Source organism: Pholis gunnellus (genome assembly GCF_910591455.1).
Source record: "Pholis gunnellus genome assembly, chromosome: 15".
In the NCBI taxonomy this organism is placed as follows: domain Eukaryota; kingdom Metazoa; phylum Chordata; class Actinopteri; order Perciformes; family Pholidae; genus Pholis; species Pholis gunnellus.
Genome location: NC_136542.1, coordinates 14,219,664 through 14,357,438, shown reverse-complemented (window position 1 = coordinate 14,357,438; position 137,775 = coordinate 14,219,664). Strand labels below are relative to the sequence as shown.

General features: G+C 43.2%; 15 protein-coding genes across 21 annotated transcripts; 9 read left to right on the top strand and 6 right to left on the bottom strand.

The window, feature by feature from the left end:
- Window positions 1–3,351: 3,351 nt before the first annotated feature.
- On the top strand, window positions 3,352–15,304 carry LOC306707103 (sodium-dependent lysophosphatidylcholine symporter 1-B-like). The gene is made up of 14 exons (XM_079174414.1): window positions 3,352–3,483; window positions 5,222–5,350; window positions 5,985–6,109; window positions 8,852–8,975; window positions 9,071–9,149; window positions 9,238–9,383; window positions 9,487–9,577; window positions 10,302–10,417; window positions 10,725–10,808; window positions 12,352–12,435; window positions 12,534–12,646; window positions 12,739–12,882; window positions 13,128–13,304; window positions 13,594–15,304. Exons 1-14 carry the CDS (start codon window positions 3,400–3,402, stop codon window positions 13,634–13,636), a joined length of 1,539 nt encoding a protein of 512 aa, XP_079030540.1. The 5' UTR covers window positions 3,352–3,399; the 3' UTR covers window positions 13,637–15,304.
- Window positions 15,305–18,853: 3,549 nt separating this feature from the next.
- On the bottom strand, window positions 18,854–45,132 carry LOC306707101 (uncharacterized protein). 3 transcript variants are annotated; one of them, XM_079174409.1, is made up of 8 exons: window positions 44,855–45,132; window positions 35,852–36,143; window positions 25,832–25,972; window positions 25,612–25,655; window positions 25,376–25,502; window positions 25,089–25,199; window positions 20,642–24,898; window positions 18,854–19,813 (listed from the first exon to the last, which is right to left on the bottom strand). In XM_079174409.1, exons 2-8 carry the CDS (start codon window positions 36,117–36,119, stop codon window positions 19,749–19,751), a joined length of 5,013 nt encoding a protein of 1,670 aa, XP_079030535.1. In that variant the 5' UTR covers window positions 36,120–36,143; window positions 44,855–45,132; the 3' UTR covers window positions 18,854–19,748. The 3 variants fall into 3 exon arrangements, with proteins under 3 accessions (XP_079030535.1, XP_079030536.1, XP_079030537.1); XM_079174410.1 differs by having other exon boundaries at window positions 35,864–36,143; XM_079174411.1 differs by having other exon boundaries at window positions 35,981–36,143.
- A 1,398-nt stretch (window positions 45,133–46,530) lies between these two features.
- LOC306707107 (syncoilin-like) lies at window positions 46,531–49,029 on the top strand. Its single transcript, XM_079174418.1, has 5 exons — window positions 46,531–46,627; window positions 46,881–47,378; window positions 47,937–48,347; window positions 48,432–48,556; window positions 48,647–49,029. Exons 2-5 carry the CDS (start codon window positions 46,899–46,901, stop codon window positions 48,690–48,692), a joined length of 1,062 nt encoding a protein of 353 aa, XP_079030544.1. The 5' UTR covers window positions 46,531–46,627; window positions 46,881–46,898; the 3' UTR covers window positions 48,693–49,029.
- A 140-nt stretch (window positions 49,030–49,169) lies between these two features.
- On the bottom strand, window positions 49,170–53,045 carry LOC306707105 (histone-binding protein RBBP4). Its single transcript, XM_079174416.1, has 11 exons — window positions 52,929–53,045; window positions 52,338–52,485; window positions 52,066–52,211; window positions 51,400–51,573; window positions 51,201–51,316; window positions 50,815–50,975; window positions 50,568–50,694; window positions 50,379–50,456; window positions 49,746–49,880; window positions 49,547–49,657; window positions 49,170–49,389 (listed from the first exon to the last, which is right to left on the bottom strand). The coding sequence occupies exons 1-11, from the start codon at window positions 52,942–52,944 to the stop codon at window positions 49,327–49,329; spliced, it is 1,275 nt and encodes a 424-aa protein (XP_079030542.1). The 5' UTR covers window positions 52,945–53,045; the 3' UTR covers window positions 49,170–49,326.
- Window positions 53,046–53,152: 107 nt separating this feature from the next.
- Window positions 53,153–56,257, top strand: zbtb8os (zinc finger and BTB domain containing 8 opposite strand). Its single transcript, XM_079174421.1, has 7 exons — window positions 53,153–53,317; window positions 53,587–53,611; window positions 53,696–53,817; window positions 53,946–54,028; window positions 54,365–54,417; window positions 55,483–55,519; window positions 55,694–56,257. The coding sequence occupies exons 1-7, from the start codon at window positions 53,236–53,238 to the stop codon at window positions 55,778–55,780; spliced, it is 489 nt and encodes a 162-aa protein (XP_079030547.1). The 5' UTR covers window positions 53,153–53,235; the 3' UTR covers window positions 55,781–56,257.
- Window positions 56,258–57,744: 1,487 nt separating this feature from the next.
- LOC306707106 (KH domain-containing, RNA-binding, signal transduction-associated protein 1-like) lies at window positions 57,745–63,253 on the top strand. The gene is made up of 11 exons (XM_079174417.1): window positions 57,745–58,075; window positions 58,531–58,658; window positions 59,032–59,148; window positions 59,255–59,401; window positions 59,908–60,029; window positions 60,179–60,437; window positions 60,565–60,641; window positions 60,721–60,782; window positions 60,915–61,089; window positions 62,869–62,930; window positions 63,014–63,253. The coding sequence occupies exons 1-9, from the start codon at window positions 57,985–57,987 to the stop codon at window positions 61,022–61,024; spliced, it is 1,113 nt and encodes a 370-aa protein (XP_079030543.1). The 5' UTR covers window positions 57,745–57,984; the 3' UTR covers window positions 61,025–61,089; window positions 62,869–62,930; window positions 63,014–63,253.
- A 934-nt stretch (window positions 63,254–64,187) lies between these two features.
- On the top strand, window positions 64,188–69,310 carry tmem39b (transmembrane protein 39B). Its single transcript, XM_079174415.1, has 9 exons — window positions 64,188–64,323; window positions 65,014–65,216; window positions 66,459–66,678; window positions 66,873–66,956; window positions 67,181–67,335; window positions 67,980–68,313; window positions 68,424–68,611; window positions 68,709–68,829; window positions 68,962–69,310. Exons 2-9 carry the CDS (start codon window positions 65,086–65,088, stop codon window positions 69,193–69,195), a joined length of 1,467 nt encoding a protein of 488 aa, XP_079030541.1. The 5' UTR covers window positions 64,188–64,323; window positions 65,014–65,085; the 3' UTR covers window positions 69,196–69,310.
- A 2,603-nt stretch (window positions 69,311–71,913) lies between these two features.
- Window positions 71,914–75,940, top strand: ccdc28b (coiled-coil domain containing 28B; the record flags this gene model as incomplete). 2 transcript variants are annotated; one of them, XM_079174420.1, is made up of 5 exons in its annotated part: window positions 71,914–72,155; window positions 72,714–72,888; window positions 73,083–73,232; window positions 74,548–74,570; window positions 74,698–75,940. In XM_079174420.1, 5 exons carry the CDS (start codon window positions 71,914–71,916, stop codon window positions 74,750–74,752), a joined length of 645 nt encoding a protein of 214 aa, XP_079030546.1. In that variant the 3' UTR covers window positions 74,753–75,940. The 2 variants fall into 2 exon arrangements, with proteins under 2 accessions (XP_079030546.1, XP_079030545.1); XM_079174419.1 differs by having other exon boundaries at window positions 74,548–75,940.
- A 122-nt stretch (window positions 75,941–76,062) lies between these two features.
- togaram1 (TOG array regulator of axonemal microtubules 1) lies at window positions 76,063–89,049 on the bottom strand. Its single transcript, XM_079174422.1, has 23 exons — window positions 88,984–89,049; window positions 87,258–88,433; window positions 85,413–85,479; window positions 83,556–83,684; window positions 83,087–83,341; window positions 82,693–82,976; window positions 82,370–82,593; window positions 82,169–82,269; window positions 81,923–82,087; window positions 81,768–81,833; window positions 81,362–81,531; window positions 81,090–81,258; window positions 80,622–80,858; window positions 80,119–80,242; window positions 79,880–79,985; window positions 79,455–79,690; window positions 79,191–79,349; window positions 78,602–78,728; window positions 78,394–78,509; window positions 78,029–78,212; window positions 77,673–77,892; window positions 77,482–77,568; window positions 76,063–77,367 (listed from the first exon to the last, which is right to left on the bottom strand). The coding sequence occupies exons 2-23, from the start codon at window positions 88,287–88,289 to the stop codon at window positions 77,114–77,116; spliced, it is 4,512 nt and encodes a 1,503-aa protein (XP_079030548.1). The 5' UTR covers window positions 88,290–88,433; window positions 88,984–89,049; the 3' UTR covers window positions 76,063–77,113.
- A 1,024-nt stretch (window positions 89,050–90,073) lies between these two features.
- Window positions 90,074–97,805, top strand: klhl28 (kelch like family member 28). The gene is made up of 6 exons (XM_079175234.1): window positions 90,074–90,159; window positions 91,027–91,287; window positions 91,373–92,010; window positions 92,106–92,549; window positions 93,656–93,864; window positions 94,073–97,805. The coding sequence occupies exons 2-6, from the start codon at window positions 91,027–91,029 to the stop codon at window positions 94,234–94,236; spliced, it is 1,716 nt and encodes a 571-aa protein (XP_079031360.1). The 5' UTR covers window positions 90,074–90,159; the 3' UTR covers window positions 94,237–97,805.
- Window positions 97,806–97,894: 89 nt separating this feature from the next.
- On the bottom strand, window positions 97,895–101,123 carry dorip1 (dopamine receptor interacting protein 1). The gene is made up of 5 exons (XM_079174198.1): window positions 100,874–101,123; window positions 100,096–100,620; window positions 99,661–99,750; window positions 99,427–99,561; window positions 97,895–99,104 (listed from the first exon to the last, which is right to left on the bottom strand). Exons 1-5 carry the CDS (start codon window positions 100,957–100,959, stop codon window positions 98,921–98,923), a joined length of 1,020 nt encoding a protein of 339 aa, XP_079030324.1. The 5' UTR covers window positions 100,960–101,123; the 3' UTR covers window positions 97,895–98,920.
- A 354-nt stretch (window positions 101,124–101,477) lies between these two features.
- On the top strand, window positions 101,478–111,063 carry LOC306707477 (C-1-tetrahydrofolate synthase, cytoplasmic-like). 2 transcript variants are annotated; one of them, XM_079174964.1, is made up of 28 exons: window positions 101,478–101,589; window positions 103,238–103,322; window positions 103,587–103,646; window positions 103,754–103,807; window positions 104,002–104,138; window positions 104,291–104,391; window positions 104,496–104,632; window positions 104,862–104,973; window positions 105,086–105,213; window positions 105,350–105,447; window positions 105,630–105,803; window positions 105,975–106,111; window positions 106,225–106,271; window positions 106,361–106,468; window positions 106,568–106,642; window positions 106,720–106,822; window positions 106,940–107,016; window positions 107,270–107,410; window positions 107,503–107,571; window positions 107,658–107,769; window positions 107,943–108,082; window positions 108,374–108,415; window positions 108,661–108,761; window positions 108,898–109,075; window positions 109,329–109,436; window positions 109,584–109,736; window positions 110,307–110,413; window positions 110,569–111,063. In XM_079174964.1, the coding sequence occupies exons 1-27, from the start codon at window positions 101,552–101,554 to the stop codon at window positions 110,394–110,396; spliced, it is 2,805 nt and encodes a 934-aa protein (XP_079031090.1). In that variant the 5' UTR covers window positions 101,478–101,551; the 3' UTR covers window positions 110,397–110,413; window positions 110,569–111,063. The 2 variants fall into 2 exon arrangements, with proteins under 2 accessions (XP_079031090.1, XP_079031089.1); XM_079174963.1 differs by having other exon boundaries at window positions 110,307–111,063.
- A 574-nt stretch (window positions 111,064–111,637) lies between these two features.
- On the bottom strand, window positions 111,638–114,238 carry LOC306707322 (uncharacterized protein; the record flags this gene model as incomplete). Its single annotated transcript, XM_079174715.1, has 5 exons — window positions 111,638–113,050; window positions 113,152–113,175; window positions 113,282–113,338; window positions 113,424–113,434; window positions 114,227–114,238. The coding sequence occupies 5 exons, from the start codon at window positions 114,236–114,238 to the stop codon at window positions 111,676–111,678; spliced, it is 1,479 nt and encodes a 492-aa protein (XP_079030841.1). The 3' UTR covers window positions 111,638–111,675.
- An 869-nt stretch (window positions 114,239–115,107) lies between these two features.
- On the bottom strand, window positions 115,108–116,214 carry LOC306707044 (uncharacterized protein). Of its 2 annotated transcripts, XM_079174325.1 has the most exons (4): window positions 116,112–116,214; window positions 115,989–116,028; window positions 115,711–115,830; window positions 115,108–115,503 (listed from the first exon to the last, which is right to left on the bottom strand). In XM_079174325.1, exons 3-4 carry the CDS (start codon window positions 115,761–115,763, stop codon window positions 115,122–115,124), a joined length of 435 nt encoding a protein of 144 aa, XP_079030451.1. In that variant the 5' UTR covers window positions 115,764–115,830; window positions 115,989–116,028; window positions 116,112–116,214; the 3' UTR covers window positions 115,108–115,121. The 2 variants fall into 2 exon arrangements, with proteins under 2 accessions (XP_079030451.1, XP_079030450.1); XM_079174324.1 differs by lacking the exon at window positions 116,112–116,214 and having other exon boundaries at window positions 115,989–116,096.
- A 6,146-nt stretch (window positions 116,215–122,360) lies between these two features.
- ccdc9b (coiled-coil domain containing 9B) lies at window positions 122,361–137,286 on the top strand. 2 transcript variants are annotated; one of them, XM_079174213.1, is made up of 15 exons: window positions 122,361–122,556; window positions 124,304–124,410; window positions 125,161–125,268; window positions 125,386–125,490; window positions 125,632–125,787; window positions 126,187–126,336; window positions 128,447–128,509; window positions 130,241–130,419; window positions 131,697–131,746; window positions 131,880–131,915; window positions 132,258–132,354; window positions 133,528–133,561; window positions 133,652–134,225; window positions 134,307–134,389; window positions 134,761–137,286. In XM_079174213.1, exons 3-15 carry the CDS (start codon window positions 125,173–125,175, stop codon window positions 134,785–134,787), a joined length of 1,650 nt encoding a protein of 549 aa, XP_079030339.1. In that variant the 5' UTR covers window positions 122,361–122,556; window positions 124,304–124,410; window positions 125,161–125,172; the 3' UTR covers window positions 134,788–137,286. The 2 variants fall into 2 exon arrangements, with proteins under 2 accessions (XP_079030339.1, XP_079030338.1); XM_079174212.1 differs by lacking the exon at window positions 124,304–124,410.
- The last annotated feature ends 489 nt before the right edge of the window (window positions 137,287–137,775 follow it).

Below are 137,775 nucleotides of genomic sequence, written 5' to 3'. Positions count from 1 at the left end.
GATCGCTGTATCTAAAATCCTTGTAACTAAAAACACTGCCATCAAGATCAGCGTTCTGTATTGTCACTGTTTGATATAATGCTTGCTGTTAATACATGTAAATATCACACAGAGGAATACGACTTGTATCTTATCAGGCGTTGCAGCACAAATTTGCTCCGGAACAGTACTTTTTAATGTTACCTTGATGTCCAGTAGATGGCGCCATGGTGGCATGCTGAACTTAAGTTACATGTTGTGGTACTTGACTTGAGTATTTACATTTTATAATACATTAGATCTCTTCATTACTTTTCATGTGTTGAATTTCGTAGATTTTACACCACTTCATTTATCTGTCGGCTAAAGTGACTACTTACTTTGCAGATGAGGAGATAAATCATACGGTGATATTATCAAACATGGGCATCAGCCATCAATATCTGCATGAGCTGAGGATCCTGTGCCCTGTGGCCACATCGTGCCTCTGACTCTCAGAAAGAAGAGCCTTGTCCTTCCTGTTTGGAAAAACAGGCTTTGGACTCCTGTTCGGAGATGCATAGTTTTCACTGGACATGAAGGAATGAAAAATTGCAACGTGGAAATGAAATAAAGCTGACAGACAAATAGAGTTAAAAGAAAGAACAATATGTGTCTGTGAGATGTAGTTTATAGAATTATAAAGTTGGATACAATGGAAATACTCCAGTAAAGTACAGTTACAGTATATATGACTCTAAAGTTAGCTAACATTAGCCACCATAAACTAATCATATCAGAGCAACAAAACCTCTGAGTGTACTGAGTTGAGCAACGGTGTGTGTTTTATTGATCGTGAACTCCTGTGTTGATCAAAATTGTATTTTTTTTATCACATTATCACACTATGTGGGTGTTTTTGTGTGTGATGTGATTCAACTGTAACAAGGCTTCAAACTAGAGTTCAACTGGAAAATAAATGAAGTACAGTCAGATGGTTGTGACTTATTTGTAAACTACAGAATCTGTGCAGTAATTTTACAGGATAGGCAATTGCACTTTGATCAAAATTAAAGATTTGGTTAAAGGATAAGTAAAAGTATTGACCCTATACTCATAGTTACTCATTTACATAACGTGTAAAGGTCGGCTATACTTCCCCTCTTGCTGGAAACAAATCTGCTGGATTAAGATGTTTTCAGTTACGGTGTGTCATAAGACTGAGTAATTTCCCCTCACCTCCGTCAAACCAACCATGTAGGCTTCGTTTCACTGGAGCTGGGTCAATAAACAACAAGGGGAAACCCAGAGAGTGTTCAATAAACCAGTGACTTCCAAAACAGCCACACACTGGTTTAGAAAGAGTAATATTGTCTTCATAGAATGATGTCTGTCTGGCATCGCTCATGTCTCACAGTGACTGAGATGGTCAACAGAGGACAAAGTTTTTATAGCTGTTTTTCAGCCAAGAGGTGGCATCGTATCTTTGCTTTTGATTTGTGGTGCTGTTGAAGGACAGAGGTCAATAAGAGACAACACATATTATAGAGAAGGAGAGCACATTTTATTTCAGTTGCTTTTCCTTCTCTTTTCTATTTGACGAGTGTGTGCAAATAGACAGAATGGTGTGTGTTGAATGTATATTTACATTAGAGAAGTTAGAATACTATTTGGAAAGGAGGCAATAGGAAATAACATGCTACACTAAAAAGCCAGGGGACACATTTGGCTGACAAGGAAAATAAAGGTGCTTATACTTACATCCACTACTTTTAGTCTAGAATTAAAAAGGAAAAACACTTAACTGAAACGCTTAACTGAAAACCGTCATTATATAAAATGTTGTAATGCTTCCTGCAAACTCTTTTACATCACAGAAGTAAAAGTGAAAGCAGTCTGGTGGCCTTTGTTTTTAGAGAAGTCTCCAGTTTACACCTACTGCCAAGATTCAAAATATCTCCTTCCACTTAGTCTGTCCAGTATATCCAACTATATTTGTACTGACGACTTCCTTTCTTTCCATTTTTCCATTTTATGGCCCGTTTAACAATTGTCATTCCCGTGGGTTATGCATAATGAGAGATGATTCAACTTTAGGTGATTATACTTTGTGATACTGTGCATGTGTTGTGTGTGAAAGGGTCTTAAGAGTGACTGGCACCCACTCTGGCTTAAATAGTGACAACTGTTAACATTAGCAGCGAAGGCAATAACAGCAGTAACACCCTCCACAGGTTAGAAGTTATTTCGATGATAAATCATGTTCGCTGTGCAATCGCCAAAAGCAGCTTAACACCTCTCATAATGTTTTTTAAAACGCATTGAGGTTGAAGTACACATCATTTTGTTTAGTGGTGGCCGTTATCTTGAAATGCATATCACATCCTGTGGATGGAGAGCTTTCCGCCTCTCTATCTCTTTTGACATGATCTGTCCATTACAATCTTTGTGAGGATCAATTTGGGTTATAGATCTCAGGCTTGGTTTGAGGTTGGAGTTAGCGTTAGGGTAAGGCATTTATGGTTACGGTTATGGTATGGGTCTAAGAAATGCATTATGTCAATGAGTGTCCTCACATAGCATTACAAGGGGGGGGGGGGGGGTCATGATGTCATCACTGTGAATCTTGTTCTGGCAGTTTGACCATTTTCTCACATTTGTGCAGTCACAAGTTAAACTTACAGTTGTTTGCATTGCACAATATGTTCTTATTTATTTTGCTTTGAAAACAAAGACTATAGAAAAGAAAAAAGTTAAACATTGCTCTGCTTTGCTGTTTGCTATACTGCGTTTAATATCTAATTGTAAGGACATTTTTTTCAATGATCCAGTTTAAAGTTGCTGAGATTAGAAGCATTTCTATTGCCTCACAATTACACAAATTGTAACACTACAAACACTGCCAACTATTGTGTTTACCTGAAGGAAGGTTGGTGCTATGCTTCTGCAATGGCTCTGTTGGTTAGGAATGTTATCAGCTGTACCTGCCATGTGAGCACCTTATTGCACCTGTAAAAGAATAACAACCACCACAATTAAAATGTGTTGAATCAGCCCAGTTAAAGATGGAGCACAGATACAACAAATTGCCCTTGAGAATTATTTGATCAAATATGTGGCAAGAGTTTCATATGACAAATTGAACTTTTAGAGATTTTTAATGTTTGTACTGCATTTTCTTCTCACCAAGATGTATTCCCTTTAGCAGCATTCGACACAGAACACGCGATGACACGTCATTGCATTAAATGACGTAGGCGTAGTAGAATGAATGAGCCGAAAAAGGACACAGAGCACGAGCGCCTTCACCCAGAGACTGTCAGAGCAATGGGCGCGACACTATGAAGCTATGAAGCGTTTATTTTTTCTTCCGACACTGATGAATATTACGACATCTAAAAAGGACATATTGACTGAGTTATCGTCTTAATTAATAGCACGATGGCACGAGGAGAGGGCGCCGAGCAGTACGCGGCGAGTTTACTGCCAATCAAACCTATAAATACCGAGATCAAGACAGTAAAGGTAAGAGCAAGCAAAGGATTCTATATTTGATTTCCGGCGTTATTAAAATGTGTTTCACCCGTTCATTCAGGAGCGTAAAAAAGGCGCCTACATTGAAATCAACGTGTGAAGAATTGTGGCCGTTACTTCCTTTCGGAGTGTGAGACGCACCTTGAGTGACTTGTCCTCGGTATTTGAATTCCACCCGGTTTGTCCATCAGCCCCGCGGGCAGCTGCTCGTGTGGCCGGTATAATGTTACCGGCTTTAAAGGGACCACATCTTAAATGAACTTGCCGTCTTGAACGTTTGATTTAAACCGTACAGTCTTGTTAAAAATAGCAGCCCTGGTGATGGCAGATGTGCTGCATGAAACGTGGTGCGGTGTATAGGCTGCTCCAGAGCTGATTCATTATGTTTGAGAGTCTAAAATATTGTGTATTCAATAATAATGGTAAAAAAGCGTTTTCTTCTACAGAGAATTGTGTGCGTATTATACCAGTCTGGAAGCCTTTCAGGACTCAAACCGTGTCTGATGGGTCTCAAGATCATTCCCAAGTGTTAGTACGTCATATATAAAGGTGACAGCATAGCATTCAATCTATCTACAGCCCTAAACAACTTCCACATCTTGTCTGTGCTGTGATCTGTGATCTCTTTTAACAGCAAAATCAGATAGCAGGGCATTTCACATCTACAAGAGCATGGAGCCTACAATCTAAGCTCTGCAAAACTAGTCAAATTTAATTAAAATATACCTTTAATACCTCTCTAGGGCTGACAGATAATGAGTTGGCATTCTCACTGTGTTAAGACATCTTGTAGACAGTCTGATTGATTTAATTGAAATACATTTATAATAAAAAATACTTGTCATTGGCTGTCCTTATTCAAATAGAAATGATTTCATGTATCATCTTGAAGTTGTCTCCAGTTATTTCCTTGAATCCAGAATCTCTTTGTTTGGGAGGGATTTTCCTCGCCGGCCATCAAATGTCACAGACTGTATCCCTTCTTGTATCTTTAGTTCTATTTCCACCAGTTAATTATGCCAGCGGGGCCTTGTTACGCTGAAGGGTTTGGGGGAAGAGAACATTGATTTCTGAGAAGGCAGCAATTTGCTCCCAACATGAGGTGGTGCCGCTTTTGTGTCTGTTGCAGATGTGAATGGTGGTGTAGAGACCCCCTTTGCTGACATCATCCCGCCCTTACAGCGCATTGGCTGTGGCTGTGGACGTGCTGAGACTCTAAGCTTGTCTGCTGACTGTTGGCTACTCAGCATGAAATGTCACACCTCCAACATCCTATTGATAAGAGCCAATGGCAGCGCTCGATTCTCTCTTTGAGTGTGTGAACTACAGTAACCCCATAGTTTCACGCCACTGTCTGACTGCAGTGTGTACGCACGGACTGCATCAGGGATTGGCCTCTGATCTGGCATTCTGAGCGGTGGGGTCGAGGGAAGTTGGCCAATCTCATTCCCTCGTGGCAACAGGTTGTTTACCGCTGCATCAATTATGCCAAACGTTTCTGACGGGGATGGATGATGGTTGTTGAAGTAGATAAGAGGGATTAAATAAACTCTCGAGGAAATCTGAAGATAATGATCACGTAGCGCGCCACTGCCCACATCACTTTCTCTGAATGTATAGCTCCTCTGGGAGTATGAGCATTTCAGTGTTGACAGATGCATAAACGGTTATGAAGCCAAACTAACTGCCTTACATATCTCCTCTGTCCTCCCCTCTCATTGTCTTCCAGCCAAAGGACCAGAGAAACCGTCTGACTGTGTGGAATAAACTGTGCTATGCCGTCGGCGGGGCTCCCTACCAGATCACAGGCAGCGCTTTGGGCTTCTTCCTCCAGATCTACCTGCTGGATGTGGCTCAGGTGACAAGAGACACACAAAGAGGGAACTCACCCTTGTCCGAGATAGAAAACACAATTTCCCTTGCATATATACCTTTTTGACTTATTTAGAAAAGGAATGTTTTGTGCAACTGGAAAACATTGTAGGAATACTTTAAGTGGTAAATTAAATGTCCTCCTATTCTGTATAGTTCATCCACTTATTAATTCTGCATCACCAAAGTTGTAGACTCATTTCCTTGACTTTGCATTTTCCCCGTACAGATTAACTTCGAGGCCGACGCTTGTGTTCGCTCTTCTCAGCCTCGTATCACTTTAACAGTCTTCATCCTGCATTAGCCGGTCAAGCGCTTTAACGTGGACTCCTACTGCTTTGCTTTGTTCCTCAATTAGCAAATTAGACTGTACACAGTAGGATCTTAAATACAGGCCTTTCAGCACAAGACATGAGACCATTAAAGTGGCTTTGAATGCTACTTATATCACAGTTGTGTATTTTCACTGCAGCAGTTACAAAGCCTCCAAATGTCTCCATAACCTCATTGGTGTCGTGGTTCTTTTGAACCGCTCGCTAGCCGTGCCATATGAGGTAGTGTTTAGCATCCTCTTTGCTTTGGTTTCGTGTCTCACTCTTTTCCCACTTTCTCCCTTTTAGCTGGATCCCTTCCATGCCTCTATCATCCTCTTTGTGGGCCGGGCCTGGGACGCTGTCACGGACCCCACAGTGGGTTTCCTGGTGAGCCGGAGTAGATGGACCTGCATCGGCCGCATGATGCCCTGGTAGGTGTTGGAATCGTAACAGCAGCACATGTACTTTAGGACGGGTCCACAAAGCAAAGAGGATTTAGGTACAAATTGTGAGACAAATGTACTGACAAAAAACAGCTCATGAGCTGTATCCATGGCAACAGGGTCCTGGTGGCTACTGAGGAGGAATAAGTGGAAAGACTTTGAGAATAAAGCAGTGAGGACTTGAGTCACATGAGTCCGACTAGAGACAAATCAGAAAGACTTTCCACTTGACTCGGACTTTAACACCAGTGACTCGTGACTTGAGCCTTTTGACTGCATACCTTGCCAGAGAAAGAGAAGATTTAAACGTAATATTTAAAAAGTGTGCCACAGATCAATACATCTCCTTTATTACGTCCGTGTTTACTTGCGAGAAGTGTTCTTCTTCACTGCCTTTGTTGGCGCATTGCTTGTGTTTCTTGATGCGTTTCCTCCACCAGTAGATCGATGGAATAGTAAAATACTATTAGTACAGCAAAATCTTGTCTCACAGTCTACAGCATATTGTCAATCCCATGCATGTATGAATGTGTTTGATTACTGTTCGTCCTGTCAAGCGTATCCCTGCCTCTTTCCAAAAGCATGCTGGGATTGGCTTCAGCTCCCTATAACCCTGAACGGGCTCGATATATACTTTCATTCATTTTTACCTTAAAGCTCTGAAAGGCTCAAAATGAAGCAAGGAAGTGCAGGTTTTAAAATTGTAGGATTGAAATGCTCTGCTTGAGGGAGGCGGTTTGTAAAGGAACATGACCTTGATATTCTGCTGATAGAGTGAAATGGGGTGCAGCTTCTTTTACATGTGTGTGTGTGAGAAGAGAAGGCATGTGACAGCGTTGCGAGAGTGCCTGCCTCTAAAACCAACACTTCAGGCCATGATATGATTCGTACAGGAGCCAATCTAAATATTTTATTGGCATTTCTCTCACATGATGTCACGTTGGTATCTCGAGCATCATGGGTATTTGAGTCAGAGATGCCGGCTGTGTGTGGTTGCATGATCTGGTTTGAAGGGGGAAGGGGCTTCTGCTGCGATTGGTCCAACCCACAACACACCATCAGCTTCAAACCAATAGGGGTGTGTCCATCTTTGCGTGTGTGTGTGTTAGATTTCACTGTTTGGGAGGGTTTTTTGCAGAGGCGGAGAGAGGTTACTTTGTGGCAAGGAAGAGGCATGCTTGGTTGAAATAATGGAGGTCATTGTTTAAAAAGACATCATGTACATGATCCTCCGCGGTCTGTGTAGCTTTTCAAATTGAAGTGAAACAACCAGCTGTTAGATAAGAACACACGCATGACTTTTCAGAATCAGAACTCCGGTTGACTCCGGTTTCCACTTCGCTCTCGATGTACATACACAGATTTACAATAAACAAGAAAACAAAACGGATGTTTTGTTGTCCTCGCTTCCTCTTCTGTGCTGAAAATGCCTTATATTCAGATATTGTGACATTGCACTAGAATGGGACATTTAGTTTTGTGCGCATATTAAACACATACATTTTGCGCATTTTGTGCACTATGTAAATTGATTCTGCCTTATGTACCTCAAGGCCATTTCCTGTGCTCTACTGACCTCCAAATGTGACACACACATCTGTGGTGTGTGTGTGTGTGATCAATCAGCCACGCCAGTGTGCGAAACAGTGGCAACCCGGCCTCCATTTCCAGATAAATTAGCTCTCATTAGCCCAATTCACTCAGACATTAGAGGGAATCAGGTGGTGCTGTCTTTCTTATTTCCCATGTGTGTCAGGAAAGAAGGGGGGCGGGTGGTTCATATGACCACGTGCGAGTGCAGAGGTGTCCCGTTCAATAAAGAAACAACTCTGTGTTCAGTGATATGGCCCTCAGAGAAAGTCAGCACAATCCCTCTAGCATCCCTCGAGGATTTTTGTTATGGTTATGTTCCAGCTACCTTTTCAGTTAATTGTTTTGGTCTAAAAAAAAAAAGAAGCAATATGAAGGAATCATCTTCATATTGCTTGTTTAATTTGACCAACAATCCAAAACCCAAAGGTATTAGGTTTACTATCACATAGCAATTATTTTCTGTTAATCAACTAATTAAATAAATGAGTTATTCTGTAGCATGCCAATAAGAAAAACCCAAATAAAGAATGGTAATGTATGGCTTCACTGCCTAACCTAGGGGCTTGTGTAAAAGAATAATAATAAACCGTATGATACCCTCATGTTCATGGGGAGTATTAGCTGGACTGGTGTCTGTTTTGAAAACAAGTGTCTGAAGTGGCACCAGCTTCTCTGACTGAGGTTAGCTGGCGGACACTCAAAGCTGAGGAGAAGACTGTTGACACTGAGTGGGGTGAGAGCGAGGTGGACCAGTTCGTCCAGCACACCCTCGTCCCCTTCTGCAGCCCAGACTGAGTCCTTTCTCCACACAAGAGTTCTAACAAGGCAGGATTAGGGGGATTATTCTCAAAGCGGCCACGAGAGAGAATAAAAGAAGTGACTGCAAGTGAGGAAAAATGAAAGGGGGGAGGGGGGGGGGGGGGGAGTAAAGCTACAGTAACAGTTGACAGAATTCATCCAACACACTCTTTAGCAGCAGGAAACAGCAGGCTGGGTACAATTTTTATCTCGAGCCAAACAGTACAGCATGCATGGTGATCCCCACCGTAGTGGCTCAAATTAGAAAGATATTCCTGTTTTTTTGAAAACACTGCAGATTGTCTCCTAACAAAGATCCTCCACCGCTTTTCTTCCCAGGATCCTTTGCTCTACTCCGTTTGCGGTGCTGACTTACTTCCTGATCTGGTACGTGCCTCCTTTTGAGCAAGGGAAGGTGGTCTGGTACCTGATCTTTTACTGCCTCTTCCAGTCAATGCAGACGGTTAGTATGTCACGCTGACACGCCCCCCACCACTTTGTCCCCCTTTGGTCCCAGTGTGTGCACCAACCTAACTGTGTGTTTGTGTACGTTTGCAGTGCTTTCACGTGCCATATTCAGCCCTCACCATGTTCATCAGCAATGACCAGAAAGAGAGGGACTCTGCCACCGCTTATCGTACGTCAGCTCGCCTGCGTGATCAAAATGCTTTTTACACGCGTGCCGTCTTTCAGGCGCTGACGCTCCATTTCTGTGTTGCTCGCAGGTATGATGGTGGAGGTGCTGGGCACAGTTCTGGGCACAGCGATCCAGGGACAGATAGTAGGCGGAGCCACAAATTGTCCCACTGAGCCCGACGACCTGAACGGCAGAAACTCAACCAACACGTCCAGAGTTTCACTGGATGAGACGGTGAGTCTCTTAAATCTTTTGCATTGTGTCCGTTCATTGATCTTTACATACAGCGTTTACATGACTGCTAGTCGAAGCTAATTCAGTTTTTTTTGTCCTCCAGAAACAAGCGTATTTGATTGCTTCAGGGGTCATCTGCATCATCTATGTCCTCTGTGCAGCAGTCTTGTTTTTGGGCGTGAAGGAGCAAAAAGGTATGAATCCATGAACGACAAGTGAGAAGTTATCACTTGTCCAATGCCAAGGTGGAATATTTCAAATTAAAAGCAGAGCTTTAGACACATAACTTGGACTGGAGTCAGACCTGAGGCCTTGAACGTCAATGAGTCGTGACTTCACTTGGATTTAACTCTTACTTTTCCTGACCACGGATATAGTCTGAATCAATCTGACAGCAGCTGATCATGTTGCGTCAACAGTGCACACAAGCAGACTGACAACCGCTACCTCATCATCAAGCACGTTTTCTTTTCCGTCACCTATGAGCACATCTCTGGTGAACACAAGATTAAAAGTGGTGCTTTTGTGTGATTCCTTGTGTAGAAACTCGGTTCTACAGATCTGTTAAATACATCAACTTATTGATTATTTGACAAAATCGTATGAGTAATATTAGATGTCTTTGTTCGAGGACAGCCCTAATGACTTGTTTAGGAGTCGAAACGCAAAATGTAGGACTGGGACTTGATTGAGGACTTCATAGCCAAGATTTGAGTCTTACTAGTGTCTTGCAAACCATGACTTTGTCCACCTTCTGAATTTGAAGTTTGCATCAGTTGTCCTTAGGAAACATTTATCACCGACTGTTCAAAAAAATGTCACGCATAATAATGACTCTGCATTGAACATTAAAGTCTCTACACAAAATATTTTCAGCTGTCTTATCTTTGTTCTCTTCTCCTCTTTATTGGATTATAGAGAACGGGCAGAAGAAATCCCTGCTTACCTTCCGTCAGGGCCTGTGGCTGGTGTTGAGCTACGGACCGTACATAAAACTAGTCATCGGCTTCCTCTTCACCTCTCTGGCCTTCATGGTAATACTGTGTTTTCATTAACTCACGATCTCTCATGCTGGATACAGAAGTTATTGATTAAGTAATAGTTAAAGGAATAATTCAACATTTTGGGAAATAACTTTTTTTTGTCGAGCGTTAGAGGAGAAGATAAGATACCGCTCTCATATGTGTCTATTAAATGAAGCTACAGCCAGGAAGTACTTAGCTTAGCTTAGCTTAAAGACTGGAAACAAGGGGAAGCTGCTAACTGTCCAAAGTTAGAAGAACTATTTTATCTGTGGTTTGCATAAAGATGAATCTTATTCATTTCTTTTTGTTTGTACAGTTGCTGGAGGGAAACTTTGCCCTTTTCATCACCTATTCTCTCGGCCATAGGAAAGACTTCCAGAACATTCTCCTGGTCATCATGGTGAGTTCTTCTATTTTCCACCGAAGGGCTGTTGACCTCCATGTAAAAGCTCTAATCAGTATGAGATTTGGAGGACATCTGCAGCTTGTTTGGCTATCCTTGTGGCACAGAGTAAGCGCCCAGTGTTGGTGGGCTTTCCAGCCCGTACTCTGAGGTCTTTCCTCACGCGAGGAGGCGAATGGTACCAGGGGCTGAAAGGGCAGATTTTCAGGGTGAGAAGAGGTGTTGTTTGGCCTCCTGGGAACCTGTCTCCCAGTCACACACTCACTTGGCCTTAGCAGGAGATCGGGGGAGAGACGGTCACACAGTGGAGCTTTTGTTGCCCTAACGATCCCTCACTGCCACCATGGGAACTGCCACCATTGGTTGCGCCCTCCTTTCCATCCTCTTCTCGCTGCTTTCTGCTCTGGTGCCTTTCTCTCTGATTAGAAGTGGAAACATTCTTGGGCTCCATGTATCATATTTGGAAGGATGGAATTTAAGGGGGAAAAAGGAAATATCTTCCAGTGCATTTTCCCACAGATGATGTAGTTGTTACTTTCCGAGTTGTCAGTAGGAAGTTCTTGTGTGGTCATTTAACACTGGTTGACCACGTTTGAGCTGGAGGTCAGAGGTTGTCTGCCCCCTGCAGGGTTAAGTCAAGACTACACAAAGCATATTGTGCCCATGTCCCTTGACCTCCTCCTGCAGTGGTCCCTTCATTCTTTCCAATTCCTTTGTTTATTGTAACAAAGTTATCATTTAGGTAACTTCCATTGATCTGCAGCCCTGTTTATAGATATGCTGAGATCGTATAGTGATGCAAGTCCATCATGCAGCTTTGATTTTTGGATGAGAATGTTTCTTTTTGTCCAAAGAGGTCAATAAAGGTCTTATATTTGCATGTAAATGGTTCAAAGGAAAATGCATGCACAAAGAAATCCCCCTAAAACAAAGTTGCTGAAATACATCATCTATTTTCCCCCAACTACAGAAACAAACATGGTTATATGAGACCATATACAACACAACATATTACATACTTCAGACAATTTCAAACTAAAAGTTTATTTTAGTCCCAGATCATTATCTGGGCAGACAGGTTTATCAGAATTAAAAGTTACATTTATAGTAACATAATAAAGCCTCAACACCACCCAGAATACGGAGGACATCACCTCAGTGTCCTCACGGGTAACTGAGGCTCTGATCATACCTCACTGATAACAATGCAAGTGGCAATCCTTCACTTGAGTTTTCCTCCGGCATACAAAATGTTATATTATCTGCAACAATGTGAGAGTGCAGATAAATATTTCTCTCTGTTAAATTTAGATTGGTTAAAAAAAAAAAAATCAATATTGCTTTAAGAATTGAATGCCTCTATCTTAAACAATATATGAACAAAGCTAATCTGGCTACATTTCATCTGACGTTTTTATTATTCATTTGTTCACGTGAATGATGAATGCTCCTAAATCAACTGTGTGCATCCCTTGTCCTTTTGCGAGCATGCATAATGAGATTTAATGAAGCAACAATACTGATGATTCTTTTTTTCCAGCTTTCCGGGACACTAACAATCCCGTGGTGGCAGTGGTTTCTGACCCGGTTTGGGAAGAAGAAAGCGGTTTACTTCGGCATCTCGGTGAGCAGAAATATGCTTGTTTTGGTGCGACAAAGTCAATAAATCAAACAGGATGTGTTGTTATGGAATTGCCCACATCCTTCTCTCTCTTCCCGCAGTGGGCAGTACCTTTCATGATCCTAATCGTCTGCATCAAGAGCAACCTGATCATTTCATACTTGGTCGCAGTGGCGGCAGGTGTGAGCGTGGCGGCAGCTTTCCTCCTGCCTTGGTGAGCCCGAGTTCATGCACAGAACCCATGAATCAACATATTTGTTGATTGTGCCTCGAGTTTCCTTCTAAATGTTGCGTTTGTGCTTGCAGGTCAATGCTTCCCGATGTAGTGGATGACTTCAAGGTTAAAAACCCAGACATCCATGGTTACGAAGCCCTCTTCTACTCTTTCTACGTCTTCTTCATCAAGTTTGCCTCTGGAGTTTCCCTGGGTGTCTCTACACTCAGTCTAAAGTGAGTTGGCTGATATACATCTGTAGCCATGTTGTCATAAATTATTCTCATGTACATTTCTATCCTCTCTGTCATCCTTAACATGGACGTTTATGCCTCTAATGCTTACAGAGATTAGCTCAACGTTGCAGCTCATCAGACCAGTGATCATGTGCTCAACAATCACATAATCCTTCAACAGTCTTGCCAAACTGTACTCCCATCAGCTCAACGTTTCTCCCTCTATCTGCATTTTTTTTTCGCAGATTTGCCGGCTATGTGACTGGGAGCTGCTCACAACCAGAGGCGGTCAGTTTAACCCTGAAGGTGCTGGTCTCTCCCGTGCCTGTCGTTCTTATAGCTGTGGGGCTGTTGATATTGAAGACATACCCTATTGATGAAGAAAGGAGGCAGGGCAACCGAAAACTACTGCAGGAAAGGCTGTAAGTGAAATGGAAATGCGCATACAAGCATTTGACAAACAACTACACAGATGTTTATGCTTAATTCGGTTTAACCACACCAGGCTAGACACCTGTTGTTGTGCCGTACCACAGTAAACAAACCAGAGAGATGCTACATTCAATTCCGCTCTTTATTCTTGAGCTAAATCCAAATGAAACCTTTTTAAAAAAGCTGTTTTGCTCCGGTGTTGGCATGCGTTTTTCACCCTGTTTGGACAAGCCAAGTCCTTTGTGTGTGACTCCTGACTGTTCTCCCGTCCTTTAACAGGGACTCCGAGTCTGAAACTTCAGCACTTGAGAGCAGCGTGTAGCCACAGAGGACGAGCCAACCACCACAGCCACTTTAAGAGGTTTGCACAGGCTGTCAAGGGACACGACCGCCAACCATCTGGACTAACGGAGACCACAGACCACTGCTGCCCAAACATAATCAGCATTAACCAGCTCCCACCAGTGGATCGCACAGGTCTACGTCGCCCTCTAGTGGCCGGCCAGTGGCATCTTATGTGTGGGGACAAAGTATTTTCTGTGGCCTTTATCTCCAGCTGTGTCCCAATTAAAGTCACCTGCTAAAACTGAAAAACATACACAATTTACAAATCATTACAGTGTATTATTTTGTAAGGCAGTGTAGAACCAAAGTCTGGGGTTAGTGACTTTTCTTGTTGCTTTCACTTCCAAATATACTTTTTCCTTTTCGAGGTTTTCCTTAACAGTTGAGGTGAAACACAGCACTTATCATTTAAAAGGAAGATCAAACATGTTTTGATAGCGCTCAACATATACAGCTCCTATAAGCTCATGGGAGCTGTAGTTTATCTTGGTGGAGTTTTACTCAACAAAGAGAACTCAAAACTGTTTTTCCAAAGATTTGTGACTTTATTGTTTACTGAGATGTTCCTGTAGCTACAATGTTATTTACCTCGACTAGTTGTGAGCAGCGTCACCATTTCTTTTGTGCATTGTGGTCATTTTTACACTCCAGTGTGAATGCACTTCATAGTGAAATACTAGGTTGTATTTGGGACACAGCTTGTGATTTGCGGTGTTCTTTATTAAATATTTATGTGTTGGTTTACAAGATCAGACCGGCACTCAACTAGAGTGTGATACTTTGGTGTTTACTATGTCTTAGGTCACTTGTGTTCAGACAGTGCTCTGAAGCAAATATACAGTATCAGCCCTTATTCATAAAGGGCATACCAGCACTATTCCCCTAATTGGAGTTGTATGGAGCTGTCGTACAATTTCTACCTTTCATTAGTTGTTGCAGTTTCTTGTAGATTATTTCAGAAAGGCAAAAACATTAAGTGTACTTGAATCTTCTGAAGGGGAAAAGGCACCTTGTGGTATCATGTACTGTATGTCTGAATCACTGCCTTACGCACATCTTGAAAAGTTCTGTTGAAATTGTTACTCCGATTATTTTCCTTTTACCTACTGAGAAGGGTTTTGCCATCCCACCTTTTTTTGTGCTTTAGCATTTCAGCCAATCTCTGTCATGTTTATATGACATTTCTAAATGTGCTTTCACTGCAAAGTCAACTCCAGTATGAAGTCGTTTCATCAAGCATCTTTTCATTTCCCAAAGGGAAGGAATTGCTTTATTTAACTATTTATTTAAACAGATTATTTTAAGGGATTATAATTTTGCTCGTAAAAGCACATGTGTATAATGTATTGACAGTGAATGGTTGTTGGATATGTGAGTGATTTTCAAGTCCTGTGGAAAACATTGAGACAAGAAAATAGCACAAATTGCTATAATGTGATAAACAATCTGCCTCTGTCGGTGTTGTGACTCTTAAAATCAGCTGCCCAAACCCAGTTTCTTTCTAATATAAGGTTAATGGAGGACATTTGTCACATTAAATGGCATCATAGAAAAGCACAATACATCTCCCCTGGGTGTTTATATGCTGCTATATGTATAATATGTAAATACTTTTTTCCAAGTTTGATCAGAAAAGAAACACATTAATGCGCTGTACATTTGTAATTTTAAGTCTGTGAATAAAGTTTGCCAAAACAAAGAAAAACCTGTTAATGTCTTTGCAATATCCAAGACTAGAATAGTATACTTGTTTAGGCTTACACCTTGATGCGTTGTTGTTGTTTTTTGTCAGATGAAGTAGAATTAAATTCATGTAAGTTGGTATAAAGCAACTCAATGGAAGGCACAGCGGCCTGTGGGCCTAATATTTGGCCCCTTTGATCAAGCTGATGATTTCTGTTTATTAGTATCTAAACACATCATTTTCACTAGTCTACAGTAAATACAATAAATTAATTAAACCATTAAAACCATACATACAGCAGTGTTCTCACTGCACCTACACGTTAGGTCTGAATCACTTCACTTACTTCTCTTTAAGTCAGATTCCAAAAACCTCACTCGTTACAGTGCTTATATACAGATATTGTGACTTGAATCAAGAAAAGGACTGAACAAAGAAATGTGCAGGCAAAGAAACCCGTCCCTGGTTCCTTTTTAAAGACTGAAATCAACCCAACGAAGGCTGCCAATTTATCCTCTACTCTAATTAACTCCAGCCGTGGCTGAGCGGTGGTTTTACGCGCAGCTTGAATGGGAAAGATAGAAGGACAGCAGTCTGTTGCGATGAAAGCAAAGTGGCATCTCTATATTTTGTGGAGTGTTTTATCACTTTGCCTCCCCAGCTGTGCACTGGACACTTATGAATCTCCATTTACCAGAAGGAAAGGGGTTTTCGAACTCGGTACGCCAAAATCCAAACCAATCAAACAATCAGGAACAGACGACAGAAGATCCTCTCGGAGGTCACTACCTGCAAGCACTTCTCCATTGTCTCAACTCAGTTCCCGAAGGCCTTACGCTCCTCCGACACCTCGACCCATGCGTCCAGGAGAGCCCGAGGCAAAGATCCAGTCGGACTTTGCTTACCTCCCAGACGTTTCTGTAACCTGTTCCACGTCTGACTTTGTCGTGCGGGTCAAACCATCTTTCTACGGTCTGGGTGCCGAAGCAGAGGAGCTAAATTTAGGCAGCAACTGCAAAAGCAACGGGGTTCTCTGGCCATACGGTGACCTGCTCTTCACGTATCCTCTGACATCGTGCGATGCAGTGCGCGAGGTAAGATTTGAGTAATTTGTTCTCCGACTCTCTCTGCATAACCATGAAATCACGATGTCTGACCCCTCTTTGACAGTCGCCCTGCGGTTATCTGATCTACAAATTCGTCCTCCATTATGAGCCTTCGCCAAAACGTGTCCCAAGCAGAGCGCACCGGATCAATGTCGACATTGAATGCCGTTATCAAAGGTTAGACTTGTCTCTCATCCGTTTGCAACATCATATGTATGTGTGTGTGTGTGAGTGAAAGCTCGCTATTTACAATCTCCAAAACCTGTCCAGGAACCATCATGTGTACCAACTGGCTGTGCAGCCCACATGGGAAACTGCTGTTGTGCGTAAAAGGCTGAAAGGAAATCCAGATGACTTCCAGATGACGTTAATGGATGGTATGTTTAAAGAAATGTGGTTTGCAGTGATACAGAGCAGCTTGTCTTTTCAGTGCAAATGTGTTTTTGTGTGGTAAAGTGTTGCTAAATGGCTATAAGGTGGCCTCATTTGATGTAATATATTTTAATGAACCCTCAGATTTATGGAGCAGACCAGTCAAGTCCCAGGTGTACCAGATTGGAGAAACTATTAATTTACAGGTCTCTGCTCATCTCTCAACTGGTGGGAAACTCTACATCAACACCTGCTATGCTACACCATTCCGTGGCTCTACATCATCCCTCAAATACGCCATCATTGACAATTTTGGGTGAGTATTTTGGAGAGTAATGCATTCAAAATCTTTTTTGTTTTTTCCCTTAGTGTCCTGATTTGCATTTAGTGTTGTGTTGTTGTCACCCACAGCTGTATGTTGGACAGTAAGAGCGACCCAGGGGGCTCTCAGTTTATCTCTCGGACCGACAAAACCCTGAGATTCTCCCTCAAGGCTTTCCAGTTTACGTTTGACCCTGAAACTGAGGTGAGTATGGTTTATAATTCTCCACCGTCACAACGTTTTAGTTGATGCTTAACCCAGTTTCCATTTTTAGGTCAATATTCACTGCAAATTGTTTGCCATAGCTGAGGACCCGGGTCCTACACACAAATCATGCACCTACAGAGGAAACGGGTGAGTGTTGACACTATATCAATTAAATTTCCATTCCTGGATTATAGGGGACTTTTTTTGTTTCCAATTGGCTTGAGCATATTTGTGCATTTGCCATGATAGATGGAAGGCCCTCACTGGTGACGACTCAGTTTGTGAATGCTGTGAGTCCCAATGTGTGACTTCTAAAGCCCGGCGGGCCTTGATGGAAGGTATGTGGCAGTCTTTTTTTTAGATTACATTTCAAGGAAATATTCATGCAACATTCCTACTCAGATATATCGGATTGTTGTGTTTGCTTTGAAGAGACCACCCCAAAATCAAAAATACATATTTTTCCTCTTACCCGTAGTGCTATTTAACAATCTAGATTGTTTTGGAGATATTGAATGTAGAGATGGCTGCATTCTGTCTATAATGGGACTAAATGACACTTGTGGTTACATCTCTTAACTTTGTTCAAGGCTCTGCCAGCAGTGGGTCATTGTTGGTCTCTGATCAGCCGTACACAGCAGAAGATGGCTTTCCACCAGTCGGCAGAGAAGACGAGGCCACAATAAATCATTCCGATGAGCTGAAAAGTCATGAGAACCTTTGGGACAGTGCGGATTTAGAAGACGACGAAGAGCAAGACTACGCAGATGAAGAAGAGGATGAGGAGAAGTTTGAAGAGGATAGTGGGTTTGTAGTGATGACAGAACCTGATTTAGATGAGTTAGGTTTTAGGGGAAGGGTCTTTGCAGAGGAGGAGAACAAAGAGTCTGGAGTAGAGGATTCAAATCAGTTCGAAGAGGATGGGTCAGATTATGTAGTACAAGAGAGTGAAGAAGATGAGATCAATTTGAACCAGAAGGAAGCTAAAGTGTTGCGACATTGGGCGTCGGTGGAGCAAACGTTCCCATCAGAAGACGGCCTACAGAGAGAGTTACAGACGCTAGTATCTGAAGGTGAAGAAGACAACAGGAAGCATACAGGTAGAGAAGAGGACGACCGGTTGATAGCCTCTGAGGTGGAGTGGAAGAAGAATGACGGTCTGGCAGACTTGGTAGATAGTGAGGTGACCTGGTATTTCACATGGAGGTAGCTTTAGTTGAATGAATCGATCGATCAGTACTCTGCTCAAAGACTTTTGCAACTCTACGTGACAGAAGGATATTCTGACTTATTTCAATAAAAACATGAAAATGCAGTTGGACTCTTGTCATAACTTAAAACCAGATCATCACAATTTATGTTCTAAAGGTTTAATTGTATCTATATTTGATTAGATCAGTCAGGACATGTTAATATATGATTACTGACAATTAGAAATGACGATACAGCGGATATCAGACTTACAGGACAATTAGAAGAAAAAAGGAGGCTTCTCAGTCAATGTGACATTTTGATCGGTCCATAAATCTTTATTCTTTCCATTATAAATGATTTATTACATTACAGTGTCTGAAACCAGTTTGAACTATATATTATAGTTTTACACAGAAATATCCCACTGTTTTAGCAATAACTGAGGAAAGGCAGTGCCTTAACTAGAAGCAGCAAAAAAAATGACTAGTGTTGCTTTACATGTCTGCTCAATGTTTCTGTGACCGATTAATGATCATGCACAAAGAGCTTTGAATCATAAACAATGACGTGGGATTCTTGATAACAAACATTTGGAAACAATTAAGAGGCATACAACTTGATTTAAATGATATTTGGGTGGAACACAACACTGCAAAGCAGACATTCTGTCTGTAGAGACCCTCTGAACAGGAAAACAGGAAAAATAACTTAAGATAATTAATATTTTTTAACAAATAATTGGTGTGGAAACTCTTTTGAAGAAAATACAGAACTCTGTAGCACAGATCCATCATTCCTGGATATGTTACATGTACAAAATCGTGCTATATTTACAGATGAGCGCCCAAAAGTCCCATTGTTACAAGTACTGAGTAAAGCTCTGATTCAGCAGGACATAAGTGATACAATCAATATCTGACACTAGAGGGTGATGTATTCCCATCTCTTGCAACGCAAAAGCTCAGAGGACCCTCTGGCAAAAGAAAATATCCTGTAATCCCTCTTAGTAAAATGCTAAATGAGTACTTGAGAAAATTAAGACCCACACCATTAACGGAAAGTCAAAGGATTTTCCAAATGCAATCTTTGAAATAAGCATCTCATCTATCCTAATCCAGTTTCAGGTCTCTCACACAATGGCCAACTTGCAGCAAATTCAGTGTTGTTAGTAAGTCCTTGCCCAGGTCTCCTTCAGTCTTTACAATCATGTCGATGGCGTCCCTCCTAATTCAACAGTACCTGCTGTCCCATTTGTTTTCTCTGCAGCATCTGATGTTGGAAGATTAAGGCAGAGTTAGTTTAATGGAGTCCAGAAGAGTTGCCCTCTTAATTGAAAACTGATTTGGATTTTTAGCCACTCTAGCACCATGGCTCTGTGGATGACAGTGTATGTTGGTTGGTTCACACTGAAATATCTCAACAGCTATTGGATGGTTTGCCATTCAATTTTGCATTCATGTCCCCTTTAGAATTAATTGCAATCACTTTAATCTCTCTTTAATTTGTCTAATACTTTGGTTTATGACATACTTCATGCTGGTTAGCAAATGTGAGCATGCTAACAAGCTAAACTACCGAGGTGAACACTGAACCTCTTCAAGCTGCATTCATGCAATGTCGGGAAAATGGAAAGAACAGGGAAACCTCCCATTAATCCCACTAGAGTGTTCCTACATTATTCCACGTCTGTTAACACAACTGCTAACCCTGTAGCCACCTCATTGAAATAGCCTAAACAAGCTACCTTTACGGTGTTATGATTTTGTTGATCAGTGAAACCAGGTACAAGCAAACTATATTTCTAAATGACCTGAATTTGTTCTAGTTGTATTAATATTGTAATTTATTTTTAGATTCTGATCCGACTTGGAATTATAACTTGGGAGCGGACGTTAACCGTTTTTCTGACTTGGCTGCTCACAATTATGGTCAAAATGATATCACAGCCTAAATTCAGTCATTTTAAAGCATTTTAGCATGCTGACGTTAGAATGTAGCTCAAAGGACTGCTGTGCCGAAGTATAGACCTATTAGTCTTGTTCATCATTTCCAGTCTAACATTGATGAGTTTTATTTATAGTGAATCATCTCTCTTACCCATGATACTCTCTTGCAGCGCTTCCTGTCCTGCAGTTTGCTCCGTCCCTTCACTGGTCTCAATCCCTTTACCCTTCGTTTTGGGTTTCTTTGCAACAGGTGGTGGCACCTTGACTCCCTTTGTTACAGAGGAAACCTCCAGCATCTTCTCTACGTTTGCTATGGTTTCCGGTGCTGGCTTGGTCTCGATCACTACCTTCTTGTTGCTCTTGGAGAAGATAAAGCTTGCCGTGCAGGAGGGGGACTTACGGAGGTCTCCTGGTGGTGATGGAGCAGTCAAGCTGAGGCGAGCTGGAGGGCCGGCTTTTGATCTGGCTGCAGTCCTCAGGCGGATGGCCTCCTGTAGGTTCATGGAAGGGGAGGTGGTCATGGCAGGAGGAGACTTTTTCAAAGGGGAGACTGGTGGAGTTGATGAAGATGCAGGTAGAACCAAAACAGACTGGGACTTTGGCTGAGCTGGTTGTGCAGTAACAATGGCAGGTGATGAGGTGGGTGGTGGTGAGGTGGTTGGTGGAGAGGTGGGTGGTGAGGTGGTTGGTGGAGAGGTGGGTGATGGAGAGGTGGGTGGTGGAGAGATGATGATCAGAGACCTCCTGATGGGCTTCTGAGGAGGAGATGAGGTTGGGACCGGATTGCTGAGCAGATGCTTCCTCATTGTGACCTCCGCCTCTGGTTGCTTCTGAGCTTCAGGAGTCTCAGGGCTGCTATTGGGTGAAGGGGTGAAAATAGGAGCAGGTTCCTCCTGTACAACAGGGTCAGACGTCAGTTCTGGGGCTTGTTTTTCTGTGCTTGTAGGACTAGACGGGTCCTCAATGTTGGCAAGACCCTGCGCAGGTAAAGAAATGTTTCCAGGTGCAGAAGGAGCAGGTTCTTGAGCCTTTTCTGGACAAGGAGAGTTCTTGAGGGCTTGTGGGATAGAGACTTCAGATGGGGGCTCCTGGGTTGCTGGACTATCAGTGTTCTGGGGCCGCACCTGAGGTTGGATGAGAAGCTCTACTGAAGGCGGAGGGGGGACACTCTGAGGGGGAGTGAGAATACTGCAAGATGAAACTGGGCTGGGTTCAGATTCGAATGGGATGCTGTCTTGTGGAAGAACAATCTCCTGTTCTGACTTGGGTTGTGATGGCAAGGGTGGTGGAGGCGGCACACTTTGTGGTGGAGTGAGCTTGCTAACTTCTTCAGAGGATTGACAGGCATTCTCTTGAGTCGATGGAAAAGAAGCCTCTTCAGGGGACAGAGTGGAGACCGCTGTAGGAGGCTGAGGGGAGATCTCTTTAACTGGTGAAGGTGATACCACCGCAACCAGTGTGATGGACACGTCTTTAACAAGGGGAGGGGGCGCCTCTTGAACCAGGGGAGGAGAGGACTCTTTGGGCCTCACAGGAGACACCTCTTTAGGTGGTGGAGGAGGAGTCACCTCTTTAGGTGGTGGAGGAGGAGTCACCTCTTTAGGTGGTGGAGGAGGAGTCACCTCTTTAGGTGGTGGAGGAGGAGATACCTCTTTAGGTGGTGGAGGAGGAGTCACCTCTTTAGGTGGTGGAGGAGGAGATACCTCTTTAGGTGGTGGAGGAGGAGTCACCTCTTTAGGTGGTGGAGGAGGAGATACCGCTTTAGGTGGTGGAGGAGGAGATACCTCTTTAGGTGGTGGAGGAGTCACCTCTTTAGGTGGTGGAGGAGGAGTCACCTCTTTAGGTGGTGGTGGAGGAGTCACCTCTTTAGGTGATGGAGGAGGAGTCACCTCTTTAGGTGGTGGAGGAGGAGTCACCTCTTTAGGTGGTGGAGGAGGAGTCACCTCTTTAGGTGGTGGAGGAGGAGTCACCTCTTTAGGTGGTGGAGGAGGAGATACCTCTTTAGGTGTTGGAGGAGGAGATACCTCTTCAGGTGTTGGAGGAAGAGGGACCTTTTTAGTAGTAGGAGGGGAGACTGCTTTAAATGGTGGAGGGGGAGCTGTATATGGTGGGGGAGGTGGGATACTCAGGGGTGGAGGTGCGGTCCCCTCTGATGGACTGGGCGTCTGTTGTTCAATCTCTGTGTTCACCCTAACATGTTCTGTTTTCACAACTGATATAACAGAAGTAGTAGTGCAAGAGGAGTCACCACCAGGAATGGACCTCTCTGGTGGCACCTGAACAGGTACAACTAACGCCACCTCACTAAACATTGGGGGAGGTGGAAAAGGGAAATCAATCTCATCAGGCCCATTGAGGCCTGCCTGTGCCAGTGGTGGAGGTGGTGGGGGCCAGGACGACTCGGGGGACACAACAACTGATGTGACAGAAGCAACCGTGGTCTGTTGGGGAGGATGGTGCACCAGAGGAGGAGAGGGAGATTGAAGAATACGTGCTAATGAAATGGCAGGTAACGTACCCGTGTACGTCTTTACCTCTGAAGTTTGTGTGGATGTCTTTTTGGCTTCTTCTTCTTCTGTCACGGCTTCCAGCCTTACTTCACGTTTCTGTACGGCCCTCACTAACATCACATTTATTATGTCACTTACTCTGCCTTTCTCAACGTTTTCTGTCACTTCACTGTTTCCTTTCAAATCAACATTCTGCTCAGCCAATCTGCTGTTCTCTTTGTGAATCTCTGCACTCACAATCCCACTTTCCTGAACTTCCTTTGTCTCCAGCACATTTAGGGATCTATTAACGGACTCCACTGTCACAGCAGGATTGTTGTGTTTTCTTTCTATCACTAAGCTCTTCACAGAGCTCTCTGTAGATGCAGAAGGAGACTGCCTCTGTTGTCTCCTGTCCTTTGGATTCTTCTTTATGATAGCGTAAAGGTTATCAGGTGCCGGAGGTCCCAGCAGCAGCTCAAAGGAACGCTTGCTGTGGGCCCATACCTCTGGAGGAGGGGCTGGAGGTGCATGGATTTTAGGTGGCGGAGGGATGTTGAAGAGTTCTCTCAAGGCCCTTACAGAAGGGCTGACATTGACCGTATCGACTGAGCTGTCAGGTTTGAGGGGATGCTGGGATGCGGTTGAAGCAGCAGAAGTGGACCCTGGAAAAAACCTTTGAAGCGTTGCTAAGATGCCTCTCTTGTGGGACTGTTTAGAAACCTGTGACGATGCGCCATCTTGGCTGGAGTAGCCACTGGACGGGGATATTATTTTGCTGAGCTTATTCTCCTGAAGTAGTTTCTGCTTCTCTTGTGAAGCATCTTTGGAAACCGGTTCCTCACCCTTTGCAGTTTCCTCTGCTTTAAGTGCCTGGAGCTGGGATCTGATGGGACTGAATGATGCAGAACCTGTAGAGTCGTCCAGAGAACTGGTGTCAGCAGTGTATCCAGGGCTATCTATGGTTCTGGAGGGCACAGGAGAATATCCCGATTTGTTTTTTTCATTTTCCTCACCAGAGGCTGAGAGGTTATGGAGAGAGGATTCTCCTGCGTTGACCCTTATCTCTGTCAGATCACGTGACCGTCGCTTCATCTTATTGTGAAGGGAATAGGAGCGGCTTGGAGGAGGAGGAGCTCTCTTGGGTTTCATGACAGAGAGGCTACGCACAAACGGCCCGTCGTTTTTAACCCCCTCCCCTTTAATAATGAGCTTGCCATTGGAAACCTTGCTGATGACGGAGTGAACACTGATTTTGTCCTCTTTAGCAGAGGCATCTCCGTCCTGTGACCTCCTCTGTCTTGGGGTGCTGCTCCTGGAGATGGTAGAGGAGTCAGATACCAAGGTCTCTGAGGACTCAGAGTTGCTCCAACCAGAGCTGTCGGACATATTCATAGGGTTGTAGCGGGAGGCGGAGGTGATATTGGAGGATCTCGAGGAAGTGGTTCTGGAGGAAGATGCTCTTGAGGAAGTACGGGAGGGGGGCGGACTGGACAGCACCAGGCTGCTCTTGCTGACGGTGCGGACGCTGTTGCGACTCCGTCCACGGCTTATTTCCAGCACATCGATGGAGGGTGGCAACACAGCGTTGGGAATGATTTTGGACATGTAGGCGGCCTGGGGTGACATGGTAATGACGGGGCTTGGCGGCTCCTGCTGGAGGCTGCTGGCAGTGGTCATCCAGGGAACGGCCAGTGACTGAGGCTCGTGCCCACCTGAGAAGTCCGGACCAAGGCGGTGCAGCAGGGCAAGGTCATCCCTATGACCAGCATGGTCACCAAGCTGCTTGAGTTGGTCTTTGTTGAGGGGAAGGTTGGCACTCGCTCCCTTTTGTGACCCATCAGTGTTGTCAGTTTCACCATTATAGAGCTGTTCCTCATCTAACCTCTGAGTCAGTGACCAACCCACTCTGTCCAGGCCTGAGAGAAGGCAGGAGAAGTTCATATCAATAATTGAGGAAATTGAAATGCAAAGACATCTTCTATATAGGAGACAGTAACATAACCTTATTAAATACTATGATATTTCTGAATGGAGCTCATACAATTTAAATAGTAGTTCATAGACAGATGTCTTTTGTAGGTAATATGTTTGAAATGAGCAGCTTACCCAGTTCTCTCTGAACATGCTGTGGGATTCCCGCAACAGTCTTCCTGTGTCTTCTCCTTGTCTTGGTCTTTTCTGACTTTTTGCCAGAGCTCAAGGGCCTGAATGTTGATTCTAGACAGACATGAGAGAAAACCACGATCCATTGATCCTTAAAACATTCAATTTAAAAGTGAATACAATCTGTACATCTCACCCATTACAAGTGCTATCTGTCATATTATGTGCATCACCATATGTTGCATAATGACCCAGATGTAAATAGTATTTTGCGCTTGTGGTGAAGTTACCTTGCCTGGTGAGTCCAGATCGGGAAGATCTTGTGGACACAGATGATTGTACAGAGACGCCAGAAGCTATGGTACTGTCTGACATAAACCCTCCACCTTCCCCGTCTGTGTGGACCGTCCTTGTCGACTGGCAAAAGAAGAGAAATATTTTTGTTAAAAGCGAAACAAAAACACATGTACAAGAACTGTGCATTTGCTGTAAGTGCAAGGAAGAAAACTGCAATTGTGTCACTTACAATCACGCTTTCATTGTCCTGGAACTCCAGTCCAATGTTTGATTCTGTAAGGAGAGTAATATTCGAAACATTTAAAATGGTAATTAAAATTCTTAGCAGTGTTTATATCCTCTGGTTCACACCCTCTTGAGCAATATGCAGACAGTTGTCAACATGTTGGCATGGCACACCTCTAATTTAGTGCACGGGTGTAAGACTGTATCACCAGAGTCCTTTGTACCTTCCTGCTGCATCATTTTCAATCCCTCCAGGGCCTCAGAGTGAAGGTTCTCCATATAGGGCCTGCTGGCCTCAATGAACACGTTCTCCTGGAACAACGGGGTTGCCGGGCTCTTGTCATCGTCATCTCGCTTTGGGACAGCTTGAAGTAGAAAGAGGGGAGAGGGGATAAGTCTGGATCAACTCAAAGCTCTGTGTTTCTGTAACAGTCGATGAGGGGCCATATGGACAGGATGAGAGCATTCAGGTGTCTGCCCGGGACATTTAAGCACAAGTACAGTAAATATGTTTGAGGGTTAATTACGAGAGTGTCCGAATTAAAACGGCTGAACCAGTTCCTTCCACTCATGCGGGATTAAACTCCAGTGACTCTGACTGTAACTTTTAAGAAGGGATTATCACATCAAAAAACTACCGTCTAATATATATGCTCGGTATTACTCATTTTCTTCTTCTTGTATCTAAAGTAATTGCCAGTGAGAAGGACACTTGTTGAATTGCTGTCATATCTTGTTGCATCCAAATTACATCAGTTCAAACCAATTATGAAACACCTGAAATACCACATGTAATGAACCATGGGTGCCATCCAAAATATCAAAAAAACTGAATAACCTCTTCTAATGACTTGCTGACATACATTTTCAAGTCTAGTCACAGGTTTTAATGTTATGGTTTTACTTAGAAAGTGCAATATAAAAAAGACGTAACATCAAAATTAAAGTAAGAAACTTGACAAAAACCAAGATAAATTACAAAGACTAATGTTGCACTAGGTTCACATTTGCTGAGCAACTGGCCTGCGATTGAACTCTGTGATCCAAGTAGTGGCCTCACGCTTCCAGGACAGAGTCTGGGATAATTGGGCTAACAACCTGCTAAGACACTTTTATGTAATCGTGACAGCTGCTCCGCATTTAGCCACCGACTGTCCGCACTGTCGCTGTAAGACCACGCTGGAATTAGCCATGTGCTCACCAATCGCAATTCATTTTTTTGTAACAGCATTAGTGGTGCTCCAAATAATAAATGATCTATAAGTATGCTAAATTCCAATACCTTATTCTATTTTCCTGCAAATTACAGCAAGATTTAGTTGCTAAAGTAAGACTAAATCACAGCATGTTATAGATCAGGCGAGTAAACAAACTGAAAGTTTATGGTCCACAGCGACAGTGATGTCCACACTTTGATTACTTTACTGCCTTCCTAGGCGAGCCAGTTGATCCAGCCTGTCCTGGTCATACTTGAACAGCAGTTTAAACAATCAGGGCAGGAGCGATTGGTTTGAGTAATAAAGCAATAAGGTCTGTCGTCTTGTAATTTCAACTAATTGTGCCGCTTTCACTCACCTTTCCTATTGAAGAGAGTTGGAAAGCAGTAGAAATTAGTACTGGAGTTCTTAGTCAGAAGCACGACCATGGTATCCCGTAAAGTAATCCAAAAGTACACCAAAACTATGCCCAAGTTGGGTTAAAGAAAGAGGAGCTCGTATTCGATCTGAATGTGCAGTCCGTCAGTTAAAAAAAAACATCCTGAAAATATCACGGCTTGATGACAGTCTTGCTTGTTTTTGATGAAGTTGTTGTTGCCAGTTCAGGTCCAAGCGGAGTGTTGAAGGTCTCCACAGCCAATAGACAATCAGAGCTCAAACACTAATCCTCAGCAGCCTAATTCCTGCCCTCTCTACGGTATCTCCCCCACTCGCTGCTCAACCAGATACCCAGCATCCCACTGTTGCTCCCCATCTGCAGGCACACTCACCCCGGATTGGTCAGTCAGGGCACAGATCAAACTGAGATCATACATGTAAACATTGAAAGGAAGAGAAAGCTGTTGTCAGGGATTTGAGGTACGAGGGCGTCACGGGTGGCTCCTCCTCACTTGAGCCACAGCTTATAGCACCGTTAATAAATAACACTACACTGCTTTGTCTGATTGTACACCGTTTTCACTGTAAAACTCAAGAAATGCAGCAAATGTATTTACTTCCTGAGAATTCATTATGAGAATATAACTTTATTGTTTAGCCACAAGGGGGAGTAAGTGAATTAAAAGAATATATTTCTTAGACCAGATTAAAAACATGTTTAGAAAGAGGCCTGTGGCTCCACAGCACATGTGTGTGAATAATGTTCCCTATTGTTCCCAGCAGCATTACATTAGATGTGTTACTGTGCATGGAGAATACAGAGGATGACAGAAGATCTTAAATTACTCAGTTAATCAAGAGCTGCTATCTAGAGATGATTTTGACGATCTTGAGGAGCATTAAACACCTTTTTTAACTTGTTTTCGAGTCAAACTTCTTCGATTTCATCACTTTTGTTTCTTTTTGTTTTCTATTTAGGACACCTCAAACTCATCTTCTGCTAAAAAGGGTTGTTCACTTCCTGGTGTGCTGAGCCGAAATGACATGGAATGTATGCCATCTGAACAAATGGAAAACATTCCCATGGTTGTGATCCCACAAGTGACTCAAGACAAAAGCAGTTTACAAAAAAAAAAAAAAAAGGAAAAGAAATGAATCGCATGTGTTACTAGTACATAGCAACAAGTAGAAAAAGATCAACATTTGAACAGAATCCGCTGCTTAAGTGGAGGCTTCACTCACAGATGTAAACAGTTGACGGGCATGTGGAGGGTAAAGGACGTCTTGGACAAAACTTATCTGGTTGTCATGATACAGCACACACTTGACTGGAGAGGCTTGTAGTGACGGGTGGGGCATGGCTGCATGTTAATGAGGGGCTCATATTATCACTGGTTCTATGATCACATTGTGATTGTGTCCAAATTAATCACTGACATTAAAAGGCACCATCTGCCACTGAAGCTGGCAGTATTAACGGGCTGCTAGTGATTATGTGTGAACATTAAACTGATGTTTACATCTCGGATTTGGATAAACAGACTAAATCTAATGGATGCGATACCGTTTATTCAAGTTCCAGACTTCTCTAGTGAGGAACAAATCAACTTCTGGGGGGGATTTATAATGACATTTAATGACGTGTAAATAATAAGGATTTAAAGTAGAACATTATAAATGAGAAAACATCTGTTGGCAAGTTTGATTCTCTGGCAGAAAACAGACAGATGGGTTCGGGAGATATGTTGCGTCATCAACTACTGTAAACAAATTACAACCAGTGACAGAGATGGCGGTCGAGAGTGTTTATGATATGAAACCATGGCATCACTTTGTACATTTTAGCTGTGACTACTCATTTAAGATTAGGCGTACTTTTGTTTTGTGTGACTATTTTCATTTCATTTTCTAGCAAGGCTTCAAAATCAGAGTATAAAAAATTCACATTTAACATGTAAACTGTGACTAACTGCAACATAAACAGGTTATCTCTGACCAACCAGCAGTTTGATTTACCAGGACAAGTCCAAGTCTCTAAAGGCTTGAATGTATTTCATTTTTTAGTAAATCAGTCAATCTTTCAACACACAATTTAAAGTGGTGACTTTGTACATTTTTTTTTACAGATCTGTCAATTAAATCAACAAATCAATTAGTGGACTAAAAGAGTGTTGGTCAACTCAAATTGTCTTGGTTGCAGGACAGTCTTTTCTGTAAAATTGTATTTCCATAAGCCCTCTGCCCACCACCAGGGCTACAATTCTAGCCAGGAAATACTGAATCCTTAAAAATAAAAATAAATAAAAGAGGAGAAAATAAATATCTGACTTTATTATGTGTAAATATACTGGTGTCAACCTGTAAAATACTCACATATTTCATTTCTAAAGTGGAATGTAAAACTCCTTCCAGGTTGCTAAAATGTGACCTCACTGTCTTCAGTGGCTTCGGTTCCACCGGACAGATACGATAGTGCAGATATTATAGTTACAAAGGAACAACTAATTGCTTAAAAGATGGGTTAGCTCAAAGTGTTAATAGTTAAATGTACTGTAAAAAGTAACAGTTTGAGACCCCTGCTTTAGATAGAGCACCACACACACACACATTAACACAGACAAAATACCACTGGCGTGATGTGACTCTGGAACCGCTTCATGGGAATCAAACAGATGCATATACCCCACACACACCTAGCTTCCCTGCCCTAACTTGCCCCTCTTGTCTCTTGTTTTGCACCGCCAGGCAGAGACATTATTCTCTCCCGCTCTGAGGGTGAAGTCTGCCAGGTGCTTAAGCCTCTCTAATCAGCACAAACCCAACTGAAGGCATGGCGATGACAGTGGGGAAGGGCTGCAGGCTCACTGTTCCTCTAAAAGCAAGTATCTATAGTCTGGATACACTGACTGGACACATCCTGGTCAGAGCTCGCATGCTCCATTGACTTGGTTTTCAATGAATTAAATATAAACATCTAAGCTGAAAGAAAGGAAGGCCGAAGCGTGGTGTGACGAGGACGACAATCCAGGTAACAGATACACCTGTATGATCTGGCACGCATGGGTTACACTCAGACAACACAATCTGTATGCCAGCAAACCAGCACGTATCAGAAACCACCAGACAATTTACTCAAGGTGCACCCATAAGCACACTAAACAGTTTGCAGGTGGCCAGTTTTGCATCACAATCAATGTCCTGACATCAGTGTACATCCTGAACCTCAAAGTCAAGAGTGAGTGAACTCTAGTTCTCAAAGTCAATGTTATTCATAGTGATGAGTTCTCTCTTGATACGGAACTAATCAAATCCCGTTAAAATAACTGCAGGAGAATGTAAAATATCCAGGCCTGCTAGTGCCTGTTTAATGTATGCAAGGCGTTGCCAACGGCTCCTATTAATAAAACAGCTCCACAGTCTTATTAGTGGAACAAGAGCAGAGACACAAATTATGGACTGGGTGTATTTAATGTACAATTCTTAGCAGGTTGCTAAGTGCTAGTTAAATCACAACTAAAGAAAAAGAAATATTGTTTAATTTGTTACCAGATACTTAAGAGTAGAAATTCAAAAAAACAAACTGCTACAACATTTTAGTCATGCTAGCTGTGCGGCGGTGTCAGTCAGTCGTTGGTCCACAACTTTAGTCCAGACTAACAATTGGAAGAATAGCCACTAACTTTAAATGATTCCTAATGACTTTAGTCGTCCCCTGACTTTTGCTCCGGCTTCATCTTCAGAATAAATGAAATGGTGGATCTCCTCCCTAACACCTCTTGGTAGGCCTGTTAAAATACCAGGTTGTGCTGCTGTAAACTGGTCCCTGTATTACATACAAGCAGGCTTATCACAGCTCCAGTCCTTGAATGCATCACGAAAGAACAGTGTGTTCTCGGAGAGGAAAACATGAATAACCCAACGCTGTGTGCGCCTTTACTAAAGTCTAGTGAGGTCAAATCAATAAAGTTATCTTCTACCCTTTACAGTAAGCCCCATTGATTAAAAACAGCCATTTCACTACAAAAGTCATGACTGGTGACTCCAAAAAATGTGCAAAGCCACAGCGTGTTGGCAAACATTTTCCTTTCGGGACAATAGCTTGTGCAGTTTGTGCAAAGCCACAGTAACGTATCTGCACATCTTGGCAATGAAACAATGTATGATTTCAGAAATAATAACTGTTGCCGTTTGGCTTAGTTTGAGTTTGGTAACACTGACACCAAACATTAGAGGACTGCGAAGAAGAAAAGGAACTTGATGAAATGAAACTGGAGCACATTATTCAGTTGGGACCAGCGGGCAAACTGTCTCTCACGGTAAACTTCTCTTACCATTCGCGTGACCTAAATATGATCTCCTCTGCCTTTCAGGTGTGGTGACTCTTCACCCATTGAAATTAAATCCTAGTAAATACCCATAAAACCCAGTGATTATCAACAAGCATGTGTGCAGCTGTTTACTATACAGGTAGTCAAGTCCTCAACTACAGAAACGTCAGCATTGGCCTAATTCTCAGATAACACCCGAGCAGAGTGTGTGCTTGTGTTGTGTGTGTGTGTGCTTAACTGTCAGATATTTTATATACAAAGTGACACAAAGTACCCCTAAAGGACAACACATGAGAGAACAAACAAGTGCTTTTCCCATGAAAGGCTGAATAATGTTTCTCACCTCTATGACGGGCTGGTTTCCGCCATGAGAAGCAGAAAGTGAAACGCCACAACATGTCAGTCTTCTCAAACCTGTTCTCCTGCCCTTCTAATTGCGTCATAATCACAACACAACTATAATAACTACCAACACACAAAACTACAGTACCGTAAACAATACTAAAGTTAGGCCTACCATTTTAACAGCAATATCATTTACCATGAATTAAACGAAGGTTGATGTTGGCTTTGGCCAATGCGTCAGTGTTGTTGTTGTTAGCCTTACAGCCTTCTCAAAAAACAATAAAAAAAGCTTGTGTGTGTGTGTTTCACTGCACACTGTGGTGTGTATAATTCAGTATATTCCAAATGGATCTAAATAAGGATGCTGTAACTTGTGCCCTATTCCCTCCTTGTTTTCTTTCACTTCCCTAAATGTGTTGCAAGTTTTCCATCAGTCTTTTACTTCTTCTATTATCTAACATCCCAAAGCTGGACACTTGAGCTCTACTTTCCATAAAAACACAACCTTTCCTGATTAATGCTATAATGCAATCTGCCCGATTTCAAACAAAAACTAACCTTGTGATGCAAATATTTTATACAACTGTATCTAAACTAATGTGGCAATGGTTTATCAGTGTCCACATTCTCCACATGGCTCCTTTAACTAACAGTGTTTAACACCAACAAGATAGACTGACAAAAAAATACAGTAAAGAAATTTCTTAAATTAAGGAGCGTCTACTACAAAATCTTCAACAAAAGCTAAACTAAATGGCTCATATGATCTGTCACCTGGCATGTATGCCAAACACACACAAAGGGCTCCTTATTTCTAGCCTCCTCAAAGAAATATCTTTATAAAGCGGAGGAATGTGAGGAATCTCTGAGGGAGTGTTTCGGGTGAACAGGTGACCTTCTGAGTGTACCTTGGTAGGACTGTATGACCTAATCAGTCATCCCTTCGCCTTATTTCCATTTACCAAAACCAAGGCCATTCCTCTTCAAACCCATTAAGAGGTCAAGACGGGATCAGAGCAACAAGAGTTGCATAAGAGAGGCCCGCAGTATAGCTTTACACAGGATAGAGTAAACTGACAGCATGGCAGGGACATGAATCACTGTCTGACAGGTACACAATGACGGGTATTAATAGTGTAAAAGGAATTAGAGAAATGGAAGAAAATGAACACGTGACAACAGATAATCTCTGTCTTTTGGCTCAGGATGAAACACTGTTCAGGTGATCAGAGAAGACAATGGGTTTACCACACTGAAAGGTCCACGAGGCCAGAGTTTATCGCTCCAAAACCTGCTACTGTGCAGTTCCCTATCTGGTCAAACTCCATAGGCCTTGTTTACAAAGAAACATTCCCACAAAGAGCAAAGGGTAAGGGGATCCCAAACAGGGTTAGGATGCTCACCCGAACAGGGAATCTACTGGCTCGTCATAAAACTGGAAAGACAACACATGGGGAGATCAAACTGTAATAGATATCTGTATAAAATCAGAAAATATCGGATCAAATAATATGTACCAAGATTATGAATCTGACCGGACGTTTAATACCAGTTTTTGATACTTGGTGCAACAAGTCATTATTAAGTTGGTCAACTCTCCCCCTAAAACATATTCTCCAAAACATTTTCAGAGAGTGATCCATTACAATTTGCTTTAAAAAAAACACACACACAATTTAAAAACAAAAACAAAATTAACTTCAGGTAAAGGTGGAAAGTGTAGATTAACTTCAACATTAGTTTTGGTTATCCTTCAGTATTGAGAGTATTGAGAGTACTGATTTGTCGGTATACAAAAAAGGAGTCCCATCAAAATGTCCTAAAGCCTGAGGTGATCATAGCACATTGCTTGTTTCATTTGCTTTAAGATGTATAGATTATATTTCCCTTGTAAACTTCATCCAATAAAAGTAAACATGATATTTTGTCAAATCTACTTGAAGAGATGACGTTAACGTTGTTTGTGTGTATGGCGATCTATAAGTCACAAATGAAGAACTGAGGTTTGACACCAAGGCGATCATACTAGTCTCCTACGTACACATGTGATCCTCTATGGTACCAGTGTCTCGATGCGAGGAGGACCAGTGGGAGTGGAGGGGTCAGGAAAACAGAACCCCTTGTTTCTCCCTCACTGTTAACAGTCCTGGCATGGCTTTTAATTAACTGGCACTGTGCCTGCCATACCAGGCATTTAGTGGACAGGAGGCCCCTCTGGCATCAACACCGATCATCATCACAGGCTCAGCTGGAGGTATTCAAATTTCTGGGCAAGTGTGTTACACAGTGTTGTCCTGCTCCTGCAATAAACCTCCTCTGGATGCATTTTGGGAACTGCTGAGCTCATTGTCCAATCAGAGGAAGCGTCTGGCGAAGGAGTGTGCTGTAGTTGTTGCCAGCACCAACAATATGCACGCCACGCACAACACGTCGATTGCTAAGGCGTTTAATAGCAGCATATGTTAATAACCGGCAACATAAACCAGAGTATTCATTGCGGCTGCTATCACAGCATTGTTTAAAGGTTGGTTACAACTTTTTTTTGTAAATCCAGAAATCTACTCTTTTAGTAAGTAAGAGAAGGATTCACTGATGTGGGAAGTAGCCTCTAAGTCGACCTTGGCCAGAGGAGACATATCTTATCTCTCTTCGCAGTTTACTTTTTCTGACAAAGCTCCAACACTGCTGTTGTTCCTAACCAACAGTAGCACAATGTACCCGCCCAGCCGAACTACAAGGTCGGAGATTCTACATGGAGAAGACGCAGCAAAAGAAACAGGCCTCTGTCTGTAAAGCAATTAGCCAAGAGACCGAACCAAACTCTGTGAGCGCTTTTCAGTTTTTGCATGAGCCGACTCAGTAGAAGGAAGGTTTTGCTGGTGGCTGTTTTTGTGTTTCAGGTATTACAACATCAAGATGTGATTAATGAGTGTGCAAAACTAAAGTTAGCACTTGCAGTTCACACAAGAGAAAACAGGACTGGTACAGTTCTGCATGCTGACATACGAGTGCACATATGCAAGCTTCAACAAGCTCTTGGAAAAGTATGTTGCTGCAGTTTCCTTGGGAGCGTGTGAACAATAACTTCTTTTTAGTTCACCGTGTGTGTGAGTTGAGTTGTACTTCAGTTGTTGACTGTGTGAGTGTTTGTGTAAGTGTGTGTGGCTGCTCAAAACGTTGGTCCACTTCCACGCGTGTCCCGTGGGGATGGCAGCCACATTGCAGCCCTTCACCCTCCACGTAACCTGAAGACCAGGTAAGTTAAGTGATGGTATCACAGAACACGACAGACAGAGATTTCTTTTCACGGCAAGCAAAGAGAGCCGAAGGTCAGAAGGCGGGTAGGAAGTCAGTTAGTTCAAACATCCCGCCTGTGAACAAACACACATGCCTGGGAGCCAAGGAGCAGCATGTTGAACTGGTTCCCAGGACCTTATTCTTACTGATCTTAGAAAAAAAACTGCTCTACATAGAAATGTATTTAAAATGTCTTTTAAAAGCGCTCTTTGTTAGGGTCGATACATTACCCGGCCACATTGGTGGGTTTTAGCCCATTAACTACAAATTACTTCACTAAACGTAAAGCTGTCATTTCATGTTGAAATGACAGCACTGGCCCTCTGGAAGCTCGGAAATACATCTCTGGGTTTCCCCCGGAAAATGTTTTTCGCCAAGGTGGTAAGACGGTCAACTACTCACCTTATGATAAATGAAATTAGTAGAGGACAGCTTATTTAATAACTACATTCATTCTGGTTTGTTTTTATGGTATTTGCTGTGTCAAGTAGTTCCTCTGCTCTTTCAGCCAACAGGTTGATGCTTTATTTCATAAAAGTGTATTAACTATTATAATGTTCGTGTGGGTTGTTTCTGGTGAAGTGCCCCACCCAAGGAAATATTTTCTTAATTGTAAAATATACTTATAAAATATTAAAAAGGGGATAAAATAGTCACTGAGCATCCTGTAGACTCTTACCATGACTGTTACCTTGTGAATGAGTCTGTCTTCCCTTGTGTCCACCCTGATGCCCATCCAAAGCCAAGTCAAGTGCAGGACCTAGACCCAGGCGTTTTCCCTTAGCATCAAGATCCTTCCTCTTCTTACCCTTCAGCCAGGTCAGAGCTTGACCCAGGGAGCGACTGCGCTTCTTCCGGCCCCTCTTGCTGTGCTTCTCCTGGGCAAAAATATCAACCACGTCCTGGGGAAGCAGCTCCCCGAACCCCAGCGAGTCACGGTTTGACATACCAACTCACAGTGGAGCTACGCACTGAAAGAAGAGAAGGGGAGATTATAGTCATCATCATCGTCAAAACATTACATGCACTGGCACTCAGGTTGAGATATTAATCAAACGACCTCATAGGTTTCTAACGTTCCTGGTGTCTACTGGTTTCAATGCGTAATCCATTAAAGTGAATTTTGACATTCAGTCGCTGTTATGAAAATAAACCTTGCTGTTGTGTTCAGGAAAATCACAATATGAGTTGAGAGTTGGCTGCTGCCAAGAAATAGTTTTTTTTTAACTCAGGAAGCTACCAAATTAAATGACTGTATCTGATTACTGTCCTGGTTTGATTTCCCATCAACATAGCTCATTATTCACATGCTCTTCCGTAGTAAATGTAGTGGATATTGGTGCTTCGTTGAATGCACCACAGAAGCAGGTTCAATGCTTAACAATGATGGATTACACCTAGCCAAACAGGTTTCAAGTGTTGATAGGATGATTTATATCTTGAAGATAGGCGTTTAAGTTTTTTTTATCAATCTGAAATAAAGTGTGCTTTGGAAAATGCTTGTCAGTAAAATAAATAAATCCAGTTGTACTGCACATAGAAACACAGCATCAATTAAGTGTCCATAGTTGCAAAGTTGTGTTCTTAGACAACCCCAGTTGGTTTGTGTGTGTGTGTGTGTGTGTGTGTGTGTGTCTCCGTGGGCCCTGCTCGTTCGACCCACACGCTCAAACTTCACAGTTTTGCAAAGAAAGCACTGGCACCGCTCCCTTCATTCCATAACGTGGAGTCATAATTCACAAAGCCGCACCCGTAAGACTCCTGCACTTTTGCACACAGGCACAACAGCACACTAGGAAGAGCTAGACAATGGAAAAATAAACAGTCTGTCTGTGTTTACTCTCTTACACATCAAGGTGTTTGATGGAAAGCGATTGTAAGCTATTGTAAGCAAAATGTCAAATTAAATAAAGAGAATTTAACACAAAAGTGTGCATTGAGGCACTTCTGACAGTGTCCATTCATATATCAGTGTAGTTTCTGTTTCGCGCTGCTTGTGAGGTTTCATTGGCATCCACACCCCTTCACCTAGCTGAACTCCTCTCGTCTGAGGCAGGTTTCCCAGCCTTGCTCCTGCGGATCTGTAGCTTACACTGGGCTCCTTCCAGCTGCGCAGTTTATTAGATACTTATCTCCAAATAACAGGCTAAAAAAGTAGGAGCAAGCTCTTAAGATGACAGGCATTGCAGCAGCTCGTCAATAAGCACACAAAGACTGGAGGAAGGTGGGAGTGGAGTCAGAGTGGAGTGAATTATGAATCCCCGGATGATTCGTTTCTATGAGAGTTCATGAAAAAAAGTTTTTGGCTGCCGTGTTGCTTCACGGTCGCACATGAAAAACACTGCAGGCAGATTTCAGCGCAAGCAATGTGTGAGTAAGAGGAACAAACATCTTTTCACGGTCCGTATGAATACCCCTCCTGCCCCCGACGAGACATGGAGCTAAACCACAGAAACCTGTCTTGTTCTCGGAGGATTACAAATGAGACTTCTCATCATCAAAGCTCTGTGTAGTGCAGACGGGGAGCTGTGCTGAGGAGTTGGAGGACACTGGTCTGGATGTATTGTATGGAAGGTTTTCAAGCAAATGTGCACTTTTTAAAACCAGATGCCTTAAAGACTCTTCATTGATCATGAATAGTTTTTACATCAGTCAAATCTTGACTCTCTAAAATGGTTTCAACCAGAACTGAACCTTCATGTCAGTAGGATTTATTGCAGGACTCCTGTATTAGTTTTAGCTGGGTGTACTTAATAAACTGGTAACTGTGTGACGCCTTCAAGGCAGCCGTTGGTCTTACGCTACTGAAAGTAGAAACACGTCCACATGCTAACATGTTCGCAATAACAATGCTAACAGGTCGGAATAATAATTTATCATGTTCAGCGTCTTAATTCAGCATGCTAACATTTGCTAACTAGCAAGACACAAAAAGCTGAAGAGAACATCTTTAGTTTTGCATGTATTTGCTCATCAAACCAAAGTATTGGACAAACTCAAATTCTGACCAGATGATGGCGCTAGAGGAAGAGATCAGGATTCATCCTCTGGGGACCACGCATGTTGGGACATAATGTCATGGTAATCCATCCAATAGTTGTTGAGATACTCCAGACTCAAAATGCTGTTAAATCTGGTTCTGTCCTGTCCAGAAAGAGACGTATGCAGCCCCATATGAGAGACTTAAGAGGAGTACTTGAACGCTTCTCTAAACTTTAAACATATGTGGGCGGTTTTTGAAGTAATTTGTTATCTTAATGTAGCCCAGCAGAACTTGTTATGCACTGCCTCACATCTGTTGTGGAAGAGATGTGAGGGGTGAGTTTTAGTGAAAGGCCAATAACAAGACAGGGCATCCGTCTTCTCCAGAGAAAAGTACCAGGCCTCTCCCTGCACTAAGCCCCGTGTTTCTCCCGCTCCAAATTACAGTCATTTGGGCATGACTAAGATCTGTGCATCTGTATTGGCTACAGTCGCCAATAATCAGGCGTCTCTCTCTCGGGAGGAGAGGAGGCTGGTTCATTCATTTATAGCCCGCGGGCCGCTCTGAGTGCAACTACTCCTCATGTTATTTCCATCACAGAGGGACAAGAGTAATGGTAAGAGCTGTGGGACACGGCGGAGGGACCACCCAGCAGACCGCCGTCTGTGCAGTCCGGTCACAAGGAGTTGACTCATGCCACCATTGCTGTGGTTACGCATAACAACCTACAATTTTCCATTTTCCAAACAAATGTAATGAGGTGACGCACACAGTGGAGTATCCTTTAAAATGGTCTCTGTTTGTTTGATGGCGTCTATTTATCTTTTTTTTTTACAATTCCAGAAAATGTCGCATCCATTGGGTTTATAGGTAAAAGGATAACACACCCGTCTCTCTATAAGCTCACAGTCTCTCCTCAAAAGGTAAAGCACCATGGCCGACATCTTAATTATAGAGTTGCTTCATAGTCCCAGCGGTAACTTAAACCTTAACCACACCTCTCAATTCATAAAAGCTGATACACAAACTACAGGCACGCTTTAAAATCAAATTTGTTTTTGAGGTTTCGAAGCACAAACCTAGCTGAAAAAAAACAACCTCCACCAGCATCGCCTACACTACACACATCAGGGTGCATCAAGTTATCAGAAAGATCATGATCAACTCATAATGCCTCAGCTGATTTACAAACAAAAAAAGTTGAATGCGCTCTCTCTCTCTCTCTCTCACACACTCACACACACTCACACACACACACTAAACCCGCTGTGGTTTCCCAGCCCAGCCCCAGTACTGCCGGAGCAGGCATGTGTTCCAACACGCTGTTTACTTATCCTTTACAAAAGACGCCAGGCTCTCACATTGAACAGGAGATACCGCTCAAACACAGCAAACCTCAACGCAGTGTGTCAATAGCTGCAGCACTGACTGATTATCTGACATTGACAGCAGTGTGCATACACATCAGGATGAAGTAAACCTGATAATAGTTTACACACGGTCATGAAACGGACTGCGAGACTCTGTGGGCATATCTGGAAATGACACTTTTCCACTGTGTATTTTTGACAGCTATATGTCCCGGAGTGGAGCTTGAGGAGATAAATTCCAGAGCAAAAGGGGCTCTCCTCTCTCCAGTTTTACCGTCAATAGACTTCCAGCAAAGTACTAACACCTGCCTTGCCTAAAGCAAAACAGAGTAGCATAGCTTACTGTGCAAATCCAAACTAAAATCCATGAATATAGCAAAGATCTCAATCTCACAATGGGCTCTACTGTAACTTTATTTGACAAACTGGTGCATAAAAAAAATGAGGAAAATGGTAAAAGGACTTGTACTTCTAGAGCGCTTTTCCTAGTCTTCCGACTATGTCATCATTCACCCATTCATACACTGATGGCACCATGCAAGGTGCCACCTGGCCTTCAGGACAAAATAGCATTCATACCCATTCACACACCACAGGCACAGCCTACGGGAGCAATTTGGGGTTGTCTTGCCCCAAGGACACATCGACATGGACTAGCGGTCATTGTCTTTGATGATTATCAAGATATCGCGGTACACAATTACGTTGTCTAAATTGATGATAAGAAGCACATACTGACTAACTAACATTTTGCAAGTTCTTAACTAAATGAGAAAATATTCAGTACTTTTCATTCGCCGGGTATTTAATTTACACAGGAGTATATAAAACCATGCGTTTATTTCATAAAGACTTTATGTTATTACCAGTAAACATGCTGTATCATGATATATATATTGTTATCTAGATATGAAATGACCTATATTGTGGTAGACGATTTTGGCCATATCGCTACCGTAAAACTACTTTAGGTGACTTGCTTGTAAACACCCTCAACAGATCCAGACTTGCAAATATCTTTGCCGTATTTCTTTTAGGGATTTACTTCACAAGACTGTTTTGTGTTGACAAAACGCACCAATGTGGTAAAGAATTGAATGGTAAAGGAAAAAAAACTAATTTAAAATACTATCTAATCCAAATTCGGAGTTGGACTGCCTTAAAAACAACTCCAACTTGAGGCTACAGCAACTATGAGAGTGGCAAATATGAACAATGTGAATTTCGCAGGCAGTGGAGGGGGACGAGGGAGGGTCTCCAGGAAATGTAACTTTGAATGCGGTGAGTCACACAGGGAAGCTGACGGAGCGCACACTCCAATGCCTCACAGGGATAAGGCAAAGCCGAGAGGGAGCGGCAGCGATACAGGCAGCCACCTTTGTTTGAATTAGGACTGGCTCAGTTTGACCAGGAGGCCGTTCACATCGACGCAAGAGCTGCCGGGATTCACATGGCAGGATTTAGTCGCCAACAAGCGAGGCTAAGGTCAGACTGAATGTGGTTAGACGGAAATACCAGATTAACAAGGTTAATGTTCTCCTTTTTGTGGGGGGGAAAAACACGAGGAGGTTTTTGTTCTGTTGCAGTCTCCCTGTTGAGATCTTTGGAATATCCTTTCCAGTAACCAGTAGTCAGTTCGGGCAACAACTGTTTTTTTTAAACCCACACTTAAGAGTGACTCTCTAACTAAATGGCGAGTCCTCAGCACTGTGAAAACTAGTGTTACTGTTCGGCACCTGCGGGCATCAATCAGGGCGTTGGCTGTCATCTCAAGGCATTATCAAACAAAGAGGAGCATGTCTGCGACTCAAGCGTAAACTTAAGCAACCCTGTCTGGGCTCCAGCTCGCCACACTCACTGTAGAAGAAATGCACTGAGATGGAGGATGAGGCCACAAACTGGAAACGCTCAACCCCACACGGCTTCAGGGGTGCTGAAGTGACTGAGGAGAGCTTTGTGGGAGTCATCGGGCATCAATGAAAGATTTCCCATCTTAGGAAAAGTAGTTTTGTATTGACAGAGAGGATTACAAGAAACATAACTAATGAGACCAAGTAGCTCATGAAAACTTTGTTTCAAGAGTTGGGTTTTGGGGGGGGGTTTCCTGGTTCCATACCAACGTATCAGTGTAGACACACAGTGGTGAAGGACTCAGTGACAGAAACACTAAAGCCTTACTGACATTATGTGGTCCCTTTGTTTTGCTGCAGAAAGGATACAGTTTCAGAAAAGGACCATGTAGGTATTGCCAGTGTTAAAAATAAACACGACGACGCCGTAAGACAATAATGACACAAATAAACCAAAATGCTATGTAACTGAACTCACTGAGCTTATAGACACTGCGTCTGTGTGTGTGTGTGTGTGTGTGTGTGTGTGTCTCAGAGATCTGTAGACGAGGTAATTCAAGTTGGCGCAATGCAAGGCCGCTGTAGCCATGCAGCAGCATGTCTGGTAAGAGCAGCGGCTGCATTCCTGAGAGATTGATAATTACCAACTGAGAAACTCTTCACTCCAATTCTGCTTTTACCCCCCCCCCCCCCCCCTCTTGTTCTCCCTTTCACCCCCTCCCTCCCTCCCTGCCTGCCACACAACCCTCATACAGTACAGTGGCCTCGGAGACCGAGCCATGAAAGAAAAAGGATAATGGCTGGCGCATGAGAGTCATCTTGAGATAAGATTATAACAGGGGGTTGTGTGCACTGCCCGAGGTAATTGTTCACTGTGTATGCTTTTTAGAGGGGAGTCGCAAATAATCTAACTCAATTGAAACAGGACAGATTTTCCTTTTACAGACCAAGAGGAAAAATATGCATCACAGTATGAAAAATAAATGAATGCATGTATGATATAATATATAAAAACATATATTTACACACAAAGATAATATATTTTAACAATACTTTGTGAGAATTGCAATTTCCTGTTAAGTTGGTTCTGTCTTGATACATATCTGAAAATATATTCTGAAGACTTTTCGCATTCAATGTGTTCAGTGTATTATAAGCCTCATTACCTAAAATGTTTCTATTTAGGGCCGCAACTAATGATCATTTTCATTAACAAACAATCTGCTAATATTTTTCTTGATTAATCAGTTTGTCAATGTCAAAAAAAATGTGAAAAGGGCCCATTATAATCCCCCATGGTCCAAGGGGAATGTCAGTTGGGATTTTTGGGCATTTTTGCTTGAAAATGACTTAAATGACTAATTGATTATGAAAACAATTGGTGATTAATTATCTGTGAACTAATCAATTAATTGACTGATTGCTTCAGCGCTAATGAGCTGCTGATATACTTTGTCAACAATGCATAAGAAGCGCACCTCCCTGGTACGTGACTGTTTGAGTCCCTCTAATCCCATTTCCCTTCTTCGTTTCTTTCCAAAAACAGGACAGAACAATAATGCACATTTTACTTTTCTGTCGCAGTTGAAGAGGCGACAGCCAGCAGAGAGACAGAGGCGGAGCTCTGTGGAGCGTGTTGTTTGCTTTGCGTCCAGGGGTCTAAGTCTGGACTGCAGCCTTCTGTGGAGCTTAAGACCCCTGAACTGACAGGTCAGTGAGGGGTGAAAAAGGAAGTGTTGTGCAGCAGTGGTGACCAGCTCACAGCGAAGGCAAACACAGCCGGACACTAGGGGTTTAAAAATACATCCTGGCATCTCAGTGCATCTGCTCTACTCCGGGTCAAAACAAAAACTCTGTAGCTGCTTTGAAATCCTTTCAATCTGTCGTTCACTCAGTCCGACGGCAGTCAAAGACCAATGTAGTGTGGGAATAAAAAATTTAAAAAAGTCCTCTGTTTAGACCAGAACTTATGTGAAAATAAAGAGTCTAGGTCTAGGATGTAAGAGCAGAAGACAAACCAGAAACGGACAGGGCCCTCTTGACCCCAACAGCTATTGATTCAATCGATCAGAAGTATTGATGAGGACTCACTGATGAGTTACTCATCAGTGAGTCCTCATCAGTGAGTCCTTGTGTTTACCGGCACTCTGTGTCCCACTCATCGGGAGAATTTCCGCTCACTGCAGGCCTGCATGACACACACACATAATCATGTGTCTTTGCTCGTTACGACACCAATTGTTCCTCCCGCCGCCCTCTCTTGACCAACGGCTTTCCCCTTTCCTCCACTTCCCCACTGATGGATGAACACGGTAAACGACAGAGAAGTGGAACCTACACGGCTGCACCATCTCCCGACTACAGAATGCACATTCATTCTGTCTTTCCAGTGACTTCCCTATGTCCGTCCCTCATCTCTCACTGCCTCCTGTGTTATCACTCCGTCTCTCCCTTGATCTTCCTCTGAATCTCAGGTATCTACCGGTCTCTGCTGTACCTCTAATGCTTTCATAACACACCTGTGATCTCCATGGGTACAAGCCCTGGCTTGGCAGGCTGGCGAAGAAGGAGCACCGGTACGCGACACGCCCTTACTAAACAAATGTCTCAGCCTCGCCTATCAGAGGGTACAAGAGGTGAACTTGAAGCCATGGAGCCTGGGGCGGCGGGGGGGGGGAGAGAGACAGCATCCATCAACCCTTGATCGCTGGAAGTGCTGCAGAGTTTTCAGAAAAGTTTGGATTTGGAGCTTCTAGTCCAAAGTGCAGGAGAGAGAAGACAAACAGAGAGGTGGAGACCCCCGAAGAGAGGTGATCCTGTTATCTGTGCTCGGGTCTATGTGAGAGCAGAGACTCTCATTGATTTGGCATAAATTAAACCAAGTGTCAGAGCACCATGCTGCAGTAATTTGCTGCTGGTGTCAGTGACAGGGGAAAAAAACACAATAGTCTTCATTGTCATAAGCTAAGAGACGCACTTACTGGTCTTAAATTACCTTTTGCTTAGGATCCCTCAAGGCCAAGCAAAGCAAATCTCCCACACCTAGTTTTCCTATGCATGCCTGTACTCAGCCTGGATCTCTTGCCATCCATTTGCACCTCACGTTATCTTATCAAATTCTGTGTTTTTTTTTACATATGACTATTTTCTTTATTTTATTAAAGACTGATCTCATATTTTCTTCATAGTGCAGCAAATGCAGCAAATTAGTCAAACAGGCAACAGCTTCACTTAAATGTACTTAGGCACCCTTAAACGTCGACTGAGTCGATCTTGGTGCCACTTCACTGTAATTTGACAGGGTTAGAGTTAGGGTTGACTTTATGAAAGAACACTAAACAATATTGTTCACTATCTACCACGCCAAACCACAGCCTGCGAGGCTTTATGTGGAGGGATTAAAACACATAAAAGGGCACAAAAGAGTGCACTTTTCTGTTGTTCACAACAAAAAAACAAAAACGAACTGTTCCTCTTACCTTAACGAACTTTTATGAGCCAGAAGGATTGATTCAGCCTCTCTCCATTTGAAGCGTCTCCCTGCTGCGTCTTTCCTCGCCGACGCAAGACTTTCACCGTCCGAAGGAAAACTTCAGGTGAACCATTTCCGCAACAAAAAAAAAAAAGAAACGCACTTCAGGAAGCGACTGGAGTTGTGGATTTGTTTGTACCCGCGGGTACAGGTCCGTTTTGTTTTGGATGTCGGCGAGACTAACTTCTCCCACTACTGTCAGTGCGTGTTTGTCTGCGTGGACGCTCCAGCGGACCGCAGAGGGGGGAAGTGAGGAAAAGTTGCCGTCGACGTGCAGCTCCCACCTGGAGGAGGCTGGGCGCGCGCAGGTGAGAGCGCGAGGCTGCGGTCGGTGCTGTGAGGACATCTAGCGGCGAGACACGGGAACAACAAGTAACACGGAGCAAGAGAAGGAGATAGTGGGTTCTCCTTTCCCCGCACACTTAGTTTCATCTGCAGCTTTTTTTATGCAGAGAAAATGTCTCCAGAAGAAATGTTTAGAATGGGTATGCACACCTGGATGTTAACTGTTTACACACACAGCATATGTGATAGTGAATGGCAATACCTGGGAGTTAATAGAAAGGAAAAAAATGACATTGAATTTAAAGACAATTTTTATTCATGTAAAAAACAAATAATATTGTTTGACAATGATCTAAATTAGGCCTAGAGTTCAAATGTAATCATTTTCCTTTTTTTTATGCAGAACAACACATCAATGCAAAACCATGCAAGAAACAGAACACGTTACTGACCTATGAAAACCATGTATTTCCAAATCATAATGAATAAAAACTGGCCTGTTTTCAGCTTTGTGACAACAATCTTTTTCCCAAATCCAATGAAGAAGTATTAGATTTGTGTGCACCCATAAAAGAGCACTTAATCCCTCACTCAAATTCAGAGATATGTGTTTTTTTGACAGAGAGTAGAGAATACACGATGATATTTAGTTAAATGGTCAATAATGACTCGATGTTGCCATGGACACAGATGATGCAGTCATGCTATCATAAAGACACTCTGGATAAACATGCAGTGCGTATACCTCTAACGTGTATGTGTGGATACTCTTTATCTGCATTTCAGTGTGTTTTTCATGTGGGATGTGAGATATTATATTAAACAAAATATAAACTTATTCAGTAAAGATAATCTCTCAAAGTTGGCTCCTTTATAAAATTCCTCCTTATCCTTGTGTGTGGTGGTTTGTATGTTTCTACTTGTGTGTGAGGAGTTTGACAAGCAACATGCAAAACACTCCAAACAAATACGGTCTATGAACCATGCAAACTTTATGGACAGCTGAGCTCAGGAAGCTATTAAAAGAATAGGCCGGCTAATGTTCCCTCCTCTGCCTGTGCAGTATAGTCTGAGGCCAAAAGGTAGAGAAAAAGTAAGGAAACACTTTTAAGTCATGATGTCACCAGCTTTCTGAGATGTACATTAAAAACAGCTGTTTAAATATAGCTCTCTCTGGCACCCAGGCTGGTCCAGACATGTGTTAGCTGATACATCCAGAGCATGTAGGCCGGTCTGCCCTCAGCGCTGACACAGTTTGTGATCCCCTGTGGGGGTACGAGAGAGTCTTGGATAGAGTTTCCCCCCTGTGCCTCCAGTGATATTAATAAGCAGAAAGTGTGCCTCTGTTTTGCTGGAGAAAGACACACCGCAGAGCTCTCCTCAAAGTCAACAGCAAGCTGTTTTCATAGCGTCTGGATTGTCCTCTGCAAACAAAGTAAGTAGAGCCACAAGTTCATAACAATTGTTACTGATCAGTTTAACATTTTGACAATGGGTATTAAGGTTCCCTTGTGCGGCATCTTTGCCTAATCAGATATATCATCATGATTACATTAACATTACATTTCTTTGTTATGCAAAACAACCTAAAAAGAATGAGCAGATTAGAGTTGTTGTTGTTTTTTAAACCAATCATCAGTTACTGCTGTGGCTCATTTGATTAATGGCTGTTCTCTACTCTCTTCCAGCTTGTCTCTTTGAAGGCCATGGACAATCAAATATTAACAGAAATTGGGAAAAACACGACACCTACTGAGTCACACAGGGGACTTGTTGAGGATTTCACAGACAGCCGCCATACTGACTCTGAAATAGGGACGATCCCTCCCCTGGATGAGTGTACACCACATCCCGTACCGCGAAGGGACCGGGCGGTCATGGACCACTTGGGGCAGCTTTTCGACCACTGCATCCAGCAAGTGTCCCATCTGGAGACGCGGAGGAACGAGCTGATAAAGGAGCTCCTCTCTCTGCAGGAACCCATTCTGCGAGTCGTGGGGCACCTGAGGGGGAAGCTGGTGGAGACTCAGAGGCTGCTCACGCTGGCTCAACTGGATTATGTCGTCGTTTATGAGGATGTGAAGGAGGTGAAGAGGAAACTGTTTGCCACGGCCAGAGACTGCATCCAGAGCCAGGTGAACCTGGCTGAACAAGAGTATGCGGTGGCTCAGTCTACTGTTACACAGGTAGGAACCACGGGATGGATGATTACTGTGCAGGTTATGACAGATGATGGTGGTTTGTTCTGCAGTTTAAGATATCATCTACTGCGTGCATATCATTTTATATATATATATATATCTTTGCAGGAAATACTAAAACCAACATTACATGTCAATATGTGCTGAATGTAAGGCAGCAGAAAACATTTTATACTGTGTAGTATGGGGGAAAATGTATATATATATATATATATATATATAATAGTACAATATAATTAATATAATTTGCAAACTTATACGTTAAAAAACTGCTGTAAATACCAACATGTAGAATCCCATGAATTTATGGATACGCTGCAGTGAGAAACTGAACAGATATAGCACACTTAAGTTGAACATCTAAAATATTTTTTAAATAGCATACATATTAAAATGTATGAAGAGAATGACATGTTGGTTCATGTTTGTAAGATGTTAGTTCAAATAGGTTGTATGTCCAACAACTTGGTTTACTGTAGCTTTGCTCAATTATACAAGTTGCATATGTCTTTTCTTTTAAATCAATTTCACATCCATCCATAGGAGGAGCTCAAGGCCCACATCCAAAGTCTGACCCAGGAGTTGTCCCAGCTCCAGGAGGCCCAGCAGAACCAGCTAAACACCCTGAGGGACCAGGTCTCCAAGCCCCGCAGGCCCAGGGCCACGAGCGACGTCAGCCAGTGCCGGCAGGCTTCTGTCAGGCTGCAGCGGCGGCTGAGTGGCAGCGTGAAGGCCCTGGAGTGCTGGTACGAGCCTCGGCTCATCGCCCTGCTAAAGAGAAAGCAGGTTGGGGAGGAGTCCTTGAGGAAAAGCAGGGAGCAGGCCGTGGACCTGAGGGCCAGCCTGGGGCCCCTCAGAGAGGCCATGCAGAGGCTGGAGGTGCAGAGAGCCTGTCTGGAGCAGAGGGTCACTCTGATGGAGAGGGAGAGGGAGCAGAGCATCACACAACACAAGGTGACTGAAGTCAGGGTAGAACATGAAATATATAAAGGATGTTTGGTAAAACTAGACCAACTGAGATGTTTCTCTACTTTGCAGGAGACTGTGGAGAAACTAAAAGAGATCCTGAGAGAACTAGAAGTGGAGTTTGAGGTTCAGAGAAAATCGAAGAACAATGTGGAGGATCGGAATGACAGCATATTAAAAGAGCTGACATTTCTGATGTACGTTTACTCTGAACCTTCTACGGTTTGTTTTACTTTGAATTGTGAGCAACAGGATAAAAATAGACTAACATGTGGCTTGTTTTCTAGAGGCAGTGATGAACCCCGTGAAACCACTGAAGAGGAGGATCCTTAATATTCTGTTTGCAGTGGATATTCTTATGCTGATCATCTACATTATAACACGGCATAGAGCTTACATTTAATAAAGAAATTATACAAATAATTATAAAATTCTGCATAAATTAAACTTTTTGCTTCTACAGAATTTACTCTTGAACTACCTAAAACGTAACATGTGGCACGCTGTGCCAAGAAGCAAAGCGAAGCGATTTACTGTAAATATTTTATTATGAATTTACTGAAGTACACAAGAGACAGATGCAGCACAGAAAAAAAAAAAAACAGCACATATAAAAGTGACACACAGAATCTGGAAAAGTCATAATATGAATATCAAGCAAATACAAGAACAGTATGTACAACTTTAATACAAATGGATCTTGGTAGAAATTTTACTAACTAAACAGGATGAAAAAAATAAAGCCATCAAAAAGCAAACCTGAATGTGGAACACATCTGTAAAGGCTTCATCACAAGCCAGAGTTGAGTACTGGGGGAAAAAAAGATCTAAAAATCTGGTCAATAGAGACTTACTTTAAATACATCACGACAAGATGACAACGCAGCATTTTATTCTTTAAATGTTCTTCCAAAAAAAAAATCTGTTTTCAACAAGCAGGTCAAATGACGAGCTCTGGAGACTGAACTCATGCCTGGACCTCTGTATCTGCAGCACCTTCTGGGTCCTCGTCGTTGTAGATGTTTTCAGCCTGGAGAAGAAACAATTCAAAAGTTGATTCACTGTAACTGGTATTCAATAATAAACGCACTTTGGAATTCTACCCAATTCCGTGTCTGATATTCATTGTTCCACATCATTTCACGGAACCTCTGAAGTTCCCAACATGGGACAAACAAAGCTCTTACCATTTGCCAGACTTCCATGATGTTGTCCTCTGATACAGAGCAGATGACCCAAGGCTCGTTGGGGTTCCAGGAGAAGTCGGAGATCTTCGCTGTGTGTCCGCCATGGATGAACTGGAGAGAAGCAGAGCAGGAGGGATCACCACAGCACTTTAAACTGGATTAATACAGACACACAGTAGCTGGTTTTGTCACAACTGACCAGCAGCTCAGGAGGGCCGTCCTCAGCATCCTCGGGCGACTGTTCCTCTCCGATCTTACTGAGGTCCCAGACGTTGAGCCTCCTGTCGGTGCCGCTGGAGGCCAGGATGGTTTCGTTATGAGGAGACCACTGAACCTGTTGAGTAGAGATGGGCCAGATGTTACATTTCTGTGAGAAAGCGCTCCATAAACACAACGCTATCAATAGAAAGCCACAATCAACAAGACCAAAACTATTCCTCTGTAACGTGCTTGATATCATCCGAACAGAAGCTAGGTGCAGAGGTGGCATGTGTGCTTAAAAAGGAAAATATGCCACATCGCACAAAATGACGAGCTTTATTTTTTTAACTAGAGCCTTGTGTTTCTACCATTGGCCATAAGATAAAACGTAATTGTCCGTTCACACAAAAATGTGTCTTGCATCACATGCTCCAAACAATCAACAGAACACCATAAAAAACATCTGCCAGGTCACCAATGAGTGGCCATCAGAAGACACAACATAGCAACATCTGAGAGAAACACACCCATTACCAGTTTTTAGTTGTAGCTCTGTTTGCCAACATCTAAAGCCCGACATAACCCCAGATCGGCAACGAACTCTTTCAGACGAATTGACCTGACTTCTTACCTGGAAGATCTCGTCCTTGTGAGACTCAAACGAGTGCAGCTTCAGTTTCAAATTCCTCAGGTCCCAAAGAGCCACAGTCTAAAAAAGAAAAAGTAGCTCCAGCTTCAACCCAAACAAATGAGAACAGAGCCTACTTCACTGGACGGCAACACGCTATGCAACAGTGAAACAGAGAAAGAGTGGACCCACCTTATCTGCAGAGCCAGAGGCCAGGATGAACTCACTGTAGGGGTTGAAGGACAAGCAGTTGACTTCAGCAGTGTGGGCGTCCACTGCATGGCTGGGCTTGGAGGTGTTGTTGGACCGCGTGTCCCAGCTGTGCCAAAGCAGACAAAAGCACCACTGTTCAACAGAAGATCGAAACTGAACGACGACTTTTGTTTCCCGCGAGTTGTCACAGTTTGTTCATTTTGCCACCAACTAAAGAGCTGCTCACATCATGAGTCTCATGTCATCCGCCACAGACCCAAAGAGCGACTCGTGGAGCAGGTGCCAGGAAACATCCTCCACCACAGCTGTGTGGCCTGTGAAGATGGTCTTGGCATCCACTATCTTTCCCTCCTTGGGCACTGTGCTGATGTCCCACATGCAGATTGTCTGTAAAACAGCAGAGATGGTTCAGAAAACAAAGTAAGGAAATGCTATTGCAACAACGGCAAAAGACTAGTTATATTAGAAAGTAACAAAACGGGTTAATTTGTAATAACTCATAACTATTTCGACATCCAAAAAAACTTAACATGAGCCACAGGAAAACACAAGATTCTAGGAAGAAAACAGGAAGAAAGACAACACTAGACTTAACACTCCCATGTCGCTTACGTGGTCATCAGAAGCACTGAGGAGGCAGCCGCTGAGGTTCGGGTTCCAGGAGAGGCCATAGCCCTCCTTCTGGTGGCCCCGCAACCGCAGGTCTGGGGTGCATTCTCCAGAAGGATCTTCAATATAAATACAATTATGTTTTAATGTTCCTAAAAATGTGCAGAAAAGAACACATGGGGTTTTTGAGCTGTAATCCTACCAGGCTTGGAGGGGTGCTTTGTGTAATCAAATACCAGCACGTCACTGGTGGGGGTCTTGGTGGCAATGATGCAAGGATTCTGAGGCATGTAGCGGGCTCTGTTCACTTCCCCCTCATGGTTGATCTTGATCTCAATCTCTATCTTTCCACTGACGGATCCAAAGCCCCCAAACTCTGAAATAAACAACGGTTACATTAGGTGTTTGATGCAAATGAGCAGGTGGCGAATAAAATGCTGTTCTACCGAGCACGGTAAAAAAAGGTCAATTCTATGCAAGTCTGGTTTATTGCATTTTATTAACTAAAATGTAATCTAACACAACAATACGTACATATCATTTCTGAAGCATTAAAAGGTCTCAGCGAGATTTAAATGCATTCATTCATTAAGAAGAACCGTGAGCCACAATATCCAAATACAAGAACTTGTACAAATACAACAATTTGATGACAATAATTTTAATATTGAAATATTGCAAAGACAGCAATGTGGGTAATTTGTTTAATCTACGTAGCTTGGCAGTGGACATGATTTTACATGTCATTAGCTTTTGAAAACAAAGTTTACCCACATGCCATTTTGTCCAATAAGCAGCTAGACACAACACATTTAATGATCTAGTTTTTTAACATAACACAAACTCCCATGCACACGTTATCGCTCACCTCCTTTCTCGCTGTCATAGTGTGACGCATCAAACTGGGCATCATCATTGGGGAGCTGAACGCTAGCGATTACAAGGTGATTCTGCTCATCAGAAGTGTGTGTTCCCAAAACCAGCCTGTGTACGCTGTAGTCCTTCCCCTCTGGTCTGTGAAGAGGGATGAAGTTTAAAAAAAATTAGTCATATGTTCATTCATATAAATTTTAAAAAATGACACGATCCCTCTTATGTCACGCTTTGGTGTATGTCAAGATGCAGCAGATCCCCTCTCACCTGCTGACATCTGGCAGCCACTGGGCAGTGAGGCTGGGCCACTCCAGCGCGTGAGTCATGACCAGGTCATAGAGGAAAGGAGTGTTCTTCTTCCAGATCTTGTACTCCTCATTGATCACCCTTTCCTCCACAGCATCGTCAAATGCAGCTGCAAAAGGGACATTTACCAATAACATAAAGTTAGGTCATGCCGCATCCAACTTGCCTGGGCTGAATGGAGATATTGGAGAGACATTCAAGTTATACCTTACTCATAAAAGTCTTTCCCTTGTTAAATTAACAGCACTGAGGTTTATTTGGCTGATTAGATAATGTCATGCTTCTATAGCTATACGAGTACAACATCATTACCAGCCATAAGCCACACGTCCCTCCATGTGTTAACCTACACTCGTACATTAAAACCTCTGCTTAGCCAGCCTGCTAGCTGCTGCCGTTAGCTACCAGCTAGCTGGCTGGTCTATAACAATGAAAGGTGATGCTGGCTGGCGCGCCAACACCGGGTCCATCGTGACTGGTAGTTCATGTCATTCTGGACAACACACACGTACACGTTTACTCAGCTAATTCGGGAAAAGTGAACACCCTTACCGTCTTTATCAGCCATTGTGTCGTGGTTGAGCCACTACCACAGACGAAGAGTATTAAAATACGTCGGGAGAGAGCACTCTGTAGACAGAACGAAGGCTTGCAATGGCGCCAACTCCATGGAACAGGATCGACCAATCAGCGTTCAACAAACACCGACAGGAAGTCGTCACAGCAAACACACTTCTTCCATCCGGAACGTCCCTCCTCCGACGCATGTAGCGCACCGGTTGTGAACGGTTGTGACACACAGACATGGTGACATTTGTTTTGGTCATCTTTTAAAGCGTTGAATGAACGTACAGTCATAATGGACGACCGTGAGCTGGACCTTACAGAGGCACAGAAAGTGACTAAGTCAAAATACCCGAAAATCAACAAGAAATATGAATGTAAGTCTGATGTTATGATAAGAAAAAGATGTAGCTAGCTTAGCTCGTTTAACATGACGGTACTAGTGAACACTGTTAAAACTTTGTTTACAGTCTCCATCGTCAGCTAGCTGTAGCTAACGTTATGTTCATGCTCTAATTAAACTGTTTGTCTAAATTGTTCCATACATATTCTTTGAAACGAGTATTGTCATATCTGCCCAGCTGTTATAGGCACGTCTAACAGCACGCCCTGCCTCATTATGTCACCTTGTATTTTACTATTGCAGACCTGGATCATACAGCGGACGTGCAGTGAGTGTGTTTTGAAATCTTGGGGAAGTCTCATGTTTCTCTGTTGTTTCGGTCGCTCTTATATTTGCTGATGTCTCTTCAAAGAATTCACTCTTGGGGAAACACTCTGGAGGAAGCCTTCGAGCAGTGTGCCATGGGCATGTTTGGCTACATGACGGACACAGAGACGGTGGAACCCATTGATACTGTTGACGTGGAATCAGAGGGTGAGAGCAGTTTGTCGCCGTCCGTTCAATGCAAGCCTCGATCAACCTCTTCTATACCTCGATCAGTCATGCTGCTTCCAGATCACCAGAACTAAACCTCTATGCACATCCTGTTCTCTTCTCAAAAGGTGACGACATGGAGTCTCTTCTTTTCCACTTCCTAGATGACTGGTTGTACAAGTTTAGTGCCGAGCTCTTCTTCATTCCCAGGGTGAGTATGTTGGATTAGTTATATGGTGCTGGACATGTTTTGTATGTAGTTTATCGTAACATCTAGGGGAGGTATGGTGACAGCGCAGCAGGAACTACCATAGTTCAACCTGGGCCCTGGTCTTTTCTATCAGGAAGTGACCCACATGTGCCACAGTATGCACACTGCTGTGCATAATTTACATATAATGTATTTTGATTCTTGTTTGATGGACAGACTATGTTAATATCTTATCTTATTATTATTATTATTATTATTATTATTATTATTATTATTATTATTATTTATTTTCCTGTTATTCTCCTGACACAATAATTTGTTGCATCTATCCACCAGGAGGTCAAAGTTTTGCACATAGACAGAATGCACTTCAAGATCCGCTCCATTGGGTAAGTTTGCATTGTTGTCTTTACTTAACTCATTCCCTGCAACTCCACCCAGATAACTTTTATTTGTTAGAAGCTCACCTCTATCATGCATTACGGGAGGAAATCTCACAGGCAGACCCTCAAACGAGAATCAATCATGTAACCGCAACAAGTGAATAGGAGGCTACACGCTCGAGGGAGACACAGACGATCACTCACACGACTCCGGAGACGTATCTTCCGACTGGAACTTCCTGGTATATTTCTTACAAATGTACATCACAGTTCTACCGGGTCTGTCTGTAGAGCAGATCACACCCTCACTCTCAGTCAGAAAAGCACAGGTGGAGGATTATGTTTCCACATTGACCACAGATGGTGCAGTGATGAGACCGCTATAGCTAAGAAGTGCTTTCCTGACCTGGAAGTCTTGCTAAACCATTCTACTCCCCTCGTGAACTTACTGCTATAATACTGGTTGGAGTGTATATCCCTCCAGCTCCTCATAACAGCTTTTAGCAGACCAGTATGTAAGCATATAAGGCATCTACTTGCACGCAACTGGGGAACTCTGATCACTCCCACATTCCCTCATACTGGCAAAAGCTCTAAAATATGGTCCCCTGAAGCCAAAATAGACCCTGAGACATCTTCATAGAAGATTACCTGGATGACTACACTGATACAATGACCTTATTTATCAGCTTCTGTGAAGACAGCTACCAGGAGAATCTGCTCCTTGAGTGATGATAAATCCAGGTTCTCCTTTGAGCTCAGTAAGCTTCGAGACAACAACAAGAAGGCCTACAGGACGGGTGACCTGGTGGTTTACAAAGGGGCAAAGCAGGCACATAAGTGCAGTAAAGTCAGACAAACAACAGTATAAGGACAAACTGGTATTTTTCTGCTGTTGAATGTCGGTTTGAAAGGAACCTCAGACATGAACAGATGTTGAACCTCGGAGTACTGCAGCTGACCTCTCTCTCCTAAACGCACTCTTCTTCATCGATCTAGTCTTACTTTTCTATTTTATTTATCTCTTTTATGCTGTTCTCTCACACGGTCATCTTTGTTTATTTATTAAAGTTGGGGTGAAGAATTCTCTCTGGCAAAGCATCCACAGGTAAGTCAGTGAAGCTTACTCACTGTAGAATATATAAATAAATATAATAAAATTATGGAATACAAGTACAGAGGGCTATGTTTTTTATCATTGGTACTTATAGGAGAATTGTGTACAATACATAATAAAAGATAAAATGCTGTGTTTGTGTTATGTCCTCTCTCGTAAATCCAGGGAACTGAGGTGAAAGCCATCACATACTCCGCAATGCAGATCCACGATAAGGAAAAATCTGAGATATTTGCCATCATTGATATCTGACAATACCTCCAGAGGCTCCTGGTTCAATGAAACTGGAATATCTACTCGGCCAATTTAAGTGGCCTTTAAGGCACTGATTCTTGACTTGTAAAATCTGATTTTCTATTTGTAAGTTGAACTGTTTACGAACAGCAGCATTTGCCAACATTTCTGTTAGCTGACAGATTACAGATTAGTGACGTGACACTGATATCTTATAAATTGTATCATTTCAGAAATCACAAAACCAAGGAAATAGTATGACTCTTTACTTAAAGTGACTATTGAAAAGAAAAACTAATTTAGAACAATGCAATGTTTTTAACACATTTTGTCAACACAGTTTTACTCGAAATGCTTTTGCAAATTCTTATTTATCACAAATTTGACATGAATTGTGTCGATGCCTTAATCATTGTAAATAAATCAACTGATTTTTTATTTTTCTGCTGTGGGATTGATTAAATGGATACTGGTACTTTAAAATAAAATCTTGCTTTTGAATATTTTGTTAGAATATGCATTATTGTTAATAACACTGGTTGATTTAAGTTGTTTGACCAAAGTGTTCATGTGTTTATTTCCATACAGTTAGGACTTGATGATGTGAATTGTCTTTGTAATTTTAAAAGGAAGAATGCTGACAATGAGTCAACAATGAAAAATAGCAGATTTTATTTTGTAGTACATTGTTTAGCACAAAGTAGAACAAACACATTTCTTAACTGAAATGAATTCATTATAGCGTACTGACTCACCTCTCTGGCCAATGTGTCTCAGCTGGTCCTAGGTTTTGTTGGTGCGTTTATTATGCAATACATTGTACTACTAATATCCAGTATTAAACCACATCCACAAGACCAGCTGGAGTTTTTACCTTATATGAAGCCAGAAGAGAACAAGACTTGACGAGCATGATCACAGTAAACTCTGTGCAGGGACAAATCAAACACAACACTTTATAGATAGAAGATTACTTTTCTATTTATTAGTATTGACTAAATAATCCCAGGCAGTTTCTGAAAGCTGTTCTGGATAAATAGAGTAAAAAGAAGTGCAAACTGCAGTATTTATGATATTTGTGATTTATGTGGCTAAAAGAAAGCTACACTGTTTTCCAGTTCAACTAATCTCTATTGTCACGGACCAAATATGTGCAGTGGAATCAAGTGTAAACGGACTGAAACCAGCTGGAATTCTATTATAGCATTACTTACAGTTGTAAGAACACTAGAAGCTGTCGCAGTAGTATTTTAATTGCAGTAATTAATCCATGCGGATTGACCAATGATGAAATATGCAAAATAATAATAATACATAGGGTACTACAAATATGCAATATAGGACACAGTAACATCAATGAACTTTGATAAAATACTGGCCTACAATTTGAATAGCTTCAATAACTGATAACTTGATTGACAGAAAATGAAAAGAGAACTACAATATAATTAATGATGTATCAAGCAAAAGATGGACAACACTGGAATCAAACGGGAGATGTGCTTGTTTTTCTTTGTTTCATATTAGTGTAAAACTGGGTTCATCGAGTAACTAGGCTACTTGCAAGGATCGCTTAGTGCAGTGTTAAGATATGAAGGGAATTTTTCAATACTTTGCATGAAAAATTATTCAACAAATGATCTACTAATTAAAAAGAAGACAATAGAATCATACAAATAATTGTTTATTGTATGAAACCACAGCAGGACAAATGTTCCTCCAAGTACCAATTACATCACAATACCAGTTTTCAGTATCCAGCATCAATTTACCTTCTATGCTTAATTGATATGAAGACATAAGAACCATGATCAGCGAGAGGACGTTGGATCTATATTCTATAACAAAAGGTTTAAATCACCGTTCAACCGGTTTATTTAGACCACGCCCCCTGCTGCCTTTCCCTCCCGACTACCTTAGTGCGCGCTGGCGGTGACGTCATCACCTCCTCTCGCGCATCTTCCTCCTCCCACCGCACTGAAATGCAGCTGCGCCATTGCTCCTTTGTCCATTGAAGAGAGCCGCGCGACGTGCAAAGGAAAAATACCGTGGTCGTCCTGCAACTCGACCACTTATTGTGCAACGTGCTTCTACCGGGTCTCCGGTGTCGAACGAACGTAGCAGGGCATCGCTCTTTCATCTGGCCGGAGTAGTGTGTTGCTACGAACCGAGCGTTCAATTTAGGGTCCGCCGTGCAGTCAAGCCCACAAAGGAAAATCAAAATGGAAGACTCTAAATACCTTCCGGAGCTCCAGGCCGAAAAAGACAGCTTGGACCAGTCGTTCACGCACGCAATGAAACTTATTTCTGCAGGTAAATGTGACCGCTACCGTGTAGAGGCGAATGCAGACGGACGCTAGGTAGAACGGCAGTATTGGCGCGAGGCCTAGCATATTCTTTGCCTAAACGAGCGGCCGGTGCAGGCCTGAACAATGGCGTAATGAACACGTGGTTGTTTGCGATGTGGGTCAAACTCTCTCGGTTGAAAATGTACCGTGTTTTTCTTATTTGTAACGGAAATAATCTTTCTTCAAAAAGACTAACGTTATTTTTTTTGGTGAATTAAATGATCAGTGTTGATCGTTTATACCATCGACTAATTTTTGCACAGGGCTTTATTTATTACGGCTCATGTAGTAGACAAAAGCACGTTAATTGGTATTAAAATATCATTGCTATGCATCATGTTTTGTGCATTTATCGCGAGTTGGTCATTGAACCTGTGAATTGCACATTCTTAAAAACATTTTTTTCTTTCTCGCCTGCAGAGATCGAGAGGATTGGGAAAGGTGAAACCAAGAAAGAGCCAGAGAAGGAAACGTACCTGGACCTGTTCGCTACCAAGAATCTCAAACTGAAAGAGCGGGTTCTCATTCCTACCAAGCAGTATCCCAGGGTAAGCGGTTCATTTATGCTTTCTCATTTAATGCTTGACCATTGGATGCTGTGTTTAGTGAACTGGCCTATTGGAGGTTATATAAAATATATATAAAAAACCTGCATCTGATTAAAGCACCCTCTTCTTCCAGCTGGACTGTTCCATTATTATTCAAGTCATGCGCTCTGTGTACTTAGCTTGTTTTTCTGCATGATCAATTTTGCAGTATTCTAATAATGCAGATTTAGAGTAAGGGCTGATGCAAAGTGGAGTTGACCGTGACCTGATTTTATTTCAGAATGGGCTGTACTACCTGCTGTGTATATAATCTGTCTCTTTGTTGCTGGTAATATAATGCAAGCCTGCAATTAAATTGTAACATTCCCTACAGGTGAACTTTGTTGGAAAGCTTCTGGGACCACAGGGCAGCACAATCAAGAGACTCCAGGAGGAGACTGGTGCAAAGATTTCAGTTCTGGGGAAAGGTTCCATGAGAGACAAGAATAAGGTATTTGCAGAAACGTTTTCCTAGCTGCACTATTCAAAGCATAACCGGTATTGTCCTAATGTTTTGTACGTTAATCATAATTTATATTTCCTTTGTTTCTTTTCAGGAGGAAGAGTTGAGGAAGGGCGGTGAGGCCAAATACGCTCACCTGTCCATGGAGCTGCATGTGTTCATTGAGGTGATGGCACCCATACCAGAAGCCTATATGCGCATGGCTCACGCTATGGAGGAGGTCAAGAAGTTCCTTATTCCGGTATGTGCCCAGGGGAACGTTTTACAGCTTAACATTGGCATTCCAGTAAGGCTGATCCCAATGCTTTGCCAGTTCATCTTGACAGGTCTTCTTTGTATTAATCTTTTTGCTTTTTAAAGGTATGCATTACCCCAAAAATCCCAACTCACTATCACTAACTATGGAAAAATAACCCTGCGTTATTCAATATGCATCAACAATTATTAGTTATTCTGTGTGCGCTGTGCTTTCCCAGGTACTGAAACGCAGCGCAGGCACATCATATGTTGGCATAGGCTACAGTCAATTTGTTTATGACTACATATGCACAAGGTTGCATTTACATATTTATATCATTAATTAATTTAATTGATATTTTGAGACCTCTTTTGGTCCCCTATATCGCATTAGACAATAATACCGTAGTAAAGAACGATATAACTAAATAATGGCTGCAGGTTTGAGGAAACTATAACGGCTGTCCCATGAAAATGACAGCACATTGACTGTTTTTGTTTCGTCTGTAGGAGCCCGGAGAGCACGAGTACATGGATCCTAACTTCCTGAATGGATCCCAGGATTGTCCCAGGGGGCGAGGGGGTCACCTTGGAAGGGGCAGGGGCGGACCACCTGGTGCTGGAGGACCACGGTAGGAGCCTGATTTCATGACTAACAATACAACGGGACATTGTAGCATCGTCTGTCATGTTTTGTTTTTTTAACTGGTGAAATTACTGCTAATTTCTACGGATACGTTTTCTGTTATTCACATTTTACAACCTGGTTAATTGTCCGCAGGGGGCGAGGGATGCCACGCGGGGCTCCCCGAGGAGCAATGCGGGGCGGCGGTCCCCGGGGTGGATTAGGGCGTGGCAACGGCCATAGAGGTGCACCATCAGGTAGGGGCGGACCACCGTCTGCTCCTAATAGAGGAGGCTCGGCTCCCCGCTCTAGACCACCTGCAGCAGGGGCACCAAGGATGCTCCCCTCTGCAGCCATGTCCCACCAGGGTCCTCCCTCGGCATCACAGTCCAAATCTGATGGCTACGAGGACTATGTAAGTGGCTTACTTCACAGTTTCCTCTTTTCACACTTGTCTCTTGCTAGACTGTGGTGGTCTGTCCTTTGGTTGCAATAGTTGTGACACGCATGACATTGCCTAAATAAATGTGTTGTAATTTTAGCCTTCCTATGAAGAGCAGTATGCAGAGCCTGCCTATGAGGGATATGATAATTATTACAACCAGCAACCTGCACCTGCGTAAGTCAAAATGACCTGCCTGCTGAATCTTACTGTAAATTGAAGGAGTACTATACTTACACGTTTCTACTGCCCACAGGGATACTGAATATTATGACTATGGACACGGAGAGGCCCAGGAAACCCCGTATGAGCCCTATGGTAAGATGATACATTTTATTGTAGCGCGCACACACACACACACACACACACTGAGGACACTTGTGGCGCACTGATTGAATCTCCTGTCTAACTAATGACTTGTTCCTGTGTTTCTCCTTTCCGTCTCTGTAGCTCAAGATGAGTGGGACAACTCATGGTCCAGCTCCGGGGCTGGAGGCAAGACCGCCGCTCCCAGGCAGTCGAAGGGAACGTATAGAGAGCATCCCTACGGAAGATACTGAACGGCTACTGGTAGAGAGTTGCTATGGCAACTGTCTCCAATTGTAACTCACTGAACTTTTCAAAAGTAATTTCCCTCTCGTTTGTTCCCTTTTTTTATGGTTTATTTTATTTTTTTATTTTTTAAACTCGGTAGACGTTTTGTTGGATGTATCATAGAGTGCCAGAGGGGAAACATGAAGACGGGTTTTTTCGTTGTTTACCTGTTTCCATTTAATGTTTGTTTCAGTTGCGTAGTTGACAGGTCCTAGTGACATAACCCTAACAAAGAAACAAGAGTAACGTTTTAATGATTTATCGTTTAAGTTAATTGCATCTGAACAAAATGTGACTGTGGCGATAAATTCTTCTCACGTAGGCTGCATTCTAAAAGTCCTTCATGACTGGACAAAAATGATTCACAATGCCTCAATGTAACTTCACTATAACTATAACGGAGTTAGTCACAAACTCAATACAGCCCTGAGCCGTTTGCAAAAAGTCTTCTCTTATATTTGTTTCTACTACAATACAAATCTAGTCTGTGTGAAGTTGTAGGGTATCCTAAAATACTATTGAAATCCATTTGGCCAAGAAAAATGCTTCTATTTTTGCCCCACTTTACGATTGATTTATTGTGATCTGTCCGGACTATTACTTGCGAAATCAACGCTGATCGACTTATTCTTGTAAAGCTTGAAGGATTAACAATCCTTACTGTGTGAGAGGAAGGCAGCAGCCAACTCAATATTTTGTACATAACCTTAGGACAACTGTGTATGCTTTAAGCCGTACCGTCTCCAAAATGCATAATGCCTGTGTACCTTTGGCTAAATAGGATACTAAATATATCCCCAAATGTTTTTCTGCAGTGCGTGTTTCAATAAAGTTTCTAGTTTCTTTTTAATCAAACTAAACATGGTATTTTGCCTTTGTTGTACCAAAGGAATGCCTTCCGTTTGTGAAAGTGGTCCTCAGTGGTTTCTCAACAACGCTGAATAAGCTGTATGTATACACGTTAGCCTGACAAAAAGAAACAAAAGCAGTGTTATGACATTGAGCTTATCCTCTTCGTCTGTTTTCAAAACTTATCTAAATGACACTTGTAATGTTGCCTTCCAAAACAATAATAAATAAAGCTCATCATTCCTTGAGGTAATGTGCTGCCAAATACATGTTTGAATTGAGAATGATGTAGTGCTTGCACATGGATTGTCATTAACCTTCCGTTAGTGTATCTATTCAAGCTCTCAAGAGCAATGTATCTTCGGCCACTTGAAGTAACTGAATTTCAACAGTATTTCAAATCAAGCTTGCAGGGATCTTACTTGACTTTGATGCAAAGTCATGCTGGCTGGTTTTTATAAAAGAAAAAAATCGCAGAGGAGAGGATTCTAAAAGCCTAAAGATCGCCACAAGAAGGTAAAACTAACCCCAACACTCATTTGTTAGAGTTTTTGTTTTGTTTTGTTTTCTGTGCAAAACATCAAGTAATGAAAGTCATCCAAAACATATCCAAAACATTGAAAGTACAAAATTATGCTATCTGTAGTTATTTCCGAGCAAAATAAGCCGTACAAAACAATCAGAAATGGTTGTGATGCAACTCTTGCTCAAATAAAACCAATAATGGTCCATTCATTCACTCAATACTTACCAATTTCCATCTTGATAATTTCTGTAGAATGTAGATTAATGAAAATTAGTAGTTTCACTCAAAGCGTTAAAACTTCCCATTGGTGGACAAAACCTTTCAGCTTGAGTTGCATGATACTTTTGTAGTATAAAGTTAGTTTTGCATGTGTGTTATTTACTGTGCATGAAGTCCCTGGTGTGTCCGAGATCTCATTTCTGTTTCTCTTCTTAGGTTGTCAGAAAACTGTGTAGGTGCAGTTGATACATTGAACTCCAGTTTACCGGGCTTTTATGGTCAGTTGAAAAGATACTACATGCAAGTGTTGGCCTTTGAATTCTGCTGCTGAGGTTAAAATCTTCTCTCTTGTCTTTAACAGGTCTGTTGAAAGTCCCTGGAAAGAGCAGAGGCCTTGCTGTGTCTCTGAGGCTGACTGCTTCTTTGTCAATACTAACCCCTCAAGGGATTTGTAGTTTTTTTTTATACTTTTCATGAGGATGTGATCGTTGATCATGTGGAATTTTAATGTTTTTATTGAATGTGTCCAGATTTACATTATTTTTACACCAGACATTTTAACTGCCTTTTTATGAAAAAATAAAGTTTTTTTTAATTGTAACTTAAGTTTCCTGTTGTGTTTTGGTTTACCATAAGTAGCCTGTCCATATTAGCTGGATGGTTGTCTATATTTAAGGCTGCCCTAAAGTTTTATTTAGAAAAGGATTGCTTAAAATACACTAACATCAATTGTCCTGAATTATATATGCATGATACCCATTTACTGTTTGGACTTTGTCACTTTTCACATGCAACAAGTGAGATTTACCAAAGACAAACTGCTGTAGATCTTCCTAGACTAGCATTTGAAGACCCAGGACAAGCAGGCTTACAGTCCATAGAAAGTCTATTTAAGAGATCCACACAGATGAACCGCAATAAAAAAAGTGAGGTGTTTGGTACGACAGACAATGCTGTATTTTACACTACATACTGTACATCAGGAAATAACTCAAACACAAGCTCTTGGTAACCAGTTCCTGAGCTTGTGGTGGGTCTAGTGCTGGAGTGGGAGAAGCCTGTAGCCTTTGTTGGTGCATTTTTAACACCAGTGATAGTTCAAAATAAAAGTATTTCTACATTTAAATGTGGCCCAAAGCAATTCTGCAAATATTCAATTCCACATGCCTTTCCCAGTTTGTACATGTTTTAGTTATAGCTCGTGTTGGCCAATTATAAGCAGAGTCAATAATTACAATCATGTAAACAAATAGTATCAAACCAACTTTCTGCTACATCACAAGCAGAATTGTATAGACTGTATATACTCAATTCAAAAGGGGATCTATATCAATAACATAATTGCAACAGCCCCAATACGTAAAAACGTACTGTTATGATCCTAAAGTTGTATAAACCTGTAAGTATATTACCTATCATCAAAATACATTGCTCTACCTCTGACTGCTTGAATATGGGTGTACTGTCCCTTTAAATGACTCTCCTCCCATAGGTCGCTAACATATCCGCGCCCCCATCTATCAGCGGCTAGTTTCACATCAACAATGACTGTCTTCGCTGATTTCAATGGAAAACACGCCAGTATTTCAATTAATATTTTGAAAATTTACTGCGTTTAACTTGTTTATGCCACAGAGCAGCTTCTAGCGCAGATAACGGAGCCTGCCACTGGTAAGCTTACCCTCACTTGTCTAGCCTGTTTGGTAGGTTGGTTAGGAGCTAGCTAGCTGCTCAGGGACTCTGCTAGCCTAGGCCTCAATCTTTGTATTTAATCAAGCATGGTCTTGGCGGACAGATCGGAGTCCGTCGCTCTTTGAACGGGTCCACGTTGGTCTCGCCCTCTGCCTCATGTCTTGCACTGAAAGCGGCTCTCGTTAAATATATGCCCGGGGGGAGAGAGCAAATTAAATTGCTTCTTAGCTAGCTTGTAATGTCAGCTTCCGCAATAAAACAACTTGCACCATATTAAAAAGATGCTATGCAGCTATCTCAAACTTGTTCAACGCCAGCTAATCATTTGTGTTTACGAGGGAGGTTATTCTTGCAGATCTATATGACTGTGCACGTGCTTTGATTTGCCGTAAAGCCTTAAACTTGCAGATATGTGATTTATGAAATGGTTGTTATGACTCTGTGCAGCACTCCTTATTGTCAACCCTGTGACTAATCCAATCACTGAGCAACTTATTATTATTAACTTCATTACTAGCCAATGCTCTGCCGGTGAATTATATCCTATGTGATACATATCACAGGCTCATTTAAATCATTTACACACATTAGTCAGTACATATGATTTACATATTTTGACATTCTAGATCTAGCCTCCTCAGTCACAGTGATCCGCTTCCTTGTAAACAGATTAAAACACAAGGAGACGAATCATAAAACCGGTCGCATAGCTGGGAGAAGTGAGCCGTGGGTGTGTCTGCGATGGCTGGTGGAAGGAGAGGGGCGAACCGTACCACGTACTGCAGACCTCCACTAAGCAATGAACCAGGCTCGGTCAGCAACGGCAACCACTCAACCAGCTCCCCGGTCACAGGGGTGCGATCCCGGACAAGGTGAGCTCTGATACACCACATAGAGAGTTAAGAGATGAACATTGCAGCCTGGGAGTCTTGACGGACTGCCCCTCATCTGGGCTGCAGGAATGAACTGAGCAGTGCATCCCAAGTCTCTTAATTGCATTCCCGTTTCCCTGCGTCTTAGTCCCTCCCAAGGAAACAATGCGAGGAGACAGGAAACGAGGAAATATGTTTAAAGAGATTTGAGACGTCCTTTCCTTAGTAACGTCACGTGAAGCGACGTCTGTTTCTGATGACAGCTGGATCAGCTGTCAGTCTGCTTTAACAGCTGGAGAGACTTTTGAGAAGTTTGTGTCTGTTCACATGATCACTGTGCTTAATAATAGTAACTAATAATACTAATAACTAATAAAGACACACAGTAATCATCACTGTAGATGTTACCTCTTTAACAAACTGTGTTCTGTTTATAAGCACAGGACCGATTTTGTCTTATTTATTACTTATTTGCGTCTGTACGTTTTAAAAATTCTGATTATGACGTCATTATTAAATAACCCAGAATATGATTATGGGTTCACTTGAATACTGGAATTCAGTTATTAGGTTCCATGTTTCGGGGGAAATTGAAATGATATATCTCATCAAACCCTCAGGAATGATCAGCCTCACGTGACTGAATGAAATGATGATACATGATGTAAAAAGCTCTGACTTTAATTGTATCCATAATAAAAGTTATTGAGGGAAACAGATCATGAAAAGACAAATCTTTCTAATAAATGAAGAAAGTTGTTTGTGGTCCTTTTTATTGTTCAGTCTACAATAAACATATATTTAAACCAGATGAATCAGAAAACTAACCAAATAGATAACTAATAAATATAATATAATATCTCTGATCTGTCTTCACTCTGGTATGAAACTCCAGTGATATTTAGAAAAATCAGATCAGTCCGATCAGCCACAGCATCCAATCACATAACTGATGAACAATGAGGGGGCGTGTCCACCATTAAAACACTTCCTGGAAGGCTGTTCTCTTGCGTCCTTGCTCATGGCTCCTCTGAGATCCCTCCTCGCTCCTCAGAGCAGAAATAAGAGCTTTGGGACGGCCGTCAATATGACGGCGCAGACTAACTTCCACTTCAAGCGAGGAAATGACAAATAAGACACTTGGGATGTACCCTATGACACGGATGTGTCCTACTCCAGTTGTCCCATATTGCCACAGAGTGGTACATGCGTCATAATAAAACGGCTGTGTTTGGTCTGCAGGAATGGCTCGGGGACATGCATGTCCAACCCCCCGCTGGCTGCGCAGACGGTCGTTCCTCTGAAGCACTGCAAGATCCCGGAGTTGTCCATGGATCGTAACGTGCTGTTCGAGCTCCATCTTTTCTTCTGCCACCTCATCGCCCTCTTTGTCCATTACGTCAACATCTACAAGACTGTGTGGTGGTACCCGCCATCACACCCTCCCTCACACACATCACTGGTGAGCACTCAGTGGTCAGCTGTGGACTCACGGTCATGTTTATTTTGGTTATTTTCGTCGATCACTGTATCTCTATTTCGACATTTGCATATCTTGCTGGTAGCCTTGACTGGTATTTTTAGGCTGTGCTTATTAATGTTGACAAAATAATGTAAGTGGGAGGAATAATCCTGAATCCATCTTGTTATTCACAGAACTTTCACCTTATTGATTATAACATGCTGGTGTTCACAGTCATCATACTGGCAAGGAGGTTAATTGCAGCAATTGTTAAAGAGGTAAGAGTTGAATTTTTGGCTTTTACCCTTTTCAGAATTTAGCTCTCGTCCCTCACACGTGTTGCTACACATTCAAATATGAAGTCATGTCACTCTGTGTTTGATGCAAATGAGTCCCGCACTGTGCTTTTTCTCTTTAATTATGTTCTGTGTTGAATATTAATCTAATGGCAAAGTTGTATTAATGCGACTGTTCTGTGTCCCCCTTCATCTGTGTCCCCCAGGCGTCACAGAGTGGGAAACTATCCTTCCCTCATTCGATCTTTCTGGTGACGGCTCGGTTCGCTGTGCTCACGCTGACGGGCTGGAGCCTGTGCCGCTCCCTTATTTACCTTTTCAGGACGTACTCCGTCCTCAGCCTGCTCTTCCTCTGTTACCCGTGAGTGAAACTCAAGGAGAACAAAGAGGGTTGTACTCGATTGACAGAAACTATTTTTGGTGGTTCCATGTTATCCACACGCATTATAAAAAACATTTGCATGCATTTCATAGTTTGTGTTCACCAGCTTCAGTTGTTTTGGTTCCTGCTGATGTGTCTGCGCTCATATTTTCCCCATCTTTCGTGAGCTAGATTGGATTTAAAGCAGTTTTTGCTGAAACAAGCTGTATGTATGGTTGCCAAAAAATAAAGTGGGCTCACTTAAAAGTAGTCTGAACTGAGGATTGAATGATGGAAGTGATCTGGTGCTTGTTGTCTCTTAAGCACTCTAGCGAGGAGCTTCAATTGAAACATTGCATTGTAACATCCGGTTTATTGAATATTAATAATATGACGTTTGGATGCTGTTGTCCATGGTGTCTCTGCAGCATGAGTGTGCTTAGCATTTCAAGTTTCATGACGTGGTATTATGTAGTTTTTAACTGAAGCCACAGAGATATTTGGCGCCATATTTGTCATATCAGTGCAGACTGTCGTGTCACAAACGTTTGTTTTCACCGTGAGAATATTTGCTCAACCACCCTGGCAGTGTGGACGCAATGTGTTAGGTATTGATAAAAATAAGCTGTTGTTTTTCCTCACAGATTCGGGATGTATATTCCGTTCTTCCGGCTGAGCTGTGACTTCCGGCGAGCAGGTCTGCTCTCCCCCGTTGCCAGCATCGGCTCCAAGGAGGTGGGCAGCGTGGGCCGGGGCAGGGACTACTTGACTGTGCTCAAGGAGACGTGGAAGCAGCACACCAGCCAGCTGTACGGCGTCCAGGCCATGCCGACTCACGCCTGCTGCCTCTCCCCGGATCTCATCCGCAAGGAGGTGGAGTACCTGAAGATGGACTTCAACTGGAGGATGAAGGAGGTGCTGGTCAGCTCGATGCTCAGTGCTTACTATGTGGCCTTCGTTCCTGTCTGGTTTGTCAAGGTAAGAAACTGTCTTAATTGCAACTTTTTTTTACACGTTGATAATTTAAAATGCTTTAATATCACTTGTCTTTTATTTATTTTTGTCCTTGCCTGTATATTTTCTCTCAGAGTACACAGTACGTGGACAAGCGCTGGTCTTGTGAGCTGTTCATCCTGGTGTCAGTCAGTACGTCAGTCATCCTCATGAGGCACCTGTTGCCACCGCGATACTGCGACCTGCTTCACAAGGCTGCAGCTCACCTGGGCTGCTGGCAGAAAGTAGACCCCTCGCTCTGCTCCAATGTTCTTCAGCACATGTATGTACCACTCGCGGTGTATCACTGGGCTCTAGGTCCATTTAGGGACTAATTTGGTTCAAGTCCTAATCCCAATCTGCTGTCTCTCTCCGCCCAGATGGACAGAAGAGTACATGTGGCCCCAGGGAGTCCTGGTGAAACACAATAAAAACGTCTACAAGGCCATGGGTCACTATAATGTTGCAGTTCCGTCAGACGTGTCCCATTATCGCTTCTATGTGAGTATTACCAAATGAACACTAGACACCAGAGATTTCCTGTACTGCCTGTTTTGTAAAAAAAAAAAAAAGGGCAGCAACTTGCACACACTTTATCTGATGACTGCATCCTGTCACTTTCCCTCCCCGCAGTTCTTCTTCAACAAGCCTTTACGAATATTGAACATACTCATCATCCTGGAAGGCGCCATGATATTCTACCAGCTCTACTCGTTGATATGTTCAGAAAAGTGGCATCAGACGATATCACTGGCTCTGATTCTCTTCAGCAACTACTACGCCTTCTTCAAGCTGCTCAGAGACAGAATCGTCCTAGGAAAGGCATACTCGTACTCAAACAGCTCATCGGACCAGAAAGTCAGTTAGAATTGAGTTGTTATTGTTCGCATTCACTTTGGAACAACAAAAACATGCCTAAGAGCTCTGTATTTTTTCTACAAACTGCATTTTGTGTCATGTTTCTGTTCTGATCCGCCATAATTAAAAGACATATTTTTGTATTACTTTAAAGGTTTGCTTTAGTTTTTATTCTGACTGCATGAAACCTCTGTGCCTCAAAAGATTAAACTCACAATTTGAACTATTTCTCAGCCAATAGGTGGGAATTTCAAATGACAGGTTGCACTTATTGTCTTGTCATTGCTGAGAATCTGGTACGGTTTTAATGTTTTAATTACAATTGCTGAATAACAACATGGTATGTTTTTTTTCTATTTCAGCTTTTGAGTATTTATGGAAGCAAAGATTTTTAACGGAATCCAAGAGTCATATTTTTGGAATGCTAAACTTGATGCTATAAATTCAGTGGTGTTGAAAATGCAACCCAGAGTACTGGTTGTGATTAAGTGAAACGATAATGAAATTCAAATGATCACAGACTTTTCTGTGAGTGTTACACTTTTCATACAGCTGGGGGACTGGCCAGTGACAGATCCCTCATCTGTTGCTCTTCAAGTTTCTTTCCTTTTAAAGTTTAAAAAAAAAAATCTTATCTGAGCTGAGAGTGTCGGGATGGAGGATGTTGTATACCTTTACTAGCTGCATCATTAGTGATGCTTACACATTCATGTGTCACTAATCATAATCCAGTGATATGACATATATGAAATAGGCCATTCTGCATACAGAGCACTTTTACTTTTGGTGATTTAAGTATATTTTGAGTATATTTTTTACACTGTGGTATTGCTACTTTTACTTAAGTAAAATATAAGAGTAAGCTACCTTTTCCACCATTAGCTGACAGCAGTGTATGCATATAAGGATCAAACACTCATGGAGGTAGAGGAGTATATCGTGTTTCAAGGTGTCACACAGAGAGAGGATCGTAGAGGAAGATGGGGAACAATGGCGTCGCCATGTGGCCTAAGTGTATATCTTAAGTTGCCGAGTAACTACAATGGCAAACCCACCAGGCTATGACAAGAAACAAGATATTTGCATCATCAGCTGATTCATTCATCACCTAGGCAGGATGTTCGTCGCACCTGTATGACACGAAGAGTAAACAGTGATACTAACTGTCAGGAAACACACACACACGCACACACACAGAGGACAGAGGAGAGGACTGTCCCTTTAAGACTGATAAAACACAACAGCTCCGCACGAGCCGAGCGCATCGATGTCGCGCTTTACATTGGACCAGTGATTATAATATATGTACACCTGTGCTACAGCGGGCAGAATTCAGCAGCTAAACTGTGGTTTATCAAGATTAGTTCACGTGAGGTCTACTTAGACGTTTTTTAAATGGCGGGAGGAGAAATTTGACGCTTCGCTCAGCCGGTTTGCCTTCTGGTGCGTAATTGATTCGGTAAGTCGTGTTTGTGTCACTCGTAGATGATACATATCTGTTTACACGTCTTCTCTCTCGCTGAATTCAACACTATAGTGTAGCAAACCGCGGTCTCCGTGTTGTCCTGAAAGCAGCTTTTCTACAGGGTTAATACAATCCAAGTAAATAAGGATGTCAGTGTGTAAAGTTGCCATTGTGTTTTACTGTAGTGGCCATCTTTGGATTCTAACGTTACTCTGAAAGGAGGCAGATAACGGCTATTATTAACAGTTATTTCATCACATTGTAATAGCATGGAGCGATATTTAGACCCAGTGTCGACACCACAGTGACATTAAGACACTCACTGGGGCTGTTGATGACAATAAACAACCACTCTACTGCAGTAGCTACTGATATCACTGAGCCAAATATACAACACCACACATATAAGTGAACAACAGAGAGACCATTGTAATACAACAGTCTTGAAATACAACCTTTTTAATTTATAGTAAACTATTTAAATTAATTGCAGGGCTATTGCATTTAGTTGGGCCACTTCAGCTTGTAAAATGTGTTGTTTTTTTCTGGTCACATACTGGGTGTAGCTAGATGAGGGTAAGACCTTTAAACTCCACTATCCTAGTGGGAGATCTCAATAATAATGCAGTATATTGATTTTCTCCTCCAGCCATTTGTCTGAAAGCTGTATACTCCTCTTAAGGATTCATGTTTCCTATCTGTGCATTGATCTGTAGTGAAGATAAAAACAAAGCCTCTGCAGTGTAGCTCGTTTGGATTTCTTGATCATTATTTTGTAGCATATAATCGGGTTGTTTGTTTGGAATAATAATTGGAAATAGGTGTCCTTCAGTTCACACATCTTCTCTGAGGTATTTCTACTTTGAGGCTGCTCTAAAAATATCTTTCTAGGCCACTGTTTCACTCTCTTTTTACACCAGGGAAGCATTATGCAAAAAAAAAAAGTCATCTAAATGCAATCACATAATGTTCCTCACTGTAGCAGCCCGCTAACACTGATGATTTAGATTAGTCTGTGACATGTATATTGTTGTGATGACCTAGGGATGCTGAATGCACCACTAAATGCTTTTTTTTTTTGCAGAGTGGAGAATCCTCAGCTGCAGCACTCATTTTGGCTCAGTCTCAACGAAGCCTTTTTTCTCAGGGAGGGGAAGACTGCAGGTTCTCAACTTCCTACCTTTCTGTTTTGCTTCAGGACGTCCTGTACGTCAGCCAGGCAGTGCCCCCCCCCCCTTCCCTCATCTCTCCCCCAAAGATAAATGATAATGGAAGACAAACGCAAGAAGCGGAGCCCAAAGGTGTCCCTCCCCCAGCCCCCTCCTCCCCCCGTCAACCCCCGCAAAGTCTCCGTCCTGCCTGCCAGCAAAAGTGCCACCTTCTCTCTCGGCCTGCCGCAGCCCCCCTCCCCCAAGAACAGAGGCAAGTTTAAGCGGTCCATAGGAGCTGCAGGACAGCCCAAAGAGGTGTTCACAGCTGTCGTAGCGCCACCGAAGACCACCAGGTTTGTGTCGTAGAGAGACAATAGTAGTTATGAACAGCTGCTGCACACGTTCTTTGCCTTTTTTATGTCCCATCATCTCATTCGTAAAGAGAAGTAGTTAATGCTACATCTGAGTGTAGTAGAAAAAGTGTGCGCTATCTTTAAAGTGCCTTTAGAAATAGATACACGACACTCACTTTGCATTGACCTTTAAAAATACACAGGGGAACGTCCACTTTAATAATATTTAATATCACGTCAGAAAGAATTTGTCTTGAAAGCGTGACTTTCTTTTGCTGAACAACTGGCATTTATTGGATAATAGTGATTGCAAAATAAATGTTTAGCATTTCGCTAAGATGCTAAACAAATTGAAATCAAATAGCTGTGGTGCATTGAGCTGTAATGTTAAGCTCACTGCAACAGAGTGAGAACAGCAGCAGACTGACTCAGTAATGTCTGTTGTACAGTGATATTGCAAAAGCACTGTTCGCATGTGATGAGTGGATTGAAGGCAGGATTGTGATTTACAAGAACAGATCGGGTATGATCGTGATGTTTCTGTTTGTTTGTCCTCAGGCCCCACAAGGAGAAGCCCCGGGCCCCCCAGCCTGCAGGGCCCAGTAGAGTAGTGCAGTCTTCCCCCCTGCAGCACTCGTTTCTCACAGACGTCTCAGACGTGAGAGAGATGGAGGGAGGCCTCCTCAACCTCCTCAACGACTTCCACTCAGGCAAACTGCAGGCTTTCGGTAAGGTAACCTCGATTAGAGAGGCCACCCAGGGAATATTCTGTTACGGCCGGAAAATAAAGCCAGTTGAAAAGTGAACTGAAATCAGATAGTTGTGGGGCTATTTTTACACTTCTGTTGCCATGGAAATACTCAAGACTTTGCTGTAATCCTCCTGCAAAGAAAGAAAAGTTACACAGTTACTGGTTTTCCAGGTAAGGTGTGCTCCTTTGAGCAGCTGGAGCATGTGCGTGAGATGCAGGAGAAGCTGGCACGACTGCACTTCAGCCTGGACAGCCACGTGGAGGAGCTCTCAGAGGACCAGAGGAAGTGTGCCTCTGACCACAACCTGGAGCACCTGCTCTGTAACGTAAGCACAGACCACAGCAGCAAAGGTCATGCTCACATGTGTTTGCATTTTTTATAATCTGCACTTTTATTTTAAATTGCACATTTTTGCATGCCAAAACTACCCCCTAAATTACAATACATCGCGTGTTACATTATCGTCTCTGCCGTGGCGGTCGCGTCAATGAAACTCTACTCTGAAAGTCTGCTCTGGTTTAGTTACTTTCACTGTTTGTTTTACAAACTATCAAACGTAACGCTATGGAGTATTTAAACAGAAAAAAATGATTTCACTATTTCAGGGACATTTTAAGTTCAAGAAATAATCAAACCCTCCATTAGGTTAATTCTCAGTTTTTTACTTCTATACATCAGTAAATCTCTTATTTTAAAACCTTTGTGTCCCATTTCTTAAATGCACTTTGATTTATTTTAATAAGTGTGTTTCAGTCATAGAATCATCTGGGCATGTCCCAGATGATTCTATGTTTTTATTCTCAACTCTGGCCAAAACACTTTATTTGCCCTTCAAAAACCGTAATATAATAAAAAACCTGGAGAAAATGAGATGATTATGTCATGGGAGCACTTCTGTTATTAACTGTCTTTGAATATTCCATCAGGGGAATAGTGAAATACTGCAACACGCTTTCTTTTTTTTGGTTCCTTTTAAAGAGCCTCAGAGAGGCATTTATCACATCTATGCCGTGTTAACGAGTCGCGGTCATGACATACAGCAAGAACCAAACCGATCTTTTCCTCCTTTCACTCTTCACAGCTGTGAACCATTAAAGCACATCTGCCCGCCTGAGATGAGTCAGAATGCTCTGCTGAGTGTCTTCTATGTGTTGAATGTTGGATTATTATCCAGCACAAACGGCTGAGTGTCGTCCAAGAATGCCTTGAAAGCGTTTCTATTGTTAGCGTGTTGTGTGGAGGCTGGTTGCCCACGCCTGAGGCTGGTATGTTCGCTGAGGGGAAGTTGCAGTGCGATGTGTGAGGGAGGTGAGAACGAGCCTTCAGCTCGTTACGCACACACACACACACACACACACTGCTGCCAGGAATACTTGCTGGCGGCGGCGGAGGAGAACTGTGCCTCGGAGCAGACGGGCTGTGGAGTGACTCTATTATGTGTGAATAAGAAGGGAAGTTGACCAGTTGCTTTTGTAAACAACATGGTCTGACTCAAATATTGACGTCACACACACTCACACAGGCTGTTATGTAATATGATCAGTTAGTGATTAGTCCCCTGTACTACCACACTGTGTTCTAGTTGTGTCTGTTTCTATTTTCATTACACCTCTCACCCTTTTCTTCATTTGTTCCTGCAGCTGGAGGAGCTCAGCACCTCCATGTATCCTTTTCCTCCATTCAATGACTGTAGTTCTGGGAATCACCCAGCACTCCAGGCGCAGACACTGGTTTTAAATCATCTATTTTTACTTCAGTGTTTTGTCTGTGTGGATCCTTAATGTGTTCAGACAAAAGCTCCACTTGGCTGAGAACCAGGACCTGCCCAAGACGTCTGGTCCCTGACGGGGAGCGGAGGATGGCGACCACACTCTCATCTTCTCCCAACATCTAACCAGTCCAGGTTGCCATGGCATTGATCCAGCTGCCTTAGTAACAGAATGGAGAGATCCACAGGAGGAAGAGGAGCTGTTTGGTCTGTGAAGCGGAGGAAACGATGTAGAGACTCGAAGCAGCAGAGCATTAAATGAACACTCAACCAAAACCATAAGCCCCTCAGTTAAGGCACAAGAAACGATCGGCGGGTTTACTGAACACTTGTGTTAGATGAAATACGTTGTGTCCAGGTTTTTAGCATGTTCTTGGCACAAACTAACTTGGCTCCAGTTACTTGTTACATCATTTCAGAGAAAAAAAAATTTAAACCAAGTGTACGCTTTGTTTCGCTGTGTCCAAACAGCTAATTTCATGACGTTGATTTCACAGTATGCCTTGTCTTTTGCATCGTTTCAGAAGGTATGCCTCTCTGTTCAGAAATGTTAGTCGACAACACCACTGTGGTTAGCTCACAACTTTAAAAGGGAGTTTGAACTTTTGCTATTATTCTGAATGCACTACCTTGTTTTTATAGCTTTGCTTTGAAAGTTTCATACTGGCTTTGATACATTTTAAAGGGTCTATGTGAACAGATACAAAATGTATGTTTTGATGAACTTGCATGTAAAATGATTTATGTGCAATCCAGCTACTGTATTTGTTGACACTGATGGGTTAGAATAACATCAGTTGGAGGATTTTGTGAGTACTTTATCAGGGTTACCCTCTAAAAATGACAAACAGTAACATGTATGGTACTGTGTTGTTGGATAGCACATTCAAAGAGTTAATGCGGCTGGAAGAAGTCTCTGTACAGTACAATTGCAAAATGGCAGCTACTTTTATAACTAAATGATTTGCGTTGTATTAATTCCAGACTTGGTAGCAGTGTACCGTGGCCATAATATTTAATTCCTGACAAGCTTAATAAAGTTATGAGTGATCAATCAGAAAAATCACAGCATGTCAAATGATTGGTGCATTTGGTTACATAATACATTTATATTCTGGTTGCTCCATCAAACATCCTTTACAGCCTGCAATGTTCTGCACACATTAAAAGGGCTGATTCTGTTATATCAATATAAATAACTGGCATTATGTATTGAGTCAAAACAATGGAAAACCTGTGAAGAATCTTGTGTGTTCATTAATAAAAGTAAATTAGGTAACTTAAAGGCACAGAATGTGTGTTTCTTGAGTAAAATTCAATTACCCCTTTAAAAAGATATGACCTTAACAGATGAGGCAGAAGTTGGTTTTACAGAAATAAAACACTTTATATATATATATATATCAATCTGTCTCTTGTTCACAAACAAGTTCAATATAATTTAACAATGCGTTAAAAGGCTACTTGAAGTCTGGCACTATACTGAGACATAATCACATCTGGGCCGTCACTGTTTCTCAGGCAACAGCTGGAGTAAAACTGAACTCTGTTTCCTTTCACGCTGGATCCAGGAGAACTGGTTCTGACCCAACCTTGATCCAGGCATCATTGTGTGTGTGTGTGTGTGTGTGTGTGTGTGTGTGTGTGTGTGTGTGTGTGTGTGTATATATACACATATACACACACACACATTTATCTCCTTAACAAAAATATAAACAATTTTGAGCCTGCCAGTCAATTTTGGTCATGCAAAAAAAAAAAAAAAGACAGAAGTTACCAACTCAGCACATCATGAACAAGACTTTGAAACCATTACACAATCGATAAATTATAAACTGTGCCATTATACAGCATACGATTACAGAGTAAGCTAATACTGTGCAAATACACATTTGAGCTGTACAAAAGTATTTTGTACTATTTGTTTTTGTTAATCTCAATTCACAAAAAAAAACTACATAAGACATTTTAAAAATATCACACCACATTTGATGAAACAGCAAAAATATACATCTATCGGGTCCCTGTCTTCCTCGTCTTTTGTGCATTTCAATCTTACATTCCGCAATAGTGTCTGATTTGTCTACAGTACATGTTAAGATTATGAAAAAGAAAAAGCAATAACAATCAGGATGGTAAAATGTAAAACTCATGAAATCTATCATGATAATGAGCTACCTTTTCAAAGTGCAAAGAGAGCAGGTTGAATATGTGTAAGACCTGATGTCAGTATGTTACAACTGTCCATGCTTCTGTACCAGAGGAAATCTCACTGATATAAGATTAAGAGCTCCTATTTCTTTAAAGGACTTTCTCTTTATTGATACAAAAGTGCAGGCACTATAAGAAATGTAGAACATCTCTGTCTTCAAGTAAGGTCAGTGTTAAGAAGTTCCTCTCTTCCAACATCAGGATGTGTTTGGATTCTCTTTTTACCTTTAGGATAAGGTCCTCAGGACCTCATTTAAACCTGTATGGACATTGGCAGGCTGGGAGGCAGCACACTCGGTCAGACTGGGCCCCATCTGGGCGTAAAGGGCTTGGCACAGGCTGGCGGTAGCACCCCTCACGCTGCCGCCCCGGCCATGAACGGTGCCACTGTGGGTGGAGGTGCCCAGGAGGAGCCACAGCAAGGGAAGCACTTTCTGCTCCACCATCTGGGGCTTGCGAGGGTAGAGCTCAGTCACCAGATCTGGTAACAGAAAGCGAGAAGAAACAAGAGGTGGTCAGACACAAAAAAAAAACAACAATTTAAGAGCCAAGGCTGAAACTACTGCAGTATTCAGAATTATTAAAACATACATACCGGCAACCTTTACGATAAGATCCACCTTTGCTTTGCCGTTTAGGAACTGAGCCTTGGTGCAGAAAGGCTGAAGAAGAAGTATGTTATCTGTCACGGAAACAAAGACAATCACAAAGTCATATAAAGACAGTTCTCCGATTAGACTTGCAATTCACTTCTACCGGAAATATTTGAAGGCGCAAGACGAGTACCAAGATTTGAAATAAGTGCATCAATAGCTCCAATAGCAGCAGAGTAGATGGCGTTGTTCTTGGAGTTGAGGTGATTGTCCATGATTGCTGGGACCAGGATGTTGACCACTTGGGACAGGTTGTCCTTTAACAAGTGGATGATTTTCTGCAGAGACTGGAGGGCGTACAGGTTGACCTTGCTGTTGGACTCCTGCAGCCTGGCCTTGAACGCATCAAACAGCTGAAAGAAGGCAAACCGGAAGGAAAAGAACAAAAAGGTGAGAGAGAGACATCGTGGCGATAACTGAGAACCATGACCAAGCACATGACAAAGAAATATTGATCGGCTTTAAAAAGAAACAAATGCTGGGACGAACCGGGAATATACTATTGATGACCATGTTGGGGTTGTGCTGGCAGTCGGCCACAAGCTGGTCGATTCCCTTGATCCTCTCTCTGAAGTCCTTTGAACCCAGCAGACCTGAGATCTGCTTGATGTATTCGTTCTTGTCTGCAATACTCTGTGTCTGAGATCTGCAGCTGTAATGGCTATTAGACTCCCTGTGGATGATGCAAAGCACATCAAACGGTTTACTTTTACAAACCTGTGAGTAGGTATGAATAACTTTGTACTTTCTATATGCGTCATGCACTTTGTGTTTAGTGACAGGTTTGCTTAAAAGGCAGAAGTTAGCGTTGTACGGTGTACAGTGCTGCTGTGCTGGTTCATGTTTACACCCACCGGCTGGTCTGGTTGAGGGGCTCTCTGGTGAGAGAGGAGGCCCTGACTGTACCGCTGCCTGGGAGGGAGCGTCTACCCCTGGCCGACTGGGTTTCTTGGGGGATCTCACCAAGACCCTAAAAAACCAACAATCTCAAGTTAAGAGGACGGCGTGACCGTTTAGCTGAAGCACCATAAATGTTATAAAAGACATACAGAAAAGTTGTACCTTTGTCTTGAGAGTGAAGACGGTGTCTCTGACAGTCGGCAGGTCTTTGGTGGGGATGTATTTCTCCAGGATCTTGTCAAAGTCAGGGTGGGAAGAGAGGGACAGCAGCATTCGACGCCCAAAGTACCTGCGGGTGGAACCAGTTTGATAGTGTGAACCCAGACACATAAGTTTAGTTATTAACAGTCTCTGTCCTGCGTAAATTCCCGCTTCTAAGCTGCGATGTCATTGTTGGCCTTGCAGATGTCACGTCCATAAATCAGCTGTTTTGTTTTTAGATATCCATTTCAGTCATAGTCCTGTTTACATACATGGGACAACACAATATTACAAATCTCACCAGCAAACTATGGCATCAAAAACGAGTAAAATCATCTCCGATAGAGTCGACAAAAACTGAACATTATGAGTCTATTTTTCTGGTCACTCTATGGATGTTATGGCATGTGCCAACCAATGTACGACAAACAGTTTGTAAAATTAGGAAATACTCACGAATCTCATCAAATTTGTGCTAACCTAAAACGTTCAAATCAAATCCTTGCGTACGAACCTAACTGGTGTATGCGGCAACAAAAGCAAAGTGTACCTGGCTTCCTGTGAGGAGTCTTGCGCCAGCTTGGTGACGGCAGGGAGGATTCTGTCGGTGAGATCTTTACCTCCAGACAGAAGGCGGGCAGCACCAACCTTCTCCACTAGATTAGCCAGGTGCTGGGCGGCGCATCTTCTCACCACTGCATTGAGGTGACTATCAGAAGAAGGGGAAACCAACTCAGAAATCAAAAGATGAACAAGTGCGCTGAAACAGCACATCACTGTGTGTGTGTGTGTGTGCAGAGAGACACACGCTGACCTGACTCCCCCAGAGAGTAAAGCGTTGATGCCACGAGTCGGTGTGCAGTGCTGGACCATGCAGCCCAGTGCTGCCTCTACATCCTGCCTAATGAAGGCGTTACTCTCCCCGGCCTTCAGCAGTAACGCTTTCACCGTCCCCTCCAGCTCCTGGTCCATTGCCTTCTCAAGGCGGGTGTACAGGTCGCCCAGCGTGCATACTGCGACCCTCGAGACACTTGACCGCAGGTTCTTCACCTGAATGATATGGACATTATTAATTCCTAACGGGGAAACGGGGGCATTCCTGGCAGTCCGTTACTAAGACACTGAGAAAGGAGCTGTAAAATAACAGATCAATACATAAATCAGGAGCTAAGCGGTTCAAGTTCAGATGGAGTAAAAAGTACAAATGATGTGGGAGTGTTATACAACAAGTTATACTACCTCTTGAATGAGAAACAGGCAGACATCATGAAGCCTGCCCTGGAGTGTGTCTGAGTGGTAGTGAGCCAGACTGCGCAGGAACGTCAGACCCTCGATCTTCTTCTCCCTGAAGATACATAAATACATTTGAAAAAAGACAACCTCTATAGAACCCCTGGATTTGAGTTATTAGTATGATGGATCTAAACTATTGTCCTAGGAAGCAGTGCATCTGAGATACTGTAACAAGTGTTTCTCACCAGTCCTCGGAGCTCAGCAGGTTAAAGCTCTGTGTCAGTGCCAGTTCAGGCTTGGAAAACGAACACAACTCCGGAGGCTCAGAGAGATTTTTCTTGTGACCCACAGCACCAGGGGACAGCTCGTCTAAATGGCCCGTCAAGACACCAAACAACACACAGATTCACACACAGTCTCCGGTTACATCTCTATCAGTCTGACAACGAGCGGTGCGTGTGGGCGGTGGTGCATTAACAGCAGGTTGTCAAAACAAAGCATTTTGGCACATTACCCAAAAGCAAGCGTCTTATTCACCCATGCTCCGATGGCTCTGACAGTCTAATTAATGTTTCAACATTTTCTATTAACAAAGACCTGTTGAAGCTCTGGTTCATCCATTTATAATGCGGTGGAATATTGCTAAGTTGCCAGCCAGTGTCGGACCCACTGAGAGAGGACACACAGCAACATTATAAAGCTACACAGTGACACATGATTGAGCTTGAGTCTGTTTAGATCTACTAACCGGAGCTGTGGGACAGCGATGGTCGGGTTCTGTTGAGGCTAGGGGCCCTCCTAAGTCGGGACAGGTTTTTGGGGTTCGGGGGCACGGTGGGGGGGCTCGGCTGGTGGGGTGGGGTGAAGCACTTGATGGGGCTCTGGGGTCCTGGTTGGCCGACGGGGCTGGTGGGGCTGATGGGAGGCTCATCGGAGAGAAGGTCTGCTTTGGTGGACGCCAGTGCGCTGCCGTTGCGATGCAGATCTACATCAGAAATAAATCATTTCAAGTCTCTGGGTGCAAAGGTTATGAACTACACATATGGATGATTTCATTGCTTTAAAAAGGATACAATGAAATGTTTCATTATGGCAACAAAAGTGATAAAAATGATTACCAGAGTAGAAAGAATCAGAAAAATCTAAACTAGCTAGAATAAAAAAAATGATGGAAATATACATTTCATCAAAAATAAAAAAAATTATTTGAGCTTGCCTTTGATGATTAATGCTCTATTCTCCTCTGTGGGTGAGTCAGACAGCATCTGTCTAACGCGTTGGCGGATCTGGTCTCGTGTCTGGTCCACTTGACTGCACTGCCCCTCTTGCTGATCCAGACACTGCAGCCTCGTCTTGTCCCGGCTAAACCTTGCGTTCTTCACCCTCTGCGGTGCATGCAGCGGTAGAAAACACACCAGGTGGGATTTTAGTAACTGGAAACTTTGTATGCTGTGCTATGATTTAGCTACTGGACAAAGTGTGACTAACCTTAACCTCCTCTGGACGTGGGCTGTCATCACCGTCTAGGTGACAGCCGGTGACGGCGTGGCTGTGGATGCCTGCTGAGGGATCAGTGGGGGGTCTGGTCACAGAATCACCCTGCTCAAGTGACGAGGCAGCTCCCGGACGGCCGGAGGACACTGCGGTGCCAAACATGCCTAGGAAGCACGAGGGGGATGTTTGCAGAGAACTTAAATGTGTAATATCACTGGTGGACAGCAACCCTTCTCAACTGCTAGAAGAATCAGTAATGAGATGTATTCAAACTCTTTTATAACGGTTTGTGATTATGGGAAAACAATGTCCACTGAAAACTGGCTACGTTTCAACGTAACATGACAATATGACAAACGGAATAACTTATGGGTACAAATCAAGATCTAGAGAAACTGACCTCGTCCAATGACTCCTTCAGCCATGTCCGTGGCAGGCAAGTACCTGCTGCTGTGGCTCTGAGAGCCTAAGAATCAAAGGAATACTGATTAATTATCCAAGCAAACAAATAGTATTACCAGGTAAATACAGGTGAGAAATCTCAGTTTGACTGACCTTTGACCGGCTTCAGAGCTCTGACGGATTCACGGAAGGCTGGTTTGACCAGCGAACTGGACGGTCCCGTGTTCTCCTCGTCGGTTTTCATTATACCGTTGGAGTAAGTGACTCTCTGCCCAACAACACCCACGTCGGACGATAGTTCGCTTCTCTGTGACAATCCTTGGGGAAAAAAAAAAGCATAAATAAGATAAAGTAAATGATAAAATAGTTTAGGCAAAACCATAATATCCCCTTTGATACCTTGAAGGCTGTTGAAGTCCATGGACACAGAAGACCTCAGGTTTGCAGAAGGCACTCTCGCAATGCAAGGTTTCATTCCTGGAGCAGCAGAGTTTCCGGGACTGTTGACGGACGTGACAAGTGAGAAATAATGCTGGAACCAACTATTACATCACAAGCATAACAACATCTGCTACAGGCAGCAGAATGCAGAGCCCGTACCTGGTTTTGATGCCGTTGAAGCTCGAGTTGGCGACTGAGCTCAGACTGGACAGACCGCTCTCACTGGCTGAGCTGGTAAGCATTGGAGAGGTGTGTGACGGGGAGTCCGGACCCAGGTCCAGCCTCACAGCTGAGTCGGGGCTGTCTGGATCTGAACTGCTCAGGCTCACCTTGGCCCTCTTCTTGGCAGCACTGTTGCGCAATGAGCGCAGGGAGTTCAGCATCTGTGAGCACCACACAAATGAGCACATATGAGCACGGAGAAGCAAATAATTAAAAGGAGCCAAACTTCAGAGTGTGTTTCTTTAAGTGTGTTTGCTGACCTCCTGCATGTCCAGAGCATCTTCCTCTTGAGTTTCTTGCGCCACACTGATTCCATCAGGGTCCAGATGAAGGTCCCTCTCTAGCTGTTGATTCTGAGGGCTGCCGGGAGCATTGGACCTCTGGCCATTATGGGACTGGACCTGCTCTGCTGGTGGGACAACTGGCGAGATAGATAGGGTTGCCCTGGTGCTGCTCAGAGCCCGGCGGAAAGACGAAGTGGAAGAAGAACTCACAAGGGAGGCCCGAAGAGGCCGGGGAGAGTATCTGCTGGAGAGATGGTCTCCTGACGGGGGTAGAAGATGGAGGATAAAAGAAAAAGATACAAAGAGGCCACACCGTTTTTACATTCATCTGAAAGCTCACGTCAACTTAGGTCTTTTTTTATTAAATTACCCTTTGCTGCGCCCGTCGTGTCTCTCCATGGGCTGGTGTCTCGTTGGTGAGGGCTGTTCTCTCTCTTGTTGGGCCATGTGTTGGACATAGAGAGGGAGGAGTCTGCATGGCGGCGGAACAGTGTCGGAGTAAGCATGCCTCCTGGGAGGGAGGCCAGTGGGTAGGATGGCAGCAGGAAGGATCCGGATGTGGAGGGGAGGGAGAACGTGCGCTCAACACTGGGGTTCCTCGAGAGTATGCGTCCCTTGGGTGCCGCTGTGAGACAGAGCATTCACATGTCAGGAACCATGAAATACTGAGTCGATAAAAAAGGTAACACGGTGGCAATACGGTTCACGACTGTCTGGATGTTGAAAACTTTCCATTTAAATAGGACCCAAGTGCGTTGTTATCCTGATTTTCTTCTTGCCATAAGTATGCAAAAAAACGTTTTTTACAAGCAGATCATTGTGAGGTAATGACTCCTTACCAACATCTGGGTCGGAGAAGTTGGTGGTTTTAAAGATGTCGGGGTCCAAGTTGAGGCTTCCACTTCTTCTGAGGCGTGCAGGGGTTTCCCTCCTTCTGGAGGATTGGGGCATCTGAGGCGATGCAGAACCTAGATGGAAAGTAGAGAGAGATAGATATATATATATACATATATATATATATCTTCACACTATAAACCTAACAGGGTTGCACAATACTCAAATAACCTACGTGACAGTAACAACCTCTCTGTAAACCAAGGCTTTTAAAGGGGGCAACGACTATTGTAATTCTAGTTACTAGACTTGGTTTACTTTAATTTCTCAGGGATACACTCATGTATGTTCTGTAATTCAGTTGTATGATATACTTTGATTGGGGGATTATTTCCACTACATTATTTCAGACTGTTGCAGTTTCATTATTATTACTCCAATAGCTTCATTATCACTTACAGCGCGATGACTAATATTACTATTAATTAATTACATTACATATTTACCTCGGAGTAATTTTACTTCGTTATATAAAAGGGACAGTTCTGAGTGAAACAGTAACGGTGTAAAGAGCAGAGAAGAGATGTGAACCCAGACACACTGAAGCTGGGGGTGTTATGGTTTTGGTGTGTTGGTGTTGACTCACAGTTCAGAGTCACTGAAGAACGCTGGCTATCAAGAATTCAAGGCTGCATTACCGATCCCATTTTTAACACATATATAATGACAATCGAGAACAAAACTGTTCTTGATCTGGTGGTGTCATGGAGAAAAATGCTTCTGGTGGTCAGTTCTACTCTTTCCAGGGTCTTCTAAAAACCTTATTTAATACATAATTTGTCAAATCCAACAAAATGAATAAACGTTCCGTGAAATGTTGATGATTAGATTGTTTGCTGAGACGAGACACATTCAACGAGAACAGACTGTTCGGGAACACAGAGACAAGGTGGAGGAGGTCACACACACACACACACACACACACACACACACACACACACACACACACACACACACACACACACACACACACACACACACACACACACACACACACACACACACACACACACACACACACACACACACACACACAAGATCAAAACATTTAGCAAAGCACCGAATTGAAGCAGAGAAAAAGAGACTGCATTCACATATCGTGAGAACACCTACTACACTCAAGATCTTCATTTAAAGGATTCCACAAGCGTGCGTCCGGATTACATCGAATACAGAAGCAGCATTGGAACGAGTCTATTCCTGTGTAAGTAGTGCAGGTCAAACAGCCAGTGGCTCAATGGTATGAAATCCAACAGAGAATTCACTCAGGTGGGAAACAAAAATCACATTTTGAAAACATAACATTTGGGAATGAATGAATTAGGTCGGGTGCTCTGCTTTTCCTCTCATAAAGATCGTATATGAGAGTTTGATGACAATTGTCTGACAGGATTCATCGTGTCCATAACGTTCCAGCAGGCTACAGCTCAGAAGACCAAACAGTCGGTGCGTGTCATGGCCTCTACAGGCATGCTGTGAGACCGGTGTGACACTTATCTGCCTCGCAACTGTGCTCATTTCAGGGCTTTTGGTGACATGTGGCACGGTGACCCCTCTGACTCAGCATGCTAATACAAATTTAAAGCAGCTCTAAATTGAGTTTGGCTGAAGTGGACTATGACAACCAGTTAGTTGGACTTGTCACCTCGTATGGAAAAAATTTATGTGTGTGTGTGTGTGTGTGTGTGTGTGTGTGTGTGTGTGTGTGTGTGTGTGTGTGTGTGTGTGTGTGTGTGTGTGTGTGTGTGTGTGTGTGTGTGTGTGTGTGTGTGATATCGAGAGAAGAGAGTCTTGGCACTTACTGAAACTGGGTATGTAGTTCTCTTGACTCAGCTTCTTGGACAGGGGGAGGAAATCCTTACCGGCCACCTATTAGTGGGCAGAAAATCATTTATTTTAAAAATTAACAATAGAGGATGAAGTTCAAATGACTAATGTAAAACAATCCTTAAACAAACAGCACTCTGTGTGTAATTCCATCCACTGGCCTGAACAAAGGGATGTAGCATGTATGTTCCAGCTCAGACGAGAGACGCTGGCATTTGCGAGGCTCTCCTGCTACTGTAAACAGTACACGTGAAGTTAAAAATGAATAAATCAAGTAGAGACGGAATTAGGACATTATTTTTTTGCATCAGTGCATGCAGCTCAGCCTCTGAGAGAGATAGAGAGAAAGAGAGAAAGAGAAAGAGGGAGGCAGAGGTTATTCCCACTGCCTTCAACCTGATCAGCACTCATTGTGGAGCACTTGGTGTGATTGTAATCAACACTAGAGCAGTTAAAAAAAAAAGCCATGTTGTTTTTTTTCACAAGCATAACACTGTGATATATCCAATTATGTGTCGCACCCCCTTCAGTAAGTGTGCTGTGTGGTAATGGGGTTGCTGGGAAACAGACACCGCTGTAAACAGAACGGTTTTTTTTTTTTTTCAAACGAAGGCTCTTATTTCTCTGGATAATAGTTTCCAGAACAACATATTGTCAATCAATAACTCATGAAACCAAGTCATTCACCTCAAACAAATGGACATTATTAGATAGAGCCGATAGTGGCTCAGTTCAACAAATCATTCCAATTTACTAGCTAATAAAATACGACATGGTACGTATTGCACATCGGTTAACCTGGATCTTCACACGGCTTCTTCTCCAGACATTGGATGCTCATCTTTTGCAGCAACAGAGTCACTGTTCGGGGAAACCACTCATCTACCAGCACTTCTTCCAGGAATAGTGTCAGTGATTTTACCGATCTATTCTTACCACTGTTTAATGAATTGCGAGACATCTAGTCAACAACACAAGTCAGCCTATTGTTACCCTGCCGACACAGATTCATTTAAAGTCATGTAAACAAAAGAACAGAAATCAAGCATCAAGCATTATGAACCGTGAAACAATATGAAATCATATGCACAAGCAGATGAAGAGGACGATGCAGATCTCTATGACGCAAGATGTGCAACATATAACTATCTCTCTGCAGCACATCATCCATACTGCATCATGAGAGCCATAACTATATTTAGGTTCCACCCACCCAAACGCTCTCTGACGAAAGTGACACCTCTAAGATTTCGGTTTGGCTGGGTGCCTTTGGCTGTGACTCAGCTTGCTCAAACAACCAGTGTGCATTTCTGACGGTAAACAAACAAGACGATGAATATATTGTTACTGAGGTTTAGATTTCGTCGTTCCTCCGTAAACCGAGCGAGACTAAAGGGAGGCAGAATAAATAACCACTCCTTTCATGCTCTTCAGTGACTGATTGGGAGCAAATCAACAGACGTCCTGGTCACTGAGATGCTCTGTGATTTCATAGTCGATGTGAACAGCACTCTGGTGCTCCGAAAGGCTGTACAAGCAGCTAACAAATGACTGATTAAGCCTTAATTGCATTGGATCACAAAGAGTATTTTTAGGGGGGGGGGGGGGGCGAACGCTGCTTGTTGAGTCAATAGCCGCTTCATTAGTGTCAATCAATGGTAACCAAAAAGACAACAATTCCATCTGTTCTCTGGGTGTATCAACCTACAATATACCGTGTAAGCTGTCCTATCTTATCTACCATATGCTAAATCTGGGAATGTTCCCAGATGGCTTAATTATCACAATAGATACGTGAGAATAGTGACGATGGACCCCACCTTTTCTGAGCATTTTGTATTCAGCGCACTGCCTTGCTGGTCATTCTCGGTGGATGAGAAGCTCGACATCTCCCAGGGTAGTTTGTTCCTCCCTTTACCCGCGCTGACGATCCTCCTCTGAAGTGGAAGGTCGTCAGTGAGGGAGCCCAGGCTGCCGTAGCCATACAGCCGGTCCCCGTCTGCTTCGGTTCTGTGGCTCCTGGCGCTGCTTACCCGCCCGCCGTTCATCACCCAATCCAGATCAGCTCCAGAGCCGTGCTGCAGGGAGCACCGGTGTGCCGGTTTGGGGGCCACCAAGCCGTACTCCACTACCCCCTCTGAGGAGAGTTTGGGGAGGACGTGCCTCGCTCGTCTGGCCTGTACGGCTGCCATCAGACCCTCGGCATCCTGGTTGAGTTCAACCATGTCCACAGCTTTCATTAGAGGCTGCTTTTTCCCCGTGTCAAGGCAATAGTCAAAAACAGCAAAGAGCTCGAGGGCGGCGTGGCGGACCTTCCTTTTGCTGTCTGCCAGGTACGGGGCCACCTCCAAACAGAGCTTGGGGATGTCGAAATCTTTTCGAGGATGAGTGAGCATCGCTGCCATGATGATGTTGAGGACATCTTCCCGAACCCTCGAATTCTTGTGTTTCAAGTTGCCAGTGACAAGATCCAACACTTGTTGTGGCGCAAGAGTTCTCATCAGCTGTCGAAACACATTCATGTATTCATTTCTGGTGACGGTGTGAGTGTCCCCGAGCGCCTTCAGAGCCACTAAGACTATCTGTTTGAAATATCTGTCTACACCTGTGTCTAGCTTCTGAATGAGTAGGTTTAAAACTTGTAAAGTGCCGTACAACACTTTGAAATTACTGTCGTCCAGAAGTCGAGGGAGAAAATGGATGAACTCCTCAATACTGCCAGAAGGGACTGATCTCATGTCCACTTCTGAGAGGATGTGTTTGAGCTCTTCCACCCCATTCGTGCGGTTTTGGTAATTCTTCAGGTCCAGAAGCAGTGCCTGTAACTCATGGGAGATCAACCCAGGTATCATCGTGGACGGTCTTGCGGTCGTGGTCAAATTTGAGAATCCAAATGGGCGAACACAATCCTGTGAGGACAATAGTAGCCGTCCTCTTTACTTCGTGATTTCATCCTGAGTGGTTTGTGATGGAAACCCACTCGCCTGTTCATCAAGCTGTGAATGCAAAACAGGAAGAAAAATGAGCAGGACTACACACATGACTGAATCAATTCTCATTTTCTCAGAGGGGAAATTAAAAGTCTTTGTAATAATGTATGCGAACATGTCACACAGCCAGGTAACTGCTTATCGCTCCTCAACATCACGATCGATCATCGATGAACTAACGCTTCGGTAGATCAGATGTTAGACTACAGCCATTAGACACAACCACTTGTGGCTGCCGAGCACGGTACCGTTAGTTATCGGCAGGTTTATATAACATTTACTGCTGCATTACGTTACATTATGCCCTGCTGTTGTAACATGAGTTAGTGTGATGTGTGTCGACCCCGGGAGCCACTTATACGATACTGAGTAATGCCATCAACGGGTTTATCAGCCCCGGACTAAGTTACCGTTAATACTGGTGAGCCACAGAGATACTTAGCTTAGCTATCGTAACGTTACGGTGCTAAGCTAACTCGCTACTCCTCTCACTGTTTCAGTGGTTGGTGCAGGCTGACTGGGCTAGCAAAGTTAGAAAAACAGAAAGAAAGCAGACCTTAAATGCCCCCTGGCGCTCCTCCGTGACGCTCTTTGCGACTATTTATTTAATGTTACGTAGTCCCAGTGTCCGTGTCATGCTGCGGCAGCTACAGCTCTATAAGTGCAGACATCTTCCCTGGTTGTTTCAGCTGCTGTCTGGAGTGTTGAATGTGTGAAAGCTACAGAGGTATTCCTGTAGAGAGGAGCCCACACACACACACACACAAGCTCACACACACAAACACGCGCACACATACATACACCGAGGAAGCAAAATGGCGAATACATGTCGCAAACTGAGCGCTTCCATGGTGACGCGAGTTTCCAGACTCCTCCAGACGGTCCATCATCAGCACGGAGCTGTGTGCACACGATGAATGAAAGATATAACATAACATACACGTCCTTCATGTTGGTTTGTGTACTTGTATCTAGTTTTTAACTCCGCATTGTTTAGGAATACAACATAAATATAACTTTAAATGTTTGTTTCTGTGTGTTTTATTATGAAATGTACATTTTATCAAATACATTTTGGTCTATAATATAGCCATCACGTCCTCAGTTTTTATAGAAAAACCAAACATTGGCGACTGTCCACTAGAATGATGACTTACAAATTGCCATCCAGGGCTGCATCCTTGTTGTGGGACACACGTAGGCACGTTTACTGCAGAATATAGTTATTTGTGCTAAAAATCTTAAGTTTTTTTGTTTTTACTTACTTTAAAATGATGCAACTTTATACACAATCAGAGGCAAATATACTTTGTACTCTACATTTTTTTAAGGATAACTCCTGTGGAGAAGTGATTGTTGTATAATAAGTCAAATACAGTAAATTCTAACCAATGTTGCTGATGTTAATTAGCTTTTATACTGAAGTTAAATGGTTGTTTATGTGGCTAGACTTGCGGTTAAGGTTATGGTTACGTGAATTTATTGTCTCCATTACATTTACTGTTGTGTCACATTTTCGTGAGCACAGCTCTTCCTTAACAACAATCTGTGAATGGTGGTTTTATTTTGAAAAGCGGAAGTAGGAGTGCTGAGCTCACAGCTCGTTTCTATAAGAGCTCCTCTGTAGCTCTGTGGCTCGGTTGGCAGTAGGTTGTTTTCTTCATAGCCGCTGAACTCCGCCACTGCAAAATCGGTCATTACAGCGGCGCACCAGACGGTCTACAGGTTACAGGTTCGTTGTCCTTGATTTGACGATTGACAAATGTTGTCTGACAGCTAGCTGTAACGTCACGTTTTGTATCCGTCAGCCATGTTACTGTATATCAATCAATGATGCAGCTAGCCACAGTAACCGTATTTATTTTTAGCAGCTAACCCGCGCCGACTGCGGTGCAATGAGACGGATATAGGCGCTGTGTATTTGCTGGAGGCGGACATTGCTGATGGTGACATTGATGTTGATATGAATGTGATCCCCGGGTAGCTTGTGTTGGGGTTAGCTAGCGGACTAGCTGTCTGTCGCTGTAAAGCTAAGAGGTAACGTTAGCGAGCGAGTTTTAATCTGTCCTCCGTCAGAAATCAAGCCAAAGGCCTCGGTCAACAAAACTAACGGGTACCGTTATTGTGACTGATTGTCATGAAGCACCGCAGCATTTATGCAGCTTGAGGTTAACCTAAAAAAATATTATTATTATTATTATTATTATTATTATTATTAGCCAATACGGTCGGTTGACTTTAAGCAGCGTTAGCACTGGATTAAGAAGATCGTGCTTCTTTAACTTTCCTCACAGTAGACTGCTAACAGAGTTAGACGGAATCACTGCTGAATTACTTAAAAACATCCCAGAATGCATCTTACTACCCAGGAGAGATTCCTTAATGCGTGCTGTAATTACGTCATGTTGCACGGCCTATGTTTAGTTGACTTTTCAGGCTTTTCGTCTAAAGGACATGAGACCATAGTTAATTGTCCAGTATTTACTATATTTCCATTGGCTGTTGGTCACATGTCAGTTAATCGGAAAATGTCACTGCAGCAGTAGCCTTGACAAGATGTCAACAATGCACTAATATGTGGATTCCTCCCGAACTTCAGATGGACCAGCAGGACCAGTCCTTTATGTTTGCCAGTCTGAAGCGGCCTCACTCGGAGCAGTTGCTGCAAGGCCTCCAGCTCTTGCGGCAGGATCACGAACTATGTGACATTGTCCTGCGCGTGGGTGATGCCAAGATCCACGCTCACAAAGTAGTGCTGGCCAGCATCAGCCCTTACTTCAAGGCCATGTTCACGGGTAACCTGTCGGAAAAGGAGACCTCCGAAGTGGAATTCCAGTGCATCGACGAGACTGCCTTGCAGGTATGCTTGGAGCCGCCGGACACGTTCCTAACGGCTGTACCGTAGTTGTTGTTTTTATGTGACGCTTTTACTCTTTCTCTTCCAGGCCATTGTTGAGTATGCCTACACCGGCACGGTGTTCATCTCCCAAGAGACGGTGGAATCTCTGCTACCGGCGGCCGACCTACTCCAGGTTAAGCTAGTACTTAAGGAGTGCTGCTCCTTCTTAGAGAGCCAGCTGGATGCTGGAAACTGTATAGGCATCTCCCGCTTCGCAGAGACATATGGCTGTCATGACCTGTGCCTAGCCGCAACTAAGTTCATCTGTGAGAACTTTGAGGAAGTTTGTCTGACGGAGGAGTTTTTTGAACTGACGAGGGCGGAGTTGGATGAAATTGTGTCCAATGACTGCCTTAAGGTGGTCACAGAGGAGACTGTGTTTTACGCCATGGAATCGTGGATCAAATATGATGTGACAGAGAGACAGCAGCATCTGGCTCCGCTGCTGCACTGTGTTCGCCTTCCTCTACTCAGCGTCAAATTTCTCACTCGCCTATATGAAGCCAACCACCTTATACGAGATGACCACGCATGCAAGCACCTGCTCAATGAGGCCCTCAAATATCATTTTATGCCCGAGCACCGGCTCTCCTATCAGACTGTGTTGTCGGCACGGCCGCGGTGTGCCCCCAAGGTGCTGCTTGCGGTAGGAGGCAAGGCTGGACTGTTTGCGACATTAGAAAGGTAAAATAATGATGTCTAGATAATACTTTTTAAGCACTATTGAAACAAACTGACTGATCTGATAATATCTGTCTCTCTCTCTCTCTCACTTGCAGCATAGAAATGTATTTCCCTCGGACGGATTCATGGATAGGACTGGCCCCTCTCAGCGTACCCCGGTATGAATTTGGAGTGGCGGTGCTGGACCACAAGGTGTATGTGGTGGGAGGCATCGCCACGCACATGCGACAAGGCATTAGCTATCGGAGACACGAGAGCACGGTGGAGAGCTGGGACCCCGAAAGCAACACCTGGTCCTCGGTGGAGCGTATGGCCGAGTGCCGCAGCACGCTCGGGGTGGTGGTGCTGGCGGGCGAGCTGTACGCCCTCGGAGGCTACGACGGCCAGTACTACCTCCAGTCGGTGGAGAAGTATGTCCCCAAGTTGAAGGAGTGGCAGCCCGTGGCGCCCATGACCAAGTCCCGCAGCTGCTTTGCCACCGCTGTGCTGGATGGCATGGTGTACGCTATCGGAGGCTATGGCCCAGCACACATGAACAGGTAATACCACGGAGAGTGGATATGATCCCTTTGTTTTACTGGTATACAATTTACTGCACGTTATGGGTTGTTAAAACATTATGAATGGGAAATATTTAGTAACTTTAATGTATCTAATTGATTTAGGGAACCTGTATGAAAGTGTCCCAATCAGTTTGGACAGCAGCAGAACGCTACATGGGTTCCAAATACGAAAACGGACGTCTGTTCAAAATTGTCCTTGATTTGAGGGAAAAGCGTGTCGATGTTTTAGGCCTCCTAACCTGGTTTTCTTTCTCACGGTCTTGTTAGTTATTTGATAGAGCTGGTAATCAGGTGGAAGATGTCAAGTGTTGCTGAGCGAATGGCCAGGGCCCTGTTAATGAGTGAACAGGAGTCATAGGAGAAGTGGTTGCTGAAGTTTCATAGAGAGGGTGACTGTGTGCTGCTGGGTAGACCTCTGTTGTTGCTGTGGATCTCTAGAGAGCAAGCGTCTCTGTTGCTTGTTTCCTTGACTCCCGAAACCCCTCAGGAGAATGTGTTTGGACAGAGAATCTTTGGGGACTATTTCTTTTCTCTCCCCAATGGCTTATATGTCCTTTGCATACTGCAAAACAATCCCTGATTGCTAGTGTTCCAGTTGCTGCCAGGGGGGTTCATTTGACTCTGGTCAAATTTGGCAATTCACTGCCACCATTGTTACATTAGTGTGTTAGTGATCAGACTGCCCAAACTTTAGTCGTCTTTGTAGCTTGAAATAAATATCGATCCAATGAAGTAATGGATTTAAAAATATATATATAATTTGCATGTGAAGTAGGTTCCCTGCTCCTAAAATACATCTTTTGAAGGAGTAAGTAGGTGTTTTTGCATGTTGTAGACAAATAACTACAAAGTGCATATACTTACAGGGAAAATTTGGCACCTTTTTTTTTTTATTATTAACTAATTATTATTAATTATTTTTTCTCTTTAACACCAAATTAAGACTGGCTTAATTTTCCCTTAAACAATGCTTTAAACAATTTTTTGAGATAGATATGGGTTCACTTATGCCTGTGTATTATAAGAATAGTTTTTAATGTGTACGTGTTTTTTTTTAATTGTGCTTCATCTGATCCACACAGCGTGGAGCGGTACGACCCCAGCAAGGATGCCTGGGAAATGGTAGCCTCCATGGCAGATAAAAGGATCAACTTCGGAGTAGGCGTCATGCTCGGCTTCATCTTTGTGGTGGGCGGACACAACGGAGTGTCGCACCTGTCGAGCATTGAGAGGTACGATCCACATCAGAACCAGTGGACAGCCTGTCGGCCAATGAATGAACCTCGCACTGGTGAGTTTACATCCTACTTTAGCTAAAGTTCCCTATTTGCATAATATACAAATAGTTTTTTGGGGACCCCCGCTGGTATTATCGAAGGAGACGACATGTGGAGGCTTAAATGTAATCTCTTGTCATTTAAACCTATTGAGATAACTGCATCCAGACAATAGTGAGAAACGTGTGTAATTATCTACAAATGACTGACGTCGTCTTGCAGGTGTGGGCTCTGCCATCGTTGACAACTACCTCTATGTGGTGGGCGGTCACTCCGGGTCCTCCTACCTGAACACCGTCCAGCGCTATGACCCCATCTCGGACAGCTGGTCGGACTCCACGGGCATGATGTACTGCCGTTGCAACTTTGGTCTGACTGCCCTTTGACCCATGGCCCAGCCAGCTAGGACCCAATAAGAGAACTTGGACACAAAGACGTTTCTTTTTTTGGTGTCTCCTGCTCCTCCTTCCCCACATTCATCCTCCAGGTGCCGAGGAGCGCTGCACACCAACGTGAACACCAGAGGAGAGAGAGCGAGAGCGAGAGGGAGAGAGCGAGAGGGAGAGAGCGAGAGGGAGAGAGCGAGAGGGAGAGAGCGAGAGAGAGAGAGCGAGAGAGAGAGAGCGAGCGAGAGAGAGAGAGAGAGAGCGAGAGAGAGAGAGCGAGAGAGAGAGAGAGAGAGAGCGAGCGAGCGAGAGAGAGACTGCTGGGTGGATGGATGGATGGATGTGCCGGGCTAGCTGGCTGGCTAGAGGGGGGGGCACAGACATGGCTGCAGAGATGAGAAAGAGCTGCAAAGTTGTGTGGAAGATGATTGGACAGCTGTTGTCACGAGGAGACGACTGCTCTACTGCTGCTGGACCACAATGAGGACTCTGAGCCATTTCCCAGAGGACTGTGGGAGAAAACCTGTCACTTTTTGTTTAAAAAATTATGTTATGTTAGCAGACATTTGTTTTCCTTCATGCCATTAATTGTGTTAAACACTCAAATCCTTTTTTTTTTTTAATATATATAATTTCCCTGCTGCAACTGGAACCATGTGTTCAGATTTTGTAGAACACTGCAGTTTGCTGGTGTATTTGTATGAATATGTGGTTGTCGGCCATGTAGTGTGTATGTCCGTGTGTGTGTGTGTGTGTGTGTGTGTGTGTGTGTGTGTGTGTGCGCGTGCTTGAGGGGTGCATGCATGTCGGATGGGATTGTTTGTTTTGTTACGTGTCGGGGTGCAGAGCTGATGCTCAGCGGCGCAGCTGTTCTGCATCAAAATCAGTGCTTCACAAAAAAGAGAAAAGTTGAAATCTTTATATTTTCAAAAAAGGGCTGCCTTTTTCTCTCTTGTAAATAGTCTACATAGAAATATATAGATATTAATATATCCTCTAGTGCATTGCCTGTAAATGTTTTTGTGCACTTGGTCACTAGTGTGTGTGCGCGTGTGTGTGTGTGTGTGTGTGTGAGCGGATGTGTGTGTAGTTTGAGTCCATGGGTCAGTGTGGAGGTGAGTTCTCCTGGAAGTGATTGTCACTAGTTTCTGCTTCATCCTCGGAGAAGTTTAACCACCCCCCCATCATGTTCTTGCTTCGGTTACATCTTCCGACGGTCGGGTCATTCACTTGCTACTCTTCACAATAGTTGAAATCGACCGTGGCCCTCTTTTCACCCTTTGGTCTGTACACAATACCAACTGGTGCTATATTCAGGATTCAATCTGTGTCGCCTCACGCAATTGGGTCAACCTCTGCTACGTTACTGCGTAAGATGTTCGTTATTTAAGCACGTGTAATTGCGGGAAGGTTAATGGCCAACCATGCAATAAAACTGAAATGGAAGCCTGTGGTTGGAAAACCACGAAATTCTATCCTCCGTAAATATCTAAAAAGAAAATAAGCGCTGTCTGGTTTGATTTGTTTTTTAATTTAAAATACAGCCCAGTTGCTGGGTGTGACCGTGCTTTGTCATTGTCTTAATTCCCGTTATACTGTCGCTCTCTTGGCTATGAACGAGACTCTTTATTTGCCTGTGATTGGGGCTGACACCTGCTATCAAACGCGTGACCATCATGTAGCCACGGTCTTGAGGTGATCTCTTCACAGCGTCATTGAAAGTGCCAAAACATGACGTGTGTGTGTGTATATATATATATATATTTTTTTGGGTGCATCTTTCCCACCTCCAGTGCTAGAAACGGCTTCCTTCGAGTGCCACAGTTAAAACATGTTCTTCTCGTCCTTATTGCTAATGTATTAGCGTGACATTCTTCCACGCTGTCATTTGGAAGATGGGCGATAAAGCACCAGCGGCTGTGCCAGCAAACTCGGGCCGTGTTCCCACTGTCACCGGGTCCGGTGTCCTGGTAGGGAGACCGGAGTGCTCCCCTGGCTGTGCTTGACTCCAGGCTGGCTGAGGGTGTCACTGTGCAGCCTTGGGTCAGGCTAACTAACCGGTCAAGCCATGCACAGCAATAGAGGGGGCGTGTGCGTGTGCGTGTGTCCTTGTTTAGTCACGTAATGTTCAAGTCTAGTTTGAGTTGCTCTGTGCACTGATGTTTGCACATAAGTGGAAACTTTAACCAAGCTCTGCATTGCACTTAAACGATTTGATACATATTGTAATTTGTACATATGTTTTGATTTAGGATAACAGCATTTAGAAAATGCAATAAGACTTCTGTGGATGAATATGTAAGTGTTTGTCTCTTTTTTTTCTTTTTAAAGCCGAGGCATCTCATATTGCTGTAACAGAACCCGACATGGCATGTCTGTTGATTCACACCGTTGGCTGGTGAAGTGGGCGTCTGATGAAACATCAAATGGTACCATTGACTTTGCCTCATCCCGCCAGACTGTGTGTTGTGTTGTCATTTTGTTGTGCATGCTGGTTCATTTGTACGAGGCATATGTTTGAGGTAGATTCAGATGGGTTGCTCACAATTACTGCATTCATTATAGTTACTAGCCAAACACGACGTAAACACCGTTTGTAATAAATTCAGCTATTTTCACCACGTGTATAAGTCTTGTGAACGTCAGACAAGACGTTCTCTCTTCTGCTTGTACTCTAAACTGTGTGTTTTGAAACCATTGATATAGACGAGAACTTACATGACATTTGCCTTGCAAATTGGTCAGAGTGTCACTGGTGAGGCGTTTAACTTGTTGCAGATTGTTCACCATATAGAGTACTTTCCTTTCATGATTTCTAGTTTATTTAGAAAGAGTAACTTATAAGCAACCAAAACGTGTTTCTGCAAATGTGTCATTTTGTTTTAGAGAGTTGCGACTTTTATTGTATTTATAATTATATTTTGTACTGTTTATGTCCTGTAACCTGATTATGTTTTGCTAATTATGTCTATTGTACTAGATTTTGTTAATCACTTAACAGCCACAGCACAAATCACGCAGGCGTAATTATGTGCTGCAGCCATGATTCACCTAGCATCTATGTTGTGTACAGTCACCGTTTCTGAGGTGTATATTAACTACTTTAATGAATTTTGGAGAGATGCTGATTAAAATCTGCAAACGTGAATCTGCAAAAAGAAGGGATGTTAGAATTGAGTTTGTATGCATTTTCACTATGGCCTAACCAATGTCATGTTTTTGCCACCACTCTCACCAAAGTGCTTGTTCAAAGAAAGCAGACGGATGACGAACACCTGGTCTGCAATGGACTGCCACTCTGTTTGTGTCTGAAAGAAAAATCCTTTGAAACTGATGTCAATGTTAGCCAAATGACCACTCTGCTTCTTTTACATTTCCCATTGTGTGTCTGGAGTAAGGTGATGATCTTGAATTTTATATCCTGTGGATTAATACTGGAAGTACAAGATAAAACCTTTTAGGTGTAGAAAACGGTAGCTTTTCACATTTTCTCATGTTTTGATTGAAGACATTTTACATACATTTTAGTCAGTTTGTGTGGTGCAGTTGTACCCAGTTTAAAAATAAATGCCTGCCTTAAAAGGTACCGTCTGCTTTTATGTGGCTCTTGTTATACACATCCATGCAATGCAAGTGCGGCGAAAGAAATCAATAGAAGCGTACTCCAAAATAGTTGTATTTGTACTCTGCATAGAAAAAAAAAACAATTCAAAAACAAGGATTTACACGGGACAGGATCCACTTCCACAAACTTTCCTTGGCAGAGGCACTGTGTGATACCAGGTATTATTCAAGGTTAAAAACTATTGTAAAAAACAGGTGTGTGGAGCTAGTGTTAAAATGCTTTCTCAGTATGGACAGTTTTATTTAGGCTCGTGAGGAAGATAGATATTTAACCTTTACATATTTCAAAAGGGGACGCTTTCTGAATCACGTTTTATGATCAAAGCAGCCCACAAAATAAGGAATTTTGAGTAACCAACTAAAATCCGAATATATCTTCACAATTACTGAAAATTAGATTTTTTTCATGATATGCTTCCTTTAAGAACTTTGTACTTTTAACATTCATTCCTTGTAATAAATGCTTACCTCCAATTCAAACATCTTAAGAAAAAAACAAGTTAACCTGATATGGATGTTGGTTGTTTTCTCAGACCAGTGTAAATAGAGAAAGCACCGGTTTAATTAAAGGAAAGGGTGGATCTGTATACATGTACAATTAAACTGCCCGAAATGTATACAGCCATCTCCTATACATGGCTGCTTAATATAGCAAATCTACCCTCGGAGTGTAATCCAACTGTGACGTTTAAATTACATCAATCTCTCTTGTGTGTCGGCTAACTGCGTATGCATGTGATGTGCATTACTCACTGCCATTTATTACCATAGAACTATTATAGTCCATTATATTCTTGGATTCCAAGCATGCCCGCCCCCCCCCAAAAAAAAACCAAACGGTTAGCTTTCTGCAAGCTTTCAGGTGAAATGGAGCATATGTCATACAGAACTCACAGCGGAAGCAACAGCTGACAGGAATTAAGAAAACATTTAAAAGAAATGAATTATGTGATAAGTAGACAAACATGGTAACAACAATGAATTGTAATGTATGGGGTCGTGACAACATAATCATAGGAAGGGTGGATGAACGAATGGTCCTCTGGTGGTAAAAGGGAGTTCACTTGTCGGAGGCGCGGATGTAGACCAGAGAGGACAGCAGCAGGAGCTCTGGCGGCTTGTGTAACAGGATCAGGTTGTCACTCCTCAGACCATCATAGTGCATCCAGCAGCCGTCGATCTGGAAGGCCGCAGAGTAGTGGTGCTCCTCCTTGTTGAAGAGTGTGGCGCCCTCTAGTAAGTACCTGTGGAGAAAAAAAGAGCCATTGACAAATGTCCAGGAAACTCAAAGTGAGATTGTAAATAATTGCGAGAACATCTTTCTCTCTTTAATCCGAGACAAAAAACAGGCAGGAGTAAGAAGTTGTAGAAGAAGAAGTATCTTTTTTTTCTAGATAATCTTGTGTCTGAGTAGTCTTTTGTAAATGAGCTCTCTTTTTGTTTACCAATGTGGAGAAAGTCATCCCGACTGCATCTCTTGTCGACTACCAACACAGTGTGGCTAAAGCATGGTACTACTTTAAATGTACACCAAGCCAATAGAAACACATGGTGGAAGCTCCGTACCTGTGCTGGCAGAGAGCCAGGTGGTACGGAACATAGGACAGCTCCTCGGACTTCCACTGCTGCATGTTGAGGATGACAAAGGGCGGGGGTCCGTGGCAGAAAACCCTCTGAGAGATCTCCCTGAGACCATCACACCTGTTCAAAAAAAAGAAGAAGAAGATTATCAATTTGTCAAGGAAGTGGAATAAGACTGAAACGAAACAGAGGATGATGAACCCCCTCCATGTGTCTCACCCCAGCTCTGCGCACAGCAGGAGTTTGGGGCAGAAGAACTCGTCGGCGGCCGACTGAATGGGGTCTCTGTGAGGCAGCTCATGAGGAGGACTGGAGCAAAAAAGTGACAACGACACACCGTGAACTAGCACTGACCTGACCTCGAACAAAGACAACTTAGATTTGGACATGTGGGTCTTTAACATGCCTACACAAGCGTAGACAGCAATGCATGCACTCTCTTCACGTCACTTCAATTAGACAGGTGACAGTTTTAAAGTTAAATAGGTCAAGGGGTGCAAATTAAACCCTTTTAAGGATGGAGCTGGCAGAGGGGGCATTTGATATCATTTGAGCAACACTAGATGAAGACAGATGTTGTTGTCTTAAGTCCTGACACACAGAGCCTCTGTGTAGTTGCATCAAGTTCACTTAGTAACATCAGGATGTGTTTACCTGATGTTGATGGTCGTCTTGATGAACTCCTGGAAGCGGGCCGGGCAGCTCCAGTTGGTGCACAGACTCTCCTGCATGGTGGACATGAGGTTCTCCAGGTTCTCCGTGAAGTTCTCGTGCTCGTTACCGAACAGGTCGATCTCCAGCGCTGCCTTGCGTATCTCGGCGCGGTACTGCCTCCTGGACATCCGGTCCCAGATCCACAGCATCTTCACTGTGGTGTAGTCGCAGGAGTCCATCAGGCGGAGGAAATACTCCACGAACTGCTTGCCCAGGAAGACGGCCAGCTCCCTGGGGAAGCCCTGGTTGTCCCGCAGGATCACGTACAGGATCACGAGGAAGCCATCGATGGTGCAGGTGTTTTTTAGGTGGATCTTGACGTACAGAGGGGTGCATGATATGGCCTTCCGTCCGGCCTTAATGGTGAAGACGCCCCCCCAGGGCAGCACAGGCCTCCAGAAGGAGCGGTCCTCTTCGTCATTGTTGTTGATGGAGGCGCGGATCTCTTCAAACAGCGTCTTGGACCTGAAGAGACATATGCGCTGGAGTTAGCAGAGTGTTAGACAGGGGCGGCATGGGTGTGTTTAGCTGGAAACACCGAGGGACTTGGGGTGTATCATGTTGAGAGACGGCGGCTATGCAAACAGATGTAACGTTAGCTTACAATAACAACAACACAAGCCACGCAATGACAAGTAGTGTCCAGTTGTGCTCCAGGGAATAGACGCAGCCCCGAAAACCTGCTAGCTTAACACATTAGCAGCTTCTATCAAGTTACCTTTCGAAGTGGAGATTGTTCTCGGTGTTTGAAATTAGCCTTTGGAGGTCTTCGGTGTCGCTCAAAACACAGAATCTACTCTCCATAGCTCCCTGTGTTTCTTCATGTCTTACATCGGACTTAAAGCCAGTTCAGATATCTAAGTACAGTATTTTCTAGCACTTTATGGTGATTATCAGAGTGAATACGCCTGGACAAGGATCAAAACAAACCCTGTCAAACGTCAGGTTGGGCCCATATAAACACTGCTGTGTTGTTGTTTTTAAGGAAAATATAAGAGGTGTGTAACTACAGTGCTGCCCTCTGCTGGTTGTCAAAGTAACGCCACCCTCTGAAGTCCCTCCCATTCCAGCAAAACTGGGAATGCTATTGGTTTTGAGGTTCTACTAATACGTTATAACTGGTATGTGATTGGTCGTCAGAGTTGACAGTTTGTCAGTAGCCACGCCCTCCGCGCGCTACGTTCTACGCTCGACGCTACTCCTGAAAGTTAATACGCTGATTTTCAGCCGTAGCGTTGCATTTGTGAACGGAGCTTGCGTCACCACCTTTGACTCCCTACGCCTGAACAAACTTAAGTTTTTTATGCACTCCTCACCGCGCGACCTCTTCTTGTCAGGCGACTAGAGTGTGCAGGAGGACACCAGCACGTTGAATACGGACTACCAGGACCAAAAGATGTCGGCTCAAATCATAAGCGGGAAAGAAGTGTCAGCGTAAGTCTCGGATTTTAATCAGCACGTGTATGGATGTACAACCAAATCACGTGAGGTGTAATAAGCTTGAAGGAGCATGTCTGTGTGTGTACTGGCTAACAAGTCAGCTAACCAGCCATCTGAGTTACTTGAGAACTAAAGTTAACGTCACATGCGGTCCACGTGAAGGAAGTTAAGACTGCCAGCAGTTATTACAAGTAATAACATAGTTAATAGTTGATAACCAGCTGATACCTCACAGTGGACTCATTCCTCAGGTTGCATGGAGTATTTGTTTCCTGACAGTTATGCAGATTAGTTTGAATGGGTTAACACTGAATGCATCGACTCGTGACTGTCACATTTATCATTGTGATTGGTGATAGTCCATAATGATTGTAAATCACCGCAGCATTATGTAAGACTCTGAGGTGGTGTGGTGTGATCTTTGCCCTGTTGGTCCAGTGAACTCAAGTGGCTCACAAACACCACTCACGTGTGTCACCGATTTGAGTACAGTCTGCAAGTTAGTCCAAAGTTTGGATGAATCCAAATATTGCTTATTACCAAAAGATTGTGAGAATGCATTGGGAAAAGAGACACAAATCTTTAATTTAGAGGCGTGTGCTCGTCACAAGACAGGACAGCCTTCCCCCTGTTAACTGCCCCTCACAGCACTCATTATAGGTAATTACAGCCACAGATCTGCCTTTAGAAGGAGGATTTACATTAATTTCCTCTGAAGCTTGACTAAAGCAGACACACTAATGAATGCTCTGGACACGTGACCTTTATGGACAGAGGTTTATTGATCAGATTCTCTTTCCCCGTCAGGAAATATTACAACCCGTTATCCTAAAATGTGCCCTGTAAAGATCAAAGCACAACAGTAGTTTTTATTGTTTATAGGAATATGACCGTAGTTGATCAGTGACTAGGATTTCAGATATACCAACATGCTCTTGTATCATCACATTGATTGGTGTTATGATGCAATATGTTAATGATGTATGTTTTTACTGATGGCCTTTAGTTTCTCTGGCCTCATTTTGTGAGTAAATAATAAGCAGCATAGTGCATATTATGTGCATTATGGTGATTGAAACATGTATTTAGTCGTTATTTTCCTTTTTTAAAGATGTTATTACCTTTGGAATGCCTGGTCATGCAAATGTGGCTTCAAGACAATAAGATCATTTAGTGTTTTAGGTTAGTAAGGCTTTCAGAGCACACTGGATATTTAGACAAAACGTTTGGATAAAGCTTTTGGAATATAAAATACAAATCTTGTAAGGTCACCGGGGCAAAAATAGACTAGAATAGATTTGTATTAAAGTCCAGTAACTTTGTGTCACCCTTCTCTTGTCTTGTCTTTGTTTAGCTGAGTCGACTAATCTACTGTAGTATGTTTTGAGGGGAAAGATAAAACTCCAAACCATTAAACAAAAGATAAAACAAAGATAAGATTCTCATTGTCCTGAACTGACTCTCTGATGACTTGACTTTGCACGTACAGTGGATCTAACCAGCTGAAGAACGGTGAATGCTGTCTAATGTCCCAACGAGAAAGCCGGATGTCATGTACTTGACTCTGTAACTGTTTGAAAGGGAGTGGAATGGGAGGCCTAATAACCCAGCTCTGTTTTATTCTGTTGTCTCGTGTTCTCAGGCAGGTGAGGGAGCGTCTAAAGAAGGACGTGGAGCAGATGAAGCTTCAGGACCCCAACTTCACACCCGGTCTAGTGGTTTTACAGGTAAGTGCAAGATGTGTGTGTCTGGACAAAGAAGCACATTTTTGGATGTTTTATTGGCTAATTTTGCCGTGTGCTTCCTCGTGGCCTTCCCCTGGAGATAGTGGTCAGTTAAGGAGTTTGGTCACATGTCTGCCCCTGCATGGAGTGTAGAAATGTGTTCCACTGAAGTCCCCTTTTTGTAGGTCTTGTATCATGTGTGTCTGTTTGGTAGAAGGCCCATTCCTTTATACTGGCAGGCAAAGTGATGCTATGTGTCTTTGGCAGGTTGGAGACCGTGATGATTCAAATCTGTACATCAGCATGAAGTTGAAGGCAGCAGCAGAGGTAAAAAAAAAAAAAAGATTATTTACATACAGTTCATAGACCCCGCTTCTACTGTGCACTGATTGTGATCCTAACTTCCGGTTCAATCTCTTCTTCTGTGTACACAGATTGGAATAAACGCCACACATATGAGACTTCCCCAGACTGCGACGGAGGAGGAGGTGAGAATGGATACAAAGTATTTGTGTAGCCTGCTCGTATGCACACACGCACGGTATGATCGCAGTGAGATCAGGGTGAAGTTTGGGATTTGGGGTGCTATTTGTGCCGTAACAAAACAAGGATTGTAAGGTCGACACGACAAAAGACAAACTGAAAGTAGCTGAGAGTGTAAAGGCTGCCTGTCTGTCCTCAGGTTCTTCACAGCATCACAGAGGTGAACGAGAACTCGTCTGTCCACGGCCTCATCGTGCAGCTGCCCCTGGACTCGGTCCACAAGATCAACACAGAGAAGGTCACCAACGCCGTGGCCCCGGAGAAGGACGTAGACGGGTGGGTACAGACGTAAATCTAAAGATCAGGGTGCTCATTTCTTCAGGTTTGCTTTAATTGTGCCTGGTTTAAAAAAAAGAAATCTCTTGGATCATTTTAGTTGTTAGACAGCCTTCATTTTCGATGTTCTTTGTGTTCTCATCATTGTATAGACTGACCAGCATCAATGCAGGGAAGCTGTCTCGTGGGGACCTGGGCGACTGCTTCATCCCCTGCACACCAAACGGCTGCATGGAGTTGATCAGACAGACCGGTAAACGCAACAATTACCACCCTAAAACATCTGTACTGTGATAATACACGACAAAGAATTGGATCAGGCCTGAATTAATCGCTGGATGGACCACTTCTCTACAGGCGTGTCTGTGGCAGGGAAGAAGGCGGTAGTGATTGGTCGTAGCAAGATCGTGGGCGCACCGATGCACGACCTGCTGCTCTGGAACCACGCCACCGTCACCACCTGCCACTCTAAAACCGCGGATCTCCCTGGAGAGGTAGGAACAGCTCCACCTAACCAAGCAACATAGCCTCGTAGTCCCACCTGCCATACTGTGCCCCTCACACTCATGCAAGCAGAGCATGTAATGTGACCACTGATGTGTTTCTCGTGGATGAAGCTCCACAAACAACTGGCTGGTGATTGCACGCAGGGAATTGCAGATCTCTGCTGCCATCGTGTGGTATAAACAATAACTATTACCATCCGTCTCTGTTTTTGTCCAGGTGAGCAGAGCAGACATCCTGGTTGTTGGCATGGGGAAAGCCGAGATGGTGAAAGGAGAGTGGATCAAGAAGGGAGCAGTGGTCATCGACTGTGGCATCAACCACGTTCCAGGTGCGACTTCCTGTGGCGTTTCAGTCTGCTTTAGTTATGGCACTCTGGAGGTAGTTAGTTAACCGGTAGGAGTCGGAGGTTATTGTGACGTATTTCTCTCCGTGTCTCTCAGATGAGAGTAAAGCAAGTGGGAAGCGGGTGGTGGGTGATGTCCACTACGCCTCAGCCAAGGAGCAGGCCGGCTTCATCACCCCTGTGCCCGGTGGTGTGGGGCCCATGACTGTGGCCATGCTGATGGCGGTAAGGTCCATCTGCAGAGGGAATCCTGAACTAAACTCTCACGTTGGCTTTAATTGACATTCTTTTCCATTTCCATTGTACTTTCTTTAGTCTCATGTAACCTAGAAGTTAAAGGAATGGCCGTGTTTGTGTGTAGAACACGGTGTTGGGTGCAAAGCGTTTCCTGGAGAGCCACCAGCCGGGGAAGTGGAACATTTCTTACACCAGACTCAACCTCCAGAAGCCCGTGCCAAGGTTTGTCTCCTCATCTCCTTCTTCTCTCAGTCACGTGCTATGTTCACTTGTCACCGAAGGTTTTGTTCCATTTAATAATCCACATGCAAGCAGAGCTGTTTTTAATCCCTCGTCTCAGGTTAGAACTTTCTTTGCTCGGATAAAAAAAGTGATTTTGTGTGTCGTCTTTAACGCTCCTACAGCGACATTGTGATTTCTCGCTCCTGCGTGCCAAAGCCCATCGACTGTCTAGCAAGAGAGGTGGGCGTGCTGTCTGATGAGCTGGAGCTCTATGGCAAAACTAAGGCCAAGGTCCAGCTGAGCATCATCAAACGGCTGCAGGCCCAGCCAGACGGCAAATACGTGGTGGTCACTGGGTATGCTGTCAGCACTTTATCTTCTGTACTCCACTGTGCTGTTTGCTTTCCCCTGTTTATACAGCTGAGCAAGTTCCTACCTCATCATGCCACGCAGCAGCATTTACAATGACTAATTGTGCGTTTGCTGACGAATATGTTCCATGCTGATAAGATTGTTTCTGTCCGCAGCATTACACCCACCCCCCTGGGTGAAGGAAAGAGCACCACCACCATCGGCCTGGTCCAGGCCCTGGGAGCCCACATGAAGCTCAATGTGTTTGCTTGTGTCCGACAGCCTTCTCAGGGTCCCACCTTTGGCATTAAAGGTGAGCTTTGGAATAATGTCAGTGCAGTTGACACAGGTTTGCAAGCTGTCCTGAGTCCTACACCGGTGTGTGCGTGTTATGTATAAATCTGTAGTTTTGTCTTCTGCCTACAGGCGGTGCTGCAGGAGGTGGATATTCTCAAGTCATTCCAATGGAAGAGGTACAACACTGCTGTGTCAAGCTAGAAAACCAGCCTGCTGAAAATTCAAAGGCAAAATCGCTTTTAATTCACGCGTCTGTTCTTTTTAGTTCAACCTCCATCTCACCGGGGACATTCACGCCATCACGGCGGCCAACAACTTGGTGGCCGCTGCCGTCGATGCTCGCATGTTCCACGAGTCTACACAATCTGACAAAGTGGGTCCTACAAATGAGTCGGTGCTTTATTAAAACAATACCCTGTAATTGTAATGACTGGATTGTGACCGTCACCTTTCTCTCTGCATGCATCCTCAGGCTCTGTATAACCGCTTGGTCCCGCTCAATGGAGGACAGAGGACGTTCTCCCCCATCCAGATCAGCAGACTGAAAGTTAGTGATCGTGTCACGGGCTTGTAGGTCTTAACAGTGCAGATTGAATTAAATTCCCGTTTTCTGTATTTGTTTAGAAACTGGGCATAGAAAAGACCGATCCCTCCACTCTGACTGAAGAGGAGATCACCAGCTTTGCCCGCCTGGACATGGACCCGAGCTCCGTCACCTGGCAAAGAGGTGTGAACGCCTGAGACGTCTCTTAACCCTCGTGACTCCTACTTTGTCTGCCTCTTTTAAATCTGCTGTTTGTCAGTGACTGTGAGTGCATCGATCGCTGTGTGTGTGTCATTTCAGTGTTGGACACCAACGATCGATTCCTGAGGAAGATCACGATCGGCCAGTCGCCAACTGAAAAGGGCTTCACGAGAGAGGTAAAGAGACGAGATCCACCGAGCTGTTTCCTCACTCAGTAAAAGCCACTTTGTGCCACGTTAGGAAGTTTGTTTGGCTCCACCCAGTGGTTGTGTCAAACCACTGTGTTTAAATTATGCCTTTAACGCATAAAAAACAAGGTAGTGAGTATAATTTCTGTGCTTTCATCTTTTCTGCTTGTATACTGAATGTAGCCTCTTTGAGCCCAGTTCGCTGCATTGGTGTTGATAATAAGGGGATTCTGTCCTCCAGGCCCAGTTTGACATCACGGTGGCCAGTGAAATCATGGCGGTGCTCGCCCTCACCAGCAGCCTGCAGGACATGCGTCAGCGTCTGGCCAAGATGGTGGTGGCCACCAGCCGCGGCGGACAGCCCATCACCACCGAGGACCTGGTCAGTGGTCTGGACTCTCCGTCACGACGGGACCGTCTACATAAGTATTGTCCAAACAAGGTTCCTGTGATTTAACGTTTTTCTCTCTGTAGGGTGTGAGTGGTGCTCTAGCCGTGCTGATGAAAGATGCCATCAAGCCAAACCTCATGCAGACCTTGGAGGTGGGTGAACACCACACACTAACCTAGATAGTTCCACAAGCCAGAAAAAGTTGTCTTGAGTTTTGGTTTTGTGTCTGAATCCACAGGGAACGCCAGTGTTCGTCCATGCCGGCCCGTTTGCCAACATCGCACATGGAAACTCCTCCATCCTGGCTGATAAAATAGCGTTGAAGCTGGTTGGACCCGAGGGCTTTGTGGGTAAGTGGAGCTCTGCGGTGGCATGTTTTCTGATGCAGTGCCACAGTAGATGGTTTCCTGTGTTTACTGTACAAGTGATGGAGTAGCAGCTGTTCTATAATTTAATGATATAACAGCTGTGATTCTGCTACTGCTCTCTTTCTCTCACAACCTCTGTCAATTGTGCCCAACAGTGACTGAGGCCGGCTTTGGTGCCGACATTGGAATGGAGAAGTTCTTCAACATCAAATGTCGCTACTCAGGCCTGAGACCCCACGTGGTGGTTCTGGTGGCCACGGTCCGAGCCCTGAAGATGCACGGAGGAGGACCAACGGTGAGTTTGCTGGAGTTTTCCTCTAAATCCTAATAACAAGATAATTAAATAAAAAACACTTAAGCTTTTACATATCTGTATAATTTTACATAAAGTTTGCTTTTCACTACGTCAACATCCAACATCTCATATTGTCACTTCTTTATTTAGCTTCTTAATAGTCCTGAAGCAAACAATTCAAATAGTCTCGGCTGGGCGATATGCTCATTAACATATTGAATTATCTTTTTTTTTGTATGAGATCGTTGGATTATTTGAGTTAATTAAACATTTGACTCATTTCTTGTTCAGGTCACTGCTGGGATGCCACTGCCAAAGGAATACATCGAGGAGGTAACGCATGACTGCAAACTGCCCAAATATGGTTTTAATTTTAATCAATGGTTTTCTGTTGATGAGCTTGTCAACATTGTGTATTTATAAGTTTATAGAGAGCCTCGGACAAGTCTGCGCAGCATGTTAAAGGAGTAAACACAATATGAGCATCTACATGAAACATTTAAGTGGAGTATTGATGCTCTTCACTAACTTCTCATAAGCTTATTTAAAAGTGTGTTTTTTCTCGTATCCGCATGTAGAACCTTGAGCTGCTGGAGAAGGGCTGCAGCAACATGAGGAAGCAGATCGAGAATGCGCAGCACTTCGGCGTGCCAGTGGTCGTGGCTGTTAATGCTTTCAAGTAAGCGATGGATGACGACGCAGCAGCGGACTAAAATGATCAAAATAACGACACAGATGTGTTGTGTCATACATTGACTTGTGGTTAATCCGTCCATTTCCCTGCTGCATCTCTAACGCCGTGTGTTGTCCTGCAGAATGGACACTGAGGCTGAGCTGGACCTGGTCTGCAGCGTGGCCAAAGCTGCCGGGGCCTTCGACGCCGTGCGCTGCTCCCACTGGGCTGACGGTGGAGCCGGTGCGGTGGCCCTGGGTCAGGCTGTCCAGAGGGCCTCTGAGGCCCCCAGCAACTTCAAGTTCCTCTATGATCTGGAGGTACGAGCCGTCGCGTTTCATAAGTTTTCATAAAGTTTGTGAATGAATTCGCCAGAAAACGCGCCTGTTATTATATTACATTTTTCTGTAAAGGGGATTAAAAATGTCCGTCGCTGAAAATATAAATAGTACATAAATCATGTATTTGGGCCATTAACTCAAGGCGCCCACTGAAAATGTGCTAGTTTTGTCTGGTTGGCATTAGTGAGCCAACATACCTATTTTATTATTTTTATTTCTAATCCCTCTCTAGCTCCCTATTGCTGATAAGATTCGAATAATCGCCCAGAAGATCTACGGAGCGGATGATATTGAGCTTCTGCCAGAGGCTCAACACAAGGTGGAGCTCTACACCAAACAGGTCAGCTCCTCGTCCATTTATTTCTCTGCTCTGTCTTTTCAGGCCTGCTCTCTGTGAAAGTCCTCATAACTGGATGGAGAATGATTGATGAAGCCTTTTTGTAAACAATGGAATACATTTTTTCTGTCTTCTGTCTTCTCCCCTCAGGGTTTCAGCAAGCTGCCAATCTGCATGGCGAAGACTCACCTGTCGCTCTCTCACGAGGCAGACAAGAAGGGTGTGCCCACAGGGTACATCCTGCCAATCAGAGACATCCGCGCCAGTGTGGGCTCTGGCTTTTTGTTCCCACTGGTTGGCACGGTAAGCTCGCAGACAATGCCTTTCCCTTTTACCGTTTTTACCGCAGATTAATGTCTGGCAGTGACTCTTCACTGCTCGGCACCATCAAACCGCACAACAACGCAACTTGATTTTCTACATTCATCTGTTAGAAGGTAGATCATAAGGTAGGATACAAAGAACCCTGATTCTCACTTGATCATGAGTTTATGTTTTCAATCGCTAGTTTAAAGTGTTCATTAATACAGCATGGTGTTCATTTCTTAAATTATGGTCCCGTCTAGAGTAAAATAGACAATAAAGCAAGATAAGCTTTGGGGCGGGGCTACCTTGTGATTGACAGGTCGCTGCCACGGTGTTATCTGGTGTTTGTGAAAGTTGTAACCTATTTGGTCACAATTATACAAGAGAAGCTATATGACTCGTTTTAAATGCACCAATAATGAAATGAGCCTCCATGTCATCACAGTTTTTTTTGTTCAAAGGCTGCCTTATTCGCGTGTACATTTGTACCTTTTTATATGATGAATTGATTTTGACAGACTAACAGTGTCTATCATAAAAACTGCTTTCTCTTGCTGTTCCTCGTAGATGCCCACGATCCCTGGTCTGCCCACCAGGCCCTGTTTCTATGACATTGACCTGGACCCGGAGACCGAACAGGTTAACGGACTCTTCTGAAGCCGATGATGAGGAAGGTAGTAAAGACATACAGATATCAATCTCAAACTACAGTCGGCTGTACGGATGAGTACTGTTAATATCTACTGAGCCTTTATGAAATGTGATGCACTATCAACTGTAAGCGCCATGAGCTTGTCTGCTGAAGCTGTTTTTTGATCTTTTCCCTCAGACACTGACATCTGTAAATAATTGATGTGCTTTGCTGCTGATGGTTAAATCAAGAAACTTAATTAATCTCAGAACAGTTTATCCCCCCGAGGTTCCCAGACTGTAATAGACTTTATGGAAGGAGGAAGTGTCCTATTGACAGTTCTCTCCGTAACATTGAATCTTAATAAGACCCCCAAATGGCCAATCTGAATTCTTGTATTAACTTCTTGTGTATATTTTGTGTACACTACACCACTGTCTTAAATAATTGTGCGTGCCTTTGGGATACATTTATGGTTAAAAAAAACGACTGAACATAAAAATAATGCTACAAAATGTTTTATATATTTTCTTTTTAGCAATCTTGTGACTGTTGCCTGTCAGATGTCCTATTTCAGCGGTCCTGTGTTCTAACAGAATATTTCTAACATTGCTGGAGAACTCATAATGTAAATGAGTGGTTTCCACTTTTCTGTCAGAAAAAATCTAATAAAGTGTCCACATATTAACCCTTTTTTGAGATGTGTGTGTGTTTTTTTTTACTGTGTTTATTGAATACAATTAGTTGAGTCTCATTACTTCCTCACTTTCTTGCCTTTTACTGCAATCTATATCAGTTTATTTATTTCCTCAGACCATCAGGATTATGAACTCTGTCCAGAGCGTCCGTCTAGGTTTTTTAAATGATATATTCTGGCTGCAGACTCTAAATGTTTTCTTAAATATTTTCCTCAGTCGTGCTGCTTCCTGCGCTGCTTGTTTAGTAGAGCTTTTATCCAATCAGATCTAGGTAAAAGAAAATCTGCCCGGAGGCCTTAAAAATTACAAGTGAATCCCTTTGCAGTTTAAGTAAATGGGGACGATTGTTGATTGTCGTAGTCTTCAACCAATCAGATCATTAAAACGTATTCAAGAAGTACAACTGGGGAGGCTCGACTGTCATCACACACGCCGCCCTGCAGAGTTAACATCCAACTGGGCATATTTACTATCCTCAGATTATAGAAACAAGTTCATATGCATCTGTTTTGGATAAGTGTATATTACTGTATGTGAATAAATAATAGACTCTTTTCTTTTTATGGATTAGTTCATTGGAGATGCATTTACATTGTATTGATTGTCTTTACATCACTTTAACAGAACTGCGATTCAAATATTCATCATTTATCACAGCCATGATCACCACGACCACCACGACCACCTCCATAATCACCACGACTTCTATAATCTCCATGACCACCTCCATGGTCACCTCGACCACCTCCATAATCACCACGACTTCTATAATCTCCATGACCACCTCCATGGTCACCTCGACCACCTCCATGATCACCACGCCCACCATGATCACCACGCCCACCTCCATGATCACCTCGACCATCTCCATAATCACCACGCCCACCTCCATGATCACCACGCCCACCTCCATAATCACCACGACTTCTATAATCTCCATGACCACCTCCATGATCACCTCGACCACCCCCATGATCACCACGCCCACCCCCATGATCACCACGCCCACCTCCATAATCACCACGCCCACCTCCATGATCACCACGACCACCTCCATAATCACCACGACTTCTATAATCTCCATGACCACCTCCATGATCACCTCGACCACCTCCATAATCACCACGACCACCTCCATGATCACCACGACCACCTCCATGATCACCACGACTTCTATAATCTCCATGACCACCTCCATGATCACCACGCCCACCTCCATGATCACCACGACTTCTATAATCTCCATGACCACCTCCATGATCACCACGACCACCTCCATGATCACCTCGACCACCTCCATGATCACCACGCCCACCTCCATAATCACCACGCCCACCTCCATAAACACCACGACTTCTATAATCTCCATGACCACCTCCATGATCACCTCGCCCACCTCCATAATCACCACGACCACCTCCATGATCACCACGCCCACCTCCATAATCACCACGCCCACCTCCATAAACACCACGACTTCTATAATCTCCATGACCACCTCCATGATCACCACGACCACCTCCATGATCACCACGCCCACCTCCATGATCACCACGACCACCTCCATGATCACCTCGCCAACCTCCATGATCACCACGACCACCTCCATGAACACCACGCCCACCTCCATGATCACCACGCCAACCTCCATGATCACCACGACCACCTCCATGATCACCTCGCCAACCTCCATAAACACCACGACTTCTATAATCTCCATGACCACCTCCATAATCACCACGACCACCTCCATGATCACCACGCCCACCTCCATAATCACCACGCCCACCTCCGTGATCACCACGCCCACCTCCATGATCAACTCGACCCCCTCCATAATCACCACGACTTTTATAATCTCCACGACTTTCATAATCTCCACGACCACCTCCATGATAACAGCCACGACCACCACGACCACCAGATCCTCTTCCTTGTCCTTTTTCTTGTCTTTTATCTTGTCCTTGTCCGTCTTCCTCCCCCTGTAAAGAATCATAACAACAGCGATTGATGCATTTTCTTAAAAACATAGAGAGATAAATGGCTGTATAGTTTTAATTCTAAAAGGTTGTAATACTCATACCTCTTCACATTGTCCTCCTTCTTCCTGTAAAAGACAATGGGAAATTATTATGAGCACTACAGTGTTACTGAGTCAGCCAGTGGGGCAAACCAGCATTAAGCACACATTAGGAAGATGAAAGATGTTTTACCTCGTTTGAGTCCCGTCCGGGGCATCCTTCGACCTCTGGCCCTTCTCCCATCTCGTCCTAGGAGAGGAAAACAACTTTATAAACATACCTGTTTTCCTGCTGTTTGTCACAGACTTAAAGCTCTGTAAGGAAACCAACTCACCTCGTTGTCACCTGTGATGGAAAGATTACACAAAAAAATGTCAAAAACTGCAAAGTTACAGAGAAATAACATATAAACAAAAACATTTGTAAAAACTTTTTTTTCCTGCACAGAAAACTATTCCAAAACATTCTTAGAGAAATGAAACAATGAATCAAAGAGACTTACTCATTTTGTCTTGTTGACGGCTGCAGTAGAAAGTCTTTTCCTGGGAAATAAAAAGAAAGCGAGGAGAATCATGAAGGTTCAGTCATTTCAAATAGGCAACAATGCTGCTATTCCTTTACATACCTGGTGCAGAAATCCAAAGTGTTTGTGTCTAATGTGTGTGCTCAGTCTGCATTTATAGATGAAGAATATGGGTGTGTTAGTTCTGCACACGAGTCTTATCTTGTAAAATGTGACTGTTTAATAGTTGTAGGACAGGTAAGATTTGGGTTTGGCCAGGAAATCGACTGTTTTTGTGTGTGAGAGCTGCTGACAGTTCCACCTCAAAATATTAAATGAAGGATCTTCTGAAGGATAAATAGAGACTAATATTAAACTAACACTTTTCTATAAGCAGGGAAACAGTTGAGGGCCATTGATACATCTTAAATGAACTATGTCAGTGACAGAGGCTGGGTTAAGAAAATGCTCAGGAGAAAGCTGACTTGAAACCAGAGACTCTGTGGATCTAAACACCAAAGAAATACATAAATTCAACAATGCAGAACATAAGGCAAAACAAAAAATGTCCCGATTGGGAAACAAAATAACAGCAAGCACTGTGACAGGCGATGTTGCTGCTGTGGAGGATTTACACTTAGCTGCATCTGATGGTAGTTATGCAACGATGGTATAATCAAAATGCAGAGCAACATTCTGAGAAAAGACAACTTCTCCTGCTAGAAACTGCAGGCTCTGTGGTTGCAATAAAAATCAGCACTGAAACAGTTAAAAGATGAACTGCTTGGTGCCTCTGCCCATCTGGATCCCAACAGCTGAGCAGCTTATTATGGAGAGAAAGCTTTTATGTTTGTCGATAAAACAAAAACAAAAACTGTTTGTCTTGACGAAAAGGATTTCGCTTTTTTTGTACGGATCAACAAACAAAATAATCTAACAACAAAACCTGTTGAGGGCACTATAAGCCAGGTCTAATATTCCAATGAATTCCAATAGGAATACTTAATAAGTGTCTGGTGGTTTATGATGACTGGATCTTTAATAATATTTTATCTTGTTTATAACATCACCATAATATGCTATGCATTTTCTAAATATTCTGTCACTGAGTATTTGCGTTTCACTGAACTTTATTCTATCAGCATAGTTTCTGTTGCAGCCACATACCAGTGAGTTAATGCTATTTTGTAATTATGTGGTTTCAGTATTATATTATGGGGGCTGATTGATTTGTATTGCTGCTTATTATCATCCTGACTTCTATTGCATTTCATTTCACCAACTCAATCTATTCATCCTGTGCTGAAGTTCTGCACATATTTGTTTTGTTTGCCACTCAATGTTTGTCATGGCTGTAATACTCATAACAAACTCGCCCTGCAGAGTTAACATCCGACTGTGCATATTTACCATCCTCAAATTATAGAAACAAGTTCACATGCATCTGTTTTGAATAAGTGTATATTACTGTATGTGAATAAATAATAAACCAGTCTTTTCTTTTTAGAGATTATTTTATTGGAGACACATTTAAGTCTTTACATCACTATAAGACAACTGAGATGCAAATATTTCTTTATCAATTATCACTGCCACAATCGCCACCTCCACGCCCGCCACGACCTCCACGACCTCCACGACCGCCACGATCACCACCTCCACTACCGCCACAATCACCACCTCCACGACCGCCACGATCACCACCTCCACTACCGCCACAATCACCACCTCCACGACCGCCACGATCACCACCTCCACGACCGCCACGATCACCACCTCCACGACCGCCATGATCACCACCTCCACGACCGCCATGATCACCACCTCCACGACCGCCACGATCACCACCTCCACGACCTCCACGACCTCCACGACCACCACGACCACCACCTCCTTGGCCTTGTTCCTCCTCCTGTAAAGAATCATAACAGCAATTGATGCATATTCTTAAAAACGTAGAGAGATAAATGGCTCTATAGTTTTAAATCTAAAAGGTTGTAATACCCCTTTTTTCTGTAAAAGACGATGGGAAATTATTACGAGCACTGAAGTGTTACTGAGTCAGCCAGTGGAGCAAACCAGCATGAAGTACAAATTAGGAAGATGGAAGATGTTTTACCTCGTTTGAGTCGCATTTTTCACCCTAGGAGAGGAAAACAACTTCATAAGCATACCTGTTTTCCTGCTGTTTGTCACAGACTTAAAGCTCTGTAAGGAAACCAACTCACCTCGTTGTCACCTGTGATGGAAAGATTAAAAAAAAAACAAGTCAAAAATTGCAAAGTTAAAGAGAAACAACACATAAACAAAAATGTTTTTAAAAGCTTTTTTTTTCTGCACAGGAAACTATTCCAAAACATTCTTAAAGAAATGAAACAATGAATCAAAGAGACTTACTCATGTTGTCTTGTTGACGGCTTCAGTAGAAAGTCTTTTCCTGGGAAATAAAAGGAAAGCGAGGAGAATCATGAAGGTTCAGTCATTTCAAATAGGCAACAACGCTGCTATTCCTCTACATACCTGGTGCAGAAATCAAAAGTGTTTGTGTCTAATGTGTGTGCTCAGTCTGCATTTATAGATGAAGAATATGGGTGTGTTAGTTCTGCACACGAGTCTTATCTTGTAAAATGTGACTGTTTAATAGTTGTAGACAGGTGAGATGTGGGTTTGGCCAGAAAATCAACTGACAGTGTTTTATTGTCTGAGAGCTGCTGACAGTTCCACCTGTAAACATTAAATGAAGGATCTTCACACACACATATATATATTGATTTCTTAATTATTATCGTTTGTTTCTTTTTCTATTCCTTCATTTAACTAATTGTAATTATTAGATATTTATATAATATGTATTTATCACAATCCACAAACATATGGAGTATGTGACTAATTAGTAGTAAAGGTGTACATCTGTGGACACTCCAGACTCCCGTTCAATAGAAATAAAGGTGAGTGTGGCACGATTGCATGCTGAGAACCTTTTCCGTTCACACAGCACTAATGTAGAATGAGGGATTGTGATTTCTCGGATCAAATGAACGTAGACATTTTTTCCCCAGCTAAATGCATTATATCTATTTCACAAATGAATATTCAGGAACTGGTTACTAAATGTTTTTCCAAAGTCATAATCATGGTATTATTTGATCAAATAACCTATTTTCTAGTTTACTGGCGGGCGAGTTAATGGGAAAATCTAACAACAAAACTTGTTGAGGGCACTATAAGCCAGGTTTAATATTCCAATGAACTCCAATAGGAATACTTAATAAGTGTCCGGTGGTTTATGATGACTTTGGATCTTTAATAATATTTTATCTTGTTTATAACATCACCATAATATGCTATGCATTTTCTAAATATTCTGTCACTGAGTATTTGCGTTTCACTGAACTTTATTCTATCAGCATAGTTTCTGTTGCAGCCACATACCAGTGAGTTAATGCTATTTTGTAATTATGTGGTTTCAGTATTATATTATGGGGGCTGATTGATTTGTATCGCTGCTTATTATCATCCTGACTTCTATTGCATTTCATTTCACCAACTCAATCTGTTCATCCTGCGCTGAAGTTCTGCACATATTTGTTTGCCACTCAATGTTTGTCATGGCTGTAATACTCACAAGCTCACATCATTATATTCCTCCGTAGAACGCCGCCCTGTACATTTGCCATCCTCCGATTATGGAGACAAGTTCATAGGCATAAGTGTATATTATGTCAATAAATAATAGACCAGTCTTTTATTTTGATGGATTATTTTATTGGAGACGCATTTAAGTCTATACATCACTATAACAGAACTGAGATTCAAATATTTCTTCATTTTTTATCACAGCCACCACCTCCACCTCCACGACCTCCACCACATCCTTGTCCTTGTCCTTGTCCTTGTCCTTGTCCTTGTCCTTGTCCTTGTCCTTGTCCTTGTCCTTGTCCTTGTCCCTTCTTCTCCCCCTGTAAAGAATCATAACAACAGCGATTGATGCATTTTCTTAAAAACATAGAGAAATAAATGGCTCTATAGTTTTAATTCTAAAAGTACTCCTACCTTTTCACATTGTCCTTTTTTCTGTAAAAGACAATGGGAAATTATTACGAGCACTACAGTGTTACTGAGTCAGCCAGTGGGGCAAACCAGCATTAAGCACAAATTAGGAAGATGAAAGATGTTTTACCTCGGTTGAGTCCCCTCCTGGGCATTCCTCTGGCTTCTTTCCCATGTTCTAGGAGAGGAAAACAACTTCATAAGCATACCTGTTTTCCTGCTGTTTGTCACAGACTTAAGCTCTGTAAGGAAACCAACTCACCTCGTTGTCGCCTGTGATGGAAAGACAAAAAAGAAACAAAGTCAAAAACTGCAAAGTTACAGAGAAATAACACACAAACAAAAATGTTTTTAAAAGCTTTTTTTTTCTGCACAGAAAACTATTCCAAAACATTCTTAGAGAAATGAAACAATGAATCAAAGAGACTTACACATGTTGTCTTGTTGACGGCTGCAGTAGAAAGTCTTTGTCTGGGGGAAAAAAAGAAAGCGAGGAGAATCGTGAAGTTTCAGTCATTTCAAATAGGCAACAATGCTGCTATTCCTCTACATACCTGGTGCAGAAGTCAAAAGGGTTTGTGTCTAATGTGTGTGCTCAGTCTGCATTTATAGATGAAGAATATGGGTGTGTTAGTTCTGCACGCGAGGCTCGTGTTCTGAAATGTCATTGTTTAATAGTTGTAGGACAGGTAAGATTTGGGTTTGGCCAGGAAATCACCTGACAATGTTTTTGCGTCTGAGAGCTGCTGACAGTTCCACATTAAATGAAGGATCTTTACAGACATTTAAGTGCAGGGGTGTAACCTCAGAGATGAACCTGGCCCGCCCTAGCAGTACAGGTTTTTGTTTTAGTTCTGATTAAACATTTCTTCTTTATTTAAAACTATACTGTTTGCTAAATAGTATACAAAACACAACATGCTGCCTATTACATTAAATATCAAATGATTAAATTGGACATAACTGGAATATGTTCACAGTCTGCGTATTTCGCTGATTATTCATTGTGAAAGTGCCAAATAATGAATTAATGTTGACATGTTCTGTTTTAACGGATTCTTTCTGACTGAAGATTTGAGCGCTGACGGGTCAAGTTAGAGCAAACGAATCCTTTCAGTAACAAAAACATCAAGTTTAATGTGGATATTCTTACTAAGATCATGCGCTTATACAGATGCTGAACTTACTGGCTGTTGTAAACATAATTATTTGAAATTATATCCTGTATTTTGCTAAAGCAGAAACCAATGTGTGCGACTAACTCTACGTATTAGTCATACATGGTACAAGAAAGAGGTAATTGTTGATTGATGCTTTTATTTGATTCTCCCTCGTGCAAAAAGGTTCTGAAGGGTGCAGCAGTCCTAAAGTATAGGGTGGCAGCATTATGCCCAAACATGCAAACAGGTTCTGAAGGGTGCAGCAGTCCTAAAGTATAGGGTGGCAGCATTATGCCCAAACATGCAAACCAAATCCTCGTTTAGAAGCCATGCGGTAAGTGTTGAGATCGTTAACGTAAGTAGTAAAATACATTATATGACACTATAAAAACACTCAAGTCATGCTTTTGTATTTTTACTTTAGGTCACAAAGGTATCAGCACCAACATATTCTTAAAGAATTCAAATGAAATGTGCACATTGCCACTGTCTGAATGTAATGGATTATTATTACTGATGTGTTAAACAATGTAATTGCTATAGAGGTGGAGGCGCTGATTTAAACTTTTTATAATCTTGGGAAGTAAAAATGGAGTCAAATGTACCATAATTGCCTATAAATTGTAGTTGAGTTGAGCTCTAGTAAAATACAAGTATCTCAAAATAAAGTATTTGAGGGAGTAGGAAACTTCACCAGTTAGATATGCAACAGTACCGCCCATGAGGCAACCTAGACACTGCTGTACACATGTTTGTGTTTGTAACAACCAGCTCAAACTGCAACAATAGCAAGATCATCGTCATTGTCTCTCTGGGTATTTCCAGCATATTATACAGATCACAGCTCTAGTTCACAGCTTCACCCTCTTCAGGCATTTCGTAAAACTAGGTTGAAAATGTCACATGTGTTTCTCTAAGATCACTAGAGGACAGACAAACAAACGGGCGTGTGTCCAGGTGAGTTTTTCAGGATACACCCAAAACATGACATGTCCTTTGTTCTCTGAACCGCCGACACGTCTAAACATCTTTGTGGTGTCATATTTTGATCTATGTCTCATGTCAATGCACAAAGTTGAATGTTTGAAGTGCAAACCAGTTATAAAACAAACACTGTACAATCATATTCATTTGGGTGACAGTGTTAACTGTTAACCGAAAAGTTAAATGAAGAAGAAATGGGACAAACTGCAAAGCGATTGCGTGATTATAGAAAACAATGGCGCTAGTTCACAACAAAAATGCTGTTAACTATGAAATACCCACTTTTATTTCATTTTGTACTCTTTATTTCAATTTCACATTATTTTTCATTGCATTATTGTTTCACTTATTCCAATTAATCTCCAGCAGATTTTGATTGAAATAATAAACATGCAATATTTATCATACAATATTATGACATGTATTTTTAGGGCATCAGCCGCAATGAATCGAGCAAAGGAAAGCAGGCTAGGAGGGAGGCGGCCTCTTCCTCGTGCTCCTCTCCTCAGAAGTCAGGACTCTCCCTCATGTGTTGGAGGCTCCAGTTTAAAGTTGATTTGGCGCCATCTAGTGGACATGATGTGAAACAGCTTCATCTTGATGACGGTGCTGCAGAATCCAGCTAATGTGAAGGTGAGTGCAGCTTTACTTTAATATCTCAATTATCTAACGTTATCTATCATCTAAAGAAAAAAATGGTCTTTAAATTATGAGTTTGAGTTACTGTGTGGACAAAAAAAAGGGAATTATCAAATAATATCAATGTCTAATATCAAAGTTGTTTTTAGCTAACTGTAAATGCACTCATTAGCATAAATAATGTGTTATCCCCGAAAGTGAATCTGGTATTAAGTTTAGAGGCAAGTATAATGAACTAATTCTATGTACATTAACCCGACAATAAAAAATATATTATGAGGAAGACTAATTAACTTGTGTGAAGGATATAAACTATTTCTTAGACATGTTAGCAGCTTGTTGGTGAGTTGTTTGGTCCAGACTGAAATAACGTATTATAATCTGTATCTTAAACACAACATTTCCACTTGCTCCATTACTTTGATTTATGCCCAAATACCTGCTAACTAATGGCCTTCATATCAGCCTCAGCTGTACTTTAAGTGCTTAGTGGTAATTAGCTAATGTTAGTATGCTAACACGCTAAACTAAGACGGACAACCAGAGTCTGCATTTAGCATCGGCACTGTTAGCATGTAGCACTGTTAGCATCGGCAGTGTTAGCATGTAGCACTGCTAGAATCGGCACTGTTAGCATGTAGCACTGTTAGCATTGGCACTGTTAACATGTAGCACTGTTAGTATCGCCATTGTTAGCATCGGCACTGTTAGCATCGGCACTGTTAGCATCGGCACTGTTAGCATGTAGCACAATACAGCCCAAAGGTTCCTTGGTCTTGTTCGTTGATTTACAGGTTAAATTACGTTATAATATTAAAATTCAACTACCGGTTTATCCTTTATTTGACATTCAAAGTTCATAAACCTGCTGTAACTCACATACTTCAATAATTTCCAGGTATTTCTTTTCGAGACTTTTCTTAACATTAATTAAAAAAATAGCTCAAATACCTGTAGGCTAAAATATGTAAAGAGCTTTTGCTTATTAGCAGGACTGATCCATGTAGAATGTAAGCAATGCGGAGTGAAATGTAGCTCAGAGGGGTGACTTTCAAAGATGTGTTTGTTTCCATAATGCTCTGACTCTGCTGCCTTTGGCATTTGTCTGCCAGGCTCCCGGTTTGCTGCATGTCATTAGCTGTCAGACTTGGCTTTGGCAAAGGCAGCAGCATGCCATGCATGAAGAATTGTGGGAAATTCTACAGACAACCCCCCCCCCCCCTTTAGTCTTTAGGAAGCTTCTTTAGTACTCTAAACATGTAGTCTGGAGCTTGTAGGAGACGCAGCTGTTGAAACCACAGTGGGAACAAACAACATGCATCTCATTTATGAGGTTGAGATTTATAGAGCGTCACGTTTTAATGTGAATAATAATATCTTGTAAGGATATAACAGAAAAGACGTTTGAAAGCTCCCACACAGAAAACACACACACAGCATGATTACATATAAACATTCTCAAAAACAACAACAAATATAAATCATAAACGTTCATATACCACAAATTGTCAGCACAAATACGGACCCAAAGTCATTATTCACCAACCCTGAAGGCCTTATATATACGCCCCTGGCTTCAGAGAAGAAATAAAGAAACAGTTACAAAATAATCAGATTATGGATATTATAAAACTATTATCTTATTGCCACTGGCAGTAATAGTATAGATTTGCTGCGGCTGCTAAGCATAAGATGACACATGTAAATATATACGCAGTAACAAAAAAAATATTATAATGTCAATTAGGCAATAGCGCCAATATTCTTAAAGATGGTGGGGAGTGGGACGGGATATAGCTAGCATGCTTTGAGCAGAGGATAAGTGAGGAGGGGAAAGAGCAAGTGCTTTAGAGTGAGGGAGTGGGAGAGCATATGTGCAGGAGGGTGGGAGGGTTGGAGAGAGAGAGAGAGAGAGAGAGAGAGAGAGATAGGGGGGGAGAGGACAAGCGGATGGGTGCTGTGAAATCCGTTAACAGGGGAGCTCTGTGTGTTTGTTAGACGTCTTGGCTGCTTGCCCAACTTGGCTCATTGTAATCGAGGCATGATCGTCGACTCCAGGCAGCCCTCTCTGCCGCCTCGGCTGCCTCGCGTCTGGACCCAGCCCAGCTCTCACCGCTGACATGGAAAGACCCGTGAGTGCCTTCTCTCTCCTTTCCCTCTCCCTTCTCCTCCCACACATCTCTCTCTCTCTCTCTCTCTCGCTCTCTCTCTCTGGTGTTAGGTTCCCCCTCTTCCTCCCTCTGCTCTGTCGCAGATTTAGCTGGTGCTACATGCAGCGTTTCAGTTATGTTCTTCCTCTCCCCTGTTGGAGCTTGTGTAGGTGGCAGGAACGCTGGGCAGCGAGGAAGCCTTGGCATCTTTCTCTCTGCAGGGTCCCCCCCCCCCCCCCCCCCCCCCCCTCCCCTCCTCTTCCCTTTCGCCTGCCTGTCCAGGCATGGGTGCCGTCCGCTGGCAGACCCACATCGTCTCTGCGTGTTTTGTGGTTGTGTATTGATGCTGCACACATCACAGAACTCGCCGGGCCGATCCCAGAAGGGGCACCGTCCCCACAACAGAGAGTCTCCCCACTTTGTGGAGGCCGGTGTTTACTTCGGTCTCCGCCATTGGCCTCGCAGAGACTCCGGTTGGGCAGCGTCTACTCCCTTGCGCCTATTCTTGGTGGTATGTCCTCATGGTCTGTTGTGTTTGGATACCCTGACAACTAGAAGCCGTGAGGTAACCACTTTCCAGCCGCTTCTCTGAGTGAGTCCCAACTTTTGCTCACGCTCACCGTGTCTTTGCAGGTTTGACACCCTGCATTCAGGACGTGTAGCTTTTGTTATTTCACTGTTCGTCATTCATTCAACAGTCAACTTCATCTCAGTGGCAGCTATTGTTTGCAGGCGAAACAGTGGCGTCGGTCGAATAAGCGCTATAGTTATTTCTCGCAGTCACAATGTGACGGCCTTTGTGCGCTTCGGTCTCTTGTGCGCTCGCTGTGATTCATCGTCCTGTGCTAATTTCACAGAGAGCAGCCTCGACCCTGTCGTTGAATGACTGACTTTGGCACATCAAGACGGTCTGACCCCTCCGAATAATTTCTACGGAGTTGGGAGAATGGGGTACTTCAAAAGGAATTATGTGTTTTCACAGTTTCAACAAGCAGCGGAGGCAACTATTCTATTGTCACTTGTCCTCAGCTCTGACTAACAACAGTCAGTGATTGATTCAAAGTGGGAAACACTTGTTTTAGCTGATTGAGTCGAGAGATCCTTGTTTTGTTTTGTTTTTCACAATGATTGTCGTTCGTTGAGTATTCACAGAGCGCTGCTGTTTGTGGGCTGAATGAAACTTTGTATACAATATGAAAATAAATGCTGGCTAGCAAAATGCATCATAACTCTGATCCCACCTTTCCAAAAAGATTGACACATATTTGTCTATCGCAGCCTATCATCTGTTGGAAGTTACATTTTGGTGTCTTTGGTGACCCATTTGTTTGAGAAGTTAAATGTTTTTTGTAGTTCACCTCATGGAGCATGAGTCTGTGAAACAATATGTTGCATTTCATATGAGGGAGGGGCTGCCTTGTCACCAGTCTTAATGCTGACATTTCATACAGCATTAAGTATGCATTGGGATGTTTAGGATGCTCAGCAGATGCATTTGGTGCACCAATTTAAAGGACCACTTCAACATTTTGGAATATGTGCTTTCTAGCTAAGAATCTTTTTCGACATCACTTTCATGACTGTGCGTTAAATGTGAAGCTACAGGCAGCAGCTGGCACAAAGTCAAGAAAGTGAATGAGTTAAATTCCCCAAATGTGGTGCTATCCCTTTAAAACAGGTTGCGCAGTACAGCGGTTTTAATGCAGCTTCTTCTTTCATTGTCACACAGCTGACCTGAACCTCTAGTGACCCTGGTCTTTAAAGAGGGCGGTATACTCCCGTGAACCTCACGCTGCGGAGAGGAGTTCCTCCGTCACCATTCACAGTCACAGTCAGGTGAAGGAACCACACAGATCCAGAGAGACTACGCAGAGCAGATTGGAGAGGGAACAGGAAGCTGCTGCAGGCTGAAATGAGATCTCTGTGTTGGGCATGGTTGACGCCTCCCCATTATCACTCTGTGATAGTATCCTATTCTGGCCTCTTTTGAATATTTCTGCACATTTCTTCATGTTCGCAGTTGGCACAGTGTGTTAAAGAGGGATTTTAATGAAAGGAAGTGTTACTCACACACACCTAGTTGCTGCTCCATGAGAGCACATGGAGATTTTCAGAATGGGGCCTCTTGTCGTGTGAGGAGGCATGCTCTGCTGACCGCATTGGGATGTTTAGGATGCTCAGCAGATGCATTCTCTCTGTGTAACCGAGCTTCTTAATGAATGCTCCATCTGTGGCGGGTGTGAGAGTGCCTCAGTGCTGCGTGTTATCGCAGTGCACGCAGTCGTGCATTGAAAACCCTCAAATACCAAAAGCTGGCATGCAATGTCTGCTCAGAGTTTAATCATTGTTTTAATTAATCAGATAGTTATTTAAATGACATTTTTGGCTACTGTTATTATCAAAGTAAGGTTGAAAAAAGGGTTTTGTTTTGATATCTGTACACTAGTATCAACAAAATTCATACGGCGCTCAAAAGCTAAAAATACAAAAAAAGTTCAGTTAGTGCAGATGCACTAAAGACATGTTTTGCACACAAGGCTTTCATTTTTAAATGTGAGGTTACTGATCTGACGTGTCCCTTTCCAGAACCCCAGTGAGATGATGCCTAAGAGGGATCATGAGCGGGACCAAGAGCTGGACAAGAAGATCGAGGCTCTCCGCAGGAAGAATGAAGCGCTCATGAAGAGGCACAAGGTACGGGCAGGTGCTTGCAAGCAGAGAGGCTGTCTGGGTCTTGTGTCTTTTCTATGAGAGCCTGAAGCTCTTTCAGGCTTCCTGATTAATCTGTTGTTTTCATTGTGTTGTATTTAGGAGGTGGAGGAGGACAGGAAGAGGGCAGAAGAGGAGGGAACGGCGCTACAGAGCCACAAGGCCAAAGCTGAGGATCTTACCATCACAATCAGCAAGTCCACCAGTGTGAGTTTCTCAATAGTTCTTGAAAAGCTCACGCGTCAAAGCACTGCTGTTATTGCTGACAGCAAATCTCAGTCACACTTTTTTTCTGAGGACAAGAAGAAAATATTTTTAGAATATGTTTGTGTCTTTGGTCCGGAGCAGGATAGCCGCGTGGTGGTCACGAAGCCATTCTGCGGTGGTTCACCGGCTGGGAAAGGACAGCAGGAGGCCGGGCCCGACAAGGGGGGGGAAGGCCCACCGCAGGGGGCTGGGCGAGGCCACAGGAAGCAGCTAACGGTCACCATGGCTGGCAAAAAGGTAAATACACTGCAGTCCCAATTTCCACTTAAAGCGACAAGGACAAATATGGGAAACCCCCAAAAACCCCTGAGGTTTACCTGTAATACATGAAGGAATAACAAAAGCAATTCCTCATTCAGTACACCGAGCTGAAAGCAATGTGATCAACCAATAGGTTTTATGTACAAAGCAAGTAAGATGACTTGCAAAGAATGCAGGAGCTCTTAAGAAGGATGGATATGCACATGGATATGTGGGAGGGGTAAATGTTCTGATTTGTGCTCATGAATAAAAAAGGTTGTATTGCAACAAATTTGAACCCTGAAATGAATAATCTTTATGCATGTTTTGGACATGAGAAGGTTTGGCTCTGTGGCTACAGATATGACACCCTAATATGAGTACCTGTCTCTCCAGGGTAAGAGGGTGGTGAGTGAGAGGCCAGAGAGGAGGCCCGGCCCTTCGGACATCAAGAGTCCTACAGATGACGGACCGGCGAGGAGTGTGGAGTCAGCTGGGAGGGGGAATCAGCCGCCTCACACGACCAAGAGAGACGCAGCAGAACAGGTCTGAATCGGACACTGTGAGCACTCCAGTGATCGTACGCTTCAGCATTTAAAACCCCGGCATGCACCCTCCTGCCTGTTTCCACTCCCTGACCCCGCTTTGTTCGTTCTCGTGCTGCACCGACGTGTTTTACATAGCTGTCAGACATGTGGGCTGGCCACTCCCCTCCAGTGATGGAGCACAATGGTCTGTGGACAGGAGGTGGACAGGGGCAGTGACTGACTGGTGTGGGAAGAACGGAGGGGGGGGCTACTAATAGAGCTGTTGGTAGATGTGCTGTAGAAACAAACCTTCAAAAGGCCTGGAGCCCTACTCCTACTTTTTTATGTTAATCCCACTCAGATCTGATAGATATTTCTCTTCTTTTCTCCCTCTGAAGTGGGTATTTTTTTAGCAAAGGAAAACTCACTCAATCGTTTGGGTTTAGATTCCTTTTGGCCTGTTAAGTTCACAGAGTCCCTCTAGGGCCGTGCAAGATAGATCGATGCTTTCATAGCTCTTGTTATTGGTAGCATGAGATCAGAGATGGCATGTTTAACATCAATAGCTTCACTATATACTGTCGGTCTCAGATTCCATATTTACCGCAGATAGGCAGAGACTCGTGCACATGCAGAACCCCCGGCCAGGCTGTGAAATGCCACACTGTCATTGAACCCCCACCCCCGGGTATGCAGAACAGCTGCTCTGCCTCAGTCTGACACACACACACACACAGGCTGCTCAATCAGTGAGTTCATGCACAGCACAGACAGCTGATCCTCACCACTGTAAACACAGAGGTGGGAGGGGTCTCCGGACACAAAGCCATTGGAGGCTCTTGCTAAATATGTATAAATACATCTGCCTCTGATTGGCTGATACGCTGAGCGCTGCAAACTGTCCCGTCTGAGTTAATGTGCACTACACCTATGGGCTGAACACGCTGCTCTCTTTGCCTGTTTGGTCCCTTCACTTATCATGTGAACTGAATCAGCACTTGAACAGTGGCCAGCGCTCCAGTCTGTGAGTCCCAGAGAACTGGTTTCCACGTGGTCCCTGTTTACATAATATCATATTTACATATTGAGAGCTGCAAAAGGGTGTTGATGGGAGGAGACAATGTTTGTTTGGAAAAGATCCATGACATGCTGCACATATATATGGCCTCTGAAATATATTCTAATGAGTGTGTGTGTGTAAATAAATAATGACTGCGAGAGGGGTGTGGTTATTTGGCAGATTGTAATGCCTGGAAGTACCTCAAGACAAATCTGTCAGTTCACACTCATGAGAAAGGAAATGCAGAGGGAGGGAGTGAGGGGAAAATAGGGGGCTTGGGGGGAGAAAGGGAGAGACTCCTGGCAGCCCACCGTCTGTTTCCAGCCTCCATCTCTCCTCTCTCCTCTCTGGAACCTTTAGTGGTCTGCTCTCCTCTGGCACAATTGTTTCCCCATTCCCACCATCCTGAAAGGACCGATTTGATCTAATTAACATTCGACTGCCTTCTCGCTGTGAAAAGGCTCATTATGCTGCCAAAGAGACGGGCCTGGCGAGGTGCCAGGAAAGGGTCAGAGAAGGAGAGGAAGAAGGAGTGAGAGGAGAAAGAAGAGAAGAAATAAGGTAGTCGGGGGTCTTTTGTGTTTGTGCATAAGCCAGGCAGCGTTTGGGTGTGGGTCGGAGAGTGCATGTGGGTGTCATTGTTTGCAGGTGCACTAGACCACTCTGTCCAGCATTTATTGTTGCTCCCACCTCGACACTGTTCAAATGTTGCTGTTAACGGCAACATGACTCATCCACTGTGATCACCGGAGTACATCTTCGCAGAAGCACACTCAAAATTCAACACACCCGCAAACTGCGCTCTGCTTGGTGACCTCATTGCAGAGCGGACATTTAAAACTGACCCACAAGTGACAAATGAAGCTGTAGGACCGTTAGTCCACTTGGGGGCAGTGTAGGCCCCTAAATCCTCCGTCTGTGCCCTCGCTTGATTTGTTTTCAGAGTTTAAGGCGGAAGTAATGTGCCTCTTTTTTAACCGTGTTTAATTGGCTGACAACAAGTTGCTGTGTCACCTTCATTGTCGTTGTGTTGATCTTCCTTTTATTTCTTGTCTCTCCTCTGTGACAGGACGGGGTTAAACCAGGGCAGCAGCACACCGAGGACCAGCACAGGCTTTCAGAGCAATGCCAGGTACCACAATGCCTCAGTTGACATAAACACACACAACACAATAACATGCATATTGTCACCATCTCTAATACGTATACCCATCTCAAAGTGTTGTATCTCTAGCTGAAAACAAATGTAGAATACAAGGTTTCCACATGACAGCGCCACTATGTGAGCTCACGAAACACACAGGGATGCAAATACACGCTTCTCATCACAAACGCTCACATGCAGACAAGGCACAACACGCTCGTCCCCATCTGCCTCCCGCCGGCTCACGTGTTAACGTTGCTGGAGTAGCTCAGAGCTGTCGCGCAGATCCTTCCTGCGACAAACTAATAAGGCTAATAGGGAGGGTGGGCTTCAAAGGCACAATAAGGGATGCTGTTCATGCCGCTCTGCCTCTCTGTACCTTGCTGGCTTTGCAGCTGCAGCTCAAGGGAATACAATGCTTAGAGGTTTTTTTTAAGGTGTCGTGTAAGGGGTAAAGGTCACACAGCCGTTGGATTTGATAGCTGCTTTGTTTAACAAATGTGTAGGAAACCTCTTCTGGCATTTTCAGGCCTAAACCAGTGCAGCTTTGGAGGAAACAATTGAGAATATTAGCAGGATCGTTCTTAGTCACCATGTAGCAGTCTATCTAAATGTCATGCACGTGTCTGAGCCGGAGTCCTGCTCTCTCTCAGCACTGGCCAGACTCCCTGTGCTCCTCTACCTGCCTTGGCCCCTGACAACCTCCCTGCGAGGCCTCAGGGAGGCGAGAAATTGAAAAGTGCTAATTAGCAGGGCGGCTGTGGTGTCATCAGGAGACGGCCTGTTGGAACATGCTAGAAGCGGCCTCACTTGTGCACACTGACGTTCTCCTGGGGCCAGAGGAGAGGGCGGGGGGAGGAAAACAGAGGGATGAGCACAGATGCCATGTTCTCCAATAAATGTACACATGAAGGCAACATGTTTACTCGGCTGTGATTGGTCCACACCTGAGAGGAAAACATCACCCGTCATGTGCCGTTTCTCTCTCTCTCTCTCTCTGTCGTAAAATGCTGATTGTTTTTCCCTTTTACTCACACAATTTGATTTTTTTTTTCTCCAAACAGCAAAAAACAGACACTCATAAGCACTTTCTCTCTCTGGGACTGCTGGTGTTTTTTACGTGGTTTCCATCGGAGCACAGCAGTGTTTGTAGTCCTGGTTTTGCTCCAGGGCTTTGTAACAAGAGCACACAGCCTCTGTCTCCTTTGATGTGTTAAAGAGCCTGCATCACATCTCCCTTTAGCATCAGCAAGCAATCCTTTCTGCTCTCCGTGGCAGCAAATAAACAGGTTAAGAGGGGAATGGAGGAAGGGGATCTAATTGCGTTTACTGGACACCCTTTTACAGGAATAATATCTCAAAGAATTTGATTGCGTTGCCTTGCAGTCGTCACGGTAGACAAACAAGGAGCTCTTTGTATTTAAACAGGAGCCGACTGGAATTGACCGACACTCACCGTCAGTGTTTACAGCGATGCAGCGCTCGGCATTTACAGTAAAGTGGAACCCATGAAAATAATATCCTTGTTTGTTCCTTTTCTTTTGAACCCTACTGATCTGTATACTGCCCTGTTGCTTTGTTTAGAGACGAGAAGCTGTTTCATGAGCAGCCATGCTTGACGCGAGGCTGTTGTTGAGCTTTACTGCTCTGATTAGTGTGTGGAGTGACGCTTCGGATGTATTGCATATTTCAAATGCAACTGTTTTGTGTCTGCTAAAGGAGCCGGAGAGCCTGCAGGCCAGCACAGACCTCAACATCCCCACGTCGAAAGAGGAGCAGGAGGAGTATGTGCGGTGGAAGAAAGAGCGCCAGCAGATCGACAGGGAGAGAGTGGCACGCCACAAAAACGCCAAGGGCCAGTGGAAACGGGCGTGGGACGTGGACAAATCTGAGAACATGTAAGACTTCTCAGCACTCACTCTTCCCAAGGCACCTCTGCTAATGTCTTAGATTTCTTACAGCTGTCCCTCCGGGTGATATTTCATTGGCTCCCTCTATTTTTATATTGGAGAATTCAATTCCAGGAAATGTTGGCTGGACACAGATTAGAGTGTTATCTTTCCAGTGTTGGAAATCTACATCTCTATCCATAGTCTTCAATCCCCTTAGTTATAAAACAATGCTTCTCTTTTGTTTTACTTACATCGTCTTGCTGAGACTTCATGAGAAGATTGATGCCACTCTAATGTCTGTATGCCAGCAGCTAGCTAGCTTACCTTTAGCATAAGCTCCACTCACACCGGCACACCTGTCACCTGTCGTCTTAAAATGATTGATTAGGAAGAATTGACCCTACCCTTGAGTGGAGGCAATGTCAGGCTGAAGATGAAAACAGAGTGTAACAAGTTCATATCAGGCAAAATATCCCCTGCCTCGCAGTTATTTTAAGAATCAATGCTTCTCTCCTCTTCTTTTACTTCTGAAGTTAGTGAAAAGCTTCATTCACTGTTAGTGCAGATGTAGATAACAAACTAACTGACCTTGAAGAACATCTGGTGTCTTTCTATTTACATTAGATGAGGTGCTCACGAGTCTAGATCTTGTGAAGTCAATTATTAGGTAAAATAATTACCTTTCAGGCTTGTATCCTTGCATCCTTGCATCCTTGCATCCCTGTATGACCAGTTATGTAACAGTGTGTAAGCCTATCTGGTTGTGTATTCTCACACTGTGAAGATTGAGTTTGATTACAGGAGGAATGAGATACAGCCCAGTCATTCTAAGTGTTTGTTGGATTTCAAACAAACCAGACTGTGGCGCAAAGATTTGCAGAGTGAATGAATGTGCTGTTTAAGTAAGCTTCAAAATGTAAAGAGACAAAAGAGGAGCGGCTATTTTTGACTTGGGATAAGGGATGGAATACCTTGCCTTATTTGGCGAGGCTTCAACAAGGCCCTCGGGTAAGAATAGAAGAGGAAGTGTGTTTTTGATTCAACAATGTAGATGGCTTCACTGGATGTGAAATGCAAGAGTGTGACTCATGCAGCAAAAAACCACTCACCGATTCTGCAAAATCTCAGATTTACATAACAGATGTACAATAATGATACTTGAACGTCAGAGGAGCCTGTTGATGGGATGGAGATGGGCCGTTATGCCCCCTCAACAGAAAGCGATTATAAGACACTGCTTGCATCGGTTTGTGTTTCTGTCTTAACTGAACCTCTGCTTTTAGGTTTTCGGACAAATCCCTCGCTGACAGAGACTGGGGGCCCTCCAGCAGAGGTGAGACATTCACGAAGCGCAAACTGAGAAGATGAGGAAAAGGACCGTTCACGTCACAGTGTGATGATAACATGATGTTTCCATTATCTGAGTCCTCTTTCCTTTTTATCGAATCAGTTTCTTTCTATTTCAGGTGGACGAAATACTAGAAGAGGATCGTCCCGAGCAGGTGCGATACCCCACACTTCAATATAATTATTTTATTCGTTTAGTACGTTTAAAATCATCATACTGGAGACCTTTTGTGAATTCTTCTTATTTTCAAGTGTAAATGAAATCACATTCTGAGAGCGTCTTGCAGCTATAGTTTGATATTTTTGTTGAAACAGGATATTGGTGTGGAAAATAATTCACGTGGGGTTCATTAAACAGGGTTAACTTGTAGGATATCAGCTAGTAAGAAAAAGGCAGATCATTTTGAGGGGGAGGTTCTTCTGCCGAAATGAGAACTGTCTTTTTATGTAAAATGTCATTTAATCGTGACTCAACCTTTGGTATTCTTCTGTCCTAGGTCATGAGAAGCGAGGCAAAGACAAGGGAGCTAAAGACGTGCTAGTGATGAGCAGTAAAGCAAAAGGCATAGATCGTCTGACTGGGAGAGCCAGGAGGTCAGTAGCAGCTAAACGTCATCTACAACCTGATATTACAGTTGATTGAACCCGGGGGCACGAATTGAGCCTGAATTGAGTGTTACGGGAAAACATACTATGACGAGTGGAATACGTGAAACGACTGTGCGAAGGCTGTTGTTGTTTTCCAGCGCGTTCCCTTAGATGTCACGAGGCTTGATTTAGAAGTTGTGGCAGCTGACTAAATAACCCAGAAGGCTTCGTTTCGGCATGGAATTCTTTTTTTTCCTCCTCCAGCCATCCTGTGTTGTGAAACAAGCTACTGTGCTGGGTGGTGAGGAGGCTTTCAGTGTGTGTTGTTACACAAGCATTGCGTCATCTCAAAAAGCCACGAGGCCACAGACCCAGGAGTGAGGCATTATGGCCTTTTAGTGTGAAAGTGTAATGTGCCAGATGATTTCCTCTCCATGCGTCTCACTGATGGAGCTAGGAAAGGGTCAGGGGACCAAAACAGGTGCAAAACAGCATGCAGGTGTGTCCTCACAGATTCTTGTTATCAGGGTGAGCTGAATTCATAGCTGGGAACAAATTGTAGTGTAGTGAGCGGCAGCTCTCAGGCCAGACCAAAGCTAACTAGAGCTAACCTAAACACAGCCTTCTATCTCCACTTCTCTCATCCTTTACTTTCTCTTATAAGACTATACAATGCACTTTCATGCCAAGAGTTGGATGAGAAGATTGACACAATTCTCATGGTATGGTACATGTGAAGCTTCAACCAGGAGACGCTGAGCTTAATTTAGCAGGAAGACTGGAAATAGGGGCAAACAGATGGCCTGGCTCTGTCTGAAGATAACAGAATACCCCTTCCAGCACCTGTAAAGCTCACTAATTATAGCATATCTCCTTTTTTGTCATCATATTTTGTTACCTCAGGACAGAGCCAATCTATCTGTTGTCCAATTTCCTGTTTTAATGATAAGCTGAGCTAATTGGCTGCTGGCTGTAGCTTCATATTTACCGCACAGTAAGAAAGTTATCGATCTTCTCATTTAACTCTCGGCGAGAAAGCAGTAAGCGTATTTCCCAAGCTGTCAAACTATTTAATTAGCCGTTCTGTGAGGTTTACTGTACATTGCATGTGGTAATGAAAAGAACAACAGATTAACAACACGCTCTTTTTTAAATGGTTCCCTTTATTTATTTTTTTAGATGGCAGGCAAATGAAGACGGAGAGAACGAACAGGTGAGATATCAAACCTGTGTGAGTGTAAAACTGTCTTGCTTCATAAATGTCACTGCAACATTGATTTGTTGTTCTAATCTCATCCTCTAGTCTGCTGACACGACGTTAGAAGAGTTTTTGGAGGAACTCGACGCCCTCACAGATGCCGAGGTGGAAGATCAGAAAGATGAGGACTCGAAATTGAAGCTGTCGCTCAACCCGAATTCCCTGAGTACATCTGAGGAAGTGAGTGGATCCACAGCAGCCCCCACTCAGGGGAAGGCAGAGGCCTCGTCCCCTCAGGGTTCGGAGAAGAAAGTGCGTTTCTCAGAGGCGCTCTTCCAGGTGGCTCACACAAAGCAAACCACAGGCTCTCAGGACTCTGCCTGCACGAGGTCCTTAAAAGTCTCCTCACCTAGAAAGAACCAACACATAGTGCAGGGGCCACAGCAGCCTCTGGAAAGTGCCAAGCAGGAGGATGTTAGTCCTCAGGATCAGGGAGGTGGTCCGCCTGCTCCTCCTGTTGCCCAGCAGCAGGCTTCTGAAACTGAATGTATTAAAGAAGACAGCCCCCTCCCCACCGCTCCCAGCTCCCCCTCTGCTGAAAACGCCTGTGCCTCGCTACAGCCGAGCTCTGTCCAGCCTGTAGAGCTTGCCAAGTGCAACATCAGCAACACAAACACAGGTATGCAATAGCTTCGATGGACCTGACATTTCTGCGATGCGGATGATATATAACTAAACTAGTGTTGGTTTTCTTTCAAAGAGGAACTAATAGACTCTGGCCTGTCTGTGCTGAGCCTGGAGTCGGGAGAAACACACCCAACACACTCCACCAGCAGCGACAAGGTCAGTGTGAGAGACAGGAAGAAGGGTGAGAAGATCAATAGATGTGTAAATGGACCGATGGAGGGAAGTGCAAATGGAGGATGAGTTAAATGAGAGAGAGAGAGAGAGAGAGAGAGAGAGAGAGAGAGAGAGAGAGAGAGAGTATATCTGCACTGCAGCTGTGGATATACCTCTGAGGCCTGTTGGCGCACGATAAATAGTCTCATGAGAGAATGCCCCTTTACCTCATCCACCACTGAAACAGCTTGATAATATATAATTTCATGCTGAGATTCTTAATATAGAAAATAAATTAATATTATTTGAATTATGGAAAATGAATAAGCTTTAACTTGTACTTTTGTGTATGTTTTTCTCTCTTTTTTTTGCAGGCAAGAGAGCATGGGAAGATCGTTTGACATTTTCTGGACGTAAATACTGAAACCAAATCACAGCGACACAGAGCCTTTGTCTTTTTGTATTTGCATTTTGCTTCGGGCAGCTCGTTTGAGTTACCCTGTCTGTGGCTTACACACAAAACCCTGGTTTCATTTTGCTGTGGCGCCTCCCACCTGTGGACGTTTTCAAAACTGTCTGAAATTTGACGAAGGAATGGTGAACGTTTTTTCCTGCTCAAATATTTTTTACATCCAAGCACTTTATAGGTATAAAAGTATGTGTACTGACACATTTTTCAACATGTTAATACGCTGCTTCAGTGCAATATCATTGAATGTTTACATTTGTATGAAAATGTCAGGGTACATATCAGGAGGCTACACTTAGATAGCTCTTGAAAAGCCACGGTCAAATTATCTAGTGCCTGATTCTGCCTTAGAGGTACTTTCAATAAGTGAAGACTGTATTATATGTTGATTCAGTAGTGACAGACCTACAGTACAGTCTGTATTTGTACACATAACAACTGTGTGATTACACACATTATTTATTGCTTCCAGCATCAGTCAATGGCCTTTAACTAATCAGAAATCACTACAGTATTAAAGGGCACCTCTGAGACTTATTGTCTCATTGGCCACTGACCAAAACAGTTAAGTTGTTAACTTCCTAAAATATTACTACTGACATAAAAGTGTTTCATTATTATTGTTACTACGAACGTTTAAAGGGGGACTCCGTCCATTTCGCACGTCGAGCTCAGTGAACTCGTCATGGTCAAAAATAACAAAATAACCCTGATGATGTCATAGTGATGTCATCAAGGTTATCTCAATTTGGAATTCACTAATTGAACAGAAAGCTTACGTTGAGAAACTAAGGAGTAAGGTGATTGCAAGGCAGATATGATCTAAGAGAAGCTATCAAGTTGGATTATGGGAAATGTAGTCTTGAGGATTAAAGGTTAAAGTTTGACCCAATCTAGGGACTAAAAGTCCTATCTTTGTGCTCTGCTACACAGATTTAAATGATTCTTTGGTGTCTCCAAAGTCCCCAAACTTAATATAAATACAGCTCTTAATCACTGGACTCCTCCTTTAATGTTAAGCTAACATTCAGCTAATAGCAAAATCCACATTGCTGGCATAACAATATGTAGCTTGGAGAATAATAAATGACACTGTGGAGCTAAAATCTCACTCTTGCCCTTTAACACATTGTTATTGTGTTGTATAAAGTTGGCACCGTTTTACAGCTGAATCCCAATTATCTGCTCTTCCTCAGACTCAGTACATGTTTCTCAGCACTTAATATGAAATTGCAATGTACTGTGTGTCTGTAATTTGAAACAACTGACAGTAGAGACTTGAAAGTCAACAATTGTGAATCAAAACTAATTTGAGAACTAAAACATTATCTGCAATTGCTCACTCCTGCTGGTTTCAAACACAGTCCCAGTTGATAACAGCCTCCAACGTTTCCTCTGTTGAAGATTTTGGCCCCTGTGGGACCGACAGTCAAAACACTGGGATTCAGCTGAAATTCTCTTTTCGCATTGTTTTGTAATTTGTTCTCTTTTATAATCACAAGAGACACTAATATTTTTGAAAAGCTAGTGAAGCTTCAAGAATTCAGCCAGCTGTTGTGCCTTGCATATTGGCTTCTTCAAACACTGAAGGTTTACGTTTATTTCATGGCCTGTACCGTAGCACACAGTAGTGTTAAATGGACTGTATTAACAGTTCTGCATCAACATTGAATTTATTTATTTGCCTCTCCATTTTGGACAACACAATGTTAACCAGAATTATTTTACAAATCTGCCATGTATTTGTATTTGTTTTTATTTATTAGCAGTCTGTGATTTTATTGTTGGTATCAAGTGACAGCTGTAATAAGAAGCCTTACAAGAACTCTGTCCTCAAAGACGTTGTGGGCTTGTGTCAGCGCTACAGTAGTAAACCGTTATGTAACCCTCAGTAGAGAACAGAGTGGACATGTGGTCAGCTTCAGCTGTGGTTACATAAAATACAAATCACCAGGAACCCCACGAAGCGAGTCAGACGGTTTGAGGCCAGTCTAACCATCAAGAAAGAAAGTGTTGTGTTTTTGAATCGGGGCCTTGTTCTATATTATATATAGAATTTGAATGGATGGTAACAGAAACTGTTTAAAAAACATGTCATACAGATTGCCTCTGAGATATTTAAAATTCCCTGTGGGACTCAATTTAGATAAACGAAATTTAGGACCTACAACCATAGAGCAGTTGAGCATCTGTCCTCGTCTAGCGTTTTACACATCGCCATTGTCACCTCGCTTGAATGTCAAATTTAGGAGGTGGTTGTGATTGTCTTGCTCCTCCTGGGTTTCCACTGCTGTCCTACAGGTTTTCACATACGCTCATAAGGAAGGAATAACTGTGAGGGTGTGTGTCGAGGTGTGATCCCTGCTAATTTAAATCAGTGTGCACCATAGCTTAGTTTGGAAGAAGGCATACAGAACATCAATAAAGTTTCTTTCTGTATCTCAAACTCAAAATCATGACTGGCATTGTTTTCTTGCATGTTCACCCTCTCTCTTACCCTCTCCCTCACTCCCTGTTGCACCTGCGATTAACGCCACTCTAAACGCCTATCTCTGGAGAGTTGTTACATCCTAAGAAGAAACAAAAAGCATGGCCGCTGTGGTGGAGAGAAAAGAGGGGAGATGTGACAGAAATGCAGAGCACATTCATCACCAGCCAATATCGTTACACCTCGGTCCGCTGAGTCTGCCTTCATGCTGGATTTGATTAATTTCAGATGAGCTCCCTGGAGGGTTGTTACATTGGAAACGACTCCCTCTCAGCCCTACAGGTGGGACCTCCCATAGGTGCTACTATTTTAATTATCTCCTCCCAAGGCTATCTCCATAGCAGCCTTCTGCCACTCAAATGTTGGGCCTGTGACCTGCACAGTGAGTCCAGGAGCCTCATTCTCCTCGAGGATGAACAGGAATGCCAAGTT

Excerpts from the sequence above, each read along its gene's own strand:
- LOC306707103 (XM_079174414.1), top strand. The coding sequence starts at position 3,400 with ATGGCACGAGGAGAGGGCGCCGAGCAGTACGCGGCGAGTTTACTGCCA. Across the intron at positions 8,976-9,070 it reads TCTTCCAGTCAATGCAGACG|TGCTTTCACGTGCCATATTC; the intron begins GTTAGTATGTCA and ends GTACGTTTGCAG. Across the intron at positions 12,647-12,738 it reads GCAGCTTTCCTCCTGCCTTG|GTCAATGCTTCCCGATGTAG; the intron begins GTGAGCCCGAGT and ends TTGTGCTTGCAG.
- LOC306707101 (XM_079174409.1), bottom strand. The coding sequence starts at position 36,119 with ATGTCAAACCGTGACTCGCTGGGGTTCGGGGAGCTGCTTCCCCAGGAC. Across the intron at positions 25,973-35,851 it reads TTCACAAGGTAACAGTCATG|CTGTCCCAAAGCGAGATGAC; the intron begins GTAAGAGTCTAC and ends TTCTACTTCAAG. Across the intron at positions 25,200-25,375 it reads ATCTGGACTCACCAGGCAAG|AATCAACATTCAGGCCCTTG; the intron begins GTAACTTCACCA and ends ATGTCTGTCTAG.
- LOC306707107 (XM_079174418.1), top strand. The coding sequence starts at position 46,899 with ATGGACAATCAAATATTAACAGAAATTGGGAAAAACACGACACCTACT. Across the intron at positions 47,379-47,936 it reads CTCAGTCTACTGTTACACAG|GAGGAGCTCAAGGCCCACAT; the intron begins GTAGGAACCACG and ends ATCCATCCATAG. Across the intron at positions 48,557-48,646 it reads AAAGAGCTGACATTTCTGAT|AGGCAGTGATGAACCCCGTG; the intron begins GTACGTTTACTC and ends CTTGTTTTCTAG.
- LOC306707105 (XM_079174416.1), bottom strand. Across the intron at positions 50,457-50,567 it reads CCTCTGGCTCTGCAGATAAG|ACTGTGGCTCTTTGGGACCT; the intron begins GTGGGTCCACTC and ends TTTCTTTTTTAG. Across the intron at positions 49,658-49,745 it reads ACGGCCCTCCTGAGCTGCTG|TTCATCCATGGCGGACACAC; the intron begins GTCAGTTGTGAC and ends GCTTCTCTCCAG.
- zbtb8os (XM_079174421.1), top strand. The coding sequence starts at position 53,236 with ATGGACGACCGTGAGCTGGACCTTACAGAGGCACAGAAAGTGACTAAG. Across the intron at positions 54,029-54,364 it reads AGCTCTTCTTCATTCCCAGG|GAGGTCAAAGTTTTGCACAT; the intron begins GTGAGTATGTTG and ends TCTATCCACCAG. Across the intron at positions 54,418-55,482 it reads TTCAAGATCCGCTCCATTGG|TTGGGGTGAAGAATTCTCTC; the intron begins GTAAGTTTGCAT and ends TATTTATTAAAG.
- LOC306707106 (XM_079174417.1), top strand. The coding sequence starts at position 57,985 with ATGGAAGACTCTAAATACCTTCCGGAGCTCCAGGCCGAAAAAGACAGC. Across the intron at positions 58,076-58,530 it reads AATGAAACTTATTTCTGCAG|AGATCGAGAGGATTGGGAAA; the intron begins GTAAATGTGACC and ends TCTCGCCTGCAG. Across the intron at positions 60,642-60,720 it reads AACCAGCAACCTGCACCTGC|GGATACTGAATATTATGACT; the intron begins GTAAGTCAAAAT and ends TACTGCCCACAG.
- tmem39b (XM_079174415.1), top strand. The coding sequence starts at position 65,086 with ATGGCTGGTGGAAGGAGAGGGGCGAACCGTACCACGTACTGCAGACCT. Across the intron at positions 66,679-66,872 it reads CTCCCTCACACACATCACTG|AACTTTCACCTTATTGATTA; the intron begins GTGAGCACTCAG and ends TGTTATTCACAG. Across the intron at positions 68,612-68,708 it reads TCCAATGTTCTTCAGCACAT|ATGGACAGAAGAGTACATGT; the intron begins GTATGTACCACT and ends CTCTCCGCCCAG.
- togaram1 (XM_079174422.1), bottom strand. The coding sequence starts at position 88,289 with ATGATACCTGGGTTGATCTCCCATGAGTTACAGGCACTGCTTCTGGAC. Across the intron at positions 82,594-82,692 it reads ATGCTCTGGACATGCAGGAG|ATGCTGAACTCCCTGCGCTC; the intron begins GTCAGCAAACAC and ends TGGTGCTCACAG. Across the intron at positions 77,569-77,672 it reads TGCACTTATTTCAAATCTTG|ATAACATACTTCTTCTTCAG; the intron begins GTACTCGTCTTG and ends TTTCCGTGACAG.
- klhl28 (XM_079175234.1), top strand. The coding sequence starts at position 91,027 with ATGGACCAGCAGGACCAGTCCTTTATGTTTGCCAGTCTGAAGCGGCCT. Across the intron at positions 91,288-91,372 it reads TCGACGAGACTGCCTTGCAG|GCCATTGTTGAGTATGCCTA; the intron begins GTATGCTTGGAG and ends TTTCTCTTCCAG. Across the intron at positions 93,865-94,072 it reads AATGAATGAACCTCGCACTG|GTGTGGGCTCTGCCATCGTT; the intron begins GTGAGTTTACAT and ends GTCGTCTTGCAG.
- dorip1 (XM_079174198.1), bottom strand. The coding sequence starts at position 100,959 with ATGGAGAGTAGATTCTGTGTTTTGAGCGACACCGAAGACCTCCAAAGG. Across the intron at positions 100,621-100,873 it reads AACAATCTCCACTTCGAAAG|GTCCAAGACGCTGTTTGAAG; the intron begins GTAACTTGATAG and ends ATGTCTCTTCAG. Across the intron at positions 99,562-99,660 it reads CTGCTGTGCGCAGAGCTGGG|GTGTGATGGTCTCAGGGAGA; the intron begins GTGAGACACATG and ends TTTTTTGAACAG.
- LOC306707477 (XM_079174964.1), top strand. The coding sequence starts at position 101,552 with ATGTCGGCTCAAATCATAAGCGGGAAAGAAGTGTCAGC. Across the intron at positions 106,112-106,224 it reads TCCCACCTTTGGCATTAAAG|GCGGTGCTGCAGGAGGTGGA; the intron begins GTGAGCTTTGGA and ends TTCTGCCTACAG. Across the intron at positions 107,017-107,269 it reads AAAAGGGCTTCACGAGAGAG|GCCCAGTTTGACATCACGGT; the intron begins GTAAAGAGACGA and ends TCTGTCCTCCAG.
- LOC306707044 (XM_079174325.1), bottom strand. The coding sequence starts at position 115,763 with ATGCTTATGAAGTTGTTTTCCTCTCCTAGGGTGAAAAATGCGACTCAA. Across the intron at positions 115,504-115,710 it reads AAAAATGCGACTCAAACGAG|GAGGAGGAACAAGGCCAAGG; the intron begins GTAAAACATCTT and ends GATTCTTTACAG.
- ccdc9b (XM_079174212.1), top strand. Across the intron at positions 132,355-133,527 it reads CTGACTGGGAGAGCCAGGAG|ATGGCAGGCAAATGAAGACG; the intron begins GTCAGTAGCAGC and ends TTATTTTTTTAG. Across the intron at positions 134,226-134,306 it reads CATCAGCAACACAAACACAG|AGGAACTAATAGACTCTGGC; the intron begins GTATGCAATAGC and ends TTTCTTTCAAAG.